Source organism: Quercus robur, chromosome 10 (assembly GCF_932294415.1).
Source record: "Quercus robur chromosome 10, dhQueRobu3.1, whole genome shotgun sequence".
Classification (NCBI taxonomy): domain Eukaryota; kingdom Viridiplantae; phylum Streptophyta; class Magnoliopsida; order Fagales; family Fagaceae; genus Quercus; species Quercus robur.
The window spans coordinates 50,712,588-50,850,216 of record NC_065543.1 but is presented as its reverse complement, the minus strand read 5'-3'; the positions used below and the strand labels follow the sequence as shown (position 1 = coordinate 50,850,216).

Here is a 137,629-nt window from a genome sequence, read left to right as displayed (position 1 = left end):
TTCTGTTTTTTATTTTTTTATTTAATTAAAATTAATAAATTATTTTTTAAAATTTAAATGCTGAATTGGTATTTTTTAATGGCAAAATAAATTTTTTATTATTATTTTAATAATTCTGTTTGCCACATAGGTCAGTGCCCTAACGGCATTGACGGAAAGGACTAAAACAGAAAGCGTTTTTCTAAATAGGGACTAAAAGCGGTAAAAATAAAATATAGAGACCAAAGTGGGAATCGTGTGAAAATATAGGGATGAAAATGTTCTTTTCTCCTTTTTTTAACCCACTACACACTCTTGGTGCAATGGTCACTCCACAAATATAAGTGTTTTGTGGGGTGGGGGGGGGCAAGAGCCGAGGTTCAAGTTTCTAGGAGGGAGTTTCACACATATATACTTAGATTAGGTTAGAGTAGAATTCTATCTTGTATAAAAAAAAATACATTTTTTTTTTCTAAAAATTAGTACACACTAAAACCAACAGTTTACTTCATTTCAAATCCTAAATTTTAGTTTAAAAAATTCTCTTCCGGTGTAATTTCACTAACAATAGATAGATTCAAATTGAAAAATTACATTAAACTAAAAAAAAACTCAATCGCACATGCGGAGCGCGTGTAATGAAATAAAATTTTCAATTAATTGATTTGTAAAATTGTGACAAGAATATATATATACACACACACATATATACTATTATTTAAGAGGTGTCCCCTATTTGGATTCCTCATTTTTTAGTTCAAAAATGCCCCTACACCTCTATATTTAAGTAGAGGCAAAACTAAAGGATAATTTGGTAAAAATGCAACTCTAATTCCCACTAAAACATTGCCTAAATAGTAGAACTACTCTCTTGTAAATTTTTAAATTGATTTATCCACTTATAAATTAAATTCATTCTAAAAAAAAAAAAACACTTATAAATTAGATTCTTAAATTAAAAATTGTATATATAAAATAAAAACACAGGATTTTTTTTTTTTTTCTATAAGAAAAGTCTCATCGCACGCGCGTAATAAGACTAGTATATATATATATATATATATATATATATATATATATATATATATATATATATAAATGCGGGCGTTAAAGACCGGAGGATTCTGGCCTGTTGCCCTTTCTGGGAAACATATTTGGCATAATGCCCCTGTTTCGAAACTATATAGAGGTGTGCCCCTGTTTGAGTACTCGATCACTGTAAAGGCGAGTTACTTAAGTAACTCGATTATGAAGAAATCGAGTTGTGGGCAACTGCTTGCCACGCTGGTGTTCCAGCTTGGCTTTTGGGCAATAAAATATTCCCGCGTTACTGTTTGGAACTCGTCAATGGGGAAAACGAGTACTTAAAACCCGAATAACTGATAATCGAGTTATTCATTTTACTCGGTTATCTTATAACCGAGTTTATTCTATTCTGACGCCATTTCACATCAGTTGTTCACACGTGAAGCTGAACCCGATTAATAGGAAATCGAGTTATTAATAGTACTCGGTTCTTTTATAATCGAGTTATTCTGCTATATCTACTTCTCAAGCAATTCTCCTCATCATTTTTCAAATTTTCTCCTCATTCTAAGAATTTTCGGTCAGAAGTTGGTGTTATCTCTCCATCATCTCAGGTTTACCTAACTCATTCTCTTCTTTGAAATACATTGAGAATTTTATTATTGTGTTGGTAAACATAGTTGTAGATATTATAAAAATTTATCAATCATAATGTATGTTTTTTGTTAGAGTATAATTTTCATTTAATAATTTGTATTACTTATGCTTTGGTATTTTCTTGAATGAGTGTTATGTGTATTTTCTTGAATGGTATTTTAGAGGTATATTAGTTGTTTGGTGTTGTTTGATGTTACAAGAAACGTACAATAAGCTATAGAAACGGTGATAAATGTTATGTGTGTACATTGGGTTATATTGCGTGTTATGTGTGTAATGCTTATGGTAAAATTTGAGTGTTAGTATTTAATTTTTAGCATGTAATAGTACACAAATTGATGAATGTCTTTGTCATGTACCAGAGGCGGAGCCGGGCGGGGGGGGGGGGGGGGGGGGGGGGAGAGGGGGCAAGTGCCCCCCTTGACTTGTCCAAAAATATTCCATATGTACTACTATTAGGGAATATTTAGAATGCTTTACCCTCCTTGATGCAGAAAATAAACACAAATCAGGAAAAAAGCTTCTTGGCCCTGCTGAAATAGAGGGAAAATGACAAGCTTACCTAAGTCAATGACACCGTGTAAGGAAAAAAAAATAGGAAACAAGGAAAAAGTTTCGTGACAGAAGCAAAAATAATTAGAACAATTTCCGTTAGGCACAATAACACACACCAAGAGCTTTAACTTGTTAGCTGTTAGCTTTTAATTATCATGCACTTAAGCCTAGCATAATAATAATGCATTGTAGTGTCTTTCTTATGTCAATCGATAGTCCTATATTGTACACATTTTCTTTTTGTTTTTTGGTCCTCAATTTGTTGACATTTCAATTTTAAATTGTGGGTTTATGCTATGAACTAAAATTTTAATTAGTTTGTAAAATAAAAAGAAAGTCGAACTTTTCCTATAGTTTCAAAAACAATCAAGAAAAGATAGTGAGATGTGTATACAACTTTGCAAGTAAATTGCTATATTTTAAATATTTTTAAAATTTATTTATTTCCACAATTTATTTTATAGTATTAACTTAAATGTCTAAATATAGTTTACATAGTTTTTGTATGACACTTATAGTTGTTTTTATTATTTTTTTTAATATATATATATATATATATAATTTTTTTTTTTTTGTTAATATTGACTTCTAAGCTTGCCCCCCATGAATTGAAATCCTACCTCCGCCACTATCATGTACCATCTTATGCAGCATTACATTATTTACCAACAGTTGATGCACACTGTTAACTTGATCATTTGATGTTATTGTATTTAGTGTCAATGTCTGGTTCTGGCAACCCATAACTCTATAGGCCTCACGATGTGTTCATTGCTATGAGTCGTTGCTGGGTATTGGAAGATGAGTTTAGCTATCCAATCAATCTGAATCTGCGAAATAGTGCTTATGTTCACAATACCATGAGACAGGAGTGGGATTGGTTATTTCGTGAACAACAAATGTTTTATGATGAGTTGACTGGTTTTAAGTTGCCAGCGCCTCGGCGACTCGCATCGCAGATGCCTAGAGACACGATTGACGATCTTCGTAAAGTATTGAACCGCATAAGAGAAGAAAATAATCGAATGAAGATACGTCTTAATCGATATCGGACCCAAGTTGAGATTCGAGAGTCAGTGGAGGGAGGGTGGTATGAGCACGCACAATTCATGCAATCACTTCTTGCTGATCCCATTTATCAGTCAGACGTGGAGATGTCAGATGAAGACTAATTGTGTCGTGGTGTAATTAGACTTTGTTATTTAACTATTTTTGTTAACTATGTTTTAAATGTATGTGGGTCACTGTTGTTGCATTTGTACCATGTAAACCTTATTATTGATTGTGAGGACCATGCACATTATTCGTAATCTAGTTTATTCCCACAGAACGTATAAAAGTCAAATATTCCCACACATGATGTTTTTCAATAAGCACCTAGAACATAACAATAAGCACCTACAACATAACACAGAAAACTTAAAGTAACTTACACGATGTCACCAATATGCATGCATTGCATATTGAACACTAATGCTACTAACATTATTGACTTAACCTAGACATAACACACATACCACATAGGCATTCACTCTGACAGGTAGTCCTCGTAGTTGAGGACATTGTTACGTTCCGCTGGAGTGAGTTGCCGGTTCATGGCAGCGGCTAGCTCTTCCGCTAGTTGTAGCATGTGATACCTGGACCTACGGAGTATCATCAGATTATTCTCTTTTTTTATTTTTGTCACTGCACGCTCATATTGATGCATATTTTGTCGTGATAGTGTGAGTGAGACACGATCAACAAGAGGCGCTCCGAATCGCACGAGATCATCGTGCAGAGCGTTGGACTCGTTCACACGAAAGTCCCACTCCCACCGCAGTCCGGCATAGTATTCCCTCTCGTCGGAATCTCTCTCCCTCCTATAGTTATCTGGAAAACGAGGTAGCATCCAATTGCGCATTGACATTGGAAAATGTGACTTATGATCGGTATCTGTAGATGTTTTGCAAGGGTAGATGTAAATGGGAGTGGGACTTTATATAGGAGTTTTGCAAGGGTAGATGTAAATGGGACTAGGACTTTATATAGAAGTTTTGCAAGGGTAAATATTCACGTGGATGTGATTATATGTAAGGGTAAGTATTCACGTGAATAAAGATGATATGTCTCGACATTGTATTGTTTAGTGAGGTGTTGAGGAGCACATACTAACTGTGAACATGACTTGGCTATACAGTGGCACCTGTTGGTGCACGTGGTTCGCTGAGGCAACTGTTTGATATGGCTATAGCTTATGCTACAGTAGAAGGCAGGTGATGTGTACTGTAAAGGAGGTTGTGTGTTTATTCACGTGAAGACTATTCAGCATTCCTATGCTTCATCTGACATGACTTGACGAGACAGTGCCGAGTTGCATTAAATGTTTCATAAACTTTTCAAGGATGCTCTGCATCATTGAAAACGGTGCATTGCAAAAATCTGCATATTTGTGTATTAACGAGCGTGTAGGTGATATGACTGGATAGGGTTCACGTGAAGACTATTCAGCATTCCTGTGCCTTGTCTGACATGACTTGACGAGACAGTGCCGAGCTGTGTTAAATGTATCATAAACTTTTTAGGAATGCTCTGCATCCTTGAAAACGGTGCATTGCGAAAGGATGCATATCTGTGTGCGCATGTCCGTGTAAGTGATATGACTGGACAGGGTTCAACAGTGTGACGCACTGTTGAGCAGCACATGCAGCACTGCAAAGTGTATAAGTAGAAATGGTGGACAGCTCACCCCCAAAATTAATGCATAAACTTTGAAGGGATGCTCTGTATTTTCACGTGAGTGTGGATGGGTACTTGTGGTCAGGGTTGAACAGTGCTGAGCTATCCATGGTAGCTACACTCACTGTTCCCTATGGTGGTATTTGGCAAGTGGGATTGAAGAAAGTTGATAACAACATTTGGTTTTGGTAATGGTTGGCAGGATTTCGTTGAATACCATTCTATCTGTTATGTTTATTTTCTAGTTTTCAGATATAAAGGAAATTGAAGCTTCCATGTTCTTATATTTGATAAGACTACCACTGAGATTCAATATCCACCCAATAAGAACTGTAAATTGGAAGATCATCAGCTAGAAATAATAGACTTATATGAAGATGATAGAAACATATCCCTCAGCTAATTTGCCCATAAAACATGAAGCCAGACAAAAGTTTGTTACGAAAGTAACAAAAAACTTTCTTCTACATAAAGAGGAAGACAGAATGAGTGGTTGGCCTGGTTTGGATGATCATTATGTAATGTATTTATATAAAGTAGTACAGTAGCAGAACTAAGATACACGGATACAGGTATATGATACAGCAACTGATGGTGTCATATATATGAATTATTTGTATTATTGAATCATATGTGTGGTTAGTATGTGTGGTTTGGATGAGTTTGTATGTATTGGATCTATTAAATTTTCCTACAAGTAATGTGCAATAAATCTAAGTTGGGTGATGAGTGTTATGTGGGTAACATTTCAATTTACACAGAGAGAATATTGGAAACATCAACATATCTAAGTAGAGGACATTTTCCAACCAAAGCACAAGAATCATATGTAGCAACAAAGAACAACAGGGAAAGAATGAATTACGATTTCATATACACTTAGCTAATCCATTGAAAACATTGCAACATATTGACATAACAATGTAATACATTACCAGTTTCACGGAATGCATGTTGGAAGGGAGTATTATCTTGAACAAATGTGTGTTTTTACACCTCGACGGTGACGGTCTCAGTTGGGCCCCACTCTACTCCGGCGAGTCCTTGCTTTAGGAACCATATGGTTTTTCTGTGAAAGAGTGGTTGGTGTGTGTGGTTTGGAAGAGTCTGTATTGTAGAATGTATGAAATTTTCAGTTTAAATTTTCATATGTAGCAACAAAGAACAGCAGGTAAAAAATGATAAACTGATTTCATTTAAACTTAGCGAAAACTAATGAACAGTTTCTCTTTAATAATGCAAAAGTTGAACGTACATAATCATCATTTGTCAGACGTTAAGAACAACATTTTGTATTGCACAGAATGTGTAGACATTAACAACAACGTCTAATGTTCGTAGGTAGAAATTTCTGGAAGTCATCATTGCTTGAATCTGAGAAGTCTGAAATATCTCTTTCATCATCTAACGCAGTAATTTCATTAATAGACTTCATGGCTCGCTCTTGCGCCTTCCCCTTTAGATGCTTCCTAGCTTTTTGGATTGCGTGAAAACAGTCTAGTCACCTTTGCATTTGATTGTTCTCTTGTTCAAGACAAGCAAGTATGTTGGCAGGTTCATCTCTAAGTAACTCGGCTGAGCGTGCCTTAGGAACTCGTAACCCGTGCCATCGACAATACACCTCCAACTCACACCTCTTCTCGTATAGGGTTGACCATGGTGGTTCTGCTATGGTGAACTCTATTGCGGTTGTATCTGTACTTAGTTTTGTGGGTTTGCCGACCATGATGTGTCCGACGCTTCCAAGACTCTCGTACGTGTATATTGGCATATTAATGAAATCTCTCTTCTTTCCGACCCATTTCCCTCCATAGTGGTCTGTGTATGTCTGTAGTTGTTGATCTGCTGGAGCTTCTGATGATCCATATGTTGAAGTAGATCCAAACTTGTTTCGCATTTTACGATTTGACATTGAGACGCTACGACTCATAGCTTACTCAATCTACGAATTTAGTGGGGGTAGAAAGAAGGTCATTATTGTGGTGCATTTATAACCTCATTTCATGGTTCAAGCATTACAATCAAAATTTAGTAGGGCTTGTCATGTCAATACAGGCTAGAAAAACACTGTATGAAGAGGGTCATAACTGTTACCAATGTCATGTGTCTAGATTCTTGTGGGGACGACACCAATTTAAATATGAAATTGGTGTCTAATTTTCCTCCATCTGTCTAAATTTACCTGGGATCAATTGTAATTACGCTCACTTTCATATAGAAGTTAGGTGAAAGTTAGCTGTGCTCCTTTTTTATTTATTTTTTTCCCCCACACCCGTGTATTTTCAGGTTCACCTCTCCTTCTACAATAATCAAAACCCAAGATTGTTCCTCTCCTACTCAACTAACGGTGCATGGTCGCAGTTACCACACTGATTAAGCCACCTTAACATACAGCTCCCCTATTTTTCAATGAATGCTATATATGTATCTTATATAGGAAGAGGTTCTCCATCTATTCCGTTTTTACTTTTCTTTATAACTTTAATGGTCCTGGTTTATGCTCTGCAAAACCAATTCCAACCATTCCTAAGGTTTGATTACTCATTTCTTTAATATGCCTAAACTTTCGTTCCTTTTTGTCAAAAAATTTTGTTGTCTAATTATATAATTTGATTGTTTTTCTATGATTGATGTTGCATGTTTATTTTCCATTTCATAACAAGTTGTAAGGAAACTGATAATTTTAATGGTCCTGGTTTATGCTTCCTAAGGTTTGATTACTTCTTCCTTTCATCTGCCTATGCTTTCGTTCGTTGTTGTGAAAAAATTATATTGTTTAATTGTATAATTTATTTGTTTTCCTAGCATTGATGTTGCATGTTTATTTCCTATTTCATAGGAAGTTGCAAGGAAACTTAGAATTTAACTGCTCCTGGTTTATGGTATGCAAAACGAATTCCAACCATTTCTAAGGTTTGATTACTCCTTTCGTTCATCTGCCTATGCTTTCCTTCCTCTTGGTGAAGAATGTTTATTCTGTAATTATATAATTATTTTCTTTCCTATGATTTATGTTGCATGTATATTTTATGTTTCATAACAAGTTGTGAGGAAACTGTAGCACCAGTGTTTGAATTGAAATTGAGAGTTCTGATAATGCATTAATATTTCCATGATATATTTCAAAAAACTTGTTTATATTGCACACACAGGACTGTCTCCCCATGCTTTAGAAATCGAATTTCAAAACAGATTTGGTTCTACATCTTCTTCTTCCCCTGATTGCGTAATAGTATATTTTGTTTTGTGTGTGTACATGCCCGGTAACTTATATGATAAAGGGTCTTTACACAGCTTATTGTCTCAACAAAGGTCGTCATCAATGTTTTTACACTTTATGTCCTTATTTGATGTGCTTTTGTCCCCCACAGGAGATTGTCATAAAATTGGAAAACTCTGTTGCCAATTAACTGAGGCTTTTTAACTACTTATTTTCTTACCAAAGGCTACCTCTTTGTTATTGGTCAATTATTCCTATGCCTCATGTGACAAGTAGTTAGTTGTGATTTTCCATAGTACCTGCTTATTTTGTTAACAAAGGTCAATTTTTTCCCCTGTTTATGTTGTGATTGCAGTGAGGTTAGTATTTAACCCTGATAATGTATAACAAATTTCTTATTCTCTTGAAAAAGGTTAGCTACTTTTTTACTGATACTATTGTTATTATTATTGGTAAATTATATGACTTCTTGTTAATATGTTTTTCGTTAGAGCTTTTAACATATTCGTTTTTTATGGTATTGACAAGCTACCAGAACTTTGTATTTTCCCAGTTATTTAATTTTCAAGTAACTAACAAATATGGTGAGTGGTTAGCGGTAATGTTGTGTTACTGGTTCGATAATTATGGAACAAGTATATTATTTGAGATAGTTATGGATGAAGCACGAGCTAGAAGGTCAAAAAGGCGTTTGATTTAAAAAAAAAGAAAAAAGAAAAAGAGGTATTCGAACTCAGGTAGAGATGTGTTGTAGAAGTGAAGTGGACCCTGGCAACCTATTTGATGTTTGTATTTCGTATGGTCCTGGTACCTTTGCCCTTCAATGTAAAACCATTAATGGAAATCTATTTGAGGTACTTAGAGAAGTATGGTTCTAGTATCTATACCTTTGAATGGTGCTACTAAGAGATTGAAATCGGGAAAAACAGTGGGAATTATCAACAAACAATTAGTGAAGGCTCCTATTATTATTTTGGTAATGTGGAAAATACGCTGGTTCTGTCTCAATTGAATGATGAAATCCTCCAAAGATGTGACAAAGAAGTTATAGTTGACAACTTATTAGATGTTCCTGTGGATGTGATGGTAGAAGAGGTGGCAAATTATTTTATTCCAAATAGTGTGAATACTATCTTTGGGAGCACTTCAGATGAATCCAATACTATATCAGGTTAGGCTTTTGTTATACTAATAATGTGCAATGGCTGTTTGGAATCTATCTTCGCACTGCTAATAATGGTAAATTCAGCAGATGATCTTCGCAATGAGCACTTTATCTATTTAATTGTAGTGCTAAACAAGTTGGTTCCAATAGCTACCAATTATACAAAATACATTCTAACCAAAACATGATTTTGTTGTAGATTCCTTACATTTAAATAAAGCCTGCTAAAAAAGTTATTCATGCTCTTTTTCAAAATTACTTCCTCTCATTAGTTGGTAATGTATATATATATATATATATATATATATATATATATATATATATAACTAAAGCTTTTAAAGCTTCCACAATTTTCCACGTAAGCACAATTTTTAAATATAATATAAAAACAAATTATAAAAAAATAAAAACTGATGAGCAGGAAATTCAGCCACTAAGTAGTAATATATAGATATCTTAAAACCTAAACCTAAACCTAAACGTAAGGACTAAATGGTTGAGAAAAATTGTTAAAATTCACAGTTTTATGCACCTTCTCTTGCTTTCCTGATGTATTTGGTTGATGGAACATTTGCAAAGCAGGATCCAGGTCACAGAATGCTAACAAAATTGATTGGGGAGAGAAGTTCAAAGGTATATATTTTATGAATTGGTAAGTTAAACAATGTTTGTCAACCACTTAGTCCTTACGCTTGCAAAGCAGGATCCAGATCACAGAATGCTAACAAAATTGATTGCGGAGAGAAGTTCAAAGGTATGTATTTTATGAATTGGTAAATTAAACAATGTTTCTCAACCATTTAGTCCTTACGTTCAGGTTTAGGTTTAGGTTTTAAGACATTTATATATTACTACTTAGTGGCTGAATTTCCCGTGCATCCGTTATTTATTTTTATATTTTTTTTTTATTTTTAAGTCAACAGTGATAATCAATGTCTCCTAGATCGCCTTCAATGATTTCTGTTTTGAATTACAACCTGTCTCTTCGGTGGCTGAATTAAAATCTGTTTTGAATTTTTCTATGACTTCTTTGGATCACCTTTTCAATGGGTCTATTGAGTGGACTCATAATCTCAATGATTTTCTATAGATTATGCTATTTTACCATGTTTTCTTTTCTTTTGTAGCATGTAGCTTATCCAAATTTGGACAGTTCCACCTTTCTTTGGTGTCTATGATAGTCATGGAGGTTAGCATATGGCTTTTATTTATTTTTCCATATTTTTGTCTCATATCATTCAAAATTTCTTCCAACGGAAATTCCTTTTTGAATTGAAGTTTATCTCCCTTTTTTTTTTTCTGTTGGCTTCTTTTTGAGAATTAATACATTCGTTTGGGTGATATTTAGATTTCCTTATGAATCTTTAAATTGTTTGGCCTTTCAAATGTTTAAACTTTTAAATTTTGGGATTATTTTTTGCAATATCTAAAACTATTTGGCAGATTTCAACAACTATAGAGTATAACCATGTAACTTTCTTTTTAGGGTAGCCCGTCTTTCTTTTATATATTTCTATTGTATGGTTTTATATATTTTTGTTTTGTTTCATTAATTTCTAACTCTGGATCCTCTGTTCATTTTTTTAATTTTTTTTTTTTTTAACTCATTGTAACATTGAATAAAGTGAAAATATTTAACATTTGTTAACTATACGGTGCATTGCACGACTTCGGTTATATATATATATATATATATATATATATATATATAGATTTGAAATCTGTAGAAAATACTTTTGCCCACTTAAGCAATCCAAGTCCTAATTGGATGCTTATAAATTAGTTGAATGTTGGATTCCATAATTATGCTCGACGGATATATATATATATATATATATCCGTCGAGCATATATATATATATATATATACACACACACACACACACACACACACACACACATGTTTTGTGCCTCGACATTGGTTCTGTAATGTAATTAAGGTTTCTCCTTGTGGTGAGAGAGGTCTTTAGAGTTTGGGTTTTCTGAGAGTATTTTCATACTTTCTTGAATCATACAAATTTGTGTATTCTTTTATACAAAAATACATGAGAGAGAGAGAGAGAGAGAGAGTCAAGTTTAATTTCAAACTCAAAAGTTGATAATTTATTTCCAAATTTGCAAGGTTAAGCATGAACACTATAAAAGCAGTGCAAACCCTAATTTATTTATTTATTTTTATTTGTTTTTGAAAGCTGAGTATAGGTATAAGCTCTTTTTCTTTTATTTTCTTCTCTTCTACTTTGTTTAAAAACAAAATTATTTTATGGTTTTTCATCGTTTAAAGTTTAGACCTGTTAAAATTTAAAACTGATTGTTTTATGCTTGCCCCACTAATTTATTTTTCGTATATTTCTCTTTTGAATTGTTCAATCACTTATTCTTTAATTATATATCTGCTTTCACATTTTGGAAGTTTTAACATCTGAATTTGTGTTAGTTTTTACAATATCTGAACATGTTTAACAGATTTCAATAACTATACCAAGTATGATTTGTTTGAAGGTAATGAATTTTTCTTTTATATTTCTCTATTGTGTAATCATATACCTTTTTTTTTTTTTGTTTAAAAAATTTATAGGAAGTAAATCTTACGATTCTTTAATATTTTGTAGTCTTTTAAAAGTTTTAACATCTGAATTATTCTTTTGATGGTAACCCGTCTTTCTCTTATATTTCTTTGTTGTGTGTGTGTGTGTGTGTGTGCGTGTGTGTGTATAGGCTTTGAATCTTTTGATTCCTTTCAATAGTTATAGTCATGGATTATTCTTTTCAATGTAACCCATCTTTCTCTTATATTTGTTGCATATTTAGTCATACATATTTTGTTTTGTTTCAATAAATTGTAAGCAGTGAATCATCTAATTCGTTAATATTTTTTGGCTTTTCAAAAGTTTTAATATCTGAATTTTGGAGTTATTTTTTTGCAGTATCTGAAACTGTCTAACAAACAAATTTTGTATAAGTCATTGCAAGTTCAAACAATGGCTTCTTCATCAAACTGTAACACAAATTGAAGTCATACAAGAGCAAGTCATGCAATGGTATAGTTTCTTAATCAATTTAAGATTTTATAAAATTATTTTAATTTACCTTAGAAATAGGTAAGTTCCCCTCCATAGCACGGGTTACCAACTATTGTATTTTTCAATTGCTTCTTTGTTATTTATTCTTCAGGTTTGGATATCAATTATCAAGTACTAAACAATTAAAATTCAACAATAAAACTCATAGATAATAAATAATCAATAGCTTATTGCTACGAACTCTATGACTTGTGAGATCACAACTTCAATTATATTCTATATATACTCTCAAATAGTAGATTTGAAATCGCTTTTGAAAGAATTGGAACTTGTCTTAACTTTTTAAATTTATTTTATTTATATGAACTTGTGGTCTGAAATTTAGCCATTTCTTGGTTTTGAATTACAGGTTTGGCCATATAGTGGATCACACTAGCATTTCATCAGTTCTTTATCTGAAAGATAAGGCTTCTATTTCTACCGCAAGAACTATTTAGGTATGTATCCCTTGCAAGCATACATGAACTTCAATTGACCACAGATATATGCATGCTTTATTATTTTCCAATAGGTTTCCCGTGCATCGCACGGGCTAGTGACTAGTTACTATTGTTGTGCTCATTGTTGGTTCTATACCCTTTTCTTTTAACTGGTCTCCTTCTCATGCCACATCTCTTCATTGATAGATATATTGATAGATTTAGTTGCGCTCCATGCATGATATCTGAATCATTGTGATTGTAGTATTTCGGGTTGCAACTGTTTTTGGGGGGAAATATCACCTCACAAGTAAGAACAAAAAACCCTTTCAAAGTGACACAATTTGGAAAACTGGTTGTGGGGGAACTTATTTCTATTTTGTTATTCTCCTATTATCTGCAAAAACAATTATCTGTCCCATGAAAGAAAAAGATTTTGATTTTCGTATTTCCATGGACGAAAACTTTTTCAGTTTAACTCCATCTATTTTAATATCAAATTGCTCAAGAAGAGTTAATATTAGTATATATTCTAAAACGTTCACCCTAAAAGACTTTGTAGAAAATTTTAAATTCTAGATAATTTATTTGAGAATGGATTTCATTTAAATAGGAATAAAAAAATTAAAAAAAAGACACTGTATGACCGGATGTAAAGGAATTTATGGAGGCATTGTGTTCATCATTGGCCAATTTGGTGTTTGGTTTTAAGGGAATTAGGCTGCTTGAAGTGGTAATTTACGCTACTTTTTCCCTAAAGTAATTTACACTACTCTTATTTAGAGGGTATTATGTAAACAAGTTTTCCATGTAATTTACGGTATTTTTTTTAAAAATGTAATTTATGCCACTTTATTTTAGAGGGTATTATTATATTATATATTTGAGCTACTATATAATGTTACCCAATTTAACCCTCACCTGAAGTGGTTGTTATCTAAGAAATTGTTGTAAACATATTTCTTTTGTAACATAAATTATATTTATCATTTGTATAATTCTATGTGAAATTCAATTTACATTTCCCCTTTTATAGACTATTACTTTACTGCTCCATTAACAATGTTACGTGCATTTTCTCAGTTTTAAGGGTAATTGATATCTTTGAAATCTAATCTCTTTTTAAGTTTTGTTATGGGGGTGTAGTAAGTGGCTAACCATTATTGATTCCTTCACCGGTGAAGCAAGTATATTTCGAATTTCAACTCTTTTTCACTTTTGTTATGGATGTGTAGTAAGTGGGATTTTTTAAAACGTGTAGTTTTTCTTATTTTCATAAACTTTTAAATAAGGATAGGGTCACACGAATTCCCTATTGTAATCTTAAAAATTTCCCTAAATATAAGGATATGGATGGAGAAGTGGAAACACAAAACAAATCAGTGACCGGAAACAGGAAACGTAGGTATTAATTATGAAAAAAAATCTATATAACGTTCATCCAAAAGTATAAATGTGTATGAGTACGGCAAATTTAATCTATCAAATACAACTATAAACTAGGCTTTCAGCATGTGCGTGCTCAGAGTCTCTTCAATATTTTGGGTAAGGGTTAATTTACAGCATTTATTGTAATTTTGGATTACTACATTTTCCAATCATAAAAAAAAATAAATAAATAAAATGAAACAAATAAAAAAAACGTATGGGTGTGATGAGTATTATGTGCGGTGAATCACAATGCCGTACTTTTTTTTTTGTTTGGAAAATGTAGTAATCCCAAATTATAATCAATGCTTTAAATTAATCCTTATCCATAAAATTAGAACAACCTCTGTGCACATGCGTGCTCAGAGGCTAGTATGTGTTTAATCTACTTTTATGATCTCTTTTTATTTTATTGGTGTAGCCATTGCATAACTAATCAATAATGCATATAACGAGGTAGGTTCCTTTATGTTATCATTTCAATGATTGTAGTTTTTCTTCAAATATGCATATGTTATCAGTGAGGTTACCTTATCAACATTCCAGTTGAAGGAAAAAAAGAAAGCAAATGATCATTCAATATAAAAGTCATCACACATTGTGAATATGAATATTATCATAAAATTAAAACCATGTTTGTGGACCTTGAAGAGTACATATAATAATATACAAATACTGGAGAATCACATTAAAAAACTTTCATATAATCTATGGAAGCTACAAATTAACCCTAAAGCTCCTACGCTACAATCCCTACTTCCCCTGTCTGTTATGTATTGCCAAAGGCAATCATCAAGAGTCAGACGGTGGCGGAGGTGGAAAAGCACTGCTGTACTCTGAAAACTCTGCTCTCAACGCAACAACCTCAGCAATAAGCCCATCTAAAAGCTGTCCATGAGCTGCTTGAGTCGTCATAAAGGTCTCCATCATAGCACGAAGAGATAGGGGAGGAGGAACGGTGGGGTCTGCAGCTGTGCTGTGAGCATGTACCCCATTGTCACCAATGTCAGCAACGGTACCTGTAGGATCAACAGGACTCTGCTCAGCATGATCGTCTCCAGTGGTGGACTGTACTCGTGGCCTTTTTGATGACCCAACACTCGGTCCAACATTCCTCTTTTGTGCAGTCCGCTGTTTGAGAAAGGTGGCTCCTATAGGGGCTGTGATGTGGATCAACTCTAGGGAAGGAAAGTTCTCTACCCCTACATAGCATAGAACCCTATAGATGAAAACTGAGAAGAATAGACCATGCTTCTTACTCTTACTCCTATACGCCCCAACAAGCGTTTGATAGAAAAGGGAAGGAAAACAAATGGAGGCATCAGTGACGAGGGCATACAAAAAGAAACACCTCTCTCTAGGAATAGTATGGACATGGGAGATGGGGAAGATGTTGTGACAAGCTATCCTAAATAAGATATAATTAAGCTCGGTTAAGTCACTCGAGTTAATTCTTAGCTCAAATCCCAATGTCATTGATCTTCCGCAAAGAAGAGTCATAACATCAGATATAGGAGGACAGTTCGAGTATGGATAAGTAGGTGTTCTAACACGAGGTACATCAAGAGCAATGGATATATCTTTCTTAGTTATGACAAAGTATCGACCTCGAATCCAAGTAGCCAAATCATCATCAAAACGAATTTCGAGATTGGAATAGAACTCTCTAATCAGTGCAACTGGAGGGGGTTGTAAATGTTTACATAGAGACAACCAGTTCCTACACTGTAGATTCCTATGGACAGCAAGTGGTAATTCATCTAGATTGATTTCTCGTTCCGGCCAAATTTTCCTATACTGAATTACATTTTCAAACCTTTGCGCCTTTGTAACCGTTTCAAACGTTGTTTGATCAAACACAATTGCAGGCTTAGATGAGGAGGCAGACACTCTTTTGGCTTTGGTTTTAATGGTTTTAGACTTCTTAGGAGCCATAACTAGGATCTACAGGTGGGAATGAAAGCACAACAGAAAACCAATATTTAGAACTGCGTTAGAGACACATAAATCTATTGTACATATGCATGACAAAAAGACTGCATGATATTGATGCACAACAAGCGTCAATGAATGAATGCATTGAAATGAAAAATTTTCTGTATGTACGTGAACATTGACCCATACAGTCAAGTTATTTGAGAACCATGCAATCCCACAGTGTACATTGTGCAGCGAGTGTAAAACCAGTGACTACCATCCATCAAACTTACCATGTGGTCAATTTCAAGCAATTATACCCAATTCAACAAAACCCCAAATTCCACGAAGAACAAAATTGGTGAATGAACCAACATGCATACGAAGATGTGAAAATTTTGAATATAAACGATAGAAAACATCTCGCCAACATGCATACACAGCAACCCATAAACCAGTTCAGATCAAATGAAGCAATACATCAAAATCCCGAAATTCCTAATATGAAGACATGAACTCTAATTTTTCATTTCTCACAAATCATGCGTTCTTTGCAATTAAAGGGTAGAAAACGTGTGTACAACATCCATACAAAAAAACCCATTACCTATTTCACGTCAAAACACCAACACCCATGAAAATCCCCAAATTCCATATGTTAACATGAACCCTAAATTGAATGGGCTTGTAGAAATCAGCTATGTTTATGTAATTAAAGGCTACAAATCTTATGAACAACATGCATATGTAAAAACCCATGACCCATTTTAGACCACAACACCCAAAATCATGAAAATCCCCACACTTGCATAGTTCGAAATTTCAGCATTCACAGGGAGATTAATGCAGGATTTGAAATTAATTTGAATGGGAAGCAAGGGTAAAAGATTCATACTACAGTTGAGGATCGATGTTTGGAACCCGGGAAGTCGATTTCGAGCTTGAGGAATCGAGAGCAATCGACTGCTGCTACCGTGGGGAGTCTAGTGCAGCAAACATCAGCTATGCTTTTTTTTTCTTTTTATGGAACAACAGTTAACACTGAACTGTGTAAATAAGGAACAACATAACTCGATAATGGAAGGATCGAGTACCACATTACTCGCTTAATATAAAACCGAGTTACATAATTTGGACCGATCATGCACCAATCAAGTAAGAATCGATTCTTACAGAGAACTTTGGCTGGACTTGTGATTGATCGCAGAGCTACTCGCTTTCTGGGAGAGCGAGTACTTACGTACTCGATATTTCAATAATCAAGTTACTTAAAGTAACTCGCTTTCTCGGAAAGCGAGTACTTGCTGGTTATATTATTTCAGACCAGTTAGTACTCGCTAATTATAACATTGAGTTACGTTAAGTAACCCGCTATCCGTAAAACCGAGTTTTCTCTGATGACCAATCGAAACCAATCGGACAACAGTCGATTTTTTCAGACAATCATGGCTGGACTCATGACTTCCTCGATTGGTCGTGCAGCAATCGAATAACAATCGATTCTTACAGTCACACATTGCTGGACTTGTGCATTTCGATGGGTCGCAGCCAGTTCAACTAATCATATTCTTCAGAAATACTCGATTTTGTTAAGGTCGAGTTAACTATTGAACTCGCTTATTAGAAGATCGAGTATCTTGTTGTAGCACTAATTCAGAAACAACGATGAAGTACTCGATTTTTCCACTACCGAGTTATTAATGGTACTCGATTTCACAAAAATCGAGTTTTGTAGAGAAACCTTCCACTACATATTACAACTCGGCCTGCATGTTTTTTCCTGTTGCAGCTCAGTCAGTTTTATACACCATGAAGCAACAAGTGCATGGCATGCAACACACTTGTTGCTTTTGAGATTGCCCCTGCTATATAAATATGAATGCAACAAAGTTGGAGAAGTTGGAAATCATACTAAAAGAGCTTAGTTAAACCCCATTGCAATAACTTCGTTTTTTACATGAAACTGAATTGTTTGCTTGACCGGCTTAGTAAAACCCCCATCCAGTACATAACATTAATGCCACTAACAAAGTGCATGACTACATAAGTACAAACTTTACTATCAACTTCTAAGCAAAAAATGACCAATATCATTTGTCTTCTCATCATCGGCCTGTTCAACTGGTGACATTCGGTTGCTTCCAATTAAAGAGGTAGGGATCATCCTGGCTGCGCAACGTATGTCCGTTAGCACCCATCCACCTTGGCTGCCATACCTACTGTAAATAGTTAAAAAATGTTATGTACACTGGACTTATATAAGTTATTAACACGCAACATAGGCAGAACAGGAAAAATTTACATGACTTACGACGAATAGTGTAACAAAACAACTGAACAACCTCATTTGCCTATACATGCATGAACACCAGTGTTTGTTTCATAAGTAGTCCAAATACTTACTATGGCAATAGAGAACAAAGACACTACTACTGAGTTCTTAATAGTGCCAATTTATATGACAAAAGTTGTAGGAGATATATGACCTTTACTTATGATGCAGCTCCACCGCTAGTTGACTCCGCATTTCGAGTAGGACATGTTCTACGGTTGTGCCCCTCTTGGCGACACAACCCACATCTTGACTTGGGTCCATTCTCGATCCATAGGGAGGTCGGCAACTCCCTATCATTCTCGTCCATCTCATTGCGGATTCGTGTGGACTTTGGCCGACCTTTGTTCCGGATCAGTTGCGGATTGGGCATCACTACTCTAGTTTCTTCCGGATCCGGCCATGCTAATCTGTCTTTCAACGGTTGGAATACTGGTTCATAGCTATGGTACCTATGACTCACGCTATAGCAAGGATCAATAAACTGCTGCACATCGTGCTTATACTTAGCACAAATTGCTATTACACGTGAACACGGCATCTTGTATGCTTCCCATTTTCCACATGTGCATGTCATACCCCGAAGATCAACCCTGTGCGTGTGTTGTCCGCCCCCATTACTTAGAGGATTACCCGGTGTGTCAACCTGATATAACCGCGCTTGTGTGCACATTCGTGTTACCATATGGTCCTTTGCCTTCGCTTGGTTTTTTTCGAACTTGTCCATGGCACACCTGCACCATTCTTGACCCACTTCCAATTGCTCTAGAGTGAGATTACGACGAGCGTCAAAGTAGGAGTTCACTTTGAAGAAGGTGTACCTCACCATTGCCGTGATTGGCAAGCTGCGTGCACCTTTCAGTACTCCATTAAAACACTCCGATAGGTTGGTTGTCATTGCTCCGTATTGACGCCCTCCGTCGTGTGCAAGTGTCCACTTTTCTTTGTTTTCATTTTCCAAGTACCTGTGTGCAGCCGGTTTGACATTGCGAATTAAATCCAGTGTGGCCTAAAACTTTCTAACTTGATTCGCGCTTGCGGCCCTCCATACCATGTTCTTCAACTCCGGAATTTTCCATTTTGTGTTCACATTGCTAACTACATGGCGGAGGCAATACCGGTGATGGGCCTGGGGAGGCTGCAACCAAGTCATCCTTGTGTCATTAAAGCAAGCTTTTATACCCGAATGTCGGTCAGAGATGATGCAAAGATTTGTCCGGTCCGTAACATATCGTTTCAGGCATGCCAAGAACCATCCCCATGTCTCCTTGCTCTCACTCTCAACAACGGCAAACGCGAGTGGATAAACCTCGTTGTTAGCATCTGTTGCCATTGCTATCAACAACTTCCCCTTGTACTTGCCATAGAGGTGCGTTGCATCGATGCTTATCACCGGCCTACAATACTTGAACCCTTTTATACAATGACCAAAAGCCCAAAAGGCACAGTTAAATGTGCAAGTTCCCGGCACACTACGGTGGTCACACTTCAACTGTGTCACTGTGGTTGGATCTGCATCTTTTAACGCTGCCAGGAACCGAGGCAATTCTGCGTATGACTCATCAAAATCACCGTAGATGGCTGCAACGGCTTTCTGTTTTGCATCCCAAACCTTATAGTGAGATGCCCAATGGCCATGCTTCGCATGAAGAACACTACGCAGGGTTGCTACTGTTCTTGAAATGTCTTCCCGTACGTATGACTCAAGTGTGATGGCAATGAACTTCGAATCCATCATCCTTCCATCATGATCCACTTGGAGTGTCGAGCAAGTGTGGGGACCCTTAGATGTTGTGATCATCCATAGCTTGTGCCTTTTGCTGTAGATAGCTCGAATTGACCACAGACATGCATCGTGTACACACGTTACAACCAGTCTCTCGGGGTTTGACTTCATGTACTTAAATTTTTTATTGAGTCCAACGGAGAACATGGTTAGCGCGTGCTAAACCGCAGCTTTATTCTTGAATAGCATCCCCTTGCTCGGTTCGTCCCCCGATCGCCAACTCAGCAGACCTGTTTCCAGGGAAGGTGATAGGTCATTAATTTCATCCCATGTGTTTGACGTGAACCATTCGGGGTTAGGGTTCGGATTATTTTCTGGTTGTAGTTCATCTAACAATTCTGGATTCTCTACCGGTCCATCGTTATCAATGAACTCCTCATACACATCTCGAGTCTCATCCATTTCGGTTGCCTCGTCCAAGTAGGTTTGGATATCTTCATTTCGGTGAGTATATCCTTCATCGTCATGGGTATGGATAGACCCTAACACTTCAGCGTCTTCAGTATTGTCCATAGCAACCCCATTCCATGGTTGACAGTTGTAGGGCAAAGATGTCTCGGGTGTAACTGACGGGTACACAACGGTTACAGGAACTGATTCTTGCTCTCCAACTCTACTGCCATATTGCGAACCCCCGTCGACATTGAACCCAACAGTGTGGACAATTACATACAAGTCAGAACCTATGAATTGCCCTACCCGCTTTATCACTCCCCACATTATATTTGCATCATTGTCGCATTGTAATGGAATTGAATTGTAGAACACTTGGGTACCTACTAGTTGCTGCGGAGCCCGAAATAGAATGGAGATGTCGTGGGTATCCTTGTCTAACCCCATAGTTGACATTATCTTCCGTTTAAGTTTTCTCGTGTGTATCCCACGTTTCACTTCAATAAGCGTCTGCTTTTGGTTCGGACCTCGGTATGATAGCCCGTGCAAATCATTAATATATGCCACCCCGTCGTAGTAAACATAGAAGTAATGTGGACTCATAACGGACCTAAACCACAAATAGTAATAATTGTATCATGCTGCGTAATATTGTGAAAGCATAGGCTAACTATACATGCCCTATGTTTGGGTGTTCATGGAGGTAAACAAACCTAAGCAAATTGTGCTAAACATGCTAAAAATTACTATTGAATAATTATATCGTCTACTCCATCAGACTTCATTTCGATAAGGAAAATGTTTGCACAATGTGGTCGGGTTTCATGCTGGCTATTGTTCAACAAATGAGAACTCAAAAGCATTGCAAATAAGCGAGATAATTCATACCATGCAATATGGACCACATTATTATGGTCATATACCTCCCATTGAAGACCCACAACATTCAACTAATTTATGTTCTCAAAAATTGTACCACATTATTATGTTCAAATACCCCCTATTGAAGACCCACAACATTCATATTATTTGTGTTCTCAAAAATTGTATCACATTATTATGTTCAAATACCCCCTATTGAAGACCCACAACATTCATATTATTTGTGTTCTCAAAAATTGTCCACAACAGTATTATGTTTAGATGTCCCCATTCAAGACCCACAACATTGAAAAAATTCGTGTTGCTCTATGGGAGATAATTCATAAGCATTGAAATAATTCCTAGCATGCAAAAGCATTGCAAATACCAGTTATATAATTCCTAGCATGCAACATGTACCACATTATTATGTTCAGATACTTAGCATTGAAGACCCACAACATTGAAATAATTTCTGTTCTCAAAATTTGTACTACATAATTTTGTTCAGATACCCCAATTCAACACCCACAACAGTAATAAAAAAATTTGTGTTGCTGTAAAGTGTTATCAAGTATTATTTACCTATCAACTGAGATGTTGACAGAACAAAGATGAAGTGCACTTTCTTGAATTAGCGTGCTTTGTGCAGATGGTTAATTGAAGTTGAAACCTCTCACTAGCTGTGACACAATGGTTGCAAGCTCAGACCGGTCCACGTCCAGACTTCAGAACGACAGTTTCAAATATAATTGGTAAGTGGTCCCAGAAAGTTGGGCGGGTGGGGGGTGTGTTATGGTTGGACAGTACTCAGCATTCTGGAAATCGAGTTATATATAACTCGATTATACTGAAGCCGAGTACTATTAAAACCATGTACGTCATGAAACTAACTCGTCCCTGCACAAATCGAGTTACCTATAACTCGATTCTTTAGACACCGAGTACTATTAAAATCTACAACTACCAGCAGAACGCACAGTGATTCTGAAATGGAGTTAAATAAAACTTGTCCCTGAGGAGACCGAGTATTATTTACTTCACCAAACTGGTCGTTAGGACAGTTGTTTATACTCGCCATTGGGAGAGGCGAGTTATATGTTGTACTCGATATTTGTACAATCGAGTACAACAGGTATTCCACTTTATATAAGATGACAGCTTCCTCTCTTTGTGGTTTGGAACCTTGGCAGAGGAAAACATTCAGACAGGCAGAAGAGAAGCCTCCTTCGCTTCTAGAGGTAACATGCCCACCTTTTTTTGTACTTGTCATTAAATAATTTACTACTGTACAAACCAAATGCTGATTATGCAACTGTTTGTTAGATCTTTTAACAAGAAACGTCAACGTTGCTGCAGTCCACTGGCACCTATTGGTAGAGCAACATGGTACATTTTTATCTAATACCTCAATTTCGAAACTTCGTAAGTTCTAACCCCAGCACAACAAATATGGTTTTAACATACAGTGTTGTTGTACGAACTCTTTTAGGGTGGCAGATACTATGTTGTTTTCGTTGGTCGTGCTCCTGGCATATACGACAATTGGGCAGAAGCAAGTAGACAAGTTCATAGATTCGCGAACGCTGAACACAAGTCATACAAGGATCGACGGGAAGCAGAATCTGCATACATGGAGTTCATGCAACGTAATGGTAGGAACGTGCAGTATGGTGCTTCCCAATCGTGGACATCTCCTACCATGTCGCCATCAAGTTCTGGAATGGCATCTCAAAGCGAAGGAACCAACTATTACGATGGAGACGTTAGGAACAGATTGTTGAGGTGTCAGTTAAATGTTGCCATTGAGGAGTGTGACCACGCAAGGAGGATTGCAACCTTGAGTACTAACATGCTAAATGAAGTGGTAGCCCATGTTATGGGGGATGACGAAGTTCATGATTCGACACGACAAGGAAGCATGAAATGAAGGTGAAACTATGGCTCTTGCTTGTGGCATTTATGAATCTAGTAATACTAAATATATAAATATATGTGTTTTTATGACCCCTATGGCTCACGTTTGCAGTACAGATGGGCTAAAGTGTTGTTGAATATCTTTTTTGTTTCCCTTTTGAACGTTAATTTGGAATCTGTCTTAGCCTGTTGGTCTGTAATTGCTTGTATTGTTGTTAACATTGGGTATGTTGTTTTGGTAACTGTACTTGGCTTTGGATAGCCAATAAGTATTTTCTCTATATATTTTTTGTGTAGGAAAAACAAAAAAAAAAAAACTTGTATATAATTAAGTTGCGAATATAACGAGCAATAGGTTAGTTGTCGTAACGCTAATGTAATATACCCCGTGTCGGTTCTGATTTTGCAGCATGACATTGAGCCATATTGGAACATAAAATCCAGATATGCACACCACCTAGCAATGAAACATGTATGGGCATTTGCCAAACTGTTTCATTACGTAATATGCAGTTATTCGACCTTAACATATACAAATGTACATTTCCAAATAAATTTAAACATACTTGGGAAGAAAAAGACCATTTCATTCCTTACTTCGACAGAATTGATCATTTGACTCAGCGTCAAAGAATGTTGACCATTTTTTCTAAGGACCTTTTGCAGATGAGACATGAGGATAAGGATAGACAGAGTCAAATAATATTGTAACTGATAGACTGTAACTGTTTCATGATAATGAGGAGTTAAATTTTATTTTCTCTGTTTTATATGAGGAGAGTTTAAACTTGTACGTAGGTAAGAAAGAGTGGATGAATTTTTTGAAGGTTTTTTTATTTATTGTTTTTATTTCTTATGGATTTATTTTATTTTATTTATTTTTTTTTTTTTTTAATTGTTCAAAACATCATTGTTGTGATACTTGGATTGAGATAAGAATTGTGCTACGATTATTACAATTTTTTTTTCTTTAAATAAAGGTAATTGATTTTTATTTTTTTTTTAAATAACGGCAGATGTGTGTGTTCTTTTTTGGTACCACATTATTATAAAAAAAATTTTATCAGTTATCATGGTAGATGTATTCACAAACAAACGTGTTTGTTTTAATGAAATTTTTTTTATAAGTGAATAAAGTAATTTGAATACCATCAGGAGAGTAATCCTATTTTGTAGGCAATGTTTTAGTGCAAGTTAGACATGTATTTTTACCTTTCATTCAATAGTCAGAACTTAAATATAGACGTTAAGGACATTCACTTAATTAATAAATGGGGACTCCAAATAAGAGAAACCCCTAAACTATTTTAATACATAATCTTAAAAAAACCTCAAGTTTAGTACAAAATTATAAAAACTCGACTAAATGCTAAATTTTATAATATTTTATTTTCTGAGATTGCCCCTGATGTTCAGGGAAAGCGCTAAACAACTAATGAAAATTATGAAATACCCTTAATGTAATAAACTTATCTTTATCTCTAATTCATAAGAAATGGTTTAAACTCTTAAATTGATAAAAATTGAAAGCAAACAATGTAATGAAAAAAGTGAACTTCTATAAAAAAAAACATATGTACCACGGTTATATTTTGAAAACACAATAAATAAATAAAAACTATCTCGGCCTGTTCTTTGTTGTTTCAAATTCAAAACATAATAATAATAATAATAAAATTACACTTAACACGTTTGAATTCCACTCCCACATTGTCGAATAACCTGTTATGTTGCCCATGTATGTACATTCAGAATTCAACCATAAATCAAGTAAAAAAAATCAAAATAACAACAAATGCAAATACTTCGGCAATTCTTCCACTAAAACAACTAGTAGTCCAAAATGTTCCACAGTCCATACTAAGTAAACAACAATACCATGTCAAAGTTCCATAATAAATAACCAAGTATTCTCCTATTAGATGCCATTTTCAGTTCCATATGAAAAACTAAAACACATAACAGATTAAGATAATAAAAACCCAAAATGATTACATGGCATATGAAAATTATCGTTCATGGCAAAATCCAAGTGCCATATCAAAAAGCCTTCAGACATCACTAAGAGACTGGATTAGAAGAGCTGTCTTCCTTATGCTCATCGTTATTGATCTCCATGCTCTTTTTATCTTCACTAACCTCTTCCAATTGTGGCTGTACAAGGTCTACATCAAATGAATTGAATGAAACATTAAAAACGTATCTATGCATTATAAATCTGAAATTTAAAATCTGTGGGTAATGAAGCAATGTAAGCAATGAATCAATTAAACAAATAAGTCATTTGCATAGTAGTAAGAAAAAAAATAACTGGTAAATTTTTTGTAGTGTCTACTGTCTGCCAACAAAATCCAAAAACGATTCTAAAAACATGCATGAATATAATTTGTATTACATTGGTATCAACCATACCATCATGCATAATTTTTCATCAGATTATTCCATTTAAATTCTCAGCCAAGATTTTGCACATTCTATATGTTCTATTTTCATAACTCAAATCCTCCGCCCATATAGCAACTTCAATGCCTTTTCCACATTGGATTACTACACCACCTCATCATTAATATTTAAAGTAAACATTTTTGTACTTTATGGGAAATCCAGAACCTTTTGGACATATATATTATTATTTTTTTTTAAAATCATAAACTTATAACTTTGGATAGCCAACATATAAATAAAAAATGCATTACCTGTAGAAACAGGAATGCTCAATGGCACTTCCAATTTCTTTCGATATAACTCCGAATGGCGCTTCAAATTATACTGAACAAATGCTCCGGCAGCAATAAATTTCTTTCCACACTGCTTACATTTGCATGAAGGCCGTTCTTTGCCTTTTGTCGGAAGCATCTCAAAGTCACGCCAAACAGCTGAAGTCCTCCTCTTGTAGACTTTGAGCTCAGTCTTTGCCTTCTTTGGCTCAGGAAGGTCAGACACTTCATCAAATTGGGCATCTAAGTCAGGCTGTTTTCCTTTTTTCGTCATGTCAGTACGAATCATCTGATCACTTTCCATCTAGACCAATTTAAAGAAAAATTATTGATAACAAATTCAGTAATTGTAAGAAAAAGTAAGGACTAACAAATTAATTTAAAATCAACAAAAGGAACAAACAATCTACTATTACTACTAAACAGTCAAACTTCTTAACAATTAGACACAACTGATTTAATTGGCCAAATTTGGACTAAATTTATCCCACGTATACCTCAGCCTGAAAAATTGTGCAAGCATAGACAAAGGCCACAGGCCCGAGCCCAGAACACTGGGACTAATACAATAAGTATGTAGACATACTAAAGTTCATAATAAATTTTACAATTGTATGACGTGGCATATTGTTCATTATGGATAATAAAAGTAATGTCAATATTAAACAACATGAGAATCAATAATAACCTACCAATTTAACATGTGTCAAATTTGTTATATTTGTAACATTACTTTTGTAAGTATTGAATCATATAACTTTAGCACCCTCTAAAGACAAAAAGGGTGAAATTTTAGGTATACAATTTCTGTGTCTCTAGACTTTTTTTTTGTTTTACATCATATAATTTAATTGTTATGATCTCTTCTAAATCGATTTACTTATAAAAATTTGTAAGTATACAACCATATTATTGTGCACATTTTGTTAACATCTATTAGCATCTATTAGAATCTTGACACTAATAAAGACAACATCATTTTAGATAAGGAAAAAAAATGTAATTTTTAGTAACATTAATGGTAAAAATGTGTCTGACCACAAGAAAAGAAATAAATTGACATCGTTATAATTGTCGAGATTTAAAATCCTAAATGACTAAAAATCAAGAGTCCAATTTAAAGGTGATTAAAAGTACATTTTAGGCACACACACAAAAAAAAAAAAAAATGTATTTGGTCTACTACTCCCAATAAATTGCATTATGAGTTATTTCTAGAATCATAACTTTTGTGCCACAATTTTGATGTGATAGACTGTTATTTGCTTCCTATCACTTTCATATAAACTTCTAACTTTTTCTCCAACACTCACAATTTGTGGTAAAAATTGTAACACAAACATTGTGTCCCTACATTTTCTCTGTGACTTTTTTCAACTCAAATTATGTTGCATGACAATAAGATAAGTTAACTGAAATGACTCATGGATATATTTGAAATGACTCATGCAAGACCCAATTATTTTGAAATCAACATACAAAATAAACGACAAAGTCTGCTATAAGTACTAAAAAATGGACATGATGATGATTAACACAGTAAACGAAATCTACAATTTAATGAAGCAATTTCATTACTAACTAAACAAAACAAACATTATGATGGACACAAACGAATGGATCTACAAATATTTTGTTTGAAGATGACAAATACAAAGAAATTTGAAAAGAAATCAGACAGCAAGACCCAATTATTTTAAAATCAACATCACAAATCTATGGACATTACGATAATGAGTAACACAGCAAACGACATCTACACTTTAATGAATCAATTTCACTTCTAACTAAACAAAACAAAAATTATAATGGACATTATGTCCAGGACATACCTTGCTGGACTGGATTCGGTGGTTCAAAGTTGAAGAAAAATAACCGGTTGGAATACCGGTTGTGAGGAGAAGATAAATCAGAGAGGTCGCCTACGGATTTGAGGGGAATACGACTTTGAGAGACATTTTCAGACTAGGGTTTTGGTTTTATAGTGAAGAATGAATCTGTAGTATACTGTGTCAAATTCAAAAGAGGGGCGGTTGGAGTTTTGAGGAGATAAAAGGAAAATTTACAGAGAGTAATGGTTGATGACGAAAACGAAGAGGCAGTCTTCAGATTCAGAATTTCAGAGAGGCGTGAGGGTTCAATTTCTGGGGGGAAGGTACCTAGACATAGTTATCAAATAAACCAGTAACAATACTCGCTATATATATAGCCGAGTACAAAATGTACTCGATAACTATAAAAGTGAGTTACATCAAAACTGACCAATCACACACCAATCCAACACCAATCGATTTGTACAGAGAAGTTTGGATGGACTGATGGAATTCTTGGTTTTAAATTAGTACTCGCTTACAATATACTCGAGTAGTAATTAGTATGGTACGCAGGAATTTTATTACAAATTACTCGGCTAAAGCATATTCGAGTACCATACTCGATAACTTTATAAGCGAGTTGAACATACTCGTCATCATTAAAACCGAGTTATGTCAAAACTGACCGATCACACACCAATCCAACAGCAATCGATTTGTACAGAGAAGATTGGATGGACTGATGGAATTTCTTGGTTTTAAATTAGTACTCGCTTACAATATACTCGAGTAGTAATTAGTATGGTAAGCAAGAATTTTAGCACAAATTACTCGGCTAAAGTATATTCGAGTAACAGTACTCGACAACTTTATCAGCAAGTTATATCAAAACTGACCGATCACACACCAATCCAACAGCAATCGATTTGTACAGAGAAGTTTGGATGGATTGACGCAGTTCTTGGTTTTAAATTAGTACTCGCTTACAAATAGATCGAGTAGTAATTGCCCAAAGTACTCGATTAGTGAATAAGCGAGTTATTGTGCTCGTAATCTCTAAAGCCGAGTTGTATAAAAACTGACCGATCACGCACCAGTCGCACACCAATCGATTTGTTCAGAGAAGTTTGGATGGACATCCGCAGGTGACCATTTTGAATTAGTACTCGCTTACAAGGAAATCGAGTACTAAGAAATACTCGACTACTTTTATGTCGAGTTATATAAGTTTTCACTAAGCCAGTTTTTTGTAGGAGATACCAAATTGGTAGGCTTTACCTGCTACCAAGTTCAATCAGTCCGTTGACATATATAGTAACCAAAGAACACGACATTTTTTTAGGGTGGCAATTTTCGGTTGTATTATGTATGTGCAGCTAGTGGATATAATTATTACTTCCCAACTCAATGAAGCTTGGTTGTAGGCTTTACCTTCACCCTTGACACTGCCAAGTTCAGTCACTTGCATTCTCACAGCCTGGTGCACATACAATGTGTGACTATCGAATGGAGCTAAGACATGAATTTCGTAAGAATTGACCAAACTTTTAATTAAGCTTTCAAACCTTTTAATGAAGAGCATCCTTTTTGTAGGAGATAGCACACCATAATACTGTAAGTATTACAATCGTAATTATTATTAAGATTATGATTACAAATATGTAATAATATTGAATATTGGAATTAAATGAACAAAACAATATAAAGATAGTAGTTCATTAGGGGGGGATAAATAGACCGAACTGAAGTTTTAGGACAAATATCTTCTCGATCTCTTTCCTTTTTTTTACTTCCCCTTTTGTTTGTTGCAGTTCCCGAAGACCGCTAAAATCTGTATTTTCAATATTACTTCTATACTTTATATAGTTTATATTTATATGATTTATCTATTTAGTTTTTATATATTATGCTCATTCAGCAGATTATCTCGATACGCACATTTTTTGCATAAGGGTTAAACTTAAAAAATAAATCATGCAAACTAGTCAATGATGACCCTCCATGGATTCGCCTATATAAGCCACAGTTAAAGTTGCAAAAATAAGAGCGTGAATATTGCTTGTAAATAATCCAAGTAACATGACGGGTATAGGAACTACTGAAGGTACTAGAGAAACAAGAACAAGAACTAGTAATTCATCAGCTAAAGTTGCATTCATCTTAAACAAATCCCAACTGTCTAAATTTACACTAGAGTCTTTTGCTTATAAAAGAGACCCACATAAAAGGAAAATTTCAACAAATCTAATGTATAAATTAAACTTCTTCAGTTGTGGGATCTCCATCCATCATCACTATATTGCATTCGTCTAAAGCTGCCTTTGTTCAAATATGCAGATACATAGATACAAAAATCTAGAAATGAACTTTTCCATCGCACATGAAAATATCCACCCTTTGCAAATATAATTGGTATAATTGGTACCTAACTCGAAGCTGACTCAAATATTCATGTACGTCATAAACATGCTTAAGTAGCTTCATTAGTTACAAAATATGTTCCAAAAGCTGTGTCTAACATATCCAAAAAATCAGCTGTTAACATATATGCCCTCCAAAAATCTGCTGTCATGTATGCTCTCCAAAAATCTGTCAGTCTTTTATGTCCAAAAAATGTTGTCAAAGTTTTATCCGCTAGCTGTTACATGAACAATAAGATGTCGTCCAACTACTGTGCAAAAAACAAAGAAAAAAAAACAAATTGTGGTCAAGTTTCCTAACTATATCAATAGTAGAAACCACTGAAGCCTGCAAAATATGCCACCAAATATGAATCAATAAATGAAAAACAAAAAACCAACAACTAAATGAAAATATAAGTTTAAATTATAGAAAAATCCTTAACGTTTACGCACACCTGAGTCATGCCATATATCCCAACATGATCTTGTCCAAGCAAAAATCCACAATGACAAGATTCCTACACTATTTCCTTGGGTATGGAGGAAATCACTGTCCATTATAGAATTCTTGAGTATGGGGACATAGCTAATGGCCAATCATGGTATTTTTATTAATAAGTTTTCTTTACTTTGTGGGTGGTCATTTGTGTGGGTTTTGGTTCAATTCATTGAGGGTTTAGTGTCTCGGCAGATTGTGGAAGGATTCAGTTTATGTTTCCGCTTACTCGTACATCATGCTGGTCCAGCAACATATGCATGGTCTGAAATTTAACAAGTTGCTGTTCTAACAGCTGTGTCTAACATGCTATGTCCAAGCTGAAACATAACAGTTGTGTTGTGTTTGTGTCCAAATATCATAGGTCTAATTTGATGTGCAGGGCAGATTTTAATAATAATAATGTGATGTGCAGGGCACCTTTTTTCCATCACTTTCTTGCAAATCAAACAAAGCTTAAAGCAAGGAAGGAAATTTATAAACAGAAACATAACTAAGCAAATTCTGTACGTCATAAACATGCTGGACTTATGTATATCTAGACAGAGGAGAAGCATAAGCATAACTAAGCAAATTCAATTTCCAAGCCATGCTGGACTTATGTATATCTAGACAGAGGAGAAGCATAATTCAGTTGCTTAAAAGTAACATCTTCCTTTTATAGCCAAGATAAATCCCAACTGTCTAATAATGAGGACATTTATTTTCTCTTTTTTTTTTTTTTTTTTTTTGTTGTGAATTGTAATTATCGAAATTGAACCTCAAAAACTAAAATAAATTAAAAAGTCCAGATATTGGGCATGGTTTTACCCCCATATGCTCCACATCATCAACGGCTCAACGATCTTTTCGTTTCCTCACAACTGCCTTCGCCGGTCTCGTCTTACCTGAAATTGAAAGGAATCACACATTACTTGAATACACACATTCCCTATGCTTAATTTAATTATCATAAAATGTTTGATCTGAGTACGATCATCACTTAAAGCACACAACATCATATGCAAGTCCTGTGACATTCTATTAAGGTAAATGATAAATAGTTTACATAGCATGGAGGTGCACTGCATAAATAATAAAATATAATGCAAACTGAGCACAGGATTGTTAATCTGAACATTCTAATGAACATGTAGCAGTTAAGAAAGATGCCTTCCTAGCTGTGCAAATAATTACTTTATCATTATGAAAATAGAAGAGTAGGACATATAATGACATACTAATAATTCCTTTACGAGTTTTATATGTCTTTTATAATTATGCGCAGTCTGTGGATTTCGAAAATGTTTCCATAAATCATGTCATTTACCGTCACCAGTCCCACAACCAGGGGGATGTATGTCAGTGCGGAGTGATCTTCGCAACCCATGTACCGGCACTATATTCTCACCCTGTATCTGTTCGATCTGTGCAGCCGGTTCGTCATGGTTAGGAAGTGAAGGGTCCTAGGTGGGCTCAACTTGAACTACAGGTGGTGTCGATCAGCCAGGGGTGGGTACAAATATACACCCACCGTTGTGGGCAGAGTCGGCAAACAATGGGGGAGACAGCCGAGTGGGTGGTGGGGACCGAGGGCCAGCTTGGGCACAGGATGTGTGTTCTGCACTATTCTCATGGCCAGGGGGGTGGGATGGCTGGGCAGCAGCGTCAGACGTGCATCGCGATGACCCGACACCATCCATGTACATGCCCCAGTCGCCCTCCAACGCCTCATCATCTGCAGAAAAAAAGTTGTATTTATTAAAATAACCACAAGGGATTGAGTCATAAAATATCTTACTATTTGCAGCCTAGATATGATTCAATGGCATTTGACCCTTTAAACTCGCTTAATTTGGGTGCATGAAACCTCTCATATACACACTCACATGCACACAACCAATCATACAAAATGAAGCCTCATGGTTGCTTTTTTTTCCGGTCCAGTGTTCTTACTCTGTATTTTGATTGAATGCTTTTCCATTTGCAATGGCAGTATCATATTTTGCCCCAAGCTAGAGAAAATGGGCAAATGCCCATTCCAAAAAAACAATCTAGCATTTTGCCGTCTTTCCCAAATTAATTAGGGAAATACCCCTCTTTTTAAACTCGACTTTCTCTAAAAGAAAGTTAAGCCCTATAGTGACATTTTTAAGGATCCTATAGTGATGTTTTAAGGACCTATAGTGGCATTTTATAATCCAATCTCCATGAAGTCGAGTTACACGCAATTTTTTTCTCTTTTTGTTACCTATAACTCGACTTCATGGAAATCGGATTACAAAACGCCACTATAGGTCCTTAAAATGTCACTATAGAATCCTAAAAAACGTCACTATAGAGCTTAACTTGATTTTTAGAAAATCGAGTTTAAAAAGAGGGGCATTTCCTAATTAATTTGGGAAAGACGGTAAAATGGTAGATTGTTTTTTTGAAAGGGACAAAAGCCAATTTTTTCATACAATAATTATTTCAACTTTAACAATAACATTTAAGAAAATTCTTGATGTTTTAGGATGGAGAAAATTAACACTAAAAACTAGTTACCAAACAATATATACTTTGCTACTATAATATGTCCTCTAAATAAATTACAACTAAAAGTAGTAGAAGTTAAAGTCAGTAAGAATTGAAGGTATTAGAGTTGGAAGTTACCCAAGACATCGTCATCCTCGTGACCACCTCCACTGTATGCACAACCTCCACTGCGTCCACGCCCTCTAGACCGACGACCTCCCCCACCACGGCCTGTGGCCTGTGTGCTCACCTCAGTCACCGTGGCACGCGCATTCTCCAATGCCGCTCGGCTCATCTCTCCGACAAGATCCAGCGTCCTCTTCAAGTGGTTGTACACTGCAGAGTTTGGTTCGCATTGCAATAGTAATTCCACATTGGACTCAACCTGCGAAATAAAGGAGTCCCGTTAAAACAGCTATGTTTAGTTTTGTGTTGTGCAACACTAGGCCTTTAAGTCCACAGCACTAAATCTGTTTTATCTTCTTTTTTTTTTAACAAATAATTTATATATATATAATTTTTATTGTCCCCCAAATAGGTTGTCGTTGAAATTATATACTATTAATATTTAATGAGATTAACACAAACCAAATTTGGGGTTATGCATACCCGTGAAAAAAGCATTGCGATCTATAAGATATTGAAAGAGCTAATCCTACTTGCAATTATCATTTTTACAATATTCCAAGGTATCGCACAGTATTGCAATGTCTTTAAAAACTAAATGAAGAAACAAGACAAAAGACAATCTTAAGGAACCAGAGAAGGCTTTACTTGTTTGACGACAGCATTAACATTTTGTTTGCATATTATTGGCGAAGGTCATGTCAATAATTTAGTAAGATACTATATAAGATGGTCTTTCACCAAGAATTATAGTAATGTTGCCTTACCAGGATTTCCCAATACGCCGAGTCGTGTGTAATGTACCGTCTCGTCGTCTTTCGGTACAACTCCATGTAAGCAGCAAGGTACGTCGTGTCCCCATCCAATGCCGGTGCGTCAGCAATATGTTCCTCTTTATGGGCCCATCGGTCAATGTAGACAGCATGCTCTTGCACCCAATCCTTATCTAGTTTACCTTGGAGGGAGATTTTGTGGAGATGAACGGACGTATCTACAATATCCGGTGGCACTTGCTTCATCCCGAACTGACGAAAGACACGTTCGGGATGATGATCCTCTACTATCCAAAAATAGATCAACGGCACATCGGCCCTCCATATTTGTCGGCCGGCAATGCAATATGGGGGCAACAACTCTAGGACATCGCTGTAGGGCTCCCAGACAACCTACAAAAATGGTCAACAATAAGATGCCTGCCAACAATAAGAGAACCTCAGAGTGCTACCAGTGTGGCAGCCACATAATAAAAAGCCATGATGCTTGAATCAGAAAATATGATCAAGGAGAGAATTACTTATTAATTATGGCTGTCACCTTATACCTATGTATGATTTGAGTTCTTTCTTAGATAGAGTTGTTATTTCATGTCATCAAAAACATTTTCTTATCTGTATACGTATTCCTTTATTGGCTTGAGCTATAACTTGGCATCAGTAATCTGTCTACAATTATAGCATGCATGCTTGCTTTTTATGTATCATTGAAACTAATGCTTGATTGTTGTTTTTGTAAAAGGAAAAAGGATTAAAAAGGACTAGAACAGATTGATCTTGTTGAAACCACAAGCATTGAACAAATGAAAAGGGTGGTCTTAACTTCTTTTTGAAGTTATATTAGCAACAATTGCTGGTGGAAGCAAGAAAACACCAGTGGTTAGGAGGTGAGAAATTAAGTTGTCTTTAGAACCTTAATTAAGATTGGAAGTTAAGAAGATTCTGGTTATCTATTTAAGGATATGACTATATATAAATATATATACTAATAAATAGTTAGATCAGAATCACTTTTTTTTTTCTCTTCCCATGCTTTCTTAGCTGCACCCAAATGTACTTTTCAGAAGGACCTAATGTTGAGACTTTATGATCCATTGCCCCACTAGATTATGTCATGACCTCATCAAAGAATCAAATTGTGTATTATTGAAGCCACTTCTTGACTGATGAACTGTATTTGAGTAATATGTTTGGAGGTTGCTGACGAATCAAGCTAATGTTATTCTCGCGACAACTAGAAAAGGAGCATTGCTCACTACTCTCTAATTGATGCTTTTAGCAGAGTCATCCTATCCAAAAATGTTTCTTTTGTGTTGGTTCACAAGACATGGGTAGTGGGTGTTTGGTTTCTGATGAGCAAAAGTTTTGAAGTTGTTTACTTTTCTTTACAGCTATCCTATCTTGTTCTTGATGAATTTTACTCGCTTTTTGTTCTGATTCATTTGCCTTTCTATCAAGTCAAGGTTCTGCAACTTGACCACCATGTTTGACTTGTTGAGGCAGTGTCGACATAAGCCTAGAGTTGCAATAGGTATTTATCAAAATTTTAATTGTTTCACAAAGTCTAGCTAATTCAGGATGCAGCTGTTTAATTAGTAGCAAATGATCATATGTTAAAGCATATTTGGGTGTGCCCATACTTTTTCTTAACAAGTGAAATACGTACTTATTTGTGTCAATCCTCACTAAAAATTGTAAGACATTCTTGACCTATTTCCCCCTCTTATTGGATTTGACAGAGATATGTGGCACCCGGATACTACTGGTTGCACTAGCTAAAACCGAGGAAGAAAATTTAAGCGTACACAGCTAAATATATGTGGAATCAAATTAGTGTAAAATTACTAATGAAGGTACTTTATAGTGATTATGGTTTTTCCGGAATTCGTAACTAATGCCTTGTATATCTATGGTCTAATCGACCAAAGTTACATTATTAACTATACACATGCAATAGTTGACAACCCTAGAAAGTCAAAACCAAAATAAAATAGAGAATTATATCCTTGTGACATGAAGCGGTAGAATACCTGGTGTGCCCGTATACTCGACAGTGATGCACGATACGCAACTAGCACATGTGTCGCATGCTCTGTCGTGCTCTTCGGCCCCTTCCATCTAGTAAACATATAATTTCAAACAATCCTCATTAGTTATCATGCAAATAATAGAATCCAAATAATTTTCATGCAAATTTTCATGCCACTGTAGTACATTTTCAGTGTACTTGGGTTGGCTATTCTTTAATAAAAAGTTCTAACGTTATATATCAAAAAAATAAAAAATAAAAAATATCATGCTACATTTGGAACTTTTCTTCTCTAGAATGAAAGACAGAAAAAGAGTGGCTCCTTTATTAGTACAAGCATTCTTAATATCTTTTTTTTTTTTTCAATCTTGGATTCCCATTGGGTGCACCTATAACTTACCAATTTAAAAAAATCAAAATAAAAATAAGTCAAAATCAATGAGGGACTTATTGTTTTGTAAGAAAGACTTATTGAAAGTCCCAGATTGAAATGAAAGGGGATACTATACTTCCTCCTCAATAAATACCTCTCCATCAACAATTTCAAACATGAATACATTGTTTAGTTTTTGCGAGGGCCTGACATTCTTTAGTTTTTAATGTTGGGCTAGCTTATGTGTAAACCTAACATATAAGGGTTATTTATTTATATATATATATATATATATATATATATATATATATATATATATATATATTAGATTGTTACTTATCAAAAAAATAATATACAAGGTTTTCTTTTGTAAGAGAATAAAAAAACGTAGTAATTAAAAAAGGGGCCAAAACTAATCAAACTGCTCAAAACCAAGAAGCGGTTTGACTGGTTTTGAGCCCTTCCAATTTTTTCTTGGTTTTTAATGTGGACCATACCAGTCTAGGTCCCAGTTCACTGTTCAACTCGTCATAGTGGCCGCTCTGGTCTGCTTTAAAAATTTAAGCTCCTTCAACTTTGCATTGTTGGATAAGTGAATATGGTGCTTTACTCAGGGAAATTTATTAGATTTAAAATTGGGGATCGCATGAGGGTGAGGGTATATGGCTTGATGCATGGTGTGGGAACAAGTCTTTTAATTGGTTAGTTTACGTTAGTTTATAATCCTTTCCAAATTGCAACTAACAAACATGCTAGGGTTACTGATTATTTGGATGTTAGGGGTAAAGTAGTGCATTAGTACCCTATAATTCATAGGCAATTGCAAGATTGGGAATTATTGTCTCCCTGCCCTGTTTGATTTATTGTATTCTCAATGGGTTCAGCTTTGGACAGAAGACAGCATATTGGAAACTAGATAGAAATGGTGACTAACTCCATGTGAATGTATGTTCAATTTCTTGAATTTTCTTTACCCTTTTCGTTTGTAACATTTTGATTCGACAATGGAACCCCACAATCACAAAACCAACTTGTGATTAGGGAATCTGGGTCGTTCACGGTGGTGGATACAGTTGGGATTTGGATAATTTGGTTGGGGTTGGTCTGGTATTTGTGGGTTGGAAGGGTAGTAGAGCAATTATAGAAATTGTGGATCATTATAGAGAAATTGGAGAAATTATCACATTGAATAATATTTTATATTATTTATTGACAAAATATAAATTCTCCAATGACATAACCATACATAATTTCATTTAGTATAATTACTTTCTAGTAAGAGTTTTAGCATGATACCAAAATTTATTTCTCAAAAGAATGTAGTCCAAAAAATTTATTTGGACTGAATTCATTCTACCAAAGTCTAAAATCTATTTGCAGTTGTCTCCTCAAATGTTGCATTAGAAGCTACAAAAGGCAGATTGAACCTATGGCATTAGTAAGCATCTCATGACCATGCACCCTTTTAGGACAAGCGGCCAGTCCCTAAGCTAATAGAGGCAATTTTGATTTGAAACAGGCCTATAGCTTCATTAACATATCAAAGTTACCATCAACCCAAAAAAAAAAAAATCAAAGTTACCAGAACTTCCATTACCTTCATAACCATTTACTAGGCAATGTATGCAACTACCAAATTCCACATAAAATGTTTATGCTACACATCAAAAGTGATACCAAATAATTCATGAGGTCTTTAACCTTAGACTAAACAACAATGACATACGGCAGAAAAATATTCTACCACCCAATCTAGAGACTGAGATAAAGGAATTCCAAGAATAAGAATCATCGATGGAAAAGCTAAGAGGATTTAAATTAATTTCTAAGCTCTTACTGACCCACCGTGATGCATATTGGTTAGCCAAGTCCTACAATTAGTGCCAAGGAGCTCTTGACTCATGTGCATCTCATATATCAATTTATGAATATTCTATGAGGAATGATTTTTGACAACCCAAAAACCAATACTTCATTTCTAAACACAATTATCAAAAATACATTAGATTGAAATTTGAAGGAGGAATATTAAACCCAAACCATTTGAGAAGTGAAAACCCAAGGTTATCTATGATATCCAACCATCATTATGGGTTTCCACCACTTATTTTACTAAAAAATAGAAAAATCTAGAGATAGAGAGATTCTTGACTTAGGGATTTGTTCAAAGTATATGATTTAATCTCTTCTATCTTCTTCTGTATTAGAGGTGTGATATACATGTAATATATACTTATTTGTCTAACCATATAAAAATAGTTAACCATAGGGTAAAATTAAGTTATGGCCCTCATTCTATTTTTTATTTTTTGATAATTTGATAGTTGGAGTAGGGGATTTGAACCCTGGATGTCTATGTCAGAAACAGTAGGAGGTGCCAATTAAACTACAAGGCTCTTGGCTAGGTTATGGCCCTAAAGATGATGCAAATTCAGAACTACTACCAGGCAGAAAAGGACATTGGCTAAAATTTTGGCTTTAGAATTGCCAATACATTTTAGCATTTCTAATATTAACTAAATGCAGTAAGATATTGGAATTTAAATTGGAATCAGACTAACCAAATTAATAATAATGCAAATATAATGATTGACATAAGGTGAAGAAATTTGTCTTTCACAAAATAGCATGCTTTAATCATAGAAGCAACACAATCTTACAAATATACGTAGGCACCACAAATCATACCAAACATTTATTGAAAAAAAATAATAGTACTTAATATTCTCAATAAAAAATGTTTCAGGGCTATAAAACAAGACAATAGGCAAATAAAGTTATATTATAAACGAAGCTTTAAGAGAATTTTGGAATCTTTGTCATATGGAAGAAGAAACAAAGAAGTAAGAAAGTGAAGAAACTATTATCTCACAAGAATCAATCAAGAGAGAGACATGCATCAAATCTAATCTAATCACCAGTTGTTTGGATTTGTGTGAAGCAAGAAAAAGTGATTTCTCCAAGCATTACGAGGATATTTATATGATGCTAAAAGCAATTCACGCTCTTTGAATAGACCAATATGGAATACAAAAAAAAAAACCCTTAAATACGATCAGATTATATACTATTTACCAATAGTTTGTACAACCTATTTTTAGAAATTGTCGCCGATGGTCATATTAAGTACTAAATGACGTGTGTGACTGTGATTCCCATTGCACTAATAGATGCAACTAAGTGTTATGTATTAGCATTATCTATTAAAAAAAAGTATATTGTATTTGTAATTTTCTTCTGCACTCATAATATTGTATATTGGCATGCTATATCTTGTTAAGTAATCCATTAAATTAATGTGAATTGGACTTTTGGTTTGAAACAGGGTTTACTTCTCGACAAAAGTGTCCTTAGTGAATGTATTACAAGTGGGATAAACTATAGACACATGCACGGTGAATGACAAATGGCATGACAATTGTATCAAACTACTCAAATAACATACCGATTGGCAAGGGGACCTACCTCCACTGGCAGTAGTGGCAACCTCATAACAGGGCATATCAGTGGGAACCTCGAATACGCCCACAGCTGCACCAACATCACTGCTCCTCCAATCTGCATCGCCTTCGACTCCGATGCCTTGCATAAGTGCCTGTACAACCAGGCTAATGCCCCACTACCCCAACTGTACCTCTTCGCGTTGCTGATTGGGTTTAGGAACTGTAGAGGCAGCACCGACACCCGGTCTGCCGACTTATCCATAAACAAAATCGTCCCTAACCGATCGAGTATGTGATAGCGCGCATGTTGCTGCACTACCTCATCAGTAGCATCCGCAGCTAGGGGACCACTAAATAGTGCATCCAGCCACGTGAATCTGAGCCTCGCCCCAGCAAGGATGGAGGTGTTCTCATGGGGATGCGGTATCTGGTCTGGTGGACGATGACCCAATAACTGAAGACACAACATCGGCCAATCCATCTTCGCAGCCCCAGTAATTGGCAACCCATCAACAGGAACCCCTAGCATCACCTCAATATCTTGTAAGGTGATGCTCATCTCTCCATGCGGTAGGTGGAATGTGTGTGTCTCTGGACGCCAACGCTCAACTAGTGCTGTGATCAGCGCATGATCCACTTCCAAGTTTGGAACCTTGAATAACCCTTCTAAACCCGCCTCAGTTATGTACCGAGCAATCCGTGGGTCAAGCCCATGCTCGGGTAACTTGCAACTTCGGCGTCTGCACTTTAGCACGCCTGGCACTACTTGCACACGAAAGAGCATTGTCTTAAGATAGTGCACACGAAATAACTATAACAATACTACATAATAATAATATGCAAGAAATAGTAGGCTAACTAGTTAGTTCCGAACATTTTGCAAAACGTTAGTTACAATGTTAATTGCTTATTCGCTCTACCTCAATACCAAATAGGATCAAATTCAACATCAATGACATTGTTTAAAATTAGCACTAAGGTGATGGGCATCATGTTTTGAAATGAATGAACAAAGTGTCTCACTATGTCAAATGGAGTAGGGAATTAGGAATCAAGGTCGTTAGTTGTCTTATTCGTAGGTATTAATTGTGTGTGCATGTTTGGAAAAAAGAATAGTAGCGGATTCAATTTTTTATTGATTACTATAGCTTCTAAATGACATGTACTGACTTTGAACATTTCTGTTCCATACAATGTTCTTGATTATTTATGCTTCATGCCATTTTCTCTTTCGATTAAATACAATTCTGCGTAAACCAAAACATTCTACCATGTCCAACGTCTATTTGCAAAGAATCAAAGAACCATACAGAAATAAAATTAAATGATTTCGACATGTCCAAAGTTCAGTACAACTACACACCTGACCGGCTAGCATCTCCCAAAGCAGCGTGGATCGATGAACCGGCTGCCGCGTCAACTGTGTACCAACCGTCAGTCCAGGATCCACATTTCCCACTTGCTGCATATCTGACATGCATGCAATCATGTTAGACACGTAGCTCTATGTTTAATAGTGAAGAAAAGCTTGGCTTTTGCAAGTAAACACAGGCAAGTAATTGAATGTTCTACAACAAACTCACAGAAACAAATACAGAGAGACAGAGTGAAAGAGAGATTTGACAGAAAATTGAAAACATATAATTGCTAAACTGAATTATACATCATGCATCTATATACACTGATTTTCAATCGATTTAATCATATCAAGGAAGAGTTAAAGTAAAACACTAAAATATAAACAACCTAACGTTCATGGCTGCAAGGCATAAACATAAAAGACACAAAGTTGCAAATTGTATAAGCAACCTAACCAACCAACCAAGGTGAGATTCAATGTCTAAATCAAACAAAGTAAACCAACAAACGAACAAAGCATGATGCAAACCAAACAATCAATTAAGCACCACAAAAAACACCATTCTAGAACACTAAAACATAGCTCTAAAATTAAAAGGTACCCAATTACCAATTACCCCTAAACAAGCCCTGCCACCCATCAGTACTAGAATTTCCCTTCTTTAATCAAAGTGTAAAGTTCTTTCCTTTTGCTTTTGCTTGTTCCCGTACTTGACATCACACTCTAAAAGAAATTTTATTTAATAAAGTAAGAACTGAAAAGGGTTCATTGTAACTTAGTGGCTACTGAGGTGTGTTTTCAACAAAAAAAAGGGGGAGACAAACATGGAAATAGGTAAAGGTTCCATTAGAGACTCTACTGCAATGGACATCTCACTCACAAGCACAGCTTTGGAGGCAACTAATAATAGTCAAATTAATATTGAGCTTTATTAAATGGATTAAACAACTGTGAGACCTATACCATCAAATGATGGTGTGTGCATAGTTATGTGTCAAATGAACACTGAATTGGTGACCATAACAGTCCAAGACCTTTGCTTTCTTCTCTTTTGGGTTTTTTTCCTTCATTTGTTTTTATGAAGTCGATTATTTTTTCTCTTAGAAGTCAATTATATTTTTATTGGTCAAGTCTTGGTCGTAAATTACGTTATTAGTAATTCATTTCTTTTCTTCAAATCAAGCAGATTTTTTAAAATCAATAGTTGGCTTTCCTGAGTCCACTAGAAATAGGGTCAAGGTAGTTAAAGGTGAAAGGCAACCTTAAGGTGCCAAGGCCTTATATGCCCGACGCCCTAAGGTGTGAGGCGACAAGGCCTTTGGTGTAGCCAAGGCCAGCCCATTCTAGAAGACCTAGAATTTACCAAATTGTCTTCATTATGGGAGAACTTAATTAAAAGCAATCCAACAATGAAAAACAATAACAAACAATCAAATAAGTGTCAAGTCAATTCAACTTTAGATTGACCAATGAAGGTCCCAAGATAACTCTTCATCATCTAAAATTCCCAAATTAAAAGGTCTTTAAAGAAAACTACAATCAAATAATAGTACATTCAAGTTTAGACTAAGGAAGGTCCCAATAGAACTCTTCATCATCTGAAACATCCCAATAGACTAAGCCAATTACATTCCCATCACTGACTTGTACGTTTTTAATTTTTTATCACTTTTCATCTTTGACTGTTCTCATCTGATTCACCCATGGTAATGCCGTCTAATTGTTTAATCAATAGCCTCACTAAGTGGTTAAAAAAGAGCTCTCAATCTTGTGCTGTTACAAAAGACTTAACAACTAACTAGTCAAAAAAAGGAAATTCAGCAACCTGTTACAAAAACTACAAAGCAGCATTTCACATTTACAAACTTAGATGCTCCTGCATCAAAAACTGCTATCAATGAAAATGTTTACAGTTTACAAACAGACATGGAAATTTGTGACTTAGCTGGTTAAGTGGGGTCACATGTCAAGTGTGATGCACATGTGTCACTTTTTTGTTAATATAACACCAACACAGACAACAGGACATTGTAGCAAGGTTATAAAATTAGGGAGTCATTAATGAATTTCGAAAGCATGGAGGACATTGTAATCAGAGTAAAAGTTTAGGATCAAACAGTGTAATTTATCCTAACAAAAAAATTTCATTTCACAGCTACTCAATCCCTACACTAGCATCAATTATCAAAGATTTTCCAGGATGGAATCATCAAAGGCATCTCATTCTGATAAGAAATACCAGGATAGTGAGCCTACCATTGTTGTTGCTAATCCTTTCAATTCCGATGATGGGTACAGATGGCGTAAATATGGGCAGAAGGTGGTTAAGGGCAATGAATATCCACGAAGCTACTACAAATGTACATGTGTGGGTTGTAATGTCAGAAAATGGGTTGAGCAATCTCCTGCAGGAGAAATGCCTAAAATTAAGTACGAAGGCAAACATAATCATGAAATGCCTAACAAGCTTGCAAAAGAAATTAGTGATTTGCAATATCTGGCCGAAAATATGAACATTCTAAGTCAATTGGAAACAAAAAGTGACTGTGCGGAGGAAGGTGTTGCAGAAACAAGAGAAGAGATTTCTCATTCTGATAGGACATACCAGCCTACTATTGCTGTTGATAAGCCTGCCAATGATGGCTACAAGTGGCGTATATATGGGAAGAAGAAAGTTAAAGGCAGTGAATATCCACGAAGCTACTACGAATGTACATATCCGAATTGTCCTGCCAATAAAAAGGTTGAGCGTTCTCATGCAGGACATATAATTGAAATTGTCTACAAAGGCACTCATAATCATCCAAAGCCTCAACCCAGTATTAAGCGAGCAAAAGAAGGTAGTGATCTAAGTGAAAACTAAGCCAGATATGGGTTTCAAAAGCCAGGCTGGAAATTGGACCAAGTCAAGTCAAGTGGTACCAGCTTATACAGTTCCTGAGAGAGATCAAGAATCTGCTCAAACAGCACTCACTCAGTTAACTGGATCAAGAGACAGTGAGGGGGTAGGCAATGCAGAAAAAATAGAAGAGGGGAATGGGCCAAATCCAAAGAGAAGGCATGTTCCAAGGCTACTGTGAATAAACCCCCTTTCCACCACCACCACCCCCCCAAAAAAAAAAGCATTTTCTATTATGGCAAACAACCAAAAAAAAAATCTCTATAAATAAATAATTAAAAAATAGTATTGTTTTAAAGAAGTAATTGGTATTTCTTGTCAAAGAAAAAATGTTGTATATTTTGTCCACCAACGAATAGTTCGTGAAGCCTAATATGTTGACAGTAACACAAAAGATTGTCGCTTTCCAAAAATGTTTTCATTGTTTTTATGTGTTTGGTGCAGGTGAATCCTAGTTTTCCTGAAAATATTTTAGGTTGGGTGGGAAAACACAATTAAGAGAGGCCTAAAATGTTTTAGGCCTAGCCTTAAAACACATAAAACATTTTCATAGAGCACAACAGAACACCTCCAACCCCCGAGTAAGTAGCCAACTCCCTCCCCCAACCTAACCACTCCAAACCACAAGAGAAACCATTGCACGAGCCCACCAATAAAGCTCTTCCAACACAAAAGATTAGACCAGCAATCCACCAGCTTTAGCCAAGATAACCCACAGTGAACATTTTTTTTGTAATTATTTTTGCTGTTTTTCGTTCCCAATCCATTGACCACCCCCATCCCTCCACAGCAACCAACCCACCCTGCCCCACTATCACTGCCACCCACATGACCTCTCTCTCTCTCAAAATCTCAATTTAATTCCTAATTTTGTAATATTTTTGTGTATTTTTTCATGGCATGCTTATTGGCATAATTTATGTGAGTTAATTATATGTAATTAAGAAGAATTTATGTGATTTTTATCAATCCCTGTGGCGAAATTTGTGATATCAAAGTGGATGCTTTTGTTATGATTGATACTTGGTTGAGATTGTTGAGCACCTAGTATGGATGTTTTTTAGTGGTAGGCAGATTTTAGATTTAGTACTCAGAAGGCAAGTGACTGCCTAGATGGAAAATTGAAGAGTTGTATCCCGGATGTGGCCTACAAGCTGGACATAGAAAAAGCATAATGTGAATTGGGATTCTCTGTTTAATCTTTTGAGCAGAATGGGTTCGGGGGATAGATGGAGGAGGTGGATTAGGCCTTGTGTCACCAATATTCATTTCTCAACATAGGTTAATGGCTCCACCCTGTTGGGTTTAAGCACATGGGGTTTGAAACAAGGAGATCTTTTGTCACCTCTTTTGTTTCATGTAATCATGGAGGTTTCGCCCAAGATATTGAAGAAAATTGAGGAGAGTGGTTTAATACATGGATTTCATGTGAGGCTTTATCATTTTTCATCTTTGTTTCTTTATTGCAATTTTCCATCTGCATCAAAAGCCTAGTGGCAATTCATATTCCATTCTTTTCCATTAATTAAATTACATATCAAACCCCATTCAAAAGCCTACACTTTATAGAGTCAAAAATTAATTCCGACACACAGAAATCAATACCTCCACCAATACCCTTGGGAAATAAGTATAGTAGGCCAAACCACCAAAAAAATAAATAAATAAACAAAGCCCTAGGTCCGTCAGAAGCACCCTAGAGGATGTACTATTTCCATTCCCAAAAGCCACCACAAATCTCAATGCTCCCTAACCTAACCCAACCTATTATGAAAGGATTGGGTGACCCTAAAAGGCCACTAAGGCCACTAAGTTCCCTTTTCAACCCCAAATGTAATAGATGATAATAATAATAAATCGATGTACTTAGTCAACAAACATAACCCACAGAAGCTGCTAATCTAACACAAGACAGGAGCTTGAACGGGCTTTAATACCAAATTTGATGTAGCCTTTTTAGGAATTTCAACACTAAACTACATTCTTCATAACATATTGATTGTGTTGATGGCTGTTTGGTATTTAAACAACAAAAAGAACATCAAATAAACAAAGATAAAACATTGGGCAATCACACCTAGGCTTTCCTAAGCACTCACATTTAGGTACGAGATAGCAATTGCGATTGAAAAAAGTTGGAATGTTCATTATATAGGCTACTTCTAAATCCTTTCTTACAAAGGCTAGGAATACTAATAACCAAAAAAACAAAAAAAAAAAGTACTTTAAGAACTTCTAAGACAATTCTAGTCTCTTAAGACAATCAATTATGCATCTGTACACAAAATGTAAGTGACTTTCAACTGATGTGGTAAGTAAGTTTATATGTTCCCATATGATATTACAAGGATAATGACATGAAAAAAAAAACATTACAAACCAAAACTTAGATGTTGAATAACAACAATATGGCACAGTTAGAGCCCTAAGCAGAGTAAATGGCAGCAAAGGTTTTAGGATGTCCATGGTCTGTGTGTAGATATACGCGTGCATATCCATTATACACACATTATATCTATTATAATAATAACTAAACAGAGTGGAAGCTTGTAAAAGCCAGTAACTTTGAAGCTTGTAAAACCAATAGCTTCTCAATTGAACATCATTCAGCATTGAATTAAAAAGAAATTTTCCCTAATTCAAAATCATGACATAACTTGTGACATAATTTCTGGACAAAATAGAGATTGATTTGATACACTTTCAAACTATATGAATTACAAAGCAATTTCCCCTAACAATGAACACCGTTGTCATGCTAACTGTATTTTACATGAATTTCTGCCCTAGATGTGCGTCAAAAAACACTTCAAAACCAAACCCACTTCAAAACCAAACCCAACAAAGCTAAAGCAGCAACAATAATTATGAATACAGATAGACAAAAATCTAACAGCGAAAAACTTAAGAAGCCACACTCAAATCAGATTACATGCAAAGGGAAAAAATTAAAATTTGAACTCAGCATTTACAAATTACCTTAATATGTTTCTAATCCTTTAACTCCGAAGACAGATTAGGTTGAGCTTCGGCTGTGGTGAGATTGAAAAAGTGTGGGTATGGGTATGGGTTTCGATTCAACTTCAGAAAGGGTCTACTGAACGGTTTGGTTTGGGTGCGGGTAGAAATAGGAGAATCTGGCGGTGGCTACTGATCGGACTAAGGAAGGGAGAGAGACTGTAGACTGCAGAGGAAGGAAGACAAACAGTTTGAGACGTTACATTTAAAAACTGGTTCTTATTCCGCATATAATTCGTTTTCCCAATTGACGAGTTACAAACAGTAACGCGGGAATATTTTATTGCCCAAAAGCCAAGCTGGAACACCAGCGTGGCAAGAACCTGCATAAAACTCGGTTTCTTCATAATCGAGTTACTTAAGTAACTCGCCTCTACGGTGATCGAGTATTTAAACAGGGGCACGCCCCTATATAGTTTCGAAACAGGGACATTATGCCAAATATGTTTCCCAGAAAGGGCAAAAGGCTAGAATCCTCTTAAAGACCGTGCATTGAATTGCTCCAAATTTTGAATTCTTAGAAGATTTCAAGGGGTAAGCTCAGTAATTTTGTGCTTTGTCCAGTAGGGAAGCTGGACTAGTGCTTTGGCGGGAAAATTAAACGAATTGTAGCTCAAAAAACTGTTGGTTTCCTTATATGACCAAAATAACCTTTGCTATATATTTCTTTACGTCTGTATATTCAGTGCAATTCCACTGCTATTTTTTTCCATAACACCATGGGTAAATGGGTAGATTTTAGACGAACATGCACTTTTAGTCCCTATATTTTAGATTTTTTCTATTTGCATCTCTACATTTTAATTTTACCATTTTTAGTCCCTATACCAATTAACGCTTGTTATTTTCGTCATTTCTATCAATCAACCGACGAAAATATCTAAGATGGCTAATGGAAGAATTAAAATATTATAAAAAATATCACATCAGCATCTAATTTTTTTAAAAGTAATTTATCAATTTTAACTAAATAAAAAAAAACAGAATTAAAAATAATAAAATACATAAATTTAGATCTAATTCATTTTAAACAAGAATACACAATAGTATCATCAAATATTTAAATATCAATGCAAGAACATAAGAGCACAAATTCAAATTTAAAAACACAAAGAACACGATAACAAACTAAATCTTTCATCTACAACAAGAACTCTAAAGAACACAAATTCAGATTTCAACATAAGAACACATGCCTAGATTTTCTAGCATTTTCTTGCCCTTTTTTGTCAACCAAACACAATAACACAAACACAAACACAAACACAAAATGATTTCCAGTAAGAACAAAAACACAAACACAAACCCAGCAACAGATCTTCCTTGTCAACCAAACACAAAAGCAACAAACACAAACCCAGCAACTAACGACGATGAGGACGAAGATGTGGAGAAGCTTCTAGAGCCGTTCACGAAGGACCATCTCGTGGCTCTGATCAAGAAAGGAGTGAGCAAGCACCCGGAATTGATTGAAATCGTGCGTGAGCTCGCCGATGCGGACCCCGCCCACCACAAGATCTTCATCCACAGCCTCAACTGGGACACCACCGTCGAAACCCTCACCTCCATCTTTGGCAAGTACGGCAAGATCGAGGATTGCAAGGTGGTCACCGACCGCGTCTCCGGTAAGTCCAAAGGCTACGCCTTTATTCTCTTCAAGCACCAGAGCGATGCCTGGAAGGCTCTCAAGCAGCCCCAGAAGCAGATCGGTAATCGCACCACCCCATTGCCGAGACCCATGGCCACACCCATCAGTTGCTGATATTTGAACATAAACACAAGATCACAAATTCAAAATTTGAAAAGAAACAAGCACCGAGAGAGAGAAAGAGAGAGTCATGGATCTGAAAAGAAAGAAGAAAAACAAAGATACAAATACAAATAGAGCAAGTAATGGATCTGAAAAGAACGAAGAAAAAGAAGTATAAAATGAGAGTAAATGAGAGTCGGCCATGGCTGGGATAGCTCTGTTTTCATGTTTAATTTGATGTGGAACTATAGTTTGTTATTATGCTCTTTGTGTTTTTATATTTGATCTAAATTTATGTATTTTGTTGTTTTTAATTATGTTTTTTCTTTTTTTTTTTTTTTAGTTAAAATTGATAAATTTTTTTAAAAAAAAATTAGATGCTGATGTGACTTTTTTTATAATATTTTAATTCTCCTATCAGTCACCTCAGATATTTCCATCGGTTGATTGATGAAAATAACAAAAATAACACGTGTTAATTGGTTTAGAGACTAAAAGTGATAAAACTAAAATGTAAGAACTAAAATAGAAAAAAACCAAAATATAAGGACTAAAAATACATTTACGCCTAGATATTAACCTCCGGTTCAAGAACCCAAGATTCATAGTTAGCCTTAGATTTTAGTTCCACAATCACTCCCAGTTTTCACATAGGTTTTCATTTGCTTTCATCAAAGAATTTATAAGGTACACAAAGCCAGTTTATTCTATATATATGTTTTTAACTTTCAACTACTGATCTTAGCTTTGCATGTACAGTTTATGGAACACAACATTATTCTATACAGCATTCTGGCAAGTTGTTGATACAATAATATTCACAGCTTATTCTACTGAACTTTTGCAAGTTTAGCCACAAATAGAGCTTGTTTATGGTAAAAGAGCAGTCAAGTGATCTTACTTAATTTTCTTTGTAAGGATAATAGTGGTTGGAATTCCTCCTTTCTCCCACTTATCATTGAAACAATTGAATGACAAAAAACAGAAAGGAGCTCGCTCACATTTAAACAAATTCTTTGAAGCAATAATTAATAAAATAAAAAATATTACCGATTTCTTCTACATCATTTCAAAAGATAAATGTAGCAAATGATATTCATCGCTAACAATTCATAACATCCAATATGATTATTCATAAAAATAAAAATGAAATAAAACAAAAGTTTTAGAAACAATTCCACGGGAAAATTAATTAAGATTGTTTAATTTTGTGATAGATAATTCACAGAACTTTACTGTCAATATGTAAAAAAAATCGTACAAATTTAAGAAAAATATATGTTTAAATAATCCTACATATCACGGGCCTAGAATTATCGCCTAGTGACTGAACAAAAGACCGTACAATACTACGATGCAAGAAAAGATAAAATTAAAATTCCACAATTGAATGGGGGATTTTAATTGTCCCCATGTAGAGATTGGAAGGGAGAACAACAGCCTTTTGCCTTGAATGTGCTTTCTGCTGATTCTAATGCTTGGGTAGCTTGGAGGGCCATTTCAGAATGGAGTTGGAGGCATGTCATGGCCATCTGAAAAAGAATGAACTGAATCAGTCATGTGCGCATGGATAAAATTTTAAACAATTCCACAGTAGATGAAATAAACAAAATAAGAAGGAAGAAAAAAAAAAAGGTTTTCTTAAAGTGCTGAACTTCTCCTATCATATCACAGGAGTTACATATGCATGGTTTCAGAACATGTTCTCAATTCTGCAGAACTAGAGTTCTTCAATTTTCTTAGGGTTAATCCAAACATCACCGTGTAACCAAAAAGGGTATTAGCTAGCATTCAAGATTAGAGTGAATGACTGATTCATGAAGCATAATAATGATGAAAGCTAACTTTTCGGAAATGTGTTAGAAGACAAATTAGTAGAAGTTGTTACAAATGGTATAAAAAAAGAAATGGTTTTTGCAAGTCCATTTCACAATGTTAATTATAGCATATTCCTTACTGCTTGACTATTAGCTTTGGCAAAATCTACAAGTTCAACACACAGGAAATATTATCAGCAAGAAAGAGATGGTGAAAATGAAAAACGCGGGCACGAATTTTGAGCCTCTATGGACCTTTTATTGCTTACCGTGTAGCACTCTCGATCTGTGTCTGACTCAACTAATTGAAGGGCCCATGTATGCACCCACTCAAGCCCAATAGAAAGTTCAAGATTTCCTTCAACCAAGGAAGATGCTACATTAGAAGGATGAAGTGCCCCCAATATGCACGAGGCAGCAAAAAGAACAGCTCTTCTGACATATGCTTCCTTGTGATGGCATACCTCCCTGCTCAAAATTAGCAACAGGATTCAAACAAAAACTTTCCACTGATGGTTTAACATGCAATATGATGCACAGATACAAAGGTGAAACTGCAATAAAATAATCACAATAAGCCGCCATTCACCCATTTTCTCTTTACGCCACTTTAACAGACACATGCAGGTCAAATGGTCATTTCTGCTCAGCCATTAGATATGTACCATCTCAAAGGTCTCACATCATGTCAAAATATCAACATACTGAATTTCAGTTAGTACCTGGATCTTAACAAATTGAGATGACAGAGAGCCAATGAAGATGCTTCTGGGTGCATGGCTGTGCATTTCATCCAAATACCAAGCATATGGATGGGTTTCCCCAGGACAACAAAATTCCACCAAGCAAGTCAACACCATGTCTTTTCTTATCAAAACACTGCATGGCAGGAAGCATAAAGGTTGCTCCATACACGGGAAACTTATTATGAGACCATTCTATCTGGCTTTCTAGTATATTTGATGATCTTAGGCTCCATTAGCGTTCCTTTCCTCTCCTGATCTGACCGAGTCTTGAGGGAAGTTCCCTCTCATAACGAGTAGACCAGTTCAGCAAAGTTTCTGTTTTTGAGATCTCCTTCCAGGAACTAGCTCCAGGAGGGCCCTCTGCTACTGGGTAAGAAGTAGAGTTGACTCTCTGAAATGCTTGATATGAGGGGCCCTCTCTAATGTTTAGGTTTTATAGTTTTAGAATTAGCAAGCTCCTGAGCTACATCTGTCATGACCTCAAGTATCATAATGCGTTTACTGACATCAACATTTGGTGAATATAGTAGTTTGCTCCCTGCCTCTTGTCTTAAGCTGAGTCCTCCTCACCTTCTACAGCTAAGTCAGAACAACGAACCTGTACAAGAGTTCTAGCAAGATCACCAGCTAAATGACAAAGCTCATCAGGCGATGCTCGCTCAAGCTTTCCAGCAACATCAAGTGCCCTCTCCACCTGAAATATAGCACAGGAGCAATTAATGAACTAGAAGACAACTTGGTTCACCAACTCTTGACAAAATAGGTTGAACCATGGGCATTGCACCAAAAGTTAATCACAAGTTAATTGCAAACACCTAGTAAAACTATCTTTGTTAAAATCTGTTATAGGGTGGATGAGATATAATTGGCTTATGTGAAATTTTACCAAAAGAGAATTCACAAATTGCACAGAAATGTGGCTCTGTTCGATACTACAACTGATATTTTAAGTTTTACTCTCAGGAGAATCTTTCAAGAATTTTTTCATTCAACAAGAAAAAACTTTAAGTAACATATGACTGATAAACATAAATGACTTACCCAATCAGCATTCTCAGATATCCGTAGTGCTCCAACTACACCAACAAACTCTGAAAATTTTCTTTTCATATCTGTGTCATCATCTCATAAGTCATAAGGCTGTAGAGATGAGTCACACAAGAAATCAGAACTCTCACTTGCATTATCATCATCATTTTTAGAGACTGATTCATTATTTAGTGTCGCTGGATCAATGATCTCATCTGGATTGAAAAACTTAAATTCAGATAATTTCATGTTTTTTCTCTTTAGATTGTTGCCGATCAAATTCTTGGCTGTATATTTGAAGTCTTTTTTCCTGTGCAGAGCTAAAGGTTTTACTTTCATGAACATCTTTTTGCTTGCAATTTGAGGTATCTAGATTCCTTTTTTCAGGGGTAGCCAACTCAAACTCCTAGTCAATAATGTCACCAGTACAGCTATCATCAAGGTAAAGTGGATTTTTTGGGTCAATTACTTTCTAGAATTCTAAAGCAACGCTGCTAGCCATTTTCCAAACTAAATTATTAGGGCTCTCCAACATACCAGCCAGCAACAAAACAAGATATAAGAAGAATACCAACCAGTCACATTACAGGACACCATACCAATAGAATGAGGAAAAGCATCTACAGATGACTCCTTGAAGAATCAAGTGCATCACATCTTTAGTCTCATCTAGGTTCTTTTTAGACATCTTCTCCAAGCAAAGGCCTACGGCTACAGATACATCTAAAATAAATTAAGGGGCAACAGAATTTGAAAAAAAAATGAAGATTTCTGTAATGCACAGGGCTTATTAGAGAACAATACAGTTATATTAACATATGATATCCAATGTTTTCTAATTAATGTTGAGGCTCCTACAACTTACACTGTTACAGAAATTTTGCCTAAATAAAAGTGAATTTTTCAGCATCAGGTGTAAAGGAATGACAAAGGAAACAAGTTTGCTGCTCCATTGGGGCTGATTGCACAAATTCCTTTTTAGACCACACTGCTAGCAAACGCTACACGGTGTCTAAAAGACCACTGATATTATGACCTTTTGTGAGTGAAGTAGCTTCAGGCGGGCATTCAAGAACAGCAAATTGAAGGATCTATCGCAGGCAACAGATAGGAAATATTTTCCAGTGTAAAAATTTGTCTACAAACATGAACTTGAGAAAGAAGAGCTATGAGTTTAAAACCTGTGAGTAATTGGAACACAACAGTAATGTGTTCTCAGAAGATGGTAAAAAATAAAATAAAATAAACTAAGTAAAATGAATTTGAGCAATATTTTATTTAACTTCATTTTTCCAGAGAGCCTTAATCCTCTGTGTATGATGAGCTAATCCAGGATAGAACAGACTGGAGAGTTTTTTATCTCCCAATTGACAGGTATTGCAGACATGCTTTGAGTTTACTAGCATTCGCCTATGACTGACACCATTTGAACACTTAAATGTGCCCACCTAAATTAAATCCAAAATGTGCACAATATTTTTTGGACTTCATTGTTGTGGAACACATAATATACAAGTTACTTCAATCATTAACTTGCATGTAGTGGTTCTTTCATCTAGAATCTAAAAAAAGGCAGTATATTTTCATGTGTTGAATACAATGAAACCTAATATATAGCCATCTAGCAGCGGCCAAATTTTTGAGAGGTAACATGTTCCAACACCCTAGATCAATTATTGGGGGGGGGGGGGGGGGGGGGGGGGGGTGTGGTGTTATTGGGTGGTGGAACTGAATCCATAACATAAGGCAGCGGATACATAGATATTCCCTCTCACAGATTACACACAGATATCCCAAACTTTTTATTCAAGTCATTTGAGCATGTTTATTTCCCAGTTGTATCAAACCATTTGTACTATATTGCTGCCTTCTACTTTTGCCTGAAAATGATGGACACAAGTCTGTAACCACTAACAGTATAGAATTTACCGCAAGGCCAATCAATCAATAAAAATTATAAGCCCTACTGCACATTTGTCAATTTCTTCTGAGATAATGAACAACCCATAGTCACTCAACTTAGCCATCCCATGTTCCTCATTGTCAGTAACCACAACCAAGCATACACCACTGAATGATTTTTTGGGGTTAGATTGTACCTTTTATGCTACTGAATGAGTCACATATGTCATATGCAGCACGCCATATGTGGCTGCATAAACTTTGTACCATGGTGTTACTACCAATACTCAGAAGAAGACAATCAGCAACCAAAAACAAGTGGCTGAGATTGCAATTTCGCAGAAAAGAAAAAAAAAAATTTGTGTATGTCACCATGAACTTTTAAAGCCTACAGTAAAGTTACTTAGAACATAATTTGCATTATAAGGCAGATAACCTTTACTCTCTTCTGAATAATAAGGAACCAAATGCCCCATCCCCTATAACCATGACTATTGAGACTTGGAGTGCATCGATTAAAGGGTACTTGAAATCTTAAGACATGGGGTTTAGCTGTCAAAATATGCACCTCCTTTAATTCTATTCCTCCCATTCCAGTATACAATTATATTTATGATATGGCACAACGTGTCACTATTTAAAAGTTTGATTAAAGAAAGATGATAATTGTGATATTTACCCTACATTTCATAAATAATTTTATAGCATATTAGAAGTTTTAGACAGTACCTTTCCATAAGAGCCTTCTCCCATAAAGGCAGAATTATCAAAGTTGTTTGTACCTTCTTTTTCACTCTTTGAAAGTATAAGAACGACACATTTGAAGACCTGCCGTGCCTAACTTTGCAGCTGCAAAAACAAATCCTAAACAAAAAAAAAAATGTCATCAGTGTTAAAAGTCACATTCAGTTGTCCCCAGACCTTTACTGCACTATTTTTAGTTCTAAATTCAGGCATGCTTTAGCAATAATTTCCTTATAAAGAGAAAAAAGTGTTTTTTACATTTTCTTTAGAGGATAACCTACTTGCATTTGCTAGAAGCTCTAAGGAAAACCCAGCTGCAGAGCTATCTTGCACTGTTTGTAGTTCTGATATCCCTCTAGGACAATATCTTCTCCACAAAATGAAATCCGTAAGGCCAAAGCACCATAAGACTCCTATAATTAAGCCCACTAAAAAGCTATAGAAGATGCAAATTTAAAATAATGTTAATAATAAAGGGTGTAAAATCAAAAGAAACAAAAATAAAGAGAATGTTGTTGGGGTGTTATATCTATAACTCAACGAAAATCTAGACATGATGTAAGGACAGAAAGGCAGTAAATTCAGACAATACCAATCATTAGTGGAATGAATCAAATTTTAAATTTTTAGAGAAAAAAAAAATCAAAATCAAAATTAAACCAAACTTTAAGAATGTAATTGTAATTCAACCAAAAAAAGAGAGACTATTATAGGCTCTGCCACTATTTTAGACTTTTTTTTTTTTTTTAAATGAAGAAAGAAAGAAAGAAATCCTTATAAAATTTACACAAAACTCAACGTTTATCCATGTTTATCTCATTCTCATGCATACATACATACATATGAACTCTTTCTTTCTATCCAATTTTCTAATTTTAAATGGAGAAGACACTGCTGCCTTCTGATGAGGTATAAATTATTTCCTTCACAATACTTGTCTTCATTTGATGGATGAACAAAAAGCCTGTCTAATGCGAAGAAGTTATACGAACCTCAAGGCTATAAGTGAGAGGTTAATGTGGCACTGTTTCCTGGGCTCTCAGCATTAGACAAAATAAGAACATTATGCTACCCATGATTTGAAGGATGAACAAAACGCTTACAAATTTGAACGAAATGGCTTACAAAAAAGTATACTCATTGAGATTCATACAAAACAAAAGGGAACAAATTTACTCATTGAGATGCTTAAAAATATGCCTGTTTTGTGTTTGCACATGCACTCAGGTATTGGGTACGCAATCACATCTCTATCTCTCCTGTTAGCTCTCATCCCAGGCTGCCCCTGAGATTTGCTGAGCAGTTTCCTCAGGATGCTTCTGAATTCTGCATCAGAATTGGAGAGATCATCAAAAAAAGGAAGCACGGCTCGCTATTTGGCTTTATATATTTCATATGCCCGACATAGGCACGAGCACAATGAAAAATGCAATACAGACAGACTGAGATAAACTAACACAGATTTAGCAGTTGCTGCACAGACATAAAAATTATTTTGACATCATGTCAGACTTCTAGTTGCCTCTAATCATATGGTTTATATCCAAAGGCCTATCCAGATTGATGATTTGTGGGATGAAGTTACATAACAACAATATAAAATGGAAACTTTGCATTCAGAAATTATCGCTTCTGTCAAACTATATTGTGCCATTTTTAACAATTATCATTCCATCAAACTAGAGTGTACCACCTTTACGTTTTCTGCAATAAGGGGCTATAAAATTATAATTGGAAACTACTATTTAATCAGGGTTTCCATGAGCTGATACTAATCGAACTTCTTCAAGGAAGTAGCTAGTATAAGAAGTCTCGGTCACTTACTTGCACTGCTCGTCCCATCTTTCCACCATGGGAAGGTACAAAGACATTGCTGTTCAGGGAGACAATGTATTCAATGGCAGCCAGAGCTGAAGACTTGTTAATGTACTGTGAAAGTCTCCATTTTGTGCCAACTTCTCCATTGTCGCAACATTTGCAAATTCTGCCACAAGCGGCTGCAAAGCCTTGTTTCTCCCAAATGGCTCTCCCCCTGCAATGTATACCCGTGCACATCCGGATGCTCCTTGAACCTTTACGGGCCTGCAATAACAGAACATTTAAAATTCTCTCAAGTTAGTCTTAAAAATCGTTATCAAGGATTATACATATGAAGTTTTGAGTTTCTGATATACCTTGCCATTTCTAATGCATTTAGGGGGCATGGTCCAGCAAGTCGTCGTTGAATGTAGGTCATGTTTAGCCTTCCTGTCAGGTATTTAGTTTGAGACTCCAGAACCTTGGTGATGATGTCATCATATTCTGTGTCTAAACCAGTGAGACATCCAGTTCTGACCCACACATCCTTCTCTAGCCGGAGATGGAGGGCAATGAAAGGGCCTTCCATCCACATTTTCCTTGCAGGCTGATTTTCAAGCTCCCTAATTGGTGCTGCACATCTTAACGCATGAAAGGATACCTGCAATATGAAGATGAAATGGGACATAATTAGGCTAGAGAACTACACTGATGATCATTTCAAATGAACTTAATGGAGATTTATTTCCAATGTACCTTGCATCGAAGCTTCTGCAGATCAGATGGAAGATTCTTTGAGAGTTTAGAACCTGAACCTTTCAACACTAGAGCACCCTCAAATTTGAAAAGTGTGAGGAGAAAATAATTTCTCTCTCTGTGAGACTCAAATGTATTTCAAGGGTCGAATATGAATGACTTCTAGAGCCACTAGAACAACCGGCATAGCACGCACACATATCTAATAAATTGTTTTTTAAGAAAAAGAAAATATCATAATGAGTGCATCTTCGATTCTGAATTAGCATTCTACCTACTAACACTTCATAAGGAATCTTGTTTTCAATGGTCTGCCTTGACATCAAATGCACGGAAGGAAGAGATGATACAACACGTACATCAGCCTGTAAAGTGCTCTGGTAATGGTTTACATCAAATATATCCAAAAACTCACTGCAGTTATTACAAAAACAAATTGACTAATTGATTTCCATATATAATTTCCTTCAATACAGGACAATTCTAACAATTTCATTAGAAAAAATTTATGAACCATGAATTCCACTACACATTGAGAGGTGACCAATACTCTACTCATGCTACCATTCATATGTCACAATAAATGAGTGCTGGAAATATATACATTCAAAGGACTAAAGTACTTAACACATCAAATTTAGTCACATATTTTTCTTTTACCTTCCATCTCCCATATCAGATTAACCTGCATGACTAAAATCCAAGCATGGTTTGTTCCCTGCCCATCTGGTTGCTCCCAGAACTCTCTCAACTCCTCAGAAACAATATTCCTAACAACCCCATAGCCAGTAACGGCACAGTCACAGTTCACTGATTTAATAAAAAAACTTCAAGGGACATAAAGTAAAATAAACACATCAGATTCAAGAACATAAAGTAAACACATAATCAAGAACATAAATTAAACACAAAATTTGTGAAGAACGAGGGCATATTTTTATATATTTTTTGATAGGTAAAACCGTAAGAATGATATACAAACGAACGGCGACTCAAGAAAAACATAGAGCAGACCCAGGAAATACAAGAAGAAAAACAGAAAGAAAACATAAAAGAAACCCAGTTCTAAGGATTAGAACTAAACCTAGAAACCTCCCTAACCTGTCACCCCACATCCATATCCTTTTCTGTACCACCAAAGTAAGACCAAACCTAAACCCTAACACTCTGCCCTCACTCCTCCAAAGGAAGACCAAGCTGCCCTCATTCCCTCAGAGGAAGATCGAGCTCTTTTGCCTTGTCGTTGAGAGCCCTCTGTTCCTCCTTGGCTAACCCACCGCTCACCCTCACCAACCCCTTGTAGTTGTACTGCTGAATGAGATAGCTCAGCGCCTCCACCTCCGCCTCGCTAGAAAACAGGAGGACGTTGAAATCCCTCGATCCATTGGCTTCAGCAGCCATCTTCTGTAGCAGAGCGTTGGTGTGGGCCTGGGACTCCATAGCCTCGGAGTAGATCCCTTGGAATCGTTTGGTCCAGGCCAAACTCTTGGAAAGCTTCTTTCCAGAGGAACTCCTTTTCTTCGATTTGGGAGCCATAGGAAAGAGAGAGAGGTGGGTGGGTTTCGATGTGTTTCTCGGATGTGTTTCTCGGACGAGTTTCGGATTGGTTCTTTCTTGATCGTCTGTGTCCGAAGTGAAATCAAAAATGCGCGGCTGTCCATATATAGCATCTAATGCGAAAAGACAAAATTAACCCTCGTTTGATTCTCTCGGGTATTTAAGAGTCGGTTAATTTAAACCTAGCATTCTTAATTAAATCATTAAAGACTAAAAAATTAAAAACGAAGATTGAATACAAACTTAGTTATAGTTAATGTTTATGATTTTTACTTTAAAAAAATTAATATGGTTACATATTTTGAAAATCTAATCGTTAAATTATATAATCATTATATTTTTAACATGCATGCCAAATTTTGTGTCAATTGGATATTATTTATTAATCGATTTATAAACTTATTTTTTCGTGTATAATTTAGACTGTAAGGACTCAAATTGTGACGATCCCAAATGATATGGGCTCGCACGCAAACAAAAGGCCCAAGCAATATAATTTGTAGAGCGTGGGCGTGAAAGATTAGGCCTAGGTCACCGGACGGTGGTTAGCCATGGTATTCACACAGAATTAAACCAAGTTCGCTCGAGGAGTCTTTCTCCTCGATACGGTCTGGGAGGCTCTGGTTTTTGGCCTTTTTTCCCAGCCCCTTCCCGGATTGCTTACTTCTCCTTTTATATTAGCTTGCATCTCTTATCCAACGTCCATGTGTAGGTTCGATTTTCCAGGACTGATACTTGTCCTATCAGCTCATACCCCAAAGTGGTTGGGTGTGGTTATAAAAGCTGAAGAGTATGGTTCTGTCATGTGCAGAGTATTTAATGGCAGTAATGGCAGCTTTCCCTTTCTCCTTGGTCGCCATACTGTCCAACGGTCCTTTCTCTATCAACATGGATATTTTAGGTTTTTTTCTCAAAACTATGCCTATACCGTTCTTGCTCCTTTCTTTTAGGAGGACCTCGGGAATGCCGAGGACAGAATCATCCTCGGCTACGTTTCAATACTACTTGGACTTTCATTACATATCCTTGGCTATATCCCTCCTCGGCTCGGGACTTGGGTCCCAATGTAAAAATGGGCCAGGACCACAAAATATGGGGCCCCACAATAGCCCCTCAAAATCCTGCTGTCTAACCTCTTGGTCGGAGAGGAGGGTTTTGATGATGCCAAGACTTTATTACAGTTCGTTTAGTTTTGCCTTTCATTAATGTTGGCGTCTCTTCATCTGCTTAGGAAACGCGCCAGGTTAAGAGACATTCTTCTAGATTTACACATGATGCGCTCCCGCCGCTTCAGGGTACGAGGCACGTTTTTAATAAATTTCATTTACAAGGTCAATCAAATCTGACAGTTATAGATGACATTAGGGAGTTGAACAGACACTATATCGTTTGCAGCTATTCTTGGAAATCTGTACGGATTAAATGCCACTGGACTTTCCTTCCATATAAGAAGTCAGATGAGAGGGTATTTCCTTTGCATAAAGACCCTTTAACCTTTCTGAAGCCTTAAATCTCAAGTTGCGCTCAAAGTTTTCCTTATCAGCACAGTCAAATCTTATAGTGTGATATGTCTGAGGTAGAAACGGGGGTGAAGAGACCACATCCTTTCCAAAAGCACCGTGTCCCTCCGAAGCTTAAGATGGCTCGGTCAGGGCAGGGTTGGCAGAGACTCAAGATATTTCTCATCCTTCTTCAGCCAAAATCCGAAGCAGGTTTTAATCGCATCGAATTCTTGGTGCAACAGAGCTGGGGTTGCTCATCGTCAGTACCGTCTGCTCTCTTACGAGCATAGCTAATATGGCACCCACATGATGGGAGTCAGGGCTGAAGCAGGGATTATGCATCCCTGCTTCTTCCTCTCTCCTTTCACTGGTGCCTCCTTTCGCCTCCTCTTCTTCTTCTTCTTTCTCATCACCGGATCCATCCTGGTGCTTTTACTTCTTCCTCTTCTTCTCTTCATCCATCGAAGGGGGTCACCTTCTCACACCTAATCGCCACTGGGGCAGAGTTTAGAAAGATTTGTCGTTTCATTGTATTTTATTATTATTATTTTTATCTTATTTTTGTTTCTGTAATTAGCTTCCTGTATAGGCTTGTTTTAAGCCCCTCATTGTACGCTGTACTGCTTCTTTACGTCAATAAAAATCGACATTGTCTTATTCTATGTATTCTTTCTTTTCTGCAGTGGTTATGCCATAAATAGATGTGATATCATATAATTTCCTTTCATGTTCTGAACGATGCTTAGGGCAGAAACCCATATTAAGAAAAAGATATCATTCTGGGCTTATTGAAACTACTCGACACACAATAAGGCCGACATGAAAAAGCAATATCTAGGGCAAAAACCCTTATTAAGAAAGAGATATTATTCTGAGCTTATTAAAACTGTTCGGCACAATAATGCCGACATGAAAAAGCAATATTTAGGGCAAAAACCCTTATTAAGAAAAAGATATTATTTTGAGCTTATTAAAACTGTTCGGCACAATAATGCCGACATGAAAAAGCAATATCTAGGGCAGAAACTCATATTAAGAAAAAGATATTATTCTGAGCTTATTAAAACTGTTCGGAACAATAATGCCGACATGAAAAAGCAATATCTAGGGCAGAAACCCTCATTAAGAAAGAGATATTATTCTGAGCTTATTAAAACTGTTCGGCACAATAATGCCGACATGAAAAAGGGTTGCATACCCCCAAACTAATCGAGAGAACAGCTGAATGCTCGGTGCTGTGCAAGAGGTAATCATCCGAGGATGTGTAACCCGAAAGGAACAGCCCGTGCGAGTCACCAAGTACCAGGGTGCTTCGCCACCTTCCAAACGACCTTCATAGTCCTAGTTCTTTCTAGCATCCGGTCTGAGGACAGAGGTGCGATCGTACCGAACTTAAACGCTCGTTTTCACCAGTTCCTTTAAAACTGAGGATCTGGGGACAGGTTGGGACCTTCATTCCACTTAGGACGTAATCCGATTTTCAGTAGATAATCATCCTGTAGGACTGAGCAATCTAGAATTCTCCTTAAATGGTTGATTTTTCCATAGGTTTGAGTCCGAGGACTATGCAATACCTAGGTTCTGTCCAAAACTTAGATTTTCATTCTCCTGTACTTGGTTTCCCCATAGGTTTGAGTCCGAGGACCATGCAATACCTAGGTTCTGTCCAAAACTTAGATTTTCATTCTCCTGTACTTGGTTTCCCCATAGGTTTGAGTCCGAGGACCATGCAATACCTAGGTTCTGTCCAAAACTTAGATTTTCATTCTCCTGTACTTGGTTTCCCCATAGGTTACTTGGTTTCCCCACAGGTTTGAGTCCGAGGATTATGCAATACCTAGGTTCTGTCCAAAACTTAGATTTTCATTCTCCTGTACTTGGTTTCCCCATAGGTTTGAGTCCGAGGACCATGCAATACCTAGGTTCTGTCCAAAACTGAGATTTTCATTCTCCTGTACTTGGTTTCCCCATAGGTTTGAATCCGAGGACTCTTCAATACCTAGGTTCTGTCCAAAACTTAGATTTTCATTCTCCTGTACTTGGTTTCCCCATAGGTTTGAGTCCGAGGACTATGCAATACCTAGGTTCTATCCAAAACTTAGATTTTCATTCTCCTGTACTTGGTTTCCCCATAGGTTTGAGTCCGAGGACCATGCAATACCTTGGTTCTGTCAAAAACTGAGATTTTCATTCTCCTGTACTTGGTTTCCCCATAGGTTTGAGTCCGAGGACTATGCAATACCGAGGTTCTGTCCAAAACTTAGATTTTTTGTTTTCATGTACTTGGTTTCCCCATAGGCTTGGGTTCGAGGACCATGCAAGACCTTGGTTCTGTCCAAAACTTAGATATTTCTTTTTCAGGTAGTTGGTAGTTAGCCCCTTGACAAGGGTACGAGGTATTGACTTTCGTGCCACTGGCACTCTGCAGGGTAGGGTCGAGAGCAATAACTACTGGAAACGACGGAGAGGCTTTCGCCTAGCTAGCCCCTCCGCCAAAACTATTTCTATTAAGGGACTCTAGCCGACAAGGGCTTGATCCCACCATGGCTAACCGCCGCCTGTGCCAACGCACAAGCCTTCCCACAGACGGCGCCAATTGTAAGGACTCAAATTGTGATGATCCCAAATGATATGGGCTCGCACGCAAACAAAAGGCCCAAACAATATAATTTGTAGAGCGTGGGCTTGAAAGGCTAGGCCTAGGTCACAAAACGGTGGTTAGCCATGGTATTCATACAGAATTAAACCAAGTTCGCTCGAGGAGTCTTTCTCCTCGATACGGTCTGGGAGGCTCTAGTTTTTGGCCTTTTTTCCCAGCCCCTTCCCGGATTGCTTACTTCTCCTTTTATACTAGCTTGCATCTCTTATCCAACGTCCACGTGTAGGTTCGATTTTCCAGGACTGATACTTGTGCTATCAGCCCATACCCCAAAGTGGTTGGGTGTGGTTATAAAAGCTGAAGAGCATGGTTCTGTCAGGTGCAGAGCATTTAATGGCAGTAATGGCAGCTTTCCCTTTGTCCTTGGTCGCCATACTGTCCAACGGTCCTTTCTCTATCAACATGGATATTTTAGGTTTTTTTCTCAGAACTATGCCTATATCGTTCTTGCCCCTTTCTTTCAGGAAGACCTCGGGAATGCCAAGGACAGAATCATTCTCGGTTACGTTTCAATACTACTTGGACTTTCATTACATATCCTTGGCTATATCCCTCCTCGGCTCGGGCCTTGGGTCCCAATATAAAAATGGGCCAGGGCCACAAAATATTGGGCCCCACATAGACTATAAAAACTTGAAATTTAAACATTTGATTAATGATATAATTATTGATATTTGATTTTATAGAAATTTTCCAAGTATGGGAAATATAAAAAGAAAATTTAATTCAATGTTGAAAGTGTCAAAATTCACATATAATAAAAAAAATATTAAGTAAATTTGTAGCCAAATTTTGTGCAAAAATTGTTATAGATATTATAAAAATTTATGTTTTTGATTTTAGGATTCAACTTGACAAACGAATTTTTAATTTTGAAAACACAAGAAAACTATTTTCTATTTTTATGCTTGAAAACAAGTTTTTGAAAAAAAAAAATTTTAAAAATCAAAATAAAAAACAGTTGTCAAACATTAGGTGTGGTGAGAAATGATATGTTCACAACATTTTTACAACAAATCCTAAGTGGCAGTTGTTACTGGTTTTTATTGTTAGGTTAAAAAAGTAATATCAGTGTTAAATTCGAATTTGAATCAATAACAACTAACCATCTATGATTTGTTGTAAAAATGTTATAGACTAGGTGTGGTTGACTACCATAATCTTTTTATTTTTCTTAACAATTCTAGGATTGAATGCTTTAAACTTCCACTAGGTCTTTATTTTGATATTGAATGCTTAATCAGGAAATTTTGGTGGGGCCAACAAAGAGATTGTCGAAAGATACATTTGGTGAAATGGGAAACTAAAGGAGGTATGGGTTTTAAAGATTTGAATTTATTTAATGACACACTTCTTGCTAATTAGGTCTGGCACCTCCTCCACAATAAACAAACTCTGTGTTATATGGTTTTTGTATCAATTAGATACTATTTATTATTCTATCCATAAACTTATTTTTTTGTATATAATTTAGACTACAAATACTTGAAATTTAAATATTTGATTAATGATATAATTAATGATATTTAATCTTACAGAAATGTTGCAAAAATGGGAAATATAAAAAGAAAATGTTATTCAATGGTGAAATTGTCAAAATTCACATATATAATAAAAAGATATTAAGTAAGTTTGTAGCCAAATTTTGTTCAAATACTAGTTTTCTTAACGTGGTTGACTACTGTAATCTTTTTTTTATTATTATTATTTAAGTACCGATCTATTATTATAGTCTTAAAATTTAGCCACAAATTAAAATCTGATAAATAATTTAAGGTATTCTTTTTTAAATTTTCTTTATTTGACCAATTTTTTAACAACATGTGGTTGGATTTAGACTTTAGTGTATTTGGATGATATATATTACAATGTTTCAACTTTTTCTGAGGAGCCGACTCTATAAGTTAAAACTCTCTTGAACAAAATTCCTGATGTTTTAATTTGGTTCCCCAAATTTCAACTTAGGTAATTTTTATACAATACATTGTGAATTTCCATCTGATCAAGAGTATATTCTTCAAAAGGGACCCTGGTTTGTTGATGGAGCTTTACTAGTTGTGGAGCGATGGACACCTAACCTCACACTTAGCCAAACTCATCTAACCTCTGCCACTCTGTGGGTACAGATACACAACCTTCCACTAGAATATCATGATATTGATCTTGCTCATTTTATTGGAAACTTGTTAGGAGAATTTGTGTCTATTGACTGGCAGCCAACCTTTCCACGAAACATTCGATTTATGAGAATTTGGGTTAAGCTTGACCCATGGCTTCCATTGATAGTTGGCTTCATTCTTAAAAGGGATGATGGCCAATATACTTGGGTGGAATGTAGATATGAAAGGGTTTTCAAGATTTGCAAAAGATGTGGAATCATTGGTCATGCTCGCTCACAATGCCATATGGACATGTTCGGTATTGAAGAACTTCTAATAGATCAAGCTTATCGCATCCGAGTTCAATACCCTTTGGAATTTGCTCTTGATCTTATGGAAGTAATGTACACTGATGATATCAGAGCATTTCGCAGACATCCAAGTCATAGGACCACAAGGGTCAGGTATGATGCTGATTCTAATCCTAGTCCTACTGAACCCAACCAACCTCACATAGAACTAATACCTTAACACTCAAACCAAACTCAATCACAACCAGCACACCAAACTCACCAACCCCCAAATCAGAATTCCAATACACTATCACATCCTCCAAATCCCCCAACGGTACAACATTATTCTACTCTTTCCAGATTTGATAGATTTGTTGTAACCAATTTAGATGATTTAGAAGTACATCAACAAGGAGCTAGCAACATCAATCCTAATAGTCCAACAAATGATAGCTTTTGGGGAAATAATCTATTTATGGACTCAGACAATGACCTTGACCCACCAAACACCCCAATCACTCCGTCCCATATCAACCCCACATCTGACCAAAATATAATTCAATCTGAACGTTGGATGCCACCAGAAGGCTCTACTCTAAGATTTGTTGATGTTGATGAAGGCTATAGAGGATGGACTAATGCAGATATTATTAGTATGGATTGCGAACCAGATGTACAATGCAACATGGACTTTGATGATTATCAAAATTTCTGTGTAGGGCTATTTCTAGCGGACAACCCAGAGGCCTATGAGGATTCAAGTGAGCCAAGGTGGCATGAACATTCCCATTTTCATGTGGGAAAGAGCAGCGGAACAGCAAATGATCCGGATGAAATCCAAATCAGAACTGGTATTCTTACTAGGATGGAATAGGCTGGTCCACAGGAGAATACTTGGAATCAAGAGATTCCTAACTGGCAAATTACACACACCAGAATGCAGCATTTGGAATCCGAAGTTGGCAGGAGCACTGACAACCCATTTTTAATGGGAATAGAGATGATGGTATATCTAACTAACTCAAAATTCCCTAGCTATATTCTTAATTTGGTTCAACTGCTTTCTCAGAACACTGTACAATCAATGGGCCTTTTCTTTCTACAACTGGTCCCTCTATGGCTGTACGACATCCATTCTACTCAACATAACCACGGCTAAAATCCTATAACAACCCCATTGCTTGGAAATCAAACAAGATTTGCAATTGAAGACATTACTCCAAGTAGGACTACATTAATGGAAGGATTGGTTCCTTTAGCTACACAAGCTGGTATTGACTCCAGACCTACCTCACCTAAGAGACAATGTGATGAGGACGATGGAGAAACAAGCAGAGTTAACAAGAGAAGATTGAATCAGGAGCAGGGGAACTTATCCAACAGTAATCACAACTTCACTGGAGCAGCTAATCCAATAACTACTTCACTACATAGCATAGAGTTTGAGAATAATGAGTTTATTCTTAGACTTAGGATCACAGGTCAATCAGATCAGTTTCAAGAGACTGAAGTTATCTGGAGCAGATAGAATGCAGAAACTGAACATCAGCAGAATATAGTTACTAATCTAATACAACTTTTGGCAAACATAAGGCTTTCGGAGGCAGCCCAACAAAGGCCTCCGCAGCAACCATGAAGACACTGGTATGGAACTGCAGGGGTCTCGGCAATACCTCTGCAGTTCAGCTCATCTCAAAAATTGCTGAAACTACTAACCCTTCCATCCTATTTCTAATGGAGACAAAACAGAAGAAAGGAAGGGGAAAGTATTGGACCCATAAGTGGAATTTTGAAAACTTTTGTGAAGTAGAAAGAGTAGGATTATCTGGGGGGCTTTTGTTGTGCTGGAAAAATATCAGTTTGAATGTATTAGATGCTAAAAAAAATTTCATCCATACTAGAATGAAACATCCTACTTTTGGTTTGTGTTATTTTACTTTTGTATATGACCATCCAAAAACCAGCAAAAGAAAGGAAGTATGGGACCAACTTGCTTCTTTCCAGGAAAATATAAATGGACCTTGGATACAGATTAGTGATTTTAACCAGGTGTTATCCAATGCAGACAAACAATCCTCAACCTCTCAAAATTGTCCAAGAGCTTCACATTTACATACTTGTCTACGAGACACAGAAATGATACCATTACAATCAACGAGAGTCAAATACACATGGAAAAATAAAAGAGGTGGGCATGCTTTAGTCCTAGAAAAATTAGATAGAGCATTTATTAACAATGCATGGTTACATACTTTTGAACATTGCACTCTTGAAGCCTGGCCTATCACGGTATCTGATCATGCACCACTAGTTCTAGACATCAACAACATCCCTATATACAGAAGAAGGCCATTCAGATTCGAAGCTATGTGGCTATTGCACCCACGATGTAAACAAGTAATCCAGAAGGAATGGCGGAAAAAAAATCTCGGGTTCCCCTACTTATATCCTTAAATCCAAACTTTGCAATGTCAAGCAGGCTTGCATCAGTTGGAATAGAAGTGAATTTGGAAATTTGCACCAGAAACTTTCCAAACAAAAGGAGGAGCTTACATATATACAAAACAATAGCGATATTCCAGGAATTGCCCAGCAAGAACAACAGAAACAAAAAGAACTCCAACAACTTCTGAATATGGAGGAAGTGTTTTGGGCACAAAAAGCAAGGAAGGATTGGACAAAAAAGGGTGACAGAAATACTAGATACTTCCATGCTATTGTTTGCAAGAGAGGAGTAGCTAATCGCATCACAAGACTTAAGAACCACTCAAATCAATGGATAGATGAGGATCAAAAGTTAAGGGATCATATACAACAACATTTTCAAAGTATCTTCCAATCGGAATCCAGGGCAAGTACTGCAGCTATTATGGAGGTTTTGAATGCGTACACACTACTAGGACTCTCGCACCTACATCGACAAATACTGGATAGGGAGTTTAACATAGAGGAGATTAAAAAGGCTGCTTTCCGATTGGGTTTATGGAAAGCTCCAGGCCCTGATGGTATTCCAGCAATGCTCTTCCAAAAATGTTGGGATACAATGGGACAAACAGTAATACAAGCTACATTAAGTTTTCTCAGAATAGGCTACATTCTCAAGGAACTAAACAACACGTTTATCACTTTGGTTCCTAAAAGTCTCAACCCTGAGAAAATTAGTGAGTACAGACCTATCCGCTTATGCTATGTGGCATACAAAATTGCTGCCAAAGTTTTAGCAAATAGACTAAAACTAATTATTGATGAGCTTATCACTCCTCATCAAAATGCATTTATTAAGGGTAGATTGATCACTGATAATATCATCTTAACTCATGAATTACTCCACACAATTAAGAGAAAAAAAAAAGGGAAGAGTTCGTTTCACTGCACTAAAGTTGGATTTGAGCAAAGCTTATGAAAGACTAAATTGGAATTTTATTGAAGCCACACTCCAGAAGTTGGGTTTTAGCCAGCAATGGATTCAATTGGTAATGCAATGTGTCACCACAGTAACATACAGCATTCTAGTCAATGGAACTCCCACAGAAAAATTCAAATCAAATTGTGGTATAAGGCAAAGTGACCCACTATCACCATACATATTCATTATTTGCACAAATATTCTTTCATGCATGTTGCAGAATTTAGAAGATACAGGTACGCTAAAGGGAGTGGCAATAAATAAAGGAGGGCTTCCTATTTCACATCTCATGTTTGCGGATGACATTATCATCTTCTTCAAAGTTGCCAACTAGAATACAGACAAGCTCAGCCAAACCCTACAAAGTTTTGGTGAAATGTCAGGCCAAAAGATAAATGGCACCAAATCAGTCATGGTGGTCAGTCCTAACTGTGATGAAGCTATAAAAGAAGACTTAGCCAAAAAGTTAAAAGTAAATATTGCAGCAAAGATTGGGAAATATCTAGGGATCCCAGTAGACCCGAGAACAACTAAGAGAGAAATTGGCAACCAAATCATTGATCGGCTACAAAGTAGACTTCAAACATGGAAAGGTAAACTCTTATCACCTGCAGAGAAGCTAACTCTTATTAAATCGGTTATGCAAGCCATTGCAATATATTCTATGTCGATCCATAGATTATCAAAAGATACCTGCAATAGAATTGATAGAATCATTAGAGATTTTTGGTGGGGAAACACTACAGAAGTGGGGAAGTTACATACCATAGCTTGGGATACAATTTGCCAACCTAAGGAAATTGGAGGTGTAGGTATTAGAAAGACAGAACAATTCAATCAAGCCCTCTTAGCCAAACAACACTGGAGAATAACTCAGAATTCTCAATCACTACTAGCCACTACTCTTAAAGGAAAGTATTTTCCAAAAGCTCAAAACCTTTGGGGTATGGAACGATGTCCAACCATTGCATCCCAAATATGGAAAGGAATTTGGAGGACAAAAGAAACACAACTGATAGGAGCAAAATGGCAAGTAGGTATGGGGGATGGCATCAAATTAAGGGATCCACTATGGTATAGACCTTGGAATGAAACAACATTGGTGGAATACGAACTAGATCGAGGCACAGTTAGAGATCTTATGGATACTGAAACAGGCACGTGGACAGTTGAGCTCATTGCAAGTATATATGAAACGAGAGTTGCACGAGAGATTTTAAATACCCCACACTCAAAGTTTGGAGCTCCGGATAAAATTTGATGGTTTCAATCACAGAAGGGGACCTACAAAGTGAATGAAGGATACAAATTGATTACTAAGGAGCAAGATGGGACAACTAATTATGGTATGAAAGGAAAGGGCTGGAAAAATCTTTGGAAACTAAAAATCCCATATAAAATATGTCTGTGCTTATGGAAATTATTACACAATGGGCTACCCACTAGAATGGAGCTAAACAGAAGACAAATTATTGTTAGCACCAAACGTGTAATGTGTGAACAAGAAGAAGAAACATTGGACCATCTTTTCCTCAAATGTCCTTTTGCTAGAGCTTTATGGTTTGCCTCGCCACGAAACATTCGTTCTGATGCTGTTCCATCTATCCGGCAATGGTTGATAAGCACTCTTGAAAAATATAAAGCAGGTAACGGACAGGAAGATGATGTTCTTACAGATATTAGTGCCACTCTTTGGGTGATTTGGATTTATAGAAATAAGGTTATGTTTGAAAATGAAACTGCTGATGTCCAACAAGCCATCTCAAGCACCAGTTACTTCATGACAGAATGGAGAATAGAGTTAGATGAATGTATCCAAATTGGTTCAACAACTACTGAAACTGCTGGAAACCAAACTACATGCCGATATCAGAATTGGCAAGCAATGATTATAGTTGATACAAAAAACCGTTCGCGCGAAGCTAATTGGAATGGAGGTGCCTTTGTGATCAAAAATCGTTTAGGCCAGTCCGTTCGTAAAGGTTGTTATTCCTGGCATTCTAGCAATGATGAAAACAACCTACTATCCACAATCAGAGAAGCTACATATGAGGCGTGGAAACAAGGTTTCAGGGAGGTAATCCTTTTTCTACAATCAAATCAAGGAGTAAAGCTAATTCAGACACATAGTTTGACTAGCTTGGAGAACGTCCCCATCATGGGTGATATTGCGACATTACAAAAGATGATTAAACATATTCACGTCCAAGTTGCTCCTCAACTGGTGCTACAAGAAGTTCAGGGAATGGCAGTCATGGCAATAATATGCTTTATAAGGCTTGCCTGGATATGATTTATTTGGTGGTAACAAAAAAAAAGTTAAACAAAGCATAAGTGGGCTTGGGCTATCTAACATTAGGGCTTATGGGCTTGGGCTTGTGTGGAAAAATCAACAGCGAAACAAAAAAGATTAGCAAGCTGCCAGTAATGGAGGACAGTTCGGAGAGAAAGAGAGAGATGGAAACCAAGCTCATCGAAAAGTTCAGCGAAGTAATCCCAGCTATAAAGAGCGCTAAGCACGTCGACGAAGTCGTTTGCGCACTTCACTCTCTCGCTCTCCTTCTCTTCCCTCTCGATTCCTCTCTCCTCTCAGGTCAGTCACCTTCTTCGTTTCCGTTAATCGTGAACTGTGCGAAGCGAACAGAAATATCGAAATTCATGAAGTTCGCAACAAATTTGGATTAGTAGGACTGTGTTCTTAGGTTATGTTCATAGAATTTTGTTTTAAACTTCAGTTTGGATTTAGTTTGTATGGATTTTGGAATAGTAATACTCTACTATCGAAATTTTGATTCAGAAATATCGAAATTGATGTATTTTTTTTTAATTTATTTTGAGCGTTAATGTATGGATATTGAAATAGTAATACAGTAATATCGAAATTTTGATTCTGAAATGTCGAATTTCTTTCTTTTTTTTTTTTTCAAAATTTTGGAAAAATTGGACAGTGTTTTAGGTTATGTTCAAAGAATTTTGTTTTAATTTTAATGGATTTTGGAATTGTAAGACAGAAATATCGAAATTCATGATTTTTCAACATTTTAAAATAGTAATTCTATTTAAGCATTGATAAAAACATTGGAACTATTCCTTCGCACAGTTTGAGGATTTCGTTTTTTTTTTTTTTTTTTTTTTTAATTTCAAATTTCGTATTGTTTGAATTCATGCAAATCGACTGATTTGCATGTGTATTATGGAATTGTAGGTAGTGTTGATCAGCGCTATAGAGAGCAGGTTTGTTCAAATTTGTACATGGAATTTTGAAGAGGTTGTGGATTGTGTTGATTTTCATGAAAGGTCCTTTTTTCATTTGTTTGGTTGCATTCTGCTTGTGGTGTGTGTACAGGTCCTAAGTGCTAAGTTACCTTCAGAAGAAAAGAGGAGGGAGTGGTGGCAAGCGTTCTATCAAGGAGCTGCATTTCCGACATTGGCTCAGTTTCTGTTGCTTGGTAATGTGCTTGCTTTGTATTTGCATTGTGTTGTCCTTATATCATGATTAGGAAGTAATTAGGTGCTGTGTCTGTTTATCTTTGTCTACACAAACTCTTTTGTTTTCATATTACTGATTGCATGGAAATGAAGCCTGGTGGAATTGGAAAACAGATATACAGGGAAAATGGAATATTTAGCTAACATTTTTTCTTTTCTTTTCAATGTGGCAAAACTTTGCCTTGGAATAGAATATCTATTAGTTTGTTTTTGGAAAACTGGAATTTAGGTTTCAAGACCTGATCGTTGTATGTGTAACTTACCAATTAAACAAGTTCCTCATTGTGAAATAATTATTTCTATTTTCACAAGTTCCTCATTGTTGTTTGTGTTGGTGATGGAAGCTTTGGGAAGAATGTTGGATAAAGCAGTTCTTGAAGGCTGCTTGTCAGGATTTAGTGTGGGTAACTCGGAGGGTAGATCCTTGGCAGTGTCTCATCTCCTTTTTGCGGATGACACTCTTATTTTTACTGATGCTGATCTATACCAGATTTTGATTCTCCGTATGATTCTTATTTGGTTTGAGGCGGTGTCCGGGCTAAAGATTAATCTGGGCAAGTCTGAATTGGTTCCGGTTGGAGTAGTGCTTAATATTGATTTATTGCTAAATGTCCTTGGCTGCAAGCTGGGCTCTCTGCCAATGAAATATCTGGGTCTTCCTTTGGGTGCTAATTTCAAGGATAAGTCTATATGGAATCCGATTCTGGAGAAAATGGAAAGGAAATTGGTAGATTGGAAACGCTTGTATCTATCAAAGGGAGGTAGAGTCACTCTAATCAAAAGCACCCTTTCTAATTTACCCACTTACTTCCTTTCTCTATTTCCTATTCCTGCTAGTGTGGCTAACCGAATTGAGAAGCTTCAGCGGAATTTCTTATGGGGCGGTTTAGGTGATGATCCTAAAATGCATTTGGTTAAATGGGCTACTGTATGCGCTCCTATTTCTTCGGGTGGATTAGGGATAAGGAAGATAAGACTTTTCAATATCGCTCTACTTGGGAAGTGGTTATGGAGATTTGGGTTTGAGAAGGATGCCCTTTGGAGACAAGTGATAGAGTTGAAATATGGATGTCTGTGGGGGGGGATGGTGTACTAGATCTGTTAAGGGTCCTTACGGTGTTGGTTTATGGAAGAGTATCAGTCAGGGTTGGCCTTCCTTCTCTCGCCATATTCTCTATGATATTGGTGATGGGTCTAGGGTGAAGTTTTGGCAAGACCGTTGGTGTGGAGAGACACCTCTTGCAGTTAGTTACCCTGACCTGTTCAGTTTTTGCAGGAATAAGGAGGCTAGTGTGGCTGAGCTTATGAAATCCCCCAATGGTGTCCTTTTTTGGGATGTGAGTTTCTTTAGGGGTGTGCATGTTCGGGAATTAGAGGCTTTGTCGAGCTTCATGGAAACCATTTATGGTTCTTCTATATGGGGGTTTGGTGAGGATAAGATGTGTTGGATTCCTAGCAAAGCTAAGGGGTTCTTAGTGAAAGATTATTATAAAATTTTAGCTGGTCCTACTATCTTCAGTTTTCCTTTGAGAAGTATTTGGAAGCAGAAGATCCCCTCTAGAGTAGCTTTCTTTGTATGGTTTGCTGCCTTAGGGAAATGCTTGACGATTGATAATTTGCGAAAAAGGAAGGTGTGGATTTTGGATTGGTGCTACATGTGCAAGAGTAATGGTGAATCGGTTGACCATCTCTTCCTTCATTGTCCCGTTGCTATGGATCTATGATTTATGGTTTTGGGTTTATTTGGAGTATCTTGGGTTATGCCACCTACTGTTTTGGGGCTGTTAGGGTGTTGGCAAGGTAGCTTTGGTCGTCATCGAAATGGTTATAAATGGTCCATCGTTCCTCATGGCTTAATGTGGTGTCTTTGGAGGGAGAGAAATAGTCGTTGTTTTGAAGATATTGAGAGATCTATTCCGGACCTCAAGCTTTTCTTTTTTAGAACATTGTTGGATTGGTTGTTTGCTTTGCAAAACAAATCTTTCCCTTCTTTTTCTGTTTTCCTAGATTCTTGCAATTTTTGTTTTTGATTTGTTGTCCCCTTGTTCACTCCGTGTACTAGGGTGCTTCCTTTTTGATATCAATATATCTTATTACTTATAAAAAAAAACAAATTGCAAAGAATGCATGATCTCAAGTCCTTAGACAACATCATGAGTTAGAAGGTTTGTATAAACTAAAGATTCTAACTGATGATTGATTTCTACAATTTATTAGCTGTTAGATTTAGCTCTTGAGCTTTTTGTAATTTTGTCACATCCAGAGTGTTCGTCATCATGAACACGATGTTCATTTTTTTCAATAAAAGTTCTATTACCTATAAAAGAAAAAACTGATGGTTGATTTTCCAGAATTTAGAAGTATGTGGCGTTTTCCTTCATGCTTGATGATAGCATTTCTTTCTGCTATATGTGTCTGTATTTTCCTTCTCTTTTGACAGTCTTGTGATGCATGTCCCTGATTTCTTATACAGATTGCTGTTGCACGCAGATCTCGCTTCCAATTGGCTAGCTTGTTTCCCCCTTTCAGCGCGTATACATGTCTATGATGTTTTCTTTGTTGATGGACTTGCCAGTTGCCATTGAGGTTGTTCAGACCTTGGTTCCTTGTCTACGGAAGAATGCAACTGATGACCATGATGTTAATTCTGTCCACTCCAATACTGAAAGGTATGGGGTAAACACGCTTATATCCATAGTTGTTAAAACTGCAGTCACTATTGTTTCCCAGTTGTAATTTCATTGTTTTAATGGACAGCTTTGTTTAGCTTGGTTGCACATACTTGATTAGAAAATTAGTCAATACAGAAGACCATTATCTTACCAAGCTTTTAGTGGGGGTTGCAAAGCAATATGAAAATGACGAATGAATCCTCAATTCATGTTGGCTGTTGACATTTATTATCACGATGGTTCATGACTAGATCATTGCTATTCATTTTTACAAAACTACAGTTCAAAATTGTTTAGCATGCTGTTGCAGCTCTGCATCTACTTGCATTGCCAGTTTTAACCCATTTGCAAATAGAAAATCATGGTCATTTTAAGAACCTGTTATTAATTAGTATGTTGATAATGCCATTGTAAATTTCAAAGGACCTATGACTAACAGATTGTTATCTTGCGCAAGGACCTTCCTTTATATTTTACACATTAGTTCTCTATGTCTCTTGAGGACACGCTTTTGTTTTATCTGATACATGTCCTTACCCCTGATATAGTTGATGTGGTACATTTGAATTCCATTTGTCCTCTTCATCAAACTCCTAGGACTGAAAGTTTTAGAATTTTTAATGATTACTTAATAAAGAAAAAAAAGAAAGTCTAATGAGCAAATTGTATGTTCAGGTATATGTAATAATATGTAAGACATCATAATAAATTACTAGTCAATTTGTTTACATCTTATTCAACTATGACAGGTTAATTGTACTCTGCTTGCTGGAAAATGATGGGGTCCTCCATATGGCTAGAGAATTTTGGCAGTCCAAAAATTCTTTGAGTGAACGTTTAACACCAGTTGTATCTAGGGTGGCGCAGATAATTGCATCTATTCCTGACAAAGCAAGATTGGGAGCCCCAACTTCACTCTCATCACAGCATCCTTTTTTCTCTTTGCTCGATATAGTGGGTTGTCCATGAATGCAATTGTGCTTTCACAAGTTTTTGTCAAAACGATCAACGTATTTGAATGTTGTATTATCTACCTATCAAAAAAAAAAAGTGTTGTATTATCTACTTTCTTGTTTTCACTATATGATATCCATACTTTATACACATCAAATATGTGTTACTGGCTTTAGTTATTGTTATTCTTAAAAAGAGTACCGCAGTTCGTTCTTCAAGCAAATTACCATTCAACTTCTTTCAGTAGCAGAAGAAAAGGATGAGAAAATATATGATAATCTAACTCTCTGCAATAAAAGCAACATGGGTGATGCCTTGCTATTTGTTGGGGAAATGTTTTCTCTTATTTGTCGATGTGGATCTGCTGGTAACTGAATTTTTTATTATAAATATGGTGATGTATGCATACGCGTGCCTGTGCTCTTTGCTTTCTCAATAAGTTATTTTTCTTTGAAAAAGTAACTATTTTACAATCATGGGTTACACAGTTTCTTAGTTTCATTTATCAAAACTGAAATATCATGAAATCATAAAATTTCAATTCTGGATAAGTCGCTGATTAAAACATATGCGCAGGTTGTTACTGGAAGAAATTGGCATTTTGGGTTTGTCTAAGGCAAATGTACTGAAATGTTCATGTCTGTCTATATGCACTTGGTTATTTTGATGGAAGTAATTACCCTAAATGGTTGTAAGTAATAAAATGCTGTAGAATAAGACCTGCACCCTATTAAGTCTGTGGTAGTTGTTGCGGGCTCATAGTCCCGACAAGTATTACCATCAGCATCCTTAGGTGTTAATTGTCTCTCAAACACAGTGGCTGGTACAACTAGGTTATCTGAGCCATTAAAACCATCTCTGTTTTGGTTGATTTTGCTTTGGGTTTGATATAATGGATTAATTATCCTTCTATCATGCACTACCAGATGGATTACAATTGCAACCAAAGCATTAACCTGTTTTTTTCCTGTTTTTATTTTTATTTTTTGACAGACGTGATTTCAAGTGAAATAACTCCACGGGTTCTCAGGCATGTTCGGAGCTTTCTGTCATCAAATATTGATTCATTTGAAGCTGATGTATTTGAGTCAGACCCTGGTTCCCAGTTTTGGTTGAAGATGATTGAAGCAATCAAAGATCCTTGTGCTGTGGAAAGATTGTCTGAGCAGCTTCTGCATTATTTAGCTATTGAACATGCAAGTGATGTTGAAGCTTACTGGTTTTTTTGGCTATTATTTCATCAGACTTTTAAAAATTAGACATCAATGAGGTCGGTGAACATGCTTTGTAGTTAATTTATTTGGCCAAGTGGAGCTGGCAGCACCAGAGCTCTGTGTGTGTTTTGTAGATAATCTACAATTTGAAAATAGTGAATCGATTTTTCTTTGTTGCATATGAAATAGAAATTGCATTGCTGTATGAAGAACTTGCAATTATCAATTTGCTGGTTCTTATAAGCAGAAATCCAGGCCAGAGATAGATGTCCCACTATAGAATGTTTCTTCCTTGTTTTGATTTTTCTATGTAAAATATATATATATATATATATATATATATATATATTTTAAATTAAGAGTGGTTCTTCAAAATTCTCAAATTTTGTATATTAGGAAAAATCTCTTATCTTCCCTCCAAGTTTTGGTCCTTTGACTACCAGGCATTGGCCACTGCTAGATGCGTATATTATTGTCTTTTTAGTTTTGTTGTATTCAAAACATGAAAATATACTGCCTTTTTTTAGGTTCTGTATGAAAGAGCCACTAAATGCAAGTTAATGATTGAAGTAACTTGTATATTATTTGTTCCACAACAATGAAGTCCAAACAATATTGTGCACATTTTGGAGTTAATTTAGGCAGACACATCTAAGTGATTCAAATGGTGTCAGCCATAGGTGGATGCTTTTAAACACAAAGCATGTCTGCAATACCCTGCCAATTGGGAGATACAAAACTCTCCAGTCTGTTCTATCCTTGATTAGCTCATCATACACACACAGGATTAAGGCTTTCTGGCAGAATGAAGTTAAATTAAATATTGCTCAAATTCATTTTACTTAGTTTAGTTTATTTTATTTTTTACCATCTTCTGAGAACACACTGCTGTTGTGTTCCTATTACTCTCAGATTTTAAATTCATAGCTCTTCTTTCTCAGGTCCATGTTTGTTGACAAATTTTTACACCGGAAAATATTTCCTATCTGTTGCCTGCGATGGATCCTTCAATTTACTGTTCTTGAATGCCCACCTGATGCTACTTCACTCACAAAAGGTCATAATATCCGTGGTCTCTTAGACACCGTGCAGCGTCTGCTAGCAGCGTGGTCTAAAAAGGAATATGTGCAATCAGCCCCAATGGAGCAGCAAACTTGTATCCTTTGTCATTCCTTTAAGCCTGTTGCTGAAAAATTCACTTTTATTTAGGAAAAATTCCTGTAACAGTACAAGTTGTAGAAGCCTCAACATTAATTAGAAAACACTGGATATCATATGTTAATAAACTGTATTGTTCTCTAACAGGCCCTGTGCATTACAGAAATCTTCATTTTTTTTCAAATTCTGTTGCCCCTTAATTTATTTTAGATGTATCTGCAGCTGTAGGCTTTTGCCTGGAGAAGATGTCTGAAAAGGACCTAGATGAGACTAAAGATGTGATGCACTTGATTCTTCAAGGCCAGCTGTAGATGCTTTTCCTCGTTCTATTGGTATAGCGTCCTATAATGTGACTGGTTGGTATTCCTCTTATATCTTGTTTTATTGCTGGCAGGTAGGTTGGAGAGCCCTAATAATTTAGTTCGGAAAATGGCTAGCAGTGTTGCTTTAGCGTTCTCTAAAGTGATTGACCCAAAAAATCCACTATACCTTGATGATAGCTGTACTGGTGACATTATTGGCAGGGAGTTTGGGATGCCTACCCCTGAAAAAAGGAATCTGGATACCTCAAATTGCAAACAAAAAGATGTTCATGAAACTGATTTAGTTTGTATGGATTTTGGAATAGTAATACTCTAATATCGAAATTACTGTATTTTCAATTTTTTTTTTAAATTTTTTTTAAGCGTTAATGTATGGATATTGAAATAGTAATACAGTAATATCGAAATTTTGATTCTGAAATATCGAATTTCTTTCTTTTTTTTCAAAATTTTGGAAAAATAGGACAGTGTTTTAGGTTATGTTCAAAGAATTTTGTTTTAAGAATCAATTTGGTTTTAATTTTAATGGATTTTGGAATTGTAATACAGAAATATCGAAATTCATGATTTTTCAACATTTTAAAATAGTAATTCTATTTAAGCATTGATAAAAACATTGGAACTATTCCTTTGCACTGTTTGAGGATTTCGTTTTTTTTATTTAAAATTTCATATTGTTTGAATTCATGCAAAATTGACTGATTTGCATGTATATTATGGAATTGTAGGTAGTGTTGATCAGCGCTATAGAGAGCAGGTTTGTTCAAATTTGTACATGGAATTTTGAAGAGGTTGTGGATTGTGTTGATTTTCTTGAAAGGTCCATTTTTCATTTCGTTGGTTGCATTCTGCTTGTGGTGTGTACAGGTCCTTAGTGCCAAGGTCCCTTCAGAAGAAAAGAGGAGGGAGTGGTGGCAAGTGTTCTATCAAGGAGCTGCATTTCCGACATTGGCTTGGTTTCTGCTACTTGGTAATGTGCTTGCTTTGTATTGTGTTGTGCTTATATCGTGATTAGGAAGTAATTAGATTCTGTGTCTGTTTATGTTTGTCTATACAAACTCTTTTGTTTTTGTATTATCGGTTGCATGAAGATTAAAACCCGGTAGAAAACAGATGTAGGTTAAATGGAATATTTATCTAACACTTATTTTATTCTTTTTGAAATGGCAAAATTGGTTTGGAATAGAATATCTAGTTTTGGGAAAACTGGTATTTGGGATTCAAGGCCCGTTGGTTGTATGTGTAACTTACCGATTAAAATAGAAAAAGAAAAATTATAACTTAAAGAAGTTCCTCGTTGAGGAAATAAATTATTTCTAGTTTCACAAATTGCAAAGAATGTATGCTCTCAAGTCCTTAGACGACATCATGAGTTAGATGGTTTGTATAACCTAAATATTCTAACTGATGGTTGATTTTCTAGAATTTAGAAGTATGTGGCGTTTCTGTTCATGCTTGATGATTGTATTTCTTTCTGCAATATGTGTCTGTATTTTCCTTCTCTTTTGACAGTCCTGTGATGCATGTCCATGATTTCTTATACAGATTGCTGTTGCATGCAGATCTTGCTTCCTATTGGCTATCTTGTTTCCCCCTTTCAGCACGTATACATGTCTATGATGTTTTCTTTGTTGATGGATCGGCCACTGAGGTTGTTCAGACCTTGTTTCCTTGTCTACAGCAGAATGCAATTGATGACCATGATGTTAATTCTGTCCATTCCAATACTGAAAGGTATGGGGTAAACACCTGCTTGTATTCATAGTTGTTAAAACTGCAGTCACTATTGTTTCCCAGTTATAATTTCATTGTTTAAATGGACAGCTTTGTTTAGCTCTGGTTGCCCGTACTTGATTAGAAAATTGGTCTATAAATAAGACCATTATCTTACCAAGCTTTTAGTGGTGGTTGCAAAGCGATATGAACATGATGAATGAATCCTCAATTCATGTTGCCTGTTGACATTTATTATTATGATGGTTCATGACTAGTTCGTTTTCATTTTTACAAAACTACAGTTCAAAATTGTTTAGCATGCTGTTTCAGCTCTACATCTACTTGTGTTGCCAGTTTTGAGCCATTTGCAAATAGAAAATCATGGTCATTCTAAGAACCTGATATTAATTTGTATGTTGATAATTCCATTGTAAATTTCAAAGGACCTATGACTAACAGATTGTTATCTGGTGCAAGCACCTTCCTTTATGTTTTACACATAGTTCTCTATGTCTCTTGAGGACATACTTTTGTTTTATCTGATACATGCCCTTGCCCCTAATATAGTTGATGTGGTACATTTGAATTCCATGTGTCCTCTTCATCAAACTTTTAGGACTGACAGTTTTAGAATTTTTAATGATTACTTATAAAAGAAAATGTCTAATGATTTAAATTGTATGTTCATCAGGTATGTCATAAAATGAAGGCATCATAATAACTACTAGTCAATCTGTTTACATCTTATACTACTGTGACTGGTTACTTGTACTCTGCTTGCTGGAAAATGAAGGGGTGCTCCATATGGCTATAGAATTTTGGCAGTCGAAAAATTCTGAGTGAACATTTAATGCCAGCTGTATCTGGGGGGTGGGGGGGGGGGGGGGGGGGGAGGGGGGGGGGGGGCAGATAATTGCATTTATTCCTGACAAAACTAGATTGGGAGCCCCAACTTCACTCTCATCACAGTATCCTTTTTTCTCTTTGCTCGATATAGTGGGTTGTCCATGAATGCAATTGTGCTTTCACAAGTTTTTGTCAAAACAATCAACGTATTTGAATGTTGTATTATCTACCTATAAAAAAAAATGTTGTATTATCTACTTTCTAGTTTTCACTATATGATATCCATACTTAATACACATCAAATATGTGTTACTGCCATTGGTTATTGTTATTCTTAACAAGAGTACCACAGCTCGTTCTTCAAGCAAATTACCATTCAACTTCTTTCAGTAGCAGAGGTAGGGATGAGAAACTATTAGGTAATGGAACTCTGCAATAGAAGCAACACGGGTGATGCCTTGCTATTTGTTGGGGAAACATTTTCTGAATTTGTCGATGTGGATCTGTTGGTAACTGAAATAGTTTTATTAAAATGATGTGTGCGTGTGTGTGGGTATGCGTGCTGTGCTCATTGCTTTCTCAATAAGTTATTTTTCTTTGAAAAAGTTACTATTTTATAATCATGGGTTACACAGTTTCAAATATCGAAAATAATGTTCCCTCAGTTTTAGACCTCATCAAACTGATTCCTTGAGATCATGAAATCTCAATTCTGGATAAGTCGCTGATTAAAACATATGTGCAGGTTGTTTCCGGAAGAAATTGGGATTTTGGGTTTGTGTAATGAAAATCTATTGTAATTTTCGGGCCTGTCTATATGCACTTGGTTATTTTGATGGAAGTAATTACCCTAAAAGGTTGTAAGTAATAAAATGCTGCAGAATAAGACCTAGTCCCTATTAAGTCTGTGGTTGTTGTGGGCTCATAGTCCTGACAAATATTACCATCAACATCCTTAGGTGTTAATTGTCTCTCAAACACAATGGCCGGTACAACTAGCTTATCTGAGCCATTAAAACCATCTTTGTTTTGGTTGATTTTGCTTTGGGTTTGATATAATGGATTAATTATTCTTCTATCATGTTCTACCAGATGGATCACAATTGCAACCAAAGCATTAAATTTTTTTTTCCCCTCTTTTTTTAACAAGCGTGATTTCAAGTGAAATAACTCCACAGGTTTTCAGGCATGTTCGGAGATTTCTGTTATCAAATTTTGATACATCTTTTGCTGATTTATTTGAGTCAGACTCTGGTTCCCAGTTTTGGTTGAAGACGATTGAAGCAATCAAAGATCCCTATGCCATGCTGTGGAAAGATTGTCTGAGCAGCTTCTGCATTATTTATCTATTGAACATGCAAGTGATGCTGAAGGTTGCTGGTTTTTTTGGCTATTATTTTATCAGACTTTTAAAACTCAGAAATTAGTGAGGTCAGTGAGCATGCTTTGTAGTTAATTTATTTGGTCAGGTGTAGCTGGCAGCACCAGAGCTCAATGTGTGTAAGTGTGTTGGATAGATTGTTTATTCCTTTTTATTTATTTATTTATTTTGTATCTAAAATAAATGTTTTTTAAATTAAGAGTGGTTCTTCAAAATTGTCAAATATTGTATATTAGGAAAAATCTCTTATCTTTCCTCCAAGTTTTGGACCTTTGACTATGAGGCTTGGTTCCAATCTTACCATTATTAGACAGCAACATGAGTATTATTATTGATTGATTTAGTTTGATGGTAATAATAATTAAAAAAAAAAAAAAAAAAAAAATTAACAGCTCCAAAAGATGTTTTCTTAATTTAGCAGTGACTTTTGTTAGAATAAAAAGTTTGGGATTTCACAAAATTACTAAATGTAACCAGCAAAGCATTTGAATTTCTATAACAAAAGGAAGACATAGTTTTTTTTTTTTTTTTTTTTTATAGAGTCTTAATCTATAACATCCGTTCCTAATGAAAACTCTTTATCATCAAACCAAGACACCAATTAGTTTTTGATGTAGATGGGGATTGAACCGTAGATTTCTTATTTAACGATCAAAGACTTTATCAAATGAGTTAATTGGAACTCACAAGGGAAAACATATTTGGGTGCAAAGAATTCTGCACGAAAAAATTGGATTGTAGATAAGGTGTAACCTATTTGGTTCACCATTTTCATTTTTGTAGGATTTAAATTTTGAAAAGAAAAAAACCTGTATAGGGTAAAAATTAATTTTTATGCTATGTTTTCAAAAAGGGCAAACATTACTTTTGAAAATATTTTTCCTAGACATATTTTTGTATAGGCTTTTATATGTGAGAATTTTTTTTTGGGCAATGCATCTCAATTAATTATTTTGAAAATATATTGCTTATCTATCATGCACAAGAGTATATTGTTTTACATTACCTTCAAACTGCAAAATCGACAGTTTGAAACAATTAACAAAGATAATTCATCCAAATGAAGAGTGCTCAACTTTGAAAAACACATTAATGCTATATTATAGGGTTATCTATGGGTTGAGTCAGATTGGGTTTGGGCTTAATTCGCACCCGAACTGACTTGATCAGGTGAATCAAATCTCAACCCACCACCAACGTAGAGGTTGATCTAATCAGGCCTACAACGAGCGGCGATTGGTTCGGTTGGCATTGGAGATCTAGAAAGTGGCAAAGAGCAGGCAAGATAGTGGCAAAAATCTCACCAAATTCAGTGAGATCTCGCCAAATATATTGGTGACTGTGTCAGCCAGTTTTTATTTGCTCATCATTCAATTTTTACAGAAATTTACAAAACTATGATACAATAAAGTTCTTATTTTCCATCATTCAATTAAATAACAGAAAGTTACAAAACTAATAATACAATGAAAAACATTAAAAAGGCAATCATCACATTTCAACAACAAATTAGTAGTATGTACATATATTAGCGATGATGATGACTACAGAATAAGTAATTCAGCTCCAAGGGGTAGTTTTTTCTTGAGCTGCTTGGCAGCTTTTATAGCACGTTCATTCTTCTCAATCTCATTAAACTCCCAAGGGATTCCCACAAGAGCCGGAGAACGAGGAATAATGACAATCTTCTCAAGCTTGATGGCAATTTCAAGCAAGTAAATAGCAAGTTCAATGTCGATTGCACGCCCCACAAATCCCACTATTTCCACCTCTTTGAGATGCTTATTAGGATGTTTCTTCACCTTCCTTAATTCTCTTTTTTTTTAGGGGTTTACACCATGACAACTGCAATTGGGAAACAGAATAAGAATGTTACCTTGTTATAAACCAAAGGTACTGGCAAAGAATGATAGACAAGCCTATTGATTTTGATCAGAAACTTAACTATATGATTAAAGCACTAGAAAAGCTGACTTGCTCACAGTAAAAAGTGTATTCCAAATATCAAATTAGAAGGGATAGACTGGTTCACAGCAAATACATCAAACCAACTGTGAATCCAACTAACCAGGTAAGGACAAAACCCTTATAAAGCATATATATAAAAAAAAAGTGTTAGGTGCATAAAATGCTCTTATATATTAAAAAAGAAAAAACACAAACGATATAAATGCTCATAGCAATTGACAAGTAAAGTTCAAGAAATATCTTTTAAATAGATAAAAGATGGAAAACCATGATCCAATAATTAATGGGCAAATAGCATCACTAAATAAAGAAAGAGAGCAATCAATACACTCAAGTGGCAAGCTATAAAGTAAGAACAGTTACCTCCAAATTAAATTTCTGTAAAAAAGGTGCTGCTTCTATCATTGGTATTAAACTGATGAGGCTTTCAACATCAAACGCAATAACTCTCCATTTAAGGCGTCTGAGATTGGTTAATGTTTGAAATTTTGGGAGTTCCAATTTTACCTGCCGATGAGAGATGAGAGAACATTGTGTAAAACTATATAAACTTTATTTTTTTGTTAGAATCAAACCATACAAATGCAAGAAATTTAAAAATAATTTAAAGTACTTACATAAGGAGAGATACAAATATTCAGCACCAAACTCTGTAGCTGAGAAAGGTAGTTTGACAGAGGGCAAATTGCATACTTCACTGGTTCGCATCCACCCATATGTACATCTCGAAGACGGGGTGCATAATTAACATGCGTTTCTATCCCACCAACGAGCCCAAATGACTCCAGATTTGGAGCAAACACCTCAATACTTTCAAATTGGGAACACTGTATTATGTGTAAGTACTTCAACCGCAGTGTTGAACCCCAAATCTTCAGATTCACTATGTCTTCAGAATTGCTGACATATAATCTTTCAAGCAGGGGACAATTGGAAAGGAAACACTCAAGAAGCTCGCCGGTTACATGTACGTATAGAAGAGTGAGGGATGTTAGGGACTTGATGCAAGATAATCCAACAGAAAAACGATCATGTGGAAATGTATAACGCTTTGGACCCACGCATGCCCATGTTGGTGAAAAGTCCAATTCAAGCCTCTTAACTCCCTTTGAGATTGCAAAGTCAACCCATCCATCAATCAGATCTTTAAAATCTTTATTAAACTCAAAACGAACTCTGAATTCATCTAAATTTGAGCCTCAGAGTAATTTTAGAATACGGTTCACCCTTTTTATAAACTTATTCCTTTCAAATTTCTTTTTTTTTTCCTTTCTGTCAGCAATGTCCCACGTTGTATCTGGATCATCAAAGTTTAAACTGCCACTGAAAAATGGCCACAGACGTTTCCATCTGTGCGAAAGAACACTAGTTCTGACTGCTTCTTCCAAAGTCAAGAAAGACAACATATGGACAAGGATTTCATCTGGCAACTGGCTTATCAAGTCCTTCAAGTCCTTAACATATTAAATGAGAAAAGGTCAGTAAAGGATTCAACTTCAGACACAGTTTGTTCTAAAATATGCACCTCCTTTAATTCTATTCCTCCCATTCCTGTTTACAATTATATTTATGATATGCCACAACGTGTAACTATTTAAAAGTTTGATAAAAGAAAGATGATCATTGTGATATTTACCCTACATTTCATAAATAATTTTATAGCATATTAGAAGTTTTAGACAGTACCTTTCCATATGAGCCTTCTCCCATAAAGGTAGAATTATCAAAGTTGTTTGTACCTTCTTTGAAAGTATAAGAACGACACATTTGAAGACCTGCCGTGCCTAACTTTGCAGCTGCAAAAACAAATCCTAAACAAAAAAAAAAATGTCATCAGTGTTAAAAGTCACATTCAGTTGTCCCCAGACCTTTACTGCACTATTTTTAGTTCTAAATTCAGGCATGCTTTAGCAATAATTTCCTTATAAAGAGAAAAAAGTGTTTTTTACATTTTCTTTAGAGGATAACCTACTTGCATTTGCTAGAAGCTCTAAGGAAAACCCAGCTGCAGAGCTATCTTGCACTGTTTGTAGTTCTGATATCCCTCTAGGACAATATCTTCTCCACAAAATGAGAAATCCGTAAGGCCAAAGCACCATAAGACTCCTATAATTAAGCCCACTAAAAAGCTATAGAAGATGCAAATTTAAAATAATGTTAATAATAAAGGGTGTAAAATCAAAAGAAACAAAAATAAAGAGAATGTTGTTGGGGTGTTATATCTATCACTCAACGAAAATCTAGACATGATGTAAGGACGGAAAGGCGGTAAATTCAGACAATACCAATCATTAGTGGAACGAATCAAATTTTAAATTTTTAGAGAAAAAAAAAAAATCAAAATCAAAATTAAACCAAACTTTAAGAATGTAATTGTAATTCAACCAAAAAAAGAGAGACTATTATAGGCTCTGCCACTATTTTAGCCTTTTTTTTTTTTTTTTTTTCTAAATGAAGAAAGAAAGAAAGAAATCCTTATAAAATTTACACAAAACTCAACGTTTATCCATGTTTATCTCATTCTCATGCATACATACATACATATGAACTCTTTCTTTCTATCCAATTTTCTAATTTTAAATGGAGAAGACACTGCTGCCTTCTGATGAGGTATAAATTATTTCCTTCACAATACTTGTCTTCATTTGATGGATGAACAAAAAGCCTGTCTAATGCGAAGAAGTTATACGAACCTCAAGGCTATAAGTGAGAGGTTAATGTGGCACTGTTTCCTGGGCTCTCAGCATTAGACAAAATAAGAACATTATGCTACCCGTGATTTGAAGGATGAACAAAACGCTTACAAATTTGAACGAAATGGCTTACAAAAAAGTATACTCATTGAGATTCATACCAAAACAAAAGGGAACAAATTTACTCATTGAGATGCTTAAAAATATGCCTGTTTTGTGTTTGCACATGAACTCAGGTATTGGGTACGCAATCACATCTCTATCTCTCCTGTTAGCTCTCATCCCAGGCTGCCCCTGAGATTTGCTGAGCAGTTTCCTCAGGATGCTTCTGAATTCTGCATCAGAATTGGAGAGATCATCAAAAAAAGGAAGCACGGCTCGCTATTTGGCTTTATATATTTCATATGCCCGACATAGGCACGAGCACAATGAAAAATGCAATACAGACAGACTGAGATAAACTAACACAGATTTAGCAGTTGCTGCACAGACATAAAAATTATTTTGACATCATGTCAGACTTCTAGTTGCCTCTAATCATATGGTTTATATCCAAAGGCCTATCCAGATTGATGATTTGTGGGATGAAGTTACATAACAACAATATAAAATGGAAACTTTGCATTTAGAAATTATCGCTTCTATCAAACTATATTGTGCCATTTTTAACAATTATCATTCCATCAAACTAGAGTGTACCACCTTTACGTTTTCTGCAATAAGGGGCTATAAAATTATAATTGGAAACTACTATTTAATCAGGGTTTCCATGAGCTGATACTAATCGAACTTCTTCAAGGAAGTAGCTAGTATAAGAAGTCTCGGTCACTTACTTGCACTGCTCGTCCCATCTTTCCACCATGGGAAGGTACAAAGACATTGCTGTTCAGGGAGACAATGTATTCAATGGCAGCCAGAGCTGAAGACTTGTTAATGTACTGTGAAAGTCTCCATTTTGTGCCAACTTCTCCTTTGTCGCAACATTTGCAAATTCTGCCACAAGCGGCTGCAAAGCCTTTTTTCTCCCAAATGGCTCTCCCCCTGCAATGTATACCCGTGCACATCCGGATGCTCCTTGAACCTTTACGGGCCTGCAATAACAGAACATTTAAAATTCTCTCAAGTTAGTCTTAAAAATCGTTATCAAGGATTATACATATGAAGTTTTGAGTTTCTGATATACCTTGCCATTTCTAATGCATTTAGGGGGCATGGTCCAGCAAGTCGTCGTTGAATGTAGGTCATGTTTAGCCTTCCTGTCAGGTATTTAGTTTGAGACTCCAGAACCTTGGTGATGATGTCATCATATTCTGTGTCTAAACCAGTGAGACATCCAGTTCTGACCCACACATCCTTCTCTAGCCGGAGATGGAGGGCAATGAAAGGGCCTTCCATCCACATTTTCCTTGCAGGCTGATTTTCAAGCTCCCTAATTGGTGCTGCACATCTTAACGCATGAAAGGATACCTGCAATATGAAGATGAAATGGGACATAATTAGGCTAGAGAACTACACTGATGATCATTTCAAATGAACTTAATGGAGATTTATTTCCAATGTACCTTGCATCGAAGCTTCTGCAGATCAGATGGAAGATTCTTTGAGAGTTTAGAACCTGAACCTTTCAACACTAGAGCACCCTCAAATTTGAAAAGTGTGAGGAGAAAATAATTTCTCTCTCTGTGAGACTCAAATGTATTTCAAGGGTCGAATATGAATGACTTCTAGAGCCACTAGAACAACCGGCATAGCACGCACACATATCTAATAAATTGTTTTTTAAGAAAAAGAAAATATCATAATGAGTGCATCTTCGATTCTGAATTAGCATTCTACCTACTAACACTTCATAAGGAATCTTGTTTTCAATGGTCTGCCTTGACATCAAATGCACGGAAGGAAGAGATGATACAACACGTACATCAGCCTGTAAAGTGCTCTGGTAATGGTTTACATCAAATATATCCAAAAACTCACTGCAGTTATTACAAAAACAAATTGACTAATTGATTTCCATATATAATTTCCTTCAATACAGGACAATTCTAACAATTTCATTAGAAAAAATTTATGAACCATGAATTCCACTACACATTGAGAGGTGACCAATACTCTACTCATGCTACCATTCATATGTCACAATAAATGAGTGCTGGAAATATATACATTCAAAGGACTAAAGTACTTAACACATCAAATTTAGTCACATATTTTTCTTTTACCTTCCATCTCCCATATCAGATTAACCTGCATGACTAAAATCCAAGCATGGTTTGTTCCCTGCCCATCTGGTTGCTCCCAGAACTCTCTCAACTCCTCAGAAACAATATTCCTAACAACCCCATAGCCAGTAACGGCACAGTCACAGTTCACTGATTTAATAAAAAAACTTCAAGGGACATAAAGTAAAATAAACACATCAGATTCAAGAACATAAAGTAAACACATAATCAAGAACATAAATTAAACACAAAATTTGTGAAGAACGAGGGCATATTTTTATATATTTTTTGATAGGTAAAACCGTAAGAATGATATACAAACGAACGGCGACTCAAGAAAAACATAGAGCAGACCCAGGAAATACAAGAAGAAAAACAGAAAGAAAACATAAAAGAAACCCAGTTCTAAGGATTAGAACTAAACCTAGAAACCTCCCTAACCTGTCACCCCACATCCATATCCTTTTCTGTACCACCAAAGTAAGACCAAACCTAAACCCTAACACTCTGCCCTCACTCCTCCAAAGGAAGACCAAGCTGCCCTCATTCCCTCAGAGGAAGATCGAGCTCTTTTGCCTTGTCGTTGAGAGCCCTCTGTTCCTCCTTGGCTAACCCACCGCTCACCCTCACCAACCCCTTGTAGTTGTACTGCTGAATGAGATAGCTCAGCGCCTCCACCTCCGCCTCGCTAGAAAACAGGAGGACGTTGAAATCCCTCGATCCATTGGCTTCAGCAGCCATCTTCTGTAGCAGAGCGTTGGTGTGGGCCTGGGACTCCATAGCCTCGGAGTAGATCCCTTGGAATCGTTTGGTCCAGGCCAAACTCTTGGAAAGCTTCTTTCCAGAGGAACTCCTTTTCTTCGATTTGGGAGCCATAGGAAAGAGAGAGAGGTGGGTGGGTTTCGATGTGTTTCTCGGATGTGTTTCTCGGACGAGTTTCGGATTGGTTCTTTCTTGATCGTCTGTGTCCGAAGTGAAATCAAAAATGCGCGGCTGTCCATATATAGCATCTAATGCGAAAAGACAAAATTAACCCTCGTTTGATTCTCTCGGGTATTTAAGAGTCGGTTAATTTAAACCTAGCATTCTTAATTAAATCATTAAAGACTAAAAAATTAAAAACGAAGATTGAATACAAACTTAGTTATAGTTAATGTTTATGATTTTTACTTTAAAAAAATTAATATGGTTACATATTTTGAAAATCTAATCGTTAAATTATATAATCATTATATTTTTAACATGCATGCCAAATTTTGTGTCAATTGGATATTATTTATTAATCGATTTATAAACTTATTTTTTCGTGTATAATTTAGACTGTAAGGACTCAAATTGTGACGATCCCAAATGATATGGGCTCGCACGCAAACAAAAGGCCCAAGCAATATAATTTGTAGAGCGTGGGCGTGAAAGATTAGGCCTAGGTCACCGGACGGTGGTTAGCCATGGTATTCACACAGAATTAAACCAAGTTCGCTCGAGGAGTCTTTCTCCTCGATACGGTCTGGGAGGCTCTGGTTTTTGGCCTTTTTTCCCAGCCCCTTCCCGGATTGCTTACTTCTCCTTTTATATTAGCTTGCATCTCTTATCCAACGTCCATGTGTAGGTTCGATTTTCCAGGACTGATACTTGTCCTATCAGCCCATACCCCAAAGTGGTTGGGTGTGGTTATAAAAGCTGAAGAGTATGGTTCTGTCATGTGCAGAGTATTTAATGGCAGTAATGGCAGCTTTCCCTTTCTCCTTAGTCGCCATACTGTCCAGCGGTCCTTTCTCTATCAACATGGATATTTTAGGTTTTTTTCTCAAAACTATGCCTATACCGTTCTTGCTCCTTTCTTTTAGGAGGACCTCGGGAATGCCGAGGACAGAATCATCCTCGGCTACGTTTCAATACTACTTGGACTTTCATTACATATCCTTGGCTATATCCCTCCTCGGCTCGGGACTTGGGTCCCAATGTAAAAATGGGCCAGGACCACAAAATATGGGGCCCCACAATAGCCCCTCAAAATCCTGCTGTCTAACCTCTTGGTCGGAGAGGAGGGTTTTGATGATGCCAAGACTTTATTACAGTTCGTTTAGTTTTGCCTTTCATTAATGTTGGCGTCTCTTCATCTGCTTAGGAAACGCGCCAGGTTAAGAGACATTCTTCTAGATTTACACATGATGCGCTCCCGCCGCTTCAGGGTACGAGGCACGTTTTTAATAAATTTCATTTACAAGGCCAATCAAATCTGACAGTTATAGATGACATTAGGGAGTTGAACAGACACTATATCGTTTGCAGCTATTCTTGGAAATCTGTACGGATTAAATGCCACTGGACTTTCCTTCCATATAAGAAGTCAGATGAGAGGGTATTTCCTTTGCATAAAGACCCTTTAACCTTTCTGAAGCCTTAAATCTCAAGTTGCGCTCAAAGTTTTCCTTATCAGCACAGTCAAATCTTATAGTGTGATATGTCTGAGGTAGAAACGGGGGTGAAGAGACCACATCCTTTCCAAAAGCACCGTGTCCCTCCGAAGCTTAAGATGGCTCGGTCAGGGCAGGGTTGGCAGAGAGTCAAGATATTTCTCATCCTTCTTCAGCCAAAATCCGAAGCAGGTTTTAATCGCATCGAATTCTTGGTGCAACAGAGCTGGGGTTGCTCATCGTCAGTACCGTCTGCTCTCTTACGAGCATAGCTAATATGGCACCCACATGATGGGAGTCAGGGCTGAAGCAGGGATTATGCATCCCTGCTTCTTCCTCTCTCCTTTCACTGGTGCCTCCTTTCGCCTCCTCTTCTTCTTCTTCTTTCTCATCACCGGATCCATCCTGGTGCTTTTACTTCTTCCTCTTCTTCTCTTCATCCATCGAAGGGGGTCACCTTCTCACACCTAATCGCCACTGGGGCAGAGTTTAGAAAGATTTGTCGTTTCATTGTATTTTATTATTATTATTTTTATCTTATTTTTGTTTCTGTAATTAGCTTCCTGTATAGGCTTGTTTTAAGCCCCTCATTGTACGCTGTACTGCTTCTTTACGTCAATAAAAATCGACATTGTCTTATTCTATGTATTCTTTCTTTTCTGCAGTGGTTATGCCATAAATAGATGTGATATCATATAATTTCCTTTCATGTTCTGAACGATGCTTAGGGCAGAAACCCATATTAAGAAAAAGATATCATTCTGGGCTTATTGAAACTACTCGACACACAATAAGGCCGACATGAAAAAGCAATATCTAGGGCAAAAACCCTTATTAAGAAAGAGATATTATTCTGAGCTTATTAAAACTGTTCGGCACAATAATGCCGACATGAAAAAGCAATATTTAGGGCAAAAACCCTTATTAAGAAAAAGATATTATTTTGAGCTTATTAAAACTGTTCGGCACAATAATGCCGACATGAAAAAGCAATATCTAGGGCAGAAACCCATATTAAGAAAAAGATATTATTCTGAGCTTATTAAAACTGTTCGGCACAATAATGCCGACATGAAAAAGCAATATCTAGGGCAGAAACCCTCATTAAGAAAGAGATATTATTCTGAGCTTATTAAAACTGTTCGGCACAATAATGCCGACATGAAAAAGGGTTGCATACCCCCAAACTAATCGAGAGAACAGCTGAATGCTCGGTGCTGTGCAAGAGGTAATCATCCGAGGATGTGTAACCCGAAAGGAACAGCCCGTGCGAGTCGCCAAGTACCAGGGTGCTTCGCCACCTTCCAAACGACCTTCATAGTCCTAGTTCTTTCTAGCATCCGGTCTGAGGACAGAGGTGCGATCGTACCGAACTTAAACGCTCGTTTTCACCAGTTCCCTTAAAACTGAGGATCTGGGGACAGGTTGGGACCTTCATTCCACTTAGGACGTAATCCGATTTTCAGTAGATAATCATCCTGTAGGACTGAGCAATCTAGAATTCTCCTTAAATGGTTGATTTTTCCATAGGTTTGAGTCCGAGGACTATGCAATACCTAGGTTCTGTCCAAAACTTAGATTTTCATTCTCCTGTACTTGGTTTCCCCATAGGTTTGAGTCCGAGGACCATGCAATACCTAGGTTCTGTCCAAAACTTAGATTTTCATTCTCCTGTACTTGGTTTCCCCATAGGTTTGAGTCCGAGGACCATGCAATACCTAGGTTCTGTCCAAAACTTAGATTTTCATTCTCCTGTACTTGGTTTCCCCATAGGTTACTTGGTTTCCCCACAGGTTTGAGTCCGAGGATTATGCAATACCTAGGTTCTGTCCAAAACTTAGATTTTCATTCTCCTGTACTTGGTTTCCCCATAGGTTTGAGTCCGAGGACCATGCAATACCTAGGTTCTGTCCAAAACTGAGATTTTCATTCTCCTGTACTTGGTTTCCCCATAGGTTTGAATCCGAGGACTCTTCAATACCTAGGTTCTGTCCAAAACTTAGATTTTCATTCTCCTGTACTTGGTTTCCCCATAGGTTTGAGTCCGAGGACTATGCAATACCTAGGTTCTATCCAAAACTTAGATTTTCATTCTCCTGTACTTGGTTTCCCCATAGGTTTGAGTCCGAGGACCATGCAATACCTTGGTTCTGTCCAAAACTGAGATTTTCATTCTCCTGTACTTGGTTTCCCCATAGGTTTGAGTCCGAGGACTATGCAATACCGAGGTTCTGTCCAAAACTTAGATTTTTTGTTTTCATGTACTTGGTTTCCCCATAGGCTTGGGTTCGAGGACCATGCAAGACCTTGGTTCTGTCCAAAACTTAGATATTTCTTTTTCAGGTAGTTGGTAGTTAGCCCCTTGACAAGGGTACGAGGTATTGACTTTCGTGCCACTGGCACTCTGCAGGGTAGGGTCGAGAGCAATAACTACTGGAAACGACGGAGAGGCTTTCGCCTAGCTAGCCCCTCCGCCAAAACTATTTCTATTAAGGGACTCTAGCCGACAAGGGCTTGATCCCACCATGGCTAACCGCCGCCTGTGCCAACGCACAAGCCTTCCGACAGACGGCGCCAATTGTAAGGACTCAAATTGTGATGATCCCAAATGATATGGGCTCGCACGCAAACAAAAGGCCCAAACAATATAATTTGTAGAGCGTGGGCTTGAAAGGCTAGGCCTAGGTCACAAAACGGTGGTTAGCCATGGTATTCATACAGAATTAAACCAAGTTCGCTCGAGGAGTCTTTCTCCTCGATACGGTCTGGGAGGCTCTAGTTTTTGGCCTTTTTTCCCAGCCCCTTCCCGGATTGCTTACTTCTCCTTTTATACTAGCTTGCATCTCTTATCCAACGTCCACGTGTAGGTTCGATTTTCCAGGACTGATACTTGTGCTATCAGCCCATACCCCAAAGTGGTTGGGTGTGGTTATAAAAGCTGAAGAGCATGGTTCTGTCAGGTGCAGAGCATTTAATGGCAGTAATGGCAGCTTTCCCTTTGTCCTTGGTCGCCATACTGTCCAACGGTCCTTTCTCTATCAACATGGATATTTTAGGTTTTTTTCTCAGAACTATGCCTATATCGTTCTTGCCCCTTTCTTTCAGGAAGACCTCGGGAATGCCAAGGACAGAATCATTCTCGGTTACGTTTCAATACTACTTGGACTTTCATTACATATCCTTGGCTATATCCCTCCTCGGCTCGGGCCTTGGGTCCCAATATAAAAATGGGCCAGGGCCACAAAATATTGGGCCCCACATAGACTATAAAAACTTGAAATTTAAACATTTGATTAATGATATAATTATTGATATTTGATTTTATAGAAATTTTCCAAGTATGGGAAATATAAAAAGAAAATTTAATTCAATGTTGAAAGTGTCAAAATTCACATATAATAAAAAAAATATTAAGTAAATTTGTAGCCAAATTTTGTGCAAAAATTGTTATAGATATTATAAAAATTTATGTTTTTGATTTTAGGATTCAACTTGACAAACGAATTTTTAATTTTGAAAACACAAGAAAACTATTTTCTATTTTTATGCTTGAAAACAAGTTTTTGAAAAAAAAAATTTTAAAAAATCAAAATAAAAAACAGTTGTCAAACATTAGGTGTGGTGAGAAATGATATGTTCACAACATTTTTACAACAAATCCTAAGTGGCAGTTGTTACTGGTTTTTATTGTTAGGTTAAAAAAGTAATATCAGTGTTAAATTCGAATTTGAATCAATAACAACTAACCATCTATGATTTGTTGTAAAAATGTTATAGACTAGGTGTGGTTGACTACCATAATCTTTTTATTTTTCTTAACAATTCTAGGATTGAATGCTTTAAACTTCCACTAGGTCTTTATTTTGATATTGAATGCTTAATCAGGAAATTTTGGTGGGGCCAACAAAGAGATTGTCGAAAGATACATTTGGTGAAATGGGAAACTAAAGGAGGTATGGGTTTTAAAGATTTGAATTTATTTAATGACACACTTCTTGCTAATTAGGTCTGGCACCTCCTCCACAATAAACAAACTCTGTGTTATATGGTTTTTGTATCAATTAGATATTATTTATTATTCTATCCATAAACTTATTTTTTTGTATATAATTTAGACTACAAATACTTGAAATTTAAATATTTGATTAATGATATAATTAATGATATTTAATCTTACAGAAATGTTGCAAAAATGGGAAATATAAAAAGAAAATGTTATTCAATGGTGAAATTGTCAAAATTCACATATATAATAAAAAGATATTAAGTAAGTTTGTAGCCAAATTTTGTTCAAATACTAGTTTTCTTAACGTGGTTGACTACTGTAATCTTTTTTTTATTATTATTATTTAAGTACTGATCTATTATTATGGTCTTAAAATTTAGCCACAAATTAAAATCTGATAAATAATTTAAGGTATTCTTTTTTAAATTTTCTTTATTTGACCAATTTTTTAACAACATGTGGTTGGATTTAGACTTTAGTGTATTTGGATGATATATATTACAATGTTTCAACTTTTTCTGAGGAGCCGACTCTATAAGTTAAAACTCTCTTGAACAAAATTCCTGATGTTTTAATTTGGTTCCCCAAATTTCAACTTAGGTAATTTTTATACAATACATTGTGAATTTCCATCTGATCAAGAGTATATTCTTCAAAAGGGACCCTGGTTTGTTGATGGAGCTTTACTAGTTGTGGAGCGATGGACACCTAACCTCACACTTAGCCAAACTCATCTAACCTTTGCCACTCTGTGGGTACAGATACACAACCTTCCACTAGAATATCATGATATTGATCTTGCTCATTTTATTGGAAACTTGTTAGGAGAATTTGTGTCTATTGACTCGCAGCCAACCTTTCCACGAAACATTCGATTTATGAGAATTTGGGTTAAGCTTGACCCATGGCTTCCATTGATAGCTGGCTTCATTCTTAAAAGGGATGATGGCCAATATACTTGGGTGGAATGTAGATATGAAAGGGTTTTCAAGATTTGCAAAAGATGTGGAATCATTGGTCATGCTCGCTCACAATGCCATATGGACATGTTCGGTATTGAAGAACTTCTAATAGATCAAGCTTATCGCATCCGAGTTCAATACCCTTTGGAATTTGCTCTTGATCTTATGGAAGTAATGTACACTGATGATATCAGAGCATTTCGCAGACATCCAAGTCATAGGACCACAAGGGTCAGGTATGATGCTGATTCTAATCCTAGTCCTACTGAACCCAACCAACCTCACACAGAACTAATACCTTAACACTCAAACCAAACTCAATCACAACCAGCACACCAAACTCACCAACCCCCAAATCAGAATTCCAATACACTATCACATCCTCCAAATCCCCCAACGGTACAACATTATTCTACTCTTTCCAGATTTGATAGATTTGTTGTAACCAATTTAGATGATTTAGAAGTACATCAACAAGGAGCTAGCAACATCAATCCTAATAGTCCAACAAATGATAGCTTTTGGGGAAATAATCTATTTATGGACTCAGACAATGACCTTGACCCACCAAACACCCCAATCACTCCGTCCTATATCAACCCCACATCTGACCAAAATATAATTCAATCTGAACGTTGGATGCCACCAGAAGGCTCTACTCTAAGATTTGTTGATGTTGATGAAGGCTATAGAGGATGGACTAATGCAGATATTATTAGTATGGATTGCGAACCAGATGTACAATGCAACATGGACTTTGATGATTATCAAAATTTCTGTGTAGGGCTATTTCTAGCGGACAACCCAGAGGCCTATGAGGATTCAAGTGAGCCAAGGTGGCATGAACATTCCCATTTTCATGTGGGAAAGAGCAGCGGAACAGCAAATGATCCGGATGAAATCCAAATCAGAAGTGGTATTCTTACTAGGATGGAATAGGCTGGTCCACAGGAGAATACTTGGAATCAAGAGATTCCTAACTGGCAAATTACACACACCAGAATGCAGCATTTGGAATCCGAAGTTGGCAGGAGCACTGACAACCCATTTTTAATGGGAATAGAGATGATGGTATATCTAACTAACTCAAAATTCCCTAGCTATATTCTTAATTTGGTTCAACTGCTTTCTCAGAACACTGTACAATCAATGGGCCTTTTCTTTCTACAATTGGTCCCTCTATGGCTGTACGACATCCATTCTACTCAACATAACCACGGCTAAAATCCTATAACAACCCCATTGCTTGGAAATCAAACAAGATTTGCAATTGAAGACATTACTCCAAGTAGGACTACATTAATGGAAGGATTGGTTCCTTTAGCTACACAAGCTGGTATTGACTCCAGACCTACCTCACCTAAGAGACAATGTGATGAGGACGATGGAGAAACAAGCAAAGTTAACAAGAGAAGATTGAATCAGGAGCTGGGGAACTTATCCAACAGTAATCACAACTTCACTGGAGCAGCTAATCCAATAACTACTTCACTACATAGCATAGAGTTTGAGAATAATGAGTTTATTCTTAGACTTAGGATTACAGGTCAATCAGATCAGTTTCAAGAGACTGAAGTTATCTGGAGCAGATAGAATGCAGAAACTGAACATCAGCAGAATATAGTTACTAATCTAATACAACTTTTGGCAAACATAAGGCTTTCGGAGGCAGCCCAACAAAGGCCTCCGCAGCAACCATGAAGACACTGGTATGGAACTGCAGGGGTCTCGGCAATACCTCTGCAGTTCAGCTCATCTCAAAAATTGCTGAAACTACTAACCCTTCCATCCTATTTCTAATGGAGACAAAACAGAAGAAAGGAAGGGGAAAGTATTGGACCCATAAGTGGAATTTTGAAAACTTTTGTGAAGTAGAAAGAGTAGGATTATCTGGGGGGCTTTTGTTGTGCTGGAAAAATATCAGTTTGAATGTATTAGATGCTAAAAAAAATTTCATCCATACTAGAATGAAACATCCTACTTTTGGTTTGTGTTATTTTACTTTTGTATATGACCATCCAAAAACCAGCAAAAGAAAGGAAGTATGGGACCAACTTGCTTCTTTCCAGGAAAATATAAATGGACCTTGGATACAGATTAGTGATTTTAACCAGGTGTTATCCAATGCAGACAAACAATCCTCAACCTCTCAAAATTGTCCAAGAGCTTCACATTTACATACTTGTCTACGAGACACAGAAATGATACCATTACAATCAACGAGAGTCAAATACACATGGAAAAATAAAAGAGGTGGGCATGCTTTAGTCCTAGAAAAATTAGATAGAGCATTTATTAACAATGCATGGCTACATACTTTTGAACATTGCACTCTTGAAGCCTGGCCTATCACGGTATCTGATCATGCACCACTAGTTCTAGACATCAACAACATCCCTATATACAGAAGAAGGCCATTCAGATTCGAAGCTATGTGGCTATTGCACCCACGATGTAAACAAGTAATCCAGAAGGAATGGCGGAAAAAAAATCTCGGGTTCCCCTACTTATATCCTTAAATCCAAACTTTGCAATGTCAAGCAGGCTTGCATCAGTTGGAATAGAAGTGAATTTGGAAATTTGCACCAGAAACTTTCCAAACAAAAGGAGGAGCTTACATATATACAAAACAATAGCGATATTCCAGGAATTGCCCAGCAAGAACAACAGAAACAAAAAGAACTCCAACAACTTCTGAATATGGAGGAAGTGTTTTGGGCACAAAAAGCAAGGAAGGATTGGACAAAAAAGGGTGACAGAAATACTAGATACTTCCATGCTATTGTTTGCAAGAGAGGAGTAGCTAATCGCATCACAAGACTTAAGAACCACTCAAATCAATGGATAGATGAGGATCAAAAGTTAAGGGATCATATACAACAACATTTTCAAAGTATCTTCCAATCGGAATCCAGGGCAAGTACTGCAGCTATTATGGAGGTTTTGAATGCGTACACACTACTAGGACTCTCGCACCTACATCGACAAATACTGGATAGGGAGTTTAACATAGAGGAGATTAAAAAGGCTGCTTTCCGATTGGGTTTATGGAAAGCTCCAGGCCCTGATGGTATTCCAGCAATGCTCTTCCAAAAATGTTGGGATACAATGGGACAAACAGTAATACAAGCTACATTAAGTTTTCTCAGAATAGGCTACATTCTCAAGGAACTAAACAACACGTTTATCACTTTGGTTCCTAAAAGTCTCAACCCTGAGAAAATTAGTGAGTACAGACCTATCCGCTTATGCTATGTGGCATACAAAATTGCTGCCAAAGTTTTAGCAAATAGACTAAAACTAATTATTGATGAGCTTATCACTCCTCATCAAAATGCATTTATTAAGGGTAGATTGATCACTGATAATATCATCTTAACTCATGAATTACTCCACACAATTAAGAGAAAAAAAAAAGGGAAGAGTTCGTTTCACTGCACTAAAGTTGGATTTGAGCAAAGCTTATGAAAGACTAAATTGGAATTTTATTGAAGCCACACTCCAGAAGTTGGGTTTTAGCCAGCAATGGATTCAATTGGTAATGCAATGTGTCACCACAGTAACATACAGCATTCTAGTCAATGGAACTCCCACAGAAAAATTCAAATCAAATTGTGGTATAAGGCAAAGTGACCCACTATCACCATACATATTCATTATTTGCACAAATATTCTTTCATGCATGTTGCAGAATTTAGAAGATACAGGTACGCTAAAGGGAGTGGCAATAAATAAAGGAGGGCTTCCTATTTCACATCTCATGTTTGCGGATGACATTATCATCTTCTTCAAAGTTGCCAACTAGAATACAGACAAGCTCAGCCAAACCCTACAAAGTTTTGGTGAAATGTCAGGCCAAAAGATAAATGGCACCAAATCAGTCATGGTGGTCAGTCCTAACTGTGATGAAGCTATAAAAGAAGACTTAGCCAAAAAGTTAAAAGTAAATATTGCAGCAAAGATTGGGAAATATCTAGGGATCCCAGTAGACCCGAGAACAACTAAGAGAGAAATTGGCAACCAAATCATTGATCGGCTACAAAGTAGACTTCAAACATGGAAAGGTAAACTCTTATCACCTGCAGAGAAGCTAACTCTTATTAAATCGGTTATGCAAGCCATTGCAATATATTCTATGTCGATCCATAGATTATCAAAAGATACCTGCAATAGAATTGATAGAATCATTAGAGATTTTTGGTGGGGAAACACTACAGAAGTGGGGAAGTTACATACCATAGCTTGGGATACAATTTGCCAACCTAAGGAAATTGGAGGTGTAGGTATTAGAAAGACAGAACAATTCAATCAAGCCCTCTTAGCCAAACAACACTGGAGAATAACTCAGAATTCTCAATCACTACTAGCCACTACTCTTAAAGGAAAGTATTTTCCAAAAGCTCAAAACCTTTGGGGTATGGAACGATGTCCAACCATTGCATCCCAAATATGGAAAGGAATTTGGAGGACAAAAGAAACACAACTGATAGGAGCAAAATGGCAAGTAGGTATGGGGGATGGCATCAAATTAAGGGATCCACTATGGTATAGACCTTGGAATGAAACAACATTGGTGGAATACGAACTAGATCGAGGCACAGTTAGAGATCTTATGGATACTGAAACAGGCACGTGGACAGTTGAGCTCATTGCAAGTATATATGAAACGAGAGTTGCACGAGAGATTTTAAATACCCCACACTCAAAGTTTGGAGCTCCGGATAAAATTTGATGGTTTCAATCACAGAAGGGGACCTACAAAGTGAATGAAGGATACAAATTGATTACTAAGGAGCAAGATGGGACAACTAATTATGGTATGAAAGGAAAGGGCTGGAAAAATCTTTGGAAACTAAAAATCCCATATAAAATATGTCTGTGCTTATGGAAATTATTACACAATGGGCTACCCACTAGAATGGAGCTAAACAGAAGACAAATTATTGTTAGCACCAAACGTGTAATGTGTGAACAAGAAGAAGAAACATTGGACCATCTTTTCCTCAAATGTCCTTTTGCTAGAGCTTTATGGTTTGCCTCGCCACGAAACATTCGTTCTGATGCTGTTCCATCTATCCGGCAATGGTTGATAAGCACTCTTGAAAAATATAAAGCAGGTAACGGACAGGAAGATGATGTTCTTACAGATATTAGTGCCACTCTTTGGGTGATTTGGATTTATAGAAATAAGGTTATGTTTGAAAATGAAACTGCTGATGTCCAACAAGCCATCTCAAGCACCAGTTACTTCATGACAGAATGGAGAATAGAGTTAGATGAATGTATCCAAATTGGTTCAACAACTACTGAAACTGCTGGAAACCAAACTACATGCCGATATCAGAATTGGCAAGCAATGATTATAGTTGATACAAAAAACCGTTCGCGCGAAGCTAATTGGAATGGAGGTGCCTTTGTGATCAAAAATCGTTTAGGCCAGTCCGTTCGTAAAGGTTGTTATTCCTGGCATTCTAGCAATGATGAAAACAACCTACTATCCACAATCAGAGAAGCTACATATGAGGCGTGGAAACAAGGTTTCAGGGAGGTAATCCTTTTTCTACAATCAAATCAAGGAGTAAAGCTAATTCAGACACATAGTTTGACTAGCTTGGAGAACGTCCCCATCATGGGTGATATTGCGACATTACAAAAGATGATTAAACATATTCACGTCCAAGTTGCTCCTCAACTGGTGCTACAAGAAGTTCAGGGAATGGCAGTCATGGCAATAATATGCTTTATAAGGCTTGCCTGGATATGATTTATTTGGTGGTAACAAAAAAAAAGTTAAACAAAGCATAAGTGGGCTTGGGCTATCTAACATTAGGGCTTATGGGCTTGGGCTTGTGTGGAAAAATCAACAGCGAAACAAAAAAGATTAGCAAGCTGCCAGTAATGGAGGACAGTTCGGAGAGAAAGAGAGAGATGGAAACCAAGCTCATCGAAAAGTTCAGCGAAGTAATCCCAGCTATAAAGAGCGCTAAGCACGTCGACGAAGTCGTTTGCGCACTTCACTCTCTCGCTCTCCTTCTCTTCCCTCTCGATTCCTCTCTCCTCTCAGGTCAGTCACCTTCTTCGTTTCCGTTAATCGTGAACTGTGCGAAGCGAACAGAAATATCGAAATTCATGAAGTTCGCAACAAATTTGGATTAGTAGGACTGTGTTCTTAGGTTATGTTCATAGAATTTTGTTTTAAACTTCAGTTTGGATTTAGTTTGTATGGATTTTGGAATAGTAATACTCTACTATCGAAATTTTGATTCAGAAATATCGAAATTGATGTATTTTTTTTTAATTTATTTTGAGCGTTAATGTATGGATATTGAAATAGTAATACAGTAATATCGAAATTTTGATTCTGAAATGTCGAATTTCTTTCTTTTTTTTTTTTTCAAAATTTTGGAAAAATTGGACAGTGTTTTAGGTTATGTTCAAAGAATTTTGTTTTAATTTTAATGGATTTTGGAATTGTAAGACAGAAATATCGAAATTCATGATTTTTCAACATTTTAAAATAGTAATTCTATTTAAGCATTGATAAAAACATTGGAACTATTCCTTCGCACAGTTTGAGGATTTCGTTTTTTTTTTTTTTTTTTTTTTTAATTTCAAATTTCGTATTGTTTGAATTCATGCAAATCGACTGATTTGCATGTGTATTATGGAATTGTAGGTAGTGTTGATCAGCGCTATAGAGAGCAGGTTTGTTCAAATTTGTACATGGAATTTTGAAGAGGTTGTGGATTGTGTTGATTTTCATGAAAGGTCCTTTTTTCATTTGTTTGGTTGCATTCTGCTTGTGGTGTGTGTACAGGTCCTAAGTGCTAAGTTACCTTCAGAAGAAAAGAGGAGGGAGTGGTGGCAAGCGTTCTATCAAGGAGCTGCATTTCCGACATTGGCTCAGTTTCTGTTGCTTGGTAATGTGCTTGCTTTGTATTTGCATTGTGTTGTCCTTATATCATGATTAGGAAGTAATTAGGTGCTGTGTCTGTTTATCTTTGTCTACACAAACTCTTTTGTTTTCATATTACTGATTGCATGGAAATGAAGCCTGGTGGAATTGGAAAACAGATATACAGGGAAAATGGAATATTTAGCTAACATTTTTTCTTTTCTTTTCAATGTGGCAAAACTTTGCCTTGGAATAGAATATCTATTAGTTTGTTTTTGGAAAACTGGAATTTAGGTTTCAAGACCTGATCGTTGTATGTGTAACTTACCAATTAAACAAGTTCCTCATTGTGAAATAATTATTTCTATTTTCACAAGTTCCTCATTGTTGTTTGTGTTGGTGATGGAAGCTTTGGGAAGAATGTTGGATAAAGCAGTTCTTGAAGGCTGCTTGTCAGGATTTAGTGTGGGTAACTCGGAGGGTAGATCCTTGGCAGTGTCTCATCTCCTTTTTGCGGATGACACTCTTATTTTTACTGATGCTGATCTATACCAGATTTTGATTCTCCGTATGATTCTTATTTGGTTTGAGGCGGTGTCCGGGCTAAAGATTAATCTGGGCAAGTCTGAATTGGTTCCGGTTGGAGTAGTGCTTAATATTGATTTATTGCTAAATGTCCTTGGCTGCAAGCTGGGCTCTCTGCCAATGAAATATCTGGGTCTTCCTTTGGGTGCTAATTTCAAGGATAAGTCTATATGGAATCCGATTCTGGAGAAAATGGAAAGGAAATTGGTAGATTGGAAACGCTTGTATCTATCAAAGGGAGGTAGAGTCACTCTAATCAAAAGCACCCTTTCTAATTTACCCACTTACTTCCTTTCTCTATTTCCTATTCCTGCTAGTGTGGCTAACCGAATTGAGAAGCTTCAGCGGAATTTCTTATGGGGCGGTTTAGGTGATGATCCTAAAATGCATTTGGTTAAATGGGCTACTGTATGCGCTCCTATTTCTTCGGGTGGATTAGGGATAAGGAAGATAAGACTTTTCAATATCGCTCTACTTGGGAAGTGGTTATGGAGATTTGGGTTTGAGAAGGATGCCCTTTGGAGACAAGTGATAGAGTTGAAATATGGATGTCTGTGGGGGGGGATGGTGTACCAGATCTGTTAAGGGTCCTTACGGTGTTGGTTTATGGAAGAGTATCAGTCAGGGTTGGCCTTCCTTCTCTTGCCATATTCTCTATGATATTGGTGATGGGTCTAGGGTGAAGTTTTGGCAAGACCGTTGGTGTGGAGAGACACCTCTTGCAGTTAGTTACCTTGACCTGTTCAGTTTTTGCAGGAATAAGGAGGCTAGTGTGGCTGAGCTTATGAAATCCCCCAATGGTGTCCTTTTTTGGGATGTGAGTTTCTTTAGGGGTGTGCATGTTCGGGAATTAGAGGCTTTGTCGAGCTTCATGGAAACCATTTATGGTTCTTCTATAAGGGGGTTTGGTGAGGATAAGATGTGTTGGATTCCTAGCAAAGCTAAGGGGTTCTTAGTGAAAGATTATTATAAAATTTTAGCTGGTCCTACTATCTTCAGTTTTCCTTTGAGAAGTATTTGGAAGCAGAAGATTCCCTCTAGAGTAGCTTTCTTTGTATGGTTTGCTGCCTTAGGGAAATGCTTGACGATTGATAATTTGCGAAAAAGGAAGGTGTGGATTTTGGATTGGTGCTACATGTGCAAGAGTAATGGTGAATCGGTTGACCATCTCTTCCTTCATTGTCCCATTGCTATGGATCTATGATTTATGGTTTTGGGTTTATTTGGAGTATCTTGGGTTATGCCACCTACTGTTTTGGGGCTGTTAGGGTGTTGGCAAGGTAGCTTTGGTCGTCATCGAAATGGTTATATATGGTCCATCGTTCCTCATGGCTTAATGTGGTGTCTTTGGAGGGAGAAAAATAGTCGTTGTTTTGAAGATATTGAGAGATCTATTCCGGACCTCAAGCTTTTCTTTTTTAGAGCTTTGTTGGATTGGTTGTTTGCTTTGCAAAACAAATCTTTCCCTTCTTTTTTTGTTTTCCTAGATTCTTGCAATTTTTGTTTTTGATTTGTTGTCCCCTTGTTCACTCCGTGTACTAGGGTGCTTCCTTTTTGATATCAATATATCTTATTACTTATAAAAAAAAACAAATTGCAAAGAATGCATGATCTCAAGTCCTTAGACGACATCATGAGTTAGAAGGTTTGTATAAACTAAAGATTCTAACTGATGATTGATTTCTACAATTTATTAGCTGTTAGATTTAGCTCTTGAGCTTTTTGTAATTTTGTCACATCCAGAGTGTTCGTCATCATGAACACGATGTTCATTTTTTTCAATAAAAGTTCTATTACCTATAAAAGAAAAACTGATGGTTGATTTTCCAGAATTTAGAAGTATGTGGCGTTTTCCTTCATGCTTGATGATAGCATTTCTTTCTGCTATATGTGTCTGTATTTTCCTTCTCTTTTGACAGTCTTGTGATGCATGTCCCTGATTTCTTATACCGATTGCTGTTGCACGCAGATCTCGCTTCCAATTGGCTAGCTTGTTTCCCCCTTTCAGCGCGTATACATGTCTATGATGTTTTCTTTGTTGATGGACTTGCCAGTTGCCATTGAGGTTGTTCAGACCTTGGTTCCTTGTCTACGGAAGAATGCAACTGATGACCATGCTGTTAATTCTGTCCACTCCAATACTGAAAGGTATGGGGTAAACACGCTTATATCCATAGTTGTTAAAACTGCAGTCACTATTGTTTCCCAGTTGTAATTTCATTGTTTTAATGGACAGCTTTGTTTAGCTTGGTTGCACATACTTGATTAGAAAATTAGTCAATACAGAAGACCATTATCTTACCAAGCTTTTAGTGGGGGTTGCAAAGCAATATGAAAATGACGAATGAATCCTCAATTCATGCTGGCTGTTGACATTTATTATCACGATGGTTCATGACTAGATCATTGCTATTCATTTTTACAAAACTACAGTTCAAAATTGTTTAGCATGCTGTTGCAGCTCTGCATCTACTTGCATTGCCAGTTTTAACCCATTTGCAAATAGAAAATCATGGTCATTTTAAGAACCTGTTATTAATTAGTATGTTGATAATGCCATTGTAAATTTCAAAGGACCTATGACTAACAGATTGTTATCTTGCGCAAGCACCTTCCTTTATATTTTACACATTAGTTCTCTAAGTCTCTTGAGGACAGGCTTTTGTTTTATCTGATACATGTCCTTACCCCTAATATAGTTGATGTGGTACATTTGAATTCCATTTGTCCTCTTCATCAAACTCCTAGGACTGAAAGTTTTAGAATTTTTAATGATTACTTAATAAAAAAAAAAAAGAAAGTCTAATGAGCAAATTGTATGTTCAGGTATATGTAATAATATGTAAGACATCATAATAAATTACTAGTCAATTTGTTTACATCTTATTCAACTATGACAGGTTACTTGTACTCTGCTTGCTGGAAAATGATGGGGTGCTCCATATGGCTAGAGAATTTTGGCAGTCCAAAAATTCTTTGAGTGAACGTTTAACACCAGTTGTATCTAGGGTGGCGCAGATAATTGCATCTATTCCTGACAAAGCAAGATTGGGAGCCCCAACTTCACTCTCATCACAGCATCCTTTTTTCTCTTTGCTCGATATAGTGGGTTGTCCATGAATGCAATTGTGCTTTCACAAGTTTTTGTCAAAACGATCAACGTATTTGAATGTTGTATTATCTACCTATCAAAAAAAAAGTGTTGTATTATCTACTTTCTTGTTTTCACTATATGATATCCATACTTTATACACATCAAATATGTGTTACTGGCTTTAGTTATTGTTATTCTTAACAAGAGTACCGCAGTTCGTTCTTCAAGCAAATTACCATTCAACTTCTTTCAGTAGCAGAAGAAAAGGATGAGAAAATATATGATAATCGAACTCTCTGCAATAAAAGCAACATGGGTGATGCCTTGCTATTTGTTGGGGAAACGTTTTCTCTTATTTGTCGATGTGGATCTGCTGGTAACTGAATTTTTTATTATAAATATGGTGATGTATGCATACGCGTGCCTGTGCTCTTTGCTTTCTCAATAAGTTATTTTTCTTTGAAAAAGTAACTATTTTACAATCATGGGTTACACAGTTTCTTAGTTTCATTTATCAAAACTGAAATATCATGAAATCATAAAATTTCAATTCTGGATAAGTCGCTGATTAAAACATATGCGCAGGTTGTTACTGGAAGAAATTGGCATTTTGGGTTTGTCTAAGGCAAATGTACTGAAATGTTCATGTCTGTCTATATGCACTTGGTTATTTTGATGGAAGTAATTACCCTAAATGGTTGTAAGTAATAAAATGCTGTAGAATAAGACCTGCACCCTATTAAGTCTGTGGTAGTTGTTGCGGGCTCATAGTCCCGACAAGTATTACCATCAACATCCTTAGGTGTTAATTGTCTCTCAAACACAGTGGCTGGTACAACTAGGTTATCCGAGCCATTAAAACCATCTCTGTTTTGGTTGATTTTGCTTTGGGTTTGATATAATGGATTAATTATCCTTCTATCATGCACTACCAGATGGATTACAATTGCAACCAAAGCATTAACCTGTTTTTTTCCTGTTTTTATTTTTATTTTTTGACAGACGTGATTTCAAGTGAAATAACTCCACGGGTTCTCAGGCATGTTCGGAGCTTTCTGTCATCAAATATTGATTCATTTGAAGCTGATGTATTTGAGTCAGACCCTGGTTCCCAGTTTTGGTTGAAGATGATTGAAGCAATCAAAGATCCTTGTGCTGTGGAAAGATTGTCTGAGCAGCTTCTGCATTATTTAGCTATTGAACATGCAAGTGATGTTGAAGCTTACTGGTTTTTTTGTCTATTATTTCATCAGACTTTTAAAAATTAGACATCAATGAGGTCGGTGAACATGCTTTGTAGTTAATTTATTTGGCCAAGTGGAGCTGGCAGCACCAGAGCTCTGTGTGTGTTTTGTAGATAATCTACAATTTGAAAAGAGTGAATCGATTTTTCTTTGTTGCATATGAAATAGAAATTGCATTGCTGTATGAAGAACTTGCAATTATCAATTTGCTGGTTCTTATAAGCAGAAATCCAGGCCAGAGATAGATGTCCCACTATAGAATGTTTCTTCCTTGTTTTGATTTTTCTATGTAAAATATATATATATATATTTTAAATTAAGAGTGGTTCTTCAAAATTCTCAAATTTTGTATATTAGGGAAAATCTCTTATCTTCCCTCCAAGTTTTGGTCCTTTGACTACCAGGCAGTACAAATCTTACCATTATTGGACAACATGAGTAGCGTTATGTTATGGATACAGTCCCCCCACCCTCCCCTCCAAACTCACACACACAAGTAATTGATCTAGGGAGTTGGAACATGGTACCTCTCAAAAATTGGCCACTGCTAGATGCGTATATTATTGTCTTTTTAGTTTTGTTGTATTCAAAACATGAAAATATACTGCCTTTTTTTAGGTTCTGTATGAAAGAACCACTAAATGCAAGTTAATGATTGAAGTAACTTGTATATTATTTGTTCCACAACAATGAAGTCCAAACAATATTGTGCACATTTTGGAGTTAATTTAGGCAGACACATTTAAGTGATTCAAATGGTGTCAGCCATAGGTGGATGCTAGTAAACACAAAGCATGTCTGCAATACCTGCCAATTGGGAGATACAAAACTCTCCAGTCTGTTCTATCCTTGATTAGCTCATCATACACACACAGGATTAAGGCTTTCTGGCAGAATGAAGTTAAATTAAATATTGCTCAAATTCATTTTACTTAGTTTAGTTTATTTTATTTTTTACCATCTTCTGAGAACACACTGCTGTTGTGTTCCTATTACTCTCAGATTTTAAATTCATAACTCTTCTTTCTCAGGTCCATGTTTGTTGACAAATTTTTACACCGGAAAATATTTCCTATCTGTTGCCTGCGATGGATCCTTCAATTTACTGTTCTTGAATGCCCACCTGATGCTACTTCACTCACAAAAGGTCATAATATCCGTGGTCTCTTAGACACCGTGCAGCGTCTGCTAGCAGCGTGGTCTAAAAAGGAATATGTGCAATCAGCCCCAATGGAGCAGCAAACTTGTATCCTTTGTCATTCCTTTAAGCCTGTTGCTGAAAAATTCACTTTTATTTAGGAAAAATTCCTGTAACAGTACAAGTTGTAGAAGCCTCAACATTAATTAGAAAACACTGGATATCATATGTTAATAAACTGTATTGTTCTCTAACAGGCCCTGTGCATTACAGAAATCTTCATTTTTTTTCAAATTCTGTTGCCCCTTAATTTATTTTAGATGTATCTGCAGCTGTAGGCCTTTGCCTGGAGAAGATGTCTGAAAAGGACCTAGATGAGACTAAAGATGTGATGCACTTGATTCTTCAAGGCCAGCTGTAGATGCTTTTCCTCGTTCTATTGGTATAGCGTCCTATAATGTGACTGGTTGGTATTCCTCTTATATCTTGTTTTATTGCTGGCAGGTAGGTTGGAGAGCCCTAATAATTTATTTCGGAAAATGGCTAGCAGTGTTGCTTTAGCGTTCTCTAAAGTGATTGACCCAAAAAATCCACTATACCTTGATGATAGCTGTACTGGTGACATTATTGGCAGGGAGTTTGGGATGCCTACCCCTGAAAAAAGGAATCTGGATACCTCAAATTGCAAACAAAAAGATGTTCATGAAACTGATTTAGTTTGTATGGATTTTGGAATAGTAATACTCTAATATCGAAATTTTGATTTAGAAATATCGAAATTACTGTATTTTCAATTTTTTTTTTTAAATTTTTTTAAGCGTTAATGTATGGATATTGAAATAGTAATACAGTAATATCGAAATTTTGATTCTGAAATATCGAATTTCTTTCTTTTTTTTCAAAATTTTGGAAAAATAGGACAGTGTTTTAGGTTATGTTCAAAGAATTTTGTTTTAAGAATCAATTTGGTTTTAATTTTAATGGATTTTGGAATTGTAATACAGAAATATCGAAATTCATGATTTTTCAACATTTTAAAATAGTAATTCTATTTAAGCATTGATAAAAACATTGGAACTATTCCTTTGCACTGTTTGAGGATTTCGTTTTTTTTATTTAAAATTTCATATTGTTTGAATTCATGCAAAATTGACTGATTTGCATGTATATTATGGAATTGTAGGTAGTGTTGATCAGCGCTATAGAGAGCAGGTTTGTTCAAATTTGTACATGAAATTTTGAAGAGGTTGTGGATTGTGTTGATTTTCTTGAAAGGTCCATTTTTCATTTCGTTGGTTGCATTCTGCTTGTGGTGTGTACAGGTCCTTAGTGTCAAGGTCCCTTCAGAAGAAAAGAGGAGGGAGTGGTGGCAAGTGTTCTATCAAGGAGCTGCATTTCCGACATTGGCTTGGTTTCTGCTACCTGGTAATGTGCTTGCTTTGTATTGTGTTGTGCTTATATCGTGATTAGGAAGTAATTAGATTCTGTGTCTGTTTATGTTTGTCTATACAAACTCTTTTGTTTTTGTATTATCGGTTGCATGAAGATTAAAACCCGGTAGAAAACAGATGTAGGTTAAATGGAATATTTATCTAACACTTATTTTATTCTTTTTGAAATGGCAAAATTGGTTTGGAATAGAATATCTAGTTTTGGGAAAACTGGTATTTGGGATTCAAGGCCCGTTGGTTGTATGTGTAACTTACCGATTAAAATAGAAAAAGAAAAATTATAACTTAAAGAAGTTCCTCATTGAGGAAATAAATTATTTCTAGTTTCACAAATTGCAAAGAATGTATGCTCTCAAGTCCTTAGACGACATCATGAGTTAGATGGTTTGTATAACCTAAATATTCTAACTGATGGTTGATTTTCTAGAATTTAGAAGTATGTGGCGTTTCTGTTCATGCTTGATGATTGTATTTCTTTCTGCAATATGTGTCTGTATTTTCCTTCTCTTTTGACAGTCCTGTGATGCATGTCCATGATTTCTTATACAGATTGCTGTTGCATGCAGATCTTGCTTCCTATTGGCTATCTTGTTTCCCCCTTTCAGCACGTATACATGTCTATGATGTTTTCTTTGTTGATGGATCGGCCACTGAGGTTGTTCAGACCTTGTTTCCTTGTCTACAGCAGAATGCAATTGATGACCATGATGTTAATTCTGTCCATTCCAATACTGAAAGGTATGGGGTAAACACCTGCTTGTATTCATAGTTGTTAAAACTGCAGTCACTATTGTTTCCCAGTTATAATTTCATTGTTTTAATGGACAGCTTTGTTTAGCTCTGGTTGCCCGTACTTGATTAGAAAATTGGTCTATAAATAAGACCATTATCTTACCAAGCTTTTAGTGGTGGTTGCAAAGCGATATGAACATGATGAATGAATCCTCAATTCATGTTGCCTGTTGACATTTATTATTACGATGGTTCATGACTAGTTCGTTTTCATTTTTACAAAACTACAGTTCAAAATTGTTTAGCATGCTGTTTCAGCTCTACATCTACTTGTGTTGCCAGTTTTGAGCCATTTGCAAATAGAAAATCATGGTCATTCTAAGAACCTGATATTAATTTGTATGTTGATAATTCCATTGTAAATTTCGAAGGACCTATGACTAACAGATTGTTATCTGGTGCAAGCACCTTCCTTTATGTTTTACACATAGTTCTCTATGTCTCTTGAGGACATACTTTTGTTTTATCTGATACATGCCCTTGCCCCTAATATAGTTGATGTGGTACACTTGAATTCCATGTGTCCTCTTCATCAAACTTTTAGGACTGACAGTTTTAGAATTTTTAATGATTACTTATAAAAGAAAATGTCTAATGATTTAAATTGTATGTTCATCAGGTATGTCATAAAATGAAGGCATCATAATAACTACTAGTCAATCTGTTTACATCTTATACTACTGTGACTGGTTACTTGTACTCTGCTTGCTGGAAAATGAAGGGGTGCTCCATATGGCTATAGAATTTTGGCAGTCGAAAAATTCTGAGTGAACATTTAATGCCAGCTGTATCTGGGGGGTGGGGGGCAGATAATTGCATTTATTCCTGACAAAACTAGATTGGGAGCCCCAACTTCACTCTCATCACAGTATCCTTTTTTCTCTTTGCTCGATATAGTGGGTTGTCCATGAATGCAATTGTGCTTTCACAAGTTTTTGTCAAAACAATCAACGTATTTGAATGTTGTATTATCTACCTATAAAAAAAAATGTTGTATTATCTACTTTCTAGTTTTCACTATATGATATCCATACTTAATACACATCAAATATGTGTTACTGCCATTGGTTATTGTTATTCTTAACAAGAGTACCACAGCTCGTTCTTCAAGCAAATTACCATTCAACTTCTTTCAGTAGCAGAGGTAGGGATGAGAAACTATTAGGTAATGGAACTCTGCAATAGAAGCAACACGGGTGATGCCTTGCTATTTGTTGGGGAAACATTTTCTGAATTTGTCGATGTGGATCTGTTGGTAACTGAAATAGTTTTATTAAAATGATGTGTGCGTGTGTGTGGGTATGCGTGCTGTGCTCATTGCTTTCTCAATAAGTTATTTTTCTTTGAAAAAGTTACTATTTTATAATCATGGGTTACACAGTTTCAAATATCGAAAATAATGTTCCCTCAGTTTTAGACCTCATCAAACTGATTCCTTGAGATCATGAAATCTCAATTCTGGATAAGTCGCTGATTAAAACATATGTGCAGGTTGTTACCGGAAGAAATTGGGATTTTGGGTTTGTGTAATGAAAATCTATTGTAATTTTCGGGCCTGTCTATATGCACTTGGTTATTTTGATGGAAGTAATTGCCCTAAAAGGTTGTAAGTAATAAAATGCTGCAGAATAAGACCTAGTCCCTATTAAGTCTGTGGTTGTTGTGGGCTCATAGTCCTGACAAATATTACCATCAACATCCTTAGGTGTTAATTGTCTCTCAAACACAATGGCCGGTACAACTAGCTTATCTGAGCCATTAAAACCATCTTTGTTTTGGTTGATTTTGCTTTGGGTTTGATATAATGGATTAATTATTCTTCTATCATGTTCTACCTGATGGATCACAATTGCAACCAAAGCATTAAATTTTTTTTTCCCCTCTTTTTTTGACAAGCGTGATTTCAAGTGAAATAACTCCACAGGTTTTCAGGCATGTTCGGAGCTTTCTGTTATCAAATTTTGATACATCTTTTGCTGATTTATTTGAGTCAGACTCTGGTTCCCAGTTTTGGTTGAAGACGATTGAAGCAATCAAAGATCCCTATGCCATGCTGTGGAAAGATTGTCTGAGCAGCTTCTGCATTATTTATCTATTGAACATGCAAGTGATGCTGAAGGTTACTGGTTTTTTTGGCTATTATTTCATCAGACTTTTAAAACTCAGAAATTAGTGAGGTCAGTGAGCATGCTTTGTAGTTAATTTATTTGGTCAAGTGTAGCTGGCAGCACCAGAGCTCAATGTGTGTAAGTGTGTTGGATAGATTGTTTATTCCTTTTTATTTATTTATTTATTTTGTATCTAAAATAAATGTTTTTTAAATTAAGAGTGGTTCTTCAAAATTGTCAAATATTGTATATTAGGAAAAATCTCTTATCTTTCCTCCAAGTTTTGGACCTTTGACTATGAGGCTTGGTTCCAATCTTACCATTATTTGACAGCAACATGAGTATTATTATTGATTGATTTAGTTTGATGGTAATAATAATTAAAAAAAAAAAAAAAAATTAACAGCTCCAAAAGATGTTTTCTTAATTTAGCAGTGACTTTTGTTAGAATAAAAAGTTTGGGATTTCACAAAATTACTAAAAGTAACCAGCAAAGCATTTGAATTTCTATAACAAAAGGAAGACATAGTTTTTTTGTTTTTCTTTTTTTGTTTTGTTTTTTAAATTTTTATAGAGTCTTAATCTATAACGTCCGTTCCTAATGAAAACTCTTTATCATCAGACCAAGACACCAATTAGTTTTTGATGTAGATGGGGATTGAACCGTAGATTTCTTATTCAACGATCAAAGACTTTATCAAATGAGTTAATTGGAACTCACAAGGGAAAACATATTTGGGTGCAAAGAATTCTGCACGAAAAAATTGGATTGTAGATAAGGCGTAACCTATTTGGTTCACCATTTTCATTTTTGTAGGATTTAAATTTTGAAAAGAAAAAAACCTGTATAAGGTAAAAATTAATTTTTATGCTATGTTTTCAAAAAGGGCAAACATTACTTTTGAAAATATTTTTTCTAGACATATTTTTGTATAGGCTTTTATATGTGAGAATTTTTTTTTGGGCAATGCATCTCAATTAATTATTTTGAAAATATATTGCTTATCTATCATGCACAAGAGTATATTGTTTTACATTACCTTCAATCTGCAAAATAGACAGTTTGAAACAATTAACAAAGATAATTCATCCAAATGAAGAGTGCTCAACCTTGAAAAACACATTAATGCTATATTATAGGGTTATCTATGGGTTGAGTCAAATTGGGTTTGGGCTTAATTCGCACCCGAACTGACCTGATCAGGTGAATCAAATCTCAACCCACCACCAACGTAGAGGTTGATCTAATCAGGCCTACAACGAGCGGCCATTGGTTCGGTTGGCATTGGAGATCTAGAAAGTGGCAAAGAGCAGGCAAGATAGTGGCAAAAATCTCACCAAATTCAGTGAGATCTCGCCAAATATATTGGTGACTGTGTCAGCCAGTTTTTATTTGCCCATCATTCAATTTTTACAGAAATTTACAAAACTATGATACAATAAAGTTCTTATTTTCCATCATTCAATTAAATAACAGAAAGTTACAAAACTAATAATACAATGAAAAACATTAAAAAGGCAATCATCACATTTCAACAACAAATTAGTAGTATGTACATATATTGGCGATGATGATGACTACAGAATAAGTAATTCAGCTCTAAGGGGTAGTTTTTTCTTGAGCTGCTTGGCAGCTTTTATAGCACGTTCATTCTTCTCAATCTCATTAAACTCCCAAGGGATTCCCACAAGAGCCGGAGAACGAGGAATAATGACAATCTTCTCAAGCTTGATGGCAATTTCAAGCAAGTAAATAGTAAGTTCAATGTCGATTGCACGCCCCACAAATCCCACTATTTCCACCTCTTTGAGATGCTTATTAGGATGTTTCTTCACCTTCCTTAATTCTCTTTTTTTTTAGGGGTTTACACCATGACAACTGCAATTGGGAAACAGAATAAGAATGTTACCTTGTTATAAACCAAAGGTACTGGCAAAGAATGATAGACAAGCCTATTGATTTTGATCAGAAACTTAACTATATGATTAAAGCACTAGAAAAGCTGACTTGCTCACAGTAAAAAGTGTATTCCAAATATCAAATTAGAAGGGATAGAATGGTTCACAGCAAATACATCAAACCAACTGTGAATCCAACTAACCAGGTAAGGACAAAACCCTTTTAAAGCATATATATAAAAAAAAAGTGTTAGGTGCATAAAATGCTCTTATATATTAAAAAAAAAAAAACACAAACGATATAAATGCTCATAGCAATTGACAAGTAAAGTTCAAGAAATATCTTTTAAATAGATAAAAGATGGAAAACCATGATCCAATAATTAATGGGCAAATAGCATCACTAAATAAAGAAAGAGAGCAATCAATACACTCAAGTGGCAAGCTATAAAGTAAGAACAGTTACCTCCAAATGAAATTTCTGTAAAAAAGGTGCTGCTTCTATCATTGGTATTAAACTGATGAGGCTTTCAACATCAAACGCAATAACTCTCCATTTAAGGCGTCTGAGATTGGTTAATGTTTGAAATTTTGGGAGTTTCAATTTTACCTGCCGATGAGAGATGAGAGAACATTGTGTAAAACTATATAAACTTTATTTTTTTGTTAGAATCAAACAATACAAATGCAAGAAATTTAAAAATAATTTAAAGTACTTACATAAGGAGAGATACAAATATTCAGTACCAAACTCTGTAGCTGAGAAAGGTAGTTTGACAGAGGGCAAATTGCATACTTCACTGGTTCGCATCCACCCATATGTACATCTTGAAGACGGGGTGCATAATTAACATGCGTTTCTATCCCACCAACGAGCCCAAATGACTCCAGATTTGGAGCAAACACCTCAATACTTTCAAACAATTGTTTCTCAAATAAAAAAATCAATTGTTTGTCATATAAATCTTAGAAAAATGATATTAAAATTTCATTATGCTTAAAATAATTAATATAACAAAAATAAACATATTTATTATACTAGTAATCTTTCTAATTATATAGAATACATACTAGTAGACTACGGTGTTAGTTCCACACACACACACATACACACATGCGTGCGATCACACACACACAAATGAGTTAGGAAATTTAAAGGATTAAGATTAATTTTAGTGAATTCACAAATATTTAATTTTTTATGGCTTTTATATGACAATTGTTGTCAAAACAACTAAACATAAGTAAGAATGTCATATTCTAAATTTATTATTATTATTACTTGAACTAAAAATTATTTTCTATATAGAGTTTATAAAAATAATCATATAAATTCATTAAATATAAATAATTAATGCACAACAATAGATAATTAATATATACATTTACTCCGTTGGCTAATTCAATTAACTAATACTTTAATATAAATGTAAACTTTGTTTTTTTTGTTTTTTGTTTTTTTTTTTAAATTTTTTTTATACAAGATAGAATTTCTATTCTAACCTAATCTAAGTGTATATGTGTGTGAAACTCTCTCCTGGAAACTTGAACCCCGGCCCTTGCCCCTAACACCCCACAAGCATTTAAACTTTGTTAAAGTAGAAAACTAAATAATAAAAAAATTCAAGGAATGCGCTACATGACACAACCTCATATATATATATATATATATATATATATATATATATTTGATGCGCAGCCATGCACCCTAGAATTGGCTTCCTTTCTTCTCAATTTGTTAAGATCCAGGTACTAATTAAAATTCAGTATGTTGATATTTTGATATGATGTGAAACCCTGGAGATGGTACATATCTAATGGGTGGGTGGAAATGACTATTTGACCCACGTGTGTCTGTATAGAAGTGGCATAAAAGTGAAGATTGGGTGAATGGTGGCTTATTGTGATTATTTTATTGTAGTTTCACCTTTGTATCCATGCATCATAAAGCATGTTAAACCATTAGTACTGATGGAAAGTATTTGTTTGAATCCTGTTGCTAATTTTGTGCAGGAAGATATGCCATCTCAAGGAAGCATAGGTCCATAGAGGCTCAAAATTCGTGCTTGCATTTTTCAGGGCAAAATGGGCAAATGCCCTTTTTGGGCAAAATAAGCAGCGTTCTGTCCTCTTTTTCAAACTAATTAAGGAAATGTCTTTCTTTTGTAACTCGATAATAGTAAAATCGAGTTATGTGAAGAACTCGATCTCACTATTATTGAGTTAGATTCAGCTTTTTGCCACACTGGTTGTCTAGCATGACATTTGCTTTCTTTAATCCCTACATAACTCGATTATAAGGAAAACGAGTTATATAACCGACTATACAGATCTCAAGTTATGCTCTTGTTAAAGCTATTTCACAATGTCTTGGTGTCAGGCGTACGGGTTCAAGTCTTTTAATATAACTCGATTAATTGAATGTCGAGTTATAAAGCATACTCGAACTCCGTAAAATCGAGGTATTCTCGTATATTTCTTCTCCTCCCATTCATAGTGCCTTGCTTTCTGTCTGAACTGAATTCCACTCTGCTCCACAGATCCAGAGCTACTTCCGGACTGAACTAAAATTTGTATCACCTCAGGTAAAAAACTCACACCAAAATTTTATGGCAATGGTATTTTCATTTGATATTGTACTGAATTTTTATTTTTTTGGTTGAATGAGTGTGAAGTAAGTACATTGGTGTGATTTTGGTTGTTTGCTATAGTAAATATTGGTCACAAGAGAATGAAATCTTTACTATAGTAACATTTTGTATTGCACATAATCATCATTGGTCATAATCATATAGGCAGTGTACATAATCATCATTGGTCAGACATTAACAACAACATTTTGTATTAAACACCACGTGTAGACATTAACAACAACGTCTAATGTATATGGTCAAATGTTAGTGTTAGTATTTCATTTTTAGCATGTAATAGTACACAAATTTATGAATGTCTTTGTCGTGTACCATTTTATGCAGCATTACATTATTTACCAACAGTTGATGCATATTGTTAACTTGATCATTTGCTGTTATTGTATTTAGCGTTAATGTTTGGTTCTAGCAACTCACAACTCTATAGGCCTCACGATGTGTTCACTGCTATAGGTCGTTCACTGCACGATCCCATTTATCAGTCAGACGTGGAGATGTCAGATGAAGAGTAATCGTGTCGTAGTGTAATTAGACTTTGTTGTTGAACTATTTTGTTTAACAATGTTTTAAATATATGTGTGTTACTGTTGTTGCATTTGTACTATGTAAACCTTATGAGCATGCACGTTATGTGGTAATAAACCACATAACACATAAAAGTTAAATATTCCAACACATGATTTTTTCAATAAGCACCTACAACATAACACAAAAAACTTAAAATAACTTACACAATGTCACCAATATACATGCATTGCATATTGAACACTAATGCTAGTAACATTATTAACTTAACCCTAGACATAACACACATACCACATAGGCATTCACTCTGACAGGTAGTCCTCATAGTTGAGGACATTGTTATGTTCCACTGGAGTGAGTTGCCTATTCGTTGTGGCGACTAGCTCTTCCGCCAGCTGTAACATGTGATACCTGGACTTACGGAGTATCATCAGATTGTTCTCTTTTTTTTATTGTTGTCATTGCACACTCATATTGGTGCATGTTTCGTCGTGATAGTGTAAGCGAGACACGATCAACAAGAGGAGCTTTGAGTCGCATGAGATCATCGTGCAGAGCGTTGGACTCGTATACGCGAAAGTCCCACTCTTGCCGCAGTCCGCCATAGTATTCCCTCTCGTTGGAATCTCTCTCCCTCCTATAGTTATCTGGAAAACGAGGTAGCATCCAATTGCGCATTAACATTGGAAAATGTGACTTTTGATCGGTATGTGTAGATGTTTTGCAAGGGTAGATGTAAATGGGGCTTTATATAGGAGTTTTGCAAGGGCAAGTATTCACGTGGATATGACTATATGTAAGGGTAAGTATTCATGTGAATAAAAATGATATGACTCGACAGTGTATTGTTCAGTGAGGTGTTGAGGAGCACATGCAAAACTGCGAACATGACTTGGGTATATACTGGCACCTATTGGTGCATGTGGTTCGCTGAAGAAGCTGTTTGATATGGCTAAAGCTTGTGCTACGTAGCGGGTTGGTGATGTGTACTGCAAAGAAGGTTGTGTATTTATTCACGTGAAGATTATTCAGCATTCTTATGCTTCATCTGACATGACTTAACAAGACAGTGCCGAGCTCCGTTAAATGTATCATAAACTTTTCAAGGATGCTCAGCATTATTGAAAGCGGTGCATTGCAAAATGATGCATACTGTGTATTGAAGTGTGTGTAGGTGATATGATTGGACAAGGTTCAATAGTGTGAAGTTGTTAAGCAGCACATACAGCACTGTGAACATCAGTGTAGCAATGGTGGATAGCTCACTCCCAAAATTGATGCATAAACTTTCCAGGGATGCTCTGTGTATTCACGTGAGTGTGGATGGGTACTTGTGGTCAGGGTTCAACAGTGCTGAGCTATCCATCGTAGTTACACTCATTGCTCCCTATGGTGGTATTTGGTAAGTGGGATTGAAGAAAGTTGATAACAACATTGTAAACTAGAAACTTGGTTGGGAGGATTTCGTTGAATACCATTCTATCTGTTATGGTTATTTTTTAGTCTTCAAATATGAAGGAAATTCAAGCTTCCATGTTCTTATATTTGATAAGACTGCCACTGGGATTCAATATCCACCTAGTAAGAACTGTAAATTGGAAGATCATCAGGTAGAAATAATAGACTTAAATGAAGATGATACAAACACATCTCCCTCAGATGATTTGCCCACAAAACATGAAATCAGAGAAAAGTTTGTTACGAAAATATTTTCTAGCATGTCCAGAGGAAGAGAGAGAGAGAGCAATCCAGGCAGCCGAAAAGTTCAAGCCTAAAAATCCTTATTTCATGGATATCTTGTGGCCGCATAATATGGTGAGCCTATATACATAATGTGATCATGATGTTCTCTTAAATATGGCCTTGAAACATATATGCTTTAATGCTTAGTTGTTTCTCCTTCTTGTACAATATGTACTTGCTGAATTTTCTACCAAGTATATTATTGGGAAGCAATTTGTCACACTTCAATGTCTTGTGCTATTATCCCCCATCAAAACTTATTCAGCAATGAGATTCGAGAAGGGATGGGTTGCATTTTCGAAAGACAATCATTTAGAAGAAGGAGATGTCGGTGTCTTCAAGGTGATCGAAAGGAAGCCTGTTGTGCTTAGTGTCTCAATATTTCACGTGGTCGACTATCAGAGTTCGTACTAGGATAACCTGTTTAAATTTTAAACTAGTGATGTTTATGCTTATATTTAATGGTATGCTTTATATATGATGGATGTGGTTTTAAGACTTTTCTCTTACCAGTTTGGTATGTCTTGTTGAAGACTATTCAGCATTCCTGTGCTTCATCTGACATGACTTGACGAGACAGTGTTGAGTTGTGTTAAATGTATCATAAACTTTTCAGGGATGCTTTGCATCTTTGAAAACGGTGCATTGCAAAAGGATGCATATCTGTGTATTGACGTGTGTGTAGGTGATATGACTGAACAGGGTTCAACAGTGCGAAGCTATTGAGTAGTACATGCAGCACTGTGAACATCAGTGTAGCAACGGTGGACAGCTCACCCCCAAAATTATAATGACCCAATTCAGGGATGCTCTACCTCCTCGAAAATGGTTCATTGCAAAGGGTTGCACATCTGTGTATTCACGTGAGTGGGGATGGGTACTTGTGGTCAGGGTTCAACAGTGCCGAGCTGTTGAGCATCACATGTAGAACTGCGAACATCAGTGTAGCAATGGTGGACAGTTCACCCCCAAAATTTTGCTTACACTTTTGAGGGATCCTCCGCATCACTGAAAACAGTGCATTGCAAAAGGTTGCATATCTGTGTATTCACGTGAGCATGGATGATATGACTGAACATGGTTCAACAGTGCCGAACTGTTGAGTAGCACATGCAGAACTGCAAACATGATTTGGCTGAACAGTGCTGAGCTATGTCAGCCTTCTCCAACCTCACTTGCCCATTGTATTGTATTACGAGCAGTGAGTGTAGCAACACTGGAGAGTTTTATCCCCATATTTCCTTACAAACTTTTCAGCGAGTCTTTGCGGGTACAAGATGTAGTTACATTTTCTCAACTTCAATGTAAAATTACATGAGTGCAACTATGCTTCCAAGGTTTACATCAATGGCTTCCGATCATCACAATTGCAACATTAAGGAGCTGTGGAGCAATGCTACAACAAACCAATAAGTTGAATGAAACATTTCAGAGGCTGATCAGACTTTTAGGCATTTGCCCTATTTTTAAGTAAGCCAAATATCGTCGTAATGATGACCTTGTGTGAGCCATATGGATTTTCAGTGAGTGAGTGGTTAGTCTAGTTTGGATGAGTCTGTATGTAATGTATTTATATAAAGTAGTACATAAGCAGAAGTAAGATACACAGATATGTGTATATGATACAGCGACTCAAACAACTCATATAAATGAATTATTTGTATTATTGAATCATATGTGTGGTTGGTCTGTGTGGTTTGGATGAGACTGTATGTATTGAATCTATTAAATTTTCCTACAAGTAATGTCCAATAAATCTAATTTAGGTGAAAGGAATTTATGTGTGTAACATTTCAAGTTACACAGACAGAATATTGGAAACATCAACATATCTAACTGGAGGCATTTCACTTCCTAAGGTTTTTCCTACATTACAAAGTAGAGGACATTGTCCAACCAAAGCAAAAGAATCATATGTAGCAACAAAGAACAGTAGGGAAAACAAGAGAAACTGATTTCATATCAACTTAGCCAAAACTAATGAACAATTAATCTTTAGAGTTGCAAAAGTTGAACGTACATAATCATCATTTATCAAACATTAACAACAACATTCTGTATTGCACAGAATGTGTAGACATTAACAACAACGTCTAATGTTCGTAGGTAGAAATTTTTGGAAATCATCATTGCTTGAATCTGAGAAGTTTGAAATATCTCTTTCATCATCTAACACAGTAATTTCATTAATAGACTTGATGGCTCGCTCTTGTGCCTTCCCTTTTAGATGCTTCCTAGCTTTTTGGATTGTGTGAAAACGGTCTAGTCGCCTTTGCATTTGATTGTTCTCTTATTCAAGACGAGCAAGTATGTTGGCAGGTTCATCTCTAGGTAACTCGGCTGAGCGTGCCTTAGGAACTCGTAACCCGTGCCATCGACAATACACCTCTAACTCACACCTCTTCTCGTATAGGGTTGACCATGGTGGTTCTGCTATGGTGAACTCTATTGCGGTGGTATCTGTACTTAGTTTTGTAGATTTGCCGACCATGATGTGCCCGACGCTTCCAAGACTCTCGTACGTGTATATTGGCATATTAACGAAATCTCTCTTCTTTCCAACCAATTTCCCTCCATAGTGGTCTGCGTATGTCTGTAGTTGTTGATCTGTTGGAACTTGTGATGATTCATTTGTTGAAGTAGATCCAAACTTGTTTTGCATTGTACGATTTGATGTTGAGGCATTGTGACTCATAGCTTAATCAATCTACGAAGTTGGCGGGGTAGAAAGAGGATCATTATTATGGTGCATTTATAATCTAATTTCATGGTCCAAGCATTACAATTTTAGTTATTAGGGCTTGTCATGTCAATACAGGCTGAAAAAACATTATATCAACAGGATTTTAAATGTTCCCAATGTCACATCAAAGGTGGGCAGTAGTTGCAACATTAAATGTAAATGGGACATCTGTGCATCCAATTTGACAATTGTGTATTCATGTGAGTGCCGGTGTGAAATAGTGTCGAGCTGTTGAGCAGCACGTGCAAAATTGCGAACATGACTTCGCTAAACAACCGCGTCTGTTGGCTCATGTGCTGCGATTGAAGGAATTTGAGTTGACTACAGTTGGTGCTACAGCAGCAGGCTGGTGACGTGCCCTCAAAGTTCGAACTTGGTCATCTTGAAACTTCGCTATATTATTTGTGTTTCGTCTGTCACGCTAAAATTACACTATATTAATTTATTAATTGTGTTTGGTCTTTCAAAAAACAAATCCTGAAGATCACAGTGTTTATTATCTTTGGTCATTTTCAAGGTGTTTAAACATCACGATGTGTTAACATCATGGTGTTTATTATCTTTGGTCATTAAACATTTAGAGGTTAAAAGCATCACTTTGCTCTTAGAACCATCACTCTTACAAATTACGCAACCCCACAGCCTGAAACACTGAAATATCTCTTGTAATTGTAGCCAATTAATGTGACACTGCAAATTTGGAATACACATTTACTCGACTGTTTGATCAAAGATCGTGGTCATATACGTTCGATTACGGTAGCTAAATCAAAGACTCGCCAATTTCATGTGAAGCCCAACTGGAACTGACTTTGAAAAGTGTTTTACCTTTCATGTTGGTGGCTTGAGGTCACTGTTATATCTATTTAATTGTGCTTGGTCCTTTACAAAACATTAAACTTCACGGTATTTATTATCACAGTGTTTATTATCTTTAGCTCACTGTTATCTATACTATTATGTATACAACCTTCCCCTGTTTGGATTCCTCATATTTTAGTTCAAAAATGCCCTCACACCCTTATGTTTAAGTAGAGACAAAACTAAGAGACAATCCGGTAACAATGCAACTGTACCTCTCACTAATACATTGCCTAAAATACCCTCATCATACCCACCTACAAGTTTTCAAGTAATGTGGATAAATATGTAAATTAAAATTTCTACACTTTAAGACCCACAAACTCACGTACACTGCCAGTTTCTATCTCACTTTCTATCTCTCACTCTTCTTCAGATTGAAGGCATTTAATTTAGCTCTACATCCTCCTTTATTTTTGTTTAGATTGAACACATTTACTGTTAAAGGCTTCAACAAGTTTTTAGGTTCTATCTTTTCACGGTGGCTTATTATCGTGGTTGACTTCAAGATTTTAAATAGGAGGGTTTGTTCCTGAAACAGCTGCTTGAAAAATAATACTGGTAAACTAATTTTTTTAGTGTTTTTTTTTTTTTTTGGAATTTACGGTATTTTATTAAGGGAATTAAGCTACTTGGATGAGAAGTAAGATTGCTTGGTTTTGCATTTACGTGTGTAGCTCATTGTGCATGATTTGATTCAACAAGACTTTCTCTATTTATGCGTGCAGGTACTTATATATTATTTTTATCTATTTTGGTCCAATAACGTAATATTTAATGTAATTTTAGATTGCTAACACTTTTTCTGGTTTTTGGGTTCTAGATTTGGTGAACAATTTGGGTGCAATTGCGAGGTCTGGGACCAAGGAATTTATCGAGGCATTGCAGGCTGGAGCGAGGAATGTGTGCATGATTGGTAAATTTGGGGTTGGGTTTTAAGGGAATTAAGTTGCTTGAGGTGGTAATTTATGCTACTTTCTTTCTATTGTAATTTACACTAATTCTTTTTAGAGAGTATTATGTAAACAAGTTTTTCCATGTTATTTATGCTATTTTTGTAAATGTAATTTATGCCACTTTTTTTTTACAGGGTATTATTATACATTTGATGTATCGTGTTAATAGTTACCCAATTGAAACATCACATGAAGTGGTTGTTATCTATCATCCTTGTAAACAAATTTCTGTTGTATCATAAATTATAGGGTTTTTTATAATTATTGATTTACATCTCTATAAACGTGGGATAGTTTTTGAAATAGTACATGTAGTTTTCACGTGATTCCATTATCTAATATGATTCGAATTGGGGCAACAGTAACGAGCTGATGAGGGTACTGTGAGAAAGTTTGTGTACATATTCACGTGAAGCAGTTTGATAGGACTAGACTTGGCGCAAAAGTAGCCAGCGTATCCAGTTGCTTTTTTTTTTTTTTTTTTTTTTTTTTTTTTTTTTTTTTTTTTTTTTTTTGGGAATGACTTGGCGCCCATTGTAGTTATTATTGCTATTGTAGTTATTATGACTATTACTGGTCGCTAACCCGTGTGATGCATGGAGCAATTGAACAACACGATGAAGATTAACATTCTATAAGATTAACATCCGTATACTCCATTGTAGTAGCGCGAAATCAATACACTCAATATTTGATTAAAAAAAAAACTGTTAGACCTAATGCGGGAGTGCATGACGTCGTGCCAAGTGTCGCTTTTTTCTTTTTGGATGAGTCTGCATTGCAAGGTTTCAACAATAAATTTTGTAATGAAAATATGATGCATGAGGTATAGTCCAGATGAGGACCAAATTCATAATAATATAACTGCTGATTTAAGAGCGACAACAATATCCAATCAGTGGAAAATACATGATACCGTGTTCTTCAAATTGCCACTAAAATAACAAAATATACAACTGGCTGAAAGCCACTTAATAGAATTGTCATACAATTCTCCAAATATGTTACAGTAACTACTAAAAATTCGTCCCCCCTTGGGTATAATGGTCAATGGCAATCATCAAGTGTCAGATGGTGGAGAAGGTGGAACAGCATGTCTATAGTCAGCTAAGTCTGCTCGCAGAGCTGCAGCCTCGGCAAAAAGACCATATAGAAGCTTCCCATGGGCTGCTTGAGTCGTCATAATGGTCTCCATCATAGCACGAAGAGAGGGAGGAGGAGGGCCTATATGCGCTGCAGCAGCAGTGTCAACATCTACCTCATCATCACCATCCTCGGCGGATGCAGCTGTGGGATCCCCATGCATGTCCTCATGTGGAACATCTCCAATAGTGGACCGTACTCGTGTTCTCTTGGATGAACCAACACTGGGGTCGACAAACTTCTTTTGGGCACTTTGCTGTTTCAGAAATTTGGCTCCTATGGGGGCTTGGATGTGAACCAATTCTTGGGAAGGAAAGTTCTTTAATCCTAAATATTTGAGGACCCTATGGATGAGAACTGGAAAAAAAAAACCATGCCTCTTATACTTGCTCCTACGCACCTCCACAACGGTTTCAATGAAAAGGGAAGGAAAACAAATGGAACTATTGGTGACAAGGGCGTAAAGAAAGAAACTCCTGTCTACAGGGATTGTATGGATATGAGAGATAGGGAAAATGTTGTGACAAGCTATCCTAAAGAAGATATAATTAAGCTCAGTTAACTCACTTGAGCTAATACTTCGGTCAGAACCTTGAGTGACAGATCATCCACAAAGGACATCCATAACATCATCAATATGAGGAGACCTAGAGTATGGATAAGTAGGTGTACGAATTATAGGTACATCAAGAGCTTTAGATACGCGCTCCCTAGTTATTGTAAATGGTACACCACGTATGCATGATGCCACTGTGTGACCACCGAGATCCTCATGCATTGAGAGATTCGAATAGAATTCTCTAATTAAGTTAGCTAGAGGGGGTTGTATGTTTGTACATAGGGACAGCCAATGCCTAGACTGTAGATTCTCACAGACAGAAGGATTTAGTTCATGTAGATTGATTTGCCTTTCTCCCCAAATATGCCTACGCTTAATTAGGGTTTCAAAGGTTTGCTCATTTTCGGGCGTGAGGAACCTTAATTGATCAAACACCACTTCAGGTTCGGATGCAGCTTTGGATTTTCCCCTCTTAGCCCTCTTCGGAGCCATAACTAATTGATGGTTAGCGGTGGAAACACGATCAGGGATAAAAAGAACAGAACCAAAAACCACATTACGAAGAGATAAACACAACATTCATACTACTTAACCCATTCATATTTTCATAGCCAAACAGATCATTTCATCACAATCTACATAGACAATGAAGTTTGAAGTAGAGAACAACAATTGGAGAATAACGCACTACCATGTGTAGAAAATCATCCATACAATGTATTTTCTAGAGCAGTTTACAACAATAGAATGAAAAAACAATATTCTTATTCACAGGTTGTTTAGTTGGTGAAATATTTGTAATGCATTTTGGTTCGAGTCAATAATTTGAAGATAGAGACCTAGAGTATATAAACTTTAGTTGAACTCAAAGAGCCAACATGCAATTTGTTAACATGTTGAATTTTGTGAAAATGATCAATAATGTCACGCACCGATAGCAAGCATTCTAACAGCAATAATATTATACAAGAAACATCTTTAGCACTAGGATGTAGGACCTGACACATTTTCGAAATTCCTAGCTACATGTAGTAAGTTTCACCAACAAATAAAAAACCTTAAATTGCACAATGTACAGTTTAGACATACAAACATCATAAGGACTACCACACAGTTACATCATGGAGCCACTGGCAAGTTCATCCCCAAGGAAGGAGACTAGTCGAAGACAACCTACGAGATAAGCAAGTAACCTTACTAACAACAAAGCATTTGACTAGCCAAACACCCAATTTCATCACAATCTACATAGACAATGAAGTTTGAAGTATCATCCAAAAATGAATAGAGAATAACGCACCACCAATGTGTAATTTTAAAGACAATAACGGTTAAAAGAGTCTTACTACGTAAAATCTTTGAAAAATTTGCGCGGGAAATTGTTGATTCTAACCGGATGTAGCTGAGAGCAATCGAAGATGTAACTTCGGACTACTGCAAATTTTGCAGAACTGGGGGAGAGTTTATAATGGTGGGTAATCACGTATCTCAATTTCTTAATAATTGAGTTATAAAGATACTCGATAATACGCAAATCGAGTTATGTGCAGTGTGGTCCCAGACCCAGCCCAAATATTTGGACTGATCCAGATGCAGTCCAAGAGGAATCCAAGTGCCTAGAAGGGTCTTCCACATAACCCGATTATTCGTGAATCTAGTTATGTGCAATGTAACACAAACAAGTCCCTTAGGTCTACTTTGTTCATTTGCTCTTTTTGGTCCATTTCGATCCACTTTAGTCCCTTAGGTCTACTTTAGTCCATTTGGTCCATTCAGTCCACTTTGGTTAATCACTCTTTTTGGTCCATTTTGGTCCACTTCCGTCCCTTAGGTACACTTTAGTCCATTCGGTCCTTTTGCTCCATTACACTTTGGTCTCTTAGGTCCAATCCATTCGATCCTTTTGGTCCACTTTGGTCTATTAGGTCCATTTTGTTGAATCCGGTCCAGTTTGGTCCAATTCAGACCATTTGCTAGAGTACTCAGTCCTTTTGGTCTAGTTTAGTCCATTTTGTCCACTTCAGTCTATAGTTCCCAAACAGACACTTAGCTGTTTTAAGCATGCCTGAGTTAAGTTGAGTCTAGAACAATTTGATTGAATTAGTAAATGAACTGAATTTTGTGTTATTTCATCCTTATTAATAATAAAAAGAAAAGGTGCATAACATATCCAATTTCATCCGTAAATTTTGAAGTAAGGTGCTAGTAAAAGTCATGTTAAAACTATTACTAAAATCTCAAAATTTATGTTAATATAGATCATAACTCAACTAAATTAAAATAAAGGATGTTAGATTCTTTATTAATTGTTAAAAATAAGTTTGACACTTCAGATAAAAATTATCTAGAAATAAATAGAAAGTTAGAATGTGTATTGTTTTGAATAAATTTCAAAAAAATTAAGGATGACAAAGTGTCCAGAAGGGTGTAAATTTTAGGAACTATGAAGTAAGAACGTTTTATAAATGGTTGGGCCCAAGTAGAATACAATAGAAAAGATCAGCCGTATATGGTGGTTTGGGATATTGCAAGATCCTAGGAGTTGATGTAGCACTTCTCTGTAGTTGAGTTTAGTAGTTGTTACCGAGTCCTTGGGCTTTGGAAATTCTAACGTCTCAGCTCATGAATAGAAACTAAGTTTAGGACAAGTATATGTTGTTGTTAAAGGTGCCTATAAATTGAGTTACAAGCTCTTGACAATCATCTTTAGCCTCGTAAAAAAATGCGTCCTTGACCATTCTCTCAATCTCTTGATTGGGTAGTGATCTTCTTTTTCATACCACAGGTCTTCTCTTCAGTGGAAACATTGATGGGTAGCATTACATCAATGGCAGCTTTAATGTCTCTACTGAGGAGAAGATCACTGGTGTATATGAATGAATTATTATTAGACTCTCTTTTTGAGAGAAAAAGGAAATCAATCTTTGTTTGGTATTAGAAGAAATGGATGGCTTACTTTTGTCCATGAAAGATGGTGTGCTATCACAGGCAACCAAAAATAAAACCTATACTCTTAAAAATATATGTAGTAATGCAAGTAAGGATCGTTCCCACAGAGAGTATCTAGCCTAGTTTTATGCTACGTGAACAGGGAGGGGGGGGGGGGTTTGAGTATAATGAAAACAATTTTAAGAAAAACAATTAAGGAACAATTCAAATTAAAATATCGAAATCAATCAAGAGAACAAACCTTGGTCCAAGTCAACATCCACCATCGGAATTTTACAACTGATCATCGATGCAAGTATATATCAATTCACACTTTGAATATTCACCGTTGGAACTATTTTCCTATTTCTCCTTAGTCATAGTTAATTAGAAAACAAGCAATCTAATAAACCCTAACTACTAAACAACCCAAGACAAGCGCTAAAGGTTTAATCTAGTAGCAGCCTTAAGAATTAGAGAGATCGATGAAACTAAACAACACAAATACAAGCGGTTGCATTTAATTTAGTCAAGCATTCTTCCTAAGATCTAATAATTTCTGATGCAGCAAATCATTAAATCTTGGTTGCTTCACAAGTTAGAGAGATCAAACAATTACAGATTTGATATCTAACCTAGCAGTAGATTGCAACGAATAATAAACTAGTAGGCCTCCTAGTAATTAAACGAGACAATCATGAAAATAGGCACAGAAGAACATCCGATATTCAAAGCATAAATCGAACAATAAAAACAAATTAGATCTCACAGTTTTATTGATTCCGAGACTTCAGTTTCCTTCGACCAAGTATAAAATTTTAGCCACACAAGGCCATGATGAAAACTCAAAGGAAAAAATTAGAGAAGAGGGGAGAGAGAGGCGTGTGTGTGTGTCCAATTCTGATTTCTCCTCCCCCTTTTACACGTTAATTCCCCCTTTCCCAAGCCTACAAAATCTTCTAAAAATATTCTCAATAATAATATCCAAATCTAACTAATTAAGGAAAAATATTAAAAATAAAACAAAGTCCTAATACAACTAGGAAAGTGGTGTTTTTCAGCTGGAAATTTCGTGCACCAGATCTGGAGGCTTCCAAAAATAAACCACATCAGATATGTGTATTAGAATTTCAGGCAAAGGAACATTGCAGAACGTCAGCAGTGCAGGTGCAGCAACTTCAAGCCCGATTTCGACCTTGATGCATCCCGTATCTCTAAAAACTCAAAACATGAAAGTTGTAGAGCTTTGTCTTGGCGTTCCATATCATCTTGATTCATCTCAATCGGAGCTTGGATGAGAGAGTTATGCCCATATTACGTAGCGATGTCAAAGCTGTCCAGAATCGCCCAATTAGCTACGTTTTGCACTTAACGCCTCCATTTGCATCCTAAATCAAAATATAAGAATAATGAGTACATTTAAGCACCAAATAAATATAAAAGACTAAACATTAAGGGAGAAAAATATGACATTTTGCATTCTCATCAAAAGATTTTTACTATTGCTAGTGACTTGGGGTAGAGTATGAGAAGTGGGTGTTGTTTCATCCTTATTCTTGAACCAATATTCATTCCTATTATGTTATGCTAATTTCATTTCAGTTAGTGATCAATTTGGATTATTATTCTTTGAACCATTCGGACACTCCCAAAAACAAGTAAAAAGCATTGAATGGCCATGTAAGTATAGCATCTGTAGCAAACAAAAGTGTAAGAGAACAGTTTAATCCCAGCCGGATTGGTTTTGAGAAACTCTTTGCGCGGGAATTTGCAATCAAGTTTACATTTCAAAAGAGAAACAAAACTTCACTAATTGCATATTTGCATGTATTAACCAGATTGGTTTTGATTATGAAAGTTCAAATATGTGTATAAACACCCTTGAACGTTTAGACCCCCAAATTATAACTTAACCAATTTAAGCATTATGTCAAACAACTAGTGTGCGGAAACTTAACATAAGCTATAATATGGAATCGGTAAAACTATCTAAGCCAATTATAAATCACATCCACAGCAGAAAATAAAAGGCAAAGATAAAGGGAAGAGAGATGCAAACACAAACACCCTTGAACGTTTAGATTATTTACAAAATCATAATCTAGAACAACCGAAATCATATGGAAAAATAACAAAGAAAGCAAAACTAATGACTGCCAATGCCTCTATATACTTTATGCAATTGCTCTACTTCAGCATTGAGAAACCTTTTTGTGGTTTCCAGCTTTGAAACCACAAAAGATTATTTGCATTACCAACAAAAAAACTCAAAAATTAAGTTAATATAGACCATAACTAAATACCAACACAGAAATCACAAATAATGAATAATCATAAATACTGGTAAATACTAACAACTCAACAAATATCAAATCTTGACAAAACTATTGTTTGTTAATCGAACAGAGTAGTTGCAAAATAATAAGCTCCCAGAATAATAGAACATGTCCAGCATTTGATTTACAATCCCTAGTTAGTAAGCACTTAATCAAGGCATCTGAAAATGTGGACTTTGAACACAACATCCTCCCTCATACTCAGCTCAAATATGCAAACATCTCCTACTCGCAAAGTATTTTCCCTCGCAAATGCAGATCAACTAGCAGATACGACAGATGATGAGTATTTTCCTTCATAAACGTATAACTTGACAGGCCATAATCGGTCCACAACTTGGAGCTTCACAGTGAGTATACTTCCTTTGGTGTAGTCCTTGGTAAAGCCTTCTCTCGGTAAGTAGTTGATAATGCAATGGGGTAAGCTCTGTACAAAAAATATTAAGACATATTTCAAAAATAGTTGAACCCATTTGAATGAAAAGCAGTTTTGAGGCAATACTATTGTTTGTTATGCTGATGGTTGGATGGCAGTTATGTGGATGCCAGTTTGATTTGATCATGTTGTTCATAATGACTTTACATTCTTATGTGATTTCCTTCTACCACCTAAGATGACACTATTTGAACTAACAACACAATGAAGCAAATCATTACCAAGTTATGTACAGCAACAACTCTCTGCTACATGCTTTCTAATTGATCTATGGAAAATCAAAGTTAATGGGAGTTGCATTTCTAAAACCCAACAATATTAGAAAGCTGAAAGCTTACCGCACGATCCTTGCCATTAACGTATGATGGATGAAAGATAACCGTGAAAAGGGGATTTTTTGATTTAAAAGCATTGGCTCTCACAAGATTTTCGACTACACCACCATCTTTCTTAGGACATTGGTCATGTGAGTAAGACACATCATCGAGTGAGCAATTAGATTCAAGTTTAACTAACGGGCCGCTCTTGCATCCTACTCGATTTCCTCCAACCCCATGAGCTGATCCTAAAATGACATGAAAATATGAAGTCATGCACATGAAATTAATAGTAAACAGGCTTACAAAATCAACCATCGGCAAACAAAAGTGTAAGATTCAAACCTGAACCCTCTCCCCTAGTAAAAGATACCCCAAAACACCATTTTTGATTTCTCTAACATTGACCCTTTAGATTTCGGTCCTTCAGGTCTGAAATGTGTATCCCCTGCTTGCTTTGGATTGGTTTTTGCCCTTTTATGAGGCAGAGGGCATGGTAATGGTGGTTTCTCCTCTATTTTTTGGCTTGGCATAAAGCCATCCATGATTTCAATGGAGTTATCATCACTCTCATTGTCTTCCATCCTACGAACTTGTGGTTGATCATCTAAAGGATACTCTATTTCTGTTGCAGTGGCATCAAATATGAGTACAGAAAATTGTGAATTTCCTTCATATCTAAAAACTAGCAAGTGCCCCATGGTTAGAGCATGACAGCTTGCAAATTCCCACCAGCCATTTTGAAACCAAACCTCCCCATCATGTTTTGTCAACTTCACTTTCCATTTTGTACCATTTGGAATCGTAAGAAAGGCCATATCTGACAGATCAACTCCATATTTGCTTATAAACTTCTTTGGAATCCGCTGCAAAAAGACGAACTTGAACATAAATGCAAGCTTTGTAAATAAGCACATGCAATCAATCGAGCTCTATTCTTGTGTTATGTCAGTACCATTACAGGAAAAATAAATTTAGTCTTTCTTTTATAATAATACTTTCATAATTGTTCAAGGAAGATACTTGTTGTATGAAAAAAACCCTGGCAAACACCATATAACAGTGGCAGAAAGATGCAATTAAGAAAATTACTTGATACTGATGGGATATGTATACAACATTGCAGTAACCTACGCATATGACTACATGTAACATGGAACCAAGTTCACAGATTTTTGATAAGTGTAATTTTTACATGATTTTTATTATCCTCTTATTTATTAAAATTTTTAGTTTTCCTTTATTTCTTTTGATTTGATTTGTTTTTTATTTATATTTATCTATTCATTTGTGCTTTGAAGGAATGAGAAGATTTCAGATTAATCTACAAGGGCTTTACATGCAAAGTGGGGCTAGGCCAATTGAATCAAGTCAACTTACATCCAGCCAGGCATGAATTCAAGAGAAGACCAACCCAATTAAATTTAAGTCCAACTGGAGCAAGGAATCAAAGGAAATTTGCACCAAATCCAAGTCCAATTCGGATTAGGATTCCAGCCTGCACATCAGTTAGTATTTTCAGCATAACTTTGGGCTCAGATGTCCAATCTAGATGATTCAAGTTGGGCTGGAAAGTTAACTTAAAGGGCTACAACTTTGTAGTTTACCAAAAGTCCGAATTCTGAAGTTAAATGGGCCAAAATAGTCGATTAATTGAAGCCTAAAAATCTGGGTTTTTCTCCAAACGGAAATAGGATTCCTTGACCTATTTAAAGGCTTTTTAGGGCAAAATTCAGCTAGGCCAGTGCTAGGGCTGCAGGTGCCACATTTGAAGAATTTTCTTTGGTGTCTTTCTGAGGACAAAGGGGCGCCGCTTCATGTTGATCAACCAATTCCCATGAAACACATAAGTTTTATTTGTTTTCTTTTCAATTTTATTATGAACTAAATTTTATTTTCTAGAGCGTTGATGTAGTCTAGCAATGAACACACAATTTATATTCTGAGTTATTTTATTTTTAATATTTCCATGATTGAATGTTTAATTCTTATTCTTAATGCTTAATATTTCTTTTTACGAATTATTGATTGATCAATTGAATGACAATGAGACCGAGAGGTGATTTGTTATTTTAGTTCTAGAATTAAACACCATTGGTTGAGCGAAAGTAGAGATGCTTTACCGCGATTAGTGTGATTTTTCAGAAAATTCAAAGTATGTAATGAGTCTCCAATTAATTAAATTCACATAGAGATATGGAATTGTTATTTGAAGATATTTTTGATATTATTCGAGAGAAGATGTTGAATACTTAAGGAATTTTTAATCATCAATGGGAGATTATTAGAATTTAATAATTAGGAAGAATAAATTGTGTGGGATTTGTTAGGTGAAATCAATTGCTCTAGATCCTTTCTTATTATATTTTTACACTGTTAGATTTTTACGCTTTGTTAATTCTTTTTATTCGTAGATTTATTTTTATTAAATAGTTTAATTTAATTTAGATAGTAGAACATTCCATTTATTTTCGATTTTCCAAATAGTAATTAATTTAGTGAATTTTGGTATTCAATAACATAGTTAATCCCTGTGGGTTCGACATTCGTTTTCTAAAAACACTTTACTACTTGTTACGATTCTGTGCGCTTGCAGATTATTTTTCGCGAACAATTTTCTTGAACTTGGTCATCAACAAATGTAAATTTTTTCATCAATCACAAAAAAAAAAGATCAAGTGGACGATGTTAATTACCATATGATCTTCAGAGAGAAAAAGATCATGAAATTAAGTATACTTACAAGCTTTCCTTCTTCAAGACTTTCAGGCATAATAATCTTGAAAAAGTGTGGGACTTTTGTGGTAAGATCAGTAGGACCATCCCCATTGTCTCTCTGCTGGTAAGAAGTCATAGTTCGGGTTCTCCAAAGTGTTTTTTGCTGAGAATCGTACTTGTTGATGCCATACGTCTGAGTACTAAAATAGAGTGTCTAGAATGGTGGTTGGTCTTCCACATAACCCAATTATTAATCAATTGAGTTATGTGTAGTGTAACTGTAACTAATCCATGTTGTGTGCACTGTAATTGAAAGGAATCCATGATGTGTTGGCCGGCTCACACGTAACTCGATTCTATAAAAACCAAGTTATTCGTAAAATTACTCGATAATACATTAATCGAGTTATGTGAACTGTTATTTTGCAGTCAGCCCAGATATTTTGGACTGATCCCAATGCAGTCCAAGAGGAATCCAGGTGTCCAGAAGGGTCTTCCACGTAACTCGATTAGTTGGTAATCGAGTTACGTGCACCTCAATTTAACTCGATACTACAGAAATTGGGTTTTTGGCAATTTAACTCGATAATACACATATCGAGTTATGTGCAAAACCCAGCCCATATATTTGGACTGATCCATGCAGTCCAAGAGGAATCCAAGTGTCCAGAAGGGTGTTCTACATAATCCGATTATTTTGTAATCGAGTTATGTGTTAATCCAACTTGTTTGTAGAAGGGATTGCACATAACTCAATACTACAAAAATCTGGTTATTTGCAGCTTAACTCGATAATACATATATCGAGTTATGTGCACTGGGCTTCCATACTCAGCCCATATATTTGGACTGATCTAGATGCAATCCAAGAGGAATCCAATTATCCAGAAGGGTCTTCCACATAACCCGATAATGCAAATATCGAGTTATGTGCAGTGTAACTAAACCAAGTCAAATTTGTGGCAGCTCTTCTTGCACATAACTCGATAAATGTGAGATCGAGTTATTTGAGAATACACTTTCTATAT

General features: G+C 36.1%; 8 protein-coding genes, 1 long non-coding RNA gene and 4 pseudogenes across 16 annotated transcripts; 5 read left to right on the top strand and 8 right to left on the bottom strand.

The window, feature by feature from the left end:
• Nucleotides 1-19,507: 19,507 nt before the first annotated feature.
• LOC126704315 (uncharacterized) lies at nt 19,508-20,395 on the bottom strand. The gene has a single exon (XM_050403312.1). The coding sequence runs from the start codon at nt 20,393-20,395 to the stop codon at nt 19,508-19,510; it is 888 nt and encodes a 295-aa protein (XP_050259269.1).
• Nucleotides 20,396-30,236: 9,841 nt separating this feature from the next.
• LOC126701889 (uncharacterized) lies at nt 30,237-33,552 on the bottom strand. 2 transcript variants are annotated; one of them, XR_007647551.1, is made up of 4 exons: nt 33,519-33,552; nt 32,275-32,601; nt 31,695-31,771; nt 30,237-30,657 (listed from the first exon to the last, which is right to left on the bottom strand). It is a non-coding gene; the product is annotated as an uncharacterized LOC126701889 (long non-coding RNA). The 2 variants fall into 2 exon arrangements; XR_007647552.1 differs by lacking the exon at nt 33,519-33,552 and having other exon boundaries at nt 32,194-32,284.
• A 6,561-nt stretch (nt 33,553-40,113) lies between these two features.
• LOC126704314 (serine/threonine-protein phosphatase 7 long form homolog) lies at nt 40,114-40,908 on the bottom strand. Its single transcript, XM_050403311.1, has one exon. The coding sequence runs from the start codon at nt 40,906-40,908 to the stop codon at nt 40,114-40,116; it is 795 nt and encodes a 264-aa protein (XP_050259268.1).
• Nucleotides 40,909-43,684: 2,776 nt separating this feature from the next.
• Nucleotides 43,685-44,347, top strand: LOC126704313 (probable WRKY transcription factor 33). Its single transcript, XM_050403309.1, has one exon. The coding sequence runs from the start codon at nt 43,685-43,687 to the stop codon at nt 44,345-44,347; it is 663 nt and encodes a 220-aa protein (XP_050259266.1).
• A 4,324-nt stretch (nt 44,348-48,671) lies between these two features.
• Nucleotides 48,672-49,163, top strand: LOC126704312 (UBP1-associated protein 2A-like). Its single transcript, XM_050403308.1, has one exon. It carries the CDS (start codon nt 48,672-48,674, stop codon nt 49,161-49,163), a length of 492 nt encoding a protein of 163 aa, XP_050259265.1.
• Nucleotides 49,164-50,339: 1,176 nt separating this feature from the next.
• On the bottom strand, nt 50,340-54,423 carry LOC126702404 (uncharacterized; annotated as a pseudogene).
• A 2,660-nt stretch (nt 54,424-57,083) lies between these two features.
• Nucleotides 57,084-59,478, bottom strand: LOC126704311 (O-fucosyltransferase 37-like; annotated as a pseudogene).
• A 12,271-nt stretch (nt 59,479-71,749) lies between these two features.
• Nucleotides 71,750-83,434, top strand: LOC126702405 (uncharacterized). Of its 7 annotated transcripts, none has more exons than XM_050401098.1 (7): nt 71,771-72,051; nt 72,664-72,692; nt 72,805-72,907; nt 79,997-80,025; nt 80,136-80,238; nt 80,814-81,002; nt 83,079-83,434. In XM_050401098.1, exons 1-7 carry the CDS (start codon nt 71,823-71,825, stop codon nt 83,255-83,257), a joined length of 861 nt encoding a protein of 286 aa, XP_050257055.1. In that variant the 5' UTR covers nt 71,771-71,822; the 3' UTR covers nt 83,258-83,434. The 7 variants fall into 7 exon arrangements, with proteins under 7 accessions (XP_050257058.1, XP_050257057.1, XP_050257055.1 ...); XM_050401102.1 differs by having other exon boundaries at nt 71,781-72,051; nt 83,009-83,193; XM_050401099.1 differs by having other exon boundaries at nt 71,785-72,051; nt 80,831-81,002; nt 83,009-83,231.
• LOC126702406 (uncharacterized) lies at nt 76,948-79,990 on the top strand. Its single transcript, XM_050401105.1, has 4 exons — nt 76,948-77,843; nt 78,729-78,943; nt 79,156-79,252; nt 79,340-79,990. The coding sequence occupies exons 1-4, from the start codon at nt 77,839-77,841 to the stop codon at nt 79,341-79,343; spliced, it is 321 nt and encodes a 106-aa protein (XP_050257062.1). The 5' UTR covers nt 76,948-77,838; the 3' UTR covers nt 79,344-79,990.
• Nucleotides 83,435-84,609: 1,175 nt separating the features above from the next.
• LOC126704309 (putative F-box/LRR-repeat protein At3g18150) lies at nt 84,610-87,278 on the bottom strand. Its single transcript, XM_050403307.1, has 6 exons — nt 87,152-87,278; nt 86,866-86,990; nt 86,522-86,633; nt 85,797-86,377; nt 85,543-85,686; nt 84,610-85,056 (listed from the first exon to the last, which is right to left on the bottom strand). The coding sequence occupies exons 1-6, from the start codon at nt 87,276-87,278 to the stop codon at nt 84,997-84,999; spliced, it is 1,149 nt and encodes a 382-aa protein (XP_050259264.1). The 3' UTR covers nt 84,610-84,996.
• A 1,297-nt stretch (nt 87,279-88,575) lies between these two features.
• On the bottom strand, nt 88,576-90,970 carry LOC126704308 (O-fucosyltransferase 37-like; annotated as a pseudogene).
• Nucleotides 90,971-103,230: 12,260 nt separating this feature from the next.
• On the top strand, nt 103,231-111,647 carry LOC126702403 (uncharacterized; annotated as a pseudogene).
• Nucleotides 111,648-133,389: 21,742 nt separating this feature from the next.
• Nucleotides 133,390-136,737, bottom strand: LOC126704307 (B3 domain-containing transcription factor VRN1-like). The gene is made up of 4 exons (XM_050403306.1): nt 136,627-136,737; nt 134,257-134,749; nt 133,905-134,131; nt 133,390-133,557 (listed from the first exon to the last, which is right to left on the bottom strand). The coding sequence occupies exons 1-4, from the start codon at nt 136,735-136,737 to the stop codon at nt 133,390-133,392; spliced, it is 999 nt and encodes a 332-aa protein (XP_050259263.1).
• Nucleotides 136,738-137,629: the final 892 nt, after the last annotated feature.

Coding starts and splice junctions, on each gene's coding strand:
- LOC126704312 (XM_050403308.1), top strand. CDS start 48,672: ATGATTTCCAGTAAGAACAAAAACACAAACACAAACCCAGCAACAGAT.
- LOC126704315 (XM_050403312.1), bottom strand. CDS start 20,395: ATGAAGTCAAACCCCGAGAGACTGGTTGTAACGTGTGTACACGATGCA.
- LOC126702405 (XM_050401098.1), top strand. CDS start 71,823: ATGGGCTTGGGCTTGTGTGGAAAAATCAACAGCGAAACAAAAAAGATT. Junction 72,693..72,804: donor ATCAGCGCTATAGAGAGCAG/GTTTGTTCAAAT, acceptor GTGTGTGTACAG/GTCCTAAGTGCTAAGTTACC. Junction 80,239..80,813: donor GGCTTGGTTTCTGCTACTTG/GTAATGTGCTTG, acceptor TTTCTTATACAG/ATTGCTGTTGCATGCAGATC.
- LOC126704307 (XM_050403306.1), bottom strand. CDS start 136,737: ATGACTTCTTACCAGCAGAGAGACAATGGGGATGGTCCTACTGATCTT. Junction 134,750..136,626: donor GTCTTGAAGAAGGAAAGCTT/GTAAGTATACTT, acceptor GTCTTTTTGCAG/CGGATTCCAAAGAAGTTTAT. Junction 134,132..134,256: donor ATCAAAAATGGTGTTTTGGG/GTATCTTTTACT, acceptor ATGTCATTTTAG/GATCAGCTCATGGGGTTGGA.
- LOC126704313 (XM_050403309.1), top strand. CDS start 43,685: ATGGAATCATCAAAGGCATCTCATTCTGATAAGAAATACCAGGATAGT.
- LOC126702406 (XM_050401105.1), top strand. Junction 78,944..79,155: donor CCCAATGGAGCAGCAAACTT/GTATCCTTTGTC, acceptor AATTTATTTTAG/ATGTATCTGCAGCTGTAGGC.
- LOC126704314 (XM_050403311.1), bottom strand. CDS start 40,908: ATGCTCTTTCGTGTGCAAGTAGTGCCAGGCGTGCTAAAGTGCAGACGC.
- LOC126704309 (XM_050403307.1), bottom strand. CDS start 87,278: ATGGTGCTTTGGCCTTACGGATTTCTCATTTTGTGGAGAAGATATTGT. Junction 86,378..86,521: donor TCTTTCGCACAGATGGAAAC/GTCTGTGGCCAT, acceptor AATTACTCTGAG/GCTCAAATTTAGATGAATTC. Junction 85,687..85,796: donor ATATTTGTATCTCTCCTTAT/GTAAGTACTTTA, acceptor TCTCATCGGCAG/GTAAAATTGGAACTCCCAAA.